This window comes from Calonectris borealis, chromosome 2 (assembly GCF_964195595.1).
Source record: "Calonectris borealis chromosome 2, bCalBor7.hap1.2, whole genome shotgun sequence".
NCBI classification, from domain to species: Eukaryota; Metazoa; Chordata; class Aves; order Procellariiformes; family Procellariidae; genus Calonectris; species Calonectris borealis.
The window spans coordinates 23,739,900-23,883,191 of NC_134313.1; the positions used below are offsets into that span (position 1 = coordinate 23,739,900).

Here is a 143,292-nt window from a genome sequence, read left to right on the forward strand (position 1 = left end):
TGTTGGCATCGGTTGCAGAGATCAGGGCAAACTTCCAGAGCAGATCAGGCCTTGGATTTCTATCAAAACCCATCTGTTCCTGGCTGAGAGTTATTCCCACCACCTTTATAGCTGGGTGGGATAATGAGCTATTGAACCCACAAATTAGCACAACATGGAGCTCTTTTAATAGCCTTCCTCTCCAGAAAGCCAAGGCTGCTATCGCATCTTGTGTACACCAGCCGGCCCAGCGAGCCACTTCTGGCTGACAGTGTCAACTGTTTTTAAAGTGTTACTGCACTGCTGACATTTGAAAAGCAATTTAATGTTCCTCCCGTGACAGTCACTTCAAATACTCTGGGCGCAACTCGTACGAAACAGCGGATGACAGCCACGATGCTTGTCTTTTCTGAGACGCCCAGGCTGGACTTGGGTACAGCTTGTGCCGGGCCGGACCGTGAGGTGAACATCGCAGCAGATACACCTCCTCCATCAACCTAAACCCACTTGGCAATCAGGCGTGTGCAGGAGGGTTAGCCTCACACCTCGGGCCCTGCCACGGGAGCGTTGTAATCAAAGAGCGCAAGGGCTGAAAAGAACCCACGCGGAGCTGCCGCGGCGGCGCTCCCGCCGCAGCGAGCCGCAGCACCACGGGTTAACGCTCTGCTGCCTGCCTCCACAAATCTGCATAATGCCTCGCGTTTGGCAGCTCATTTGCATAATTTTAAATGACTCTTTTGTCTTGAAAATAAAATCTAGAACATAGCTTCAAAAGTAAGTGGTAGTTATTAACGTTTCATATACTAAGAAGGCTCCATTAAGTCTATTTGTCTGCACTCATCAACGGAGGTTGTAAAAATAATTTTAAGGGAGCGATGTTGTTTCTTTATTGCAGAGCCTTGGGTGTTCTTTCCCGGTGCCATTTTGACTACCCTAAAGAAGGTCTAACATGCTCACCCACCCCACACAGCGGGGCTGAAGCTGGCCTGCACGCTCAGACCATCCGGAGGGCCCAGCCGCTCCAGCCTTTGCGAGGGGGGCCCGGCCTGCCCCTCTCATTAAACTGGAGAAACGACGCCAGCAGCTGGAGACTGAATCCCTGTCATCAGCACGTCCTTATCGGGGATGGGCTCACCTCCAGGCTGTAGATGTGTACCCAGAGGTGTCACACCAGTATGAGCTCGGTGTCCCACTGCCACAAGGGATGCGCTCACCAGAGGATGGACACCCACGTTTCGTCAGCTGAATCACACTCCCAGCTCCATTGACTGCCGTAACTAAGTCTCCACTGACCACAGTGGGAGATTAGACACTTAAATTCAGGGATATTGTCTGGATCTGATTCCCACTCTGAGTTCAGCTGACAGCCTGTGAGTCGGTCTTTGCGGGCCGAGCCCCGCACCTCTCAGCTCTTCTCTCCCTCATCTTGGGGGACAGACACAAAGCACAGTGTCTGCTACTTGCAGTGATGTGTTTCAGCGTACGAGAAGGGGCTGTCAGCCTGGACTGGCACTTCAGCATGTTTTAAATCACAGTTTATCAGAGCAGCAGAATAAATCCTAGGAAATAGGAAGCCAAACAGACAAGGTACGCATTTAACAGTAAACTCAACTGTCGTTATGACTGAAGCCTATCTGAACTCCAGCCCCAGAGCCTTCCGTACTCTAAACTTCTGTACATTCCTCAGGCAAAGACCTGTAATTTCTGCACTAAAAATTTACAGCATTTCTAAATGAGACATCCCAAAACAATGCACTTGTGCTCTTCACTTTGCAGTCCCAAAAGCTAGGCGACACCAGAAAACACTTCCCACTCGACGCCAGACCCCCGGCAGCGTGCCCGGCAGGCGCTCTCCCAGAGGAGCAGCCAAGGGGCAGCAGGGCTCGCCGCCTCCTCCCCTGCCAGCTGGAAGGCACCACGTCAGGGAAAGCTTGAGGCAAATCTAGCTGGGTCTAGGAAGCTTGTACAAGCAGTACGGGGAAAAGGACAAGTGTAAGTACGTAATCCTGAGTGAACAGATCTGTCAAATGCTAACAAATTTCTACCTGGCATGTTTAGTTGAGTTTTTCTTTTGCCCAGTGCTCATAACCCAATTCAGGTGAAACTTTGAAGTTTCCTGCAAGTGATAATATACTGACTGCCCTCCTTCAGAATCTAGTGGCATTACAGTTTTCAATAAAATGTTTCAAAGATTATTTAGGGCCATCTTTTTCTATCTTCACCTTTTGCAATAGCTAAACCTTTTACTTGACACTTCTGTTAAAAATTAGACAAAGGCAGATATGCAGTATTAAACATTTCAGCCCAAATAATTAAAGACTGATAAATTTACAAACACCCCAGTTCACCTCGGTTTATAGCAGTAGGCAACATTCATCACAAGTGAAACTACCTGTACGTTCAGTTAGTAGCAAGTAATTTTGTATTTGCAAATCTGCCTGCAGTTTCATGTTAACTACCTACCTATCTGTATAAATACACGCACCAACACATATGCACAGACAAGTGTTGTAATTGCTGTTACTCACAATAAAATGTTCATCTATCAGTTATGTCCCTTTCCTCTTACACTGCAATGGAAAAAAACTTTCCAGACTCTATATTCGTATTTTCTTTCCTCCATTAGTTTCGCTGAAGCTAAATGTTAACTACCGAAGCAGTTCCCAACACAGGTCTCCATGTACTGCATCTTCTATTGGCCACTGCTCCCACTGCACTTTTTTTTCTCCCTTTCAGCACTGAAGCTCCATCACCATAAAAATCCTAAAACTTTATTTCATGGGACTCCCATCTGTTAGAGCTGCCTCTCTTCACATGAAGTCAACATCTATTTTTTTTGACATTTAATCACTTCTGCGACTGGTTGTGATGACCCGCTGCAATTATGTTCTCAGCTTGGGAATATGCTACAGGGACATGGAGGAACAGTTAAAAAAACAGCCGTCCTGTTCTATGTAAATGTCCTTAGTGATTTAAGGGGGGAAAAACAAAGAAGAAAAAAGCTCACAAGGCTTTTAGCAGGATGTTTAGCAGATTTTTAGCAGAAAGATTTAGCAGACCTTTCCTGAAAGCAAAGCCCATCATTTAAAGGGAATGGGGTGGTCCAAGAGATGAGAATGTTTTCACTCCTGGAGAGCTGTGTTTGAAATCGTGCCCGCACGACCGTGATGGGAGCCTCTGGCTGCTGAAATGTGGAAGAGCTATTTCAGAAGGGATGGCAAATTTGCAGCCTCTGTGTACACTCATTCTGCACAGGCCAAATTTCTCCTGAACAGCCACTGTTTATCGCTTCTCAAATGACACAGCCTCTGGTTTGCTTAAAATGCCAGCTGTAAATGGAGGCTGCTTCGGAGCTGTTTCACGCGCAGCTCAGTTTTCTCTCTGTGTGCCTGTGTCACCGTTCAAATCAGCAGTTTGGCTTGAAACTTGTCTCCCTCTCACCACCCTCCGGTTCACATTGTGGAGCAGCCTGAGAGCACACAACCTGGCCTCCTTTGGGATGAAACCAAATGGAAACCTGCATTCCCGAAGGGCAGCACAGTCTCTGGGGAAGCTGCGGATGTTCAGTCCATGAGGCACACCTGGAGCTGGCCAACACAAACCCCTCAAAATGCAGCACTGCGGGTGCTTGGACGCTCAGCACCCGCTGCTTTACACTACAGTTGACTCCTCTTGAATTTTTTGAATTTTAATAATTTTTCAAGTGGAATTAAAACCAAATGAAAGAACTACCTACTATTTCTTTCTATAGCCGTCCATGACAGGTGGCTATTTGGTGGCAGAGGAACAGCGGCTAAAAAGTAGGCTACTACACAGAAAGGTAAATCCTGGCCCCATTGGACTCCATGGAATAATTCACTTGCTTTTGCCCTGGAAGGTCTCCACTCCTTTCCCTGCCAGAAACAAATTTACTCTGCAATGACTTCAGAAGTTAGTACATAAATCAAGGCCATACAGAACTATTGCTGTGAATGCAGTTCACCCTCACAATTTATAAAGGCAATTTTTTTTCAAAACTGCCACTTTTGAAGGTAAATATGGTTAAGGCAAGAGTAACTAACCCAATGAAATGGAACTAACAGGAAAATAAGAGTCCTTTTTTGTCCCAGTTAATCACCCAGACTCCCTTGGTAGCCTGCAGACAGATGAGCAGGAGAAGGCAATTCCACAGGGAACCCAGACCACCTGCTAGGGCCACATGCAAGCCTTTTACGTTGCTAAAGTTCAAACCAATTCTCTCTTTCCTTACCAGGAGCTTACAGGAAGCCGCTGTGATGTAAATGAGCACAACTCTGCTTCTCAGCTGCCTGCACAGGAGCACCTGCCCAGGTGACACAGCTGACACAAAGCCTCAGAGATACACCCGCCACGTACACTGTGCACGCCAGCTCTGCCCACACCGCCTTCCGGGGATGGTTGCGCAATGTGGCTGTCTACAACCTCTGTTCCCGGGATGTTCAGCTCCTGCAGAGTGCCCAGGATGCCTGGTGAGCTCCTCTTGTCACGCTCAGCTGCATTTGTCAGCGGACAGGTCTGGTCTACACATACAAAAGCCATCACGTAAACTTTGTGGTTGGGCCTGGACAAGAAGAGATATCTAGTCATGGATGCCTAGTCAGAAGGAAGAGGTGTTCAGAAGTGTCTCTGTGGGACCTGGAAGAGGATGCAAGGAAGGGGCTACAACATGGGTGAGGAGCAATGTCAAGTGAGGTATCTGCCAAAACAAAATCTCAGTCTCCCATATACTGGTGGATCTACAACCTCCACTGAGTACTTGGCAGAGAGCTCACCTTGATCCCAGACATACCATGCCAACTCCCCTAAACAGAAGAAAGTATACTGACTGTATACTAAAGAAAGGAGAAACAGATGCAGAATCCTAATTTCTAGCCCAGGAGTCCTTCACTGGAGAGCCAGGGAGAGGAAATGCCGAGCAGCTCAGACAAGAAAGGGGAAGGGAGATCAGGTACCTGCAGCATTGCCTGATTTTAAACATATATTTCAGTCCGTGTGCAGTAGCAGTGTTATATCAGCAGGCTGTGTGTCAAAGTGTCCAGCTCACCATAGTAACTTCTGAACATCTGAGTCTCTTTTGGCCAAATTTTGACATGAGGTTCTGGTCTCAGGGGTCTCGGTTAGCTTAATTGACCCAAGCATCACAGGGGGGGCAGGAGAACTGATTAGTACTGCAGCTAAGGGAAAGACCGCAGCAGAGCTCAACCTTTTTTAGTCGCTGGAGAATCCACAGGGCAGAGAGAAACGGTGTGTGCACTGTTAGACACCGGAGAACCCACTGTAAGAAAAAATCCATGTGAAACAAGTTTTCATCAGCTCTGAACCTTACTAAGCTACCTGCTCTTTTGTGGCCTTAAACAAATTAAAGACCAGCATCACTTTTTGCACAAGACAAATGGTTTTTCTATTACAGTGACCTCTTGACCGCCAGGTACAAGGTAGAAAATAAGAGATTATAAACACTTAATACCTAGCATCAAGATGAAGTTTCAGCTGTCATAAATAAGCAATGTTTAAAAAAACATCAGGCTATGACAACCTGGGACATAAGCACAACAAAACGTAGCCCAGGACAGCAGAAAACAAACGGCTGGCAGTGCAGTCCTCCTCAGCTGAATTGTCTGATTTCTAGTGTTAACTTGCAAACTATGCAGGTACTTGTGTTGCAAACCACGTGGATGTGGTTTAAAAGCCTAATGTTCCCAGCCCCAAACAAACTACTCTTACGCTATACCAAGACAGAGGGAGAGCAAGAGGCAGCGAGGGCCGTGCTTTGCTTCAGTTTGTGGCACAAGGTGCTGGAAACAAAATTAATTTCTTTGCAATGTACTGTGTTGCTCACCATAGGAACTTCTGCTCAGCCTTGGGAACAATCTAGAAGCTGCAGTTTTCTGCACAGCATTCTTGTTGACATTTCCAGGAATGCTGGCCTCATTTCTTCCACAGCAAAATACAATCTTATGCTGCCAGCCTGATGTCATCTCTGTTGACATCTGGAGTTAACAGCCTGGAAAACGTGAACCGGGGCTCTCCTTAGCTGCCTGAAGCCTTTCTTCTGCTCAGGGCCTCCTCCCTAACTTCAGCACACCCCCATCAGCTGCAGGCACCACTGCCTGTGGTACACCTGCCAGCATCTGCTTGCACTGTTTACAAAGCAAAGTCCCTTGCAGTCCTCCTACCCTAATCCTCCCACCTCTAGCAGGTTCCCTCCCTTCAGGACTAAGAGACTTCTGTGCAAACCACCAGGCCTGCAGCTGCTGAGTGAGTTCAGCGAGCGGTCAGGAATAAGCCTGTCCCAGTGCACATTATTCAGATGCTGTTTCCAATAGGAAAGTTCCTGATCTACTGGAACTGGACATTTGTGGAGCAGCAGGCTGGATGAGATGACCTACAGAGGTCCCTGCCAACCCATCCGCTTCTACCAGTCTGAAAACTTCAGGAAATGCTGACTCTCATCAAAATTCAATTTCAGACATGACAGCAATGATCCCACAGGAGTTATTTTATACGGTATTTCCAAGCTGGCAAAAATCTCGCACAGACAAGTATACCAGCAAGGAACTTGTTCTGCTGGTCGGGTGTTGGTGTATTTATAGCTGCACCTTCATAAGGAAGCCGCTGCTTTATCAGTAGGCCTGAAAATAGCACCATCTATACACCAAGGAGTTGTGCAACACAGGGAACTAAACTTCTTAGGCCAAGACAGAAGTCCTGTCTTAAAGATACATTTTGTAAAGAAAGAAAATCTAGTTCAGTTCTTGATTTTTTTAATGACTTGGTAAATATGGATTTCTAAATACCATTTCAGTATTGGATGTTGTCATCCAACAGACTTAGGCAATCCAGAGGACTTTGGAAAAGTCTTTATTCTGAAGTTCTTAAAAAACCAGAAGTTGTAAGAATGAGCGGTTCTGCTATCAGAGAGCAATTCTATTTGGAGTCATTTCAGATAATTAAAGGACCATCAAACTTTGTTACCTGCGTGGTCATCATCTAAGAAATGCATCAGTGGACAAGACAGGCATTCAATGCATCACCACTTACTGGGACTCCAAAAGTCAACCAGTAAGATGCAGCCTTGCATCCTTGTTAGAGAAGTATGGGTGCTGCTGACAGTGCACTGGAACTTCCACCATGTTACAAACTCCTGTCAGAATAACATCATCATCAGCTGAACACTTGGTTTTGCGTCCTCTCATCTACACTTAGGATTAGTTGCCGTTTTAGACAGCAGTATAAACTCTTAGTGTGAACAAAAGCTGACATTTGCACTACTGAAGTTTATTCTGGCTCCAAGTGCAAGTTCCAGTGGAATCAATTTTAATTTTTTTTTTTTATTTTTGCTTATGCTGAGTGTTTGCATTGGCACAGCCATAGGCAATGGCTAAAACTGGGGTTCAGTCACAATGTAAATAAAGCTACAGAAAAGGATTACTTGGAAATGCCAGCAGCAGACTGCTGAGCCCTAACATGTGTGCCCCCTTTGGGCTTTTCCAGCTCTTTTTCTGTCTTTTATCTAATAGGTTTCCATAACCCATTAACTTTTAAAGCTTCCATGTGAAGGGTGGAAGGAAGAGAGTAATGGAAATCTCTTCCTTATGCCTAGCCCCTAAGAGAACTCCACTGAACAGGTCATGTTATTTGGAAATGTAAATGGAGAACTAGATCTTGATCCTGAGAGCAAACAAGTATCTGGAGCTTCCCAAACCCTATCAAAAATTCTTGAAAGCATTCCCAAGGATGCAGCAAGACCTACTGCAGGAGTTCATGTGGCCCACCTTCCTACAGTTCCATGGAACAGAGGAATGACTGTCAAAGACAAATATTAAATTTTTGTCTGGGAAAAAATAATCAAATTGAGATGCAAGGTTTTTCAGGTGATTATCAAAACATGCAAGTGATTCTGATAAAATGATGAGGTCAAGACAGCTTAGAAGAATCTCCCACTGCAATATACAATATAAATGTTTTCAGGAAAAGCATAAAGACTGACTTTAAAAAAAAAAAAAAAGAAAAAGTAGAGCGAAACTAACAAACTTTGGTACAATCAAATGCAGAACTGAATAATCCAAAACCTCTTAGCTCCGTCCTAACAGGAAAAAAAAAAAGGTAAATCATGGACCTACTAATTTTTAAAAGCACAGCTACTGCACTGTCTCACTACCAAACAGAACAAGTCCTATTCCATGCCTTTGTATTTCCAGAAACCTGTTAGCATTTTCCTTACAGGATAAGCTAAATTACTTATTTGTATTCTTGAATCCATTTGAATATCACTGTTGCTTGAGAACAGAACATATGGGGAAACAGTATCTGAGAATAAGAAACCTGGAACACATCAACTGAATATTTCTTGTCTTTACCACATTTCCTCAAGTTAATAGTAGTTGTATTGAAAAAAAAACTTCACAAACTCCCCAAATCTTTGGGCTGCAAGCAGCTACATCAGCTGATTCTTGATTAGCTCCTTTTGGCTGTACTGGAGAAAGAACCAGGGAAGAAAGGGGAATGGAAGATGGTAAGTTACAAAATTCCTTAGATTTGATAGTGGAGGAACAAACTGAGATTTCTAGGGTTTATGATTACACAGCCTCAGAAATTAATTGTAACTCACTGAACTATAATTTTTTTGTACCATTATCATGTGATTGCCAACATTCCTTACATGCTAAAAAATTCCAAGCCAGTTTTCTAAATTTCTGATTTCCTGATAATAAGTGAGAGCAGGCTGCAAAAGCAGCAAATTCCGGGGGGGTGTGGGGGGGTGGGGGGACGGCGGAATCAAAGCTTGGTACAATCCCAGCCAAGGTGTTAGTTTCTATAGAAACAAATGGCTGTTTTATTGACTTTGTTACTCAACTTTCAGCAAATTGAGATGCTAATTTGTTAAAAACAGATCCATTCGCAAGGTATGCTCTCTTGGAACAGTACGCTTAAGCCCTGTCCAGAGGGAGGGTGCGCAGCCAGCGTGGCATCGAGTGCTTCATCGGCCTGGGACCCAACTTTTTATGCTGATATACCACTGATCTCCCTGAAAAAAGGTGGATAATTCTGGCTGTTGGACGGAAGGCTGACCGTGCTACTTGTAACTAGGAATTACAAAGCAAGCAGCCGGCTTTGGAGAGCGGGTGATGAAGGGCAGCGGCTCTGAAGCACATCTTCGGCCACACATGCACCGGGACGGGGGGCAAGCCCTACTTCAACCCGCCACTCGGGACGCCCCGGAGGCAGGCACGGCCTCGCACACCCTCTCCCCCACTTCCACCCCCGACACCATTCCGGCAGGCCGCACCCCGTACCGGTCCCGGCCGAGGGGCCGGTCGCAACCCCCCCCCGCGCCGGCCACAGGGGACCCGGCGGGGGTCACCGAGCCGAGGCACAGGCCACTCACGGGGAACGGCTCGACCTGCGCCGCCCCAGCAAGCCCCGGGAAGGCATTCAACGCGCTACAAGGCCGCAGCGGAGAAGGCCGGCGGAACGGACCGGGGCACTGCGGCCTGTGCCCGGAAAGCGCTCCTGGCGGCGCGGCCGGGTAAGCCGCCACAGAGCCAGCCCAGCCACCCCCCTGCCAAGGGGAAGCGGCGGCGCCGCCCGCCCCACTCTGCTCCCGCCGAGGCCCGGCCGCGGGGGGAGGGGCCCCGTCCGGCGCCTCAGGGCTCTCCGCGCGCGCACCACCCCACCCCCGGCCGCCAGGGAGCCGTTCTTGGGGGCACGTGGTCTTTTACGTCCCTCGCGCATGACGTCACCGCGCTCCGCGAGGCTTCCCCGACCAATCGGCGGCGCCCTTAGTGAAGGGGCGTCGCGCGGCGGCGCGCGCGCCAGTCAGCGCGAGGCTTACACCGCGGCCGCGCGCCGCCGCCCCGCCCTCCCCGGCGCGGCGCACGGAGGGAGGGAGAAGGGCCCGCTGGAAGTTAAGATGGCGGCGCGTGTGTGAGTGCGGTGCGGGCTGAGCCTCCTCCCGGCGCCGTTGCGGCGGGCTCCGTCTTCCTCGCGCTCGGCGCCGCGGCGGGTGAGCCGAGGACTCCGCCGGCGGCCACGAGCGGCCCCGGGGGAGGGACGGAGGCCGAGCGCCCCCTCCCCCGCCGCCCCCCCGCCCCCATTGTGTGCCCGGCCCCCGCCCGCCCGCCTCCCTCCGCCGGGGGGGGGCAGCGGCAGCGGCGGCGGCGCGGAACATGACCTCGATCCACTTCGTGGTGCACCCGCTGCCGGGCACCGAGGACCAGCTCAATGACCGGTGAGGGGCAGGCCGTGCGGCGGGGGGCGGAGGGGAGGGGCCGGCCTGGCGGGGCTCGGCCCCCTGTGGGTGAGGGGAGGGGCCGGTGGCGGCCGGCCGGAGCGCGGCGCGGCGGGGCACCCCGGGGAAGCGGGCAGCGCCGGCCGCGGGGGACGTCCCGACACCCCCCCCGCGCCGCGCCGCGCCGCCGTCTCGCAGCCGCAGCGCCGAGCCGCAGGGCCCCGGCGCTTTCCTCGGGCAGGGGCCGGCGGCGAGCAGCGGTGCGGGCCGCGCCGCACGCACCCGGCCGCTCCGGGCGGCCGCCGCCGTAAACTTTGCCCCCCGAGGGGGCGGGGGTGGGGGGCCGTGACCTTCGCCGCGGCCCCGGCGGGGACTCCGGCCTGCCGGGGGAGTCCCGGCGTCTGCCCGAGGACGTGGGTTCCCGAGGATCCCTGGCCGAGTTCGAGGAGGAGCGAGAATGTGTCCATATTAATCAGAGATGGAGCGAGGCAGACAATGCAGATGGGGATCGCGGTGTGTGTGAGAGAATGACGGGAGCGAGGATAGGGAAGACGTACGCCGGGGATGTTCCACGCGCACGTACCGCCAGTGTGCTCTGCGCTCCCCTTCATACATACATTTTTTTAAATAAGAAAGGAGGCCTGATCTCCAGATTTCTGATTGTGTGCGGCTTGGCTGGGGTGGGAATGACAGCTAGCACAAAAGCGCAGTCTGCTTGGAAACCTCGTAGCTAACTTTATGTTGGATTGGGGGAGAGAAATTGCAGGCTGGGGAGAAACTAGAATGCTTGGGGGAAGATAAAGCCGTAAACTGAATTTTCTTCGCTGCTTGATGTGTGTTTGACAGCATTCTGTCTGGCTGTCAAATATTTCTTCTGTAGCAATTGCTAATGGTATGTGTTATAGCTCGTAAATTTTACTTGTGCTCTTTTATATAGAAATTCTTAAGAAACGTGTGACTATTCATCTTTAATTTCTTATAAATTTATGTGTGAATAAATCGAGATCTTTAATCATCACTGGATAGAAACCTACATATTTTTTACCCTATAGATAAATGTTATTTAATTTTTATAAATAGTATTTAAATATTTATAAATCTTAAAAAGTATAGACTCTTGGTTATATTCTGGTTTTGATATTACCAGGTTTCAGAGTAGGTCAGGGTCCAGCTCACTTCATTATTGTTTCTAGTTAGGTCACTTTTCCTAGACCAGTCTTTGCTGAGGTGCCTCTATTAAAACACAGCTGAGGTTTGAGGGCTTATGGTGAGGAAAATAGGTCATTGTAAAGAAAAAAATTCTGCCGAACTTTATCATCCATGCCCTTAAACAGGGAAAAGAAACTTCTAATGATAAAATAGGTGTGAAGTGTATTTTTTTCCTTTAACCTGATAATACATTTTACAGGATCCTGCTTCCTAAGAGGCCTACCCATTCCTAAGGGATTGATTGGCTTTCTCCACAGTAATACATTCAAATTTGGCATACATCATCTTCCTTTAGAGTGACAAAGTGAGAGGTGGTGCTGTAGTAGGAGTTCTTCCGCTGCTTCATTGTGCTGTTTTGATTTAGGGTGAGATCTAGGACTTTGTACTTGAAAGGACCCCAGTGGTTTTTCTTTTTCTTTTTTTTTTTTTAAATGTTCGTAGGCCCTTAGAAAACATTTAGCATGTAATTATCACACTTTGCTTAGAGTGAGAGAGCTCATCTGTTTTTTCTTGTATGTCACCTGTTTTGTTGAGTTATTGATGTTAAATATGATGCCCCTTCAGTCTTCATAATGCTTCCTAAATTTTTTTAATTTCTTTTTTTTTTTCCCCTTCTTACCACAGCAGCAGCTCTTACAACTTCTATTTGATACAAGAAGCTTCATAACGTGTGGTAATTAATACATGGAGAAAGCTGCAGAAGTGCTATTAAGTAGTGACTTACTCTGAAAAATCAAGTGGCTCCTTGATCTGAGCTGCAAGTCATAAATTTCCACTTCATAAATATAATTTTACTAGAAGTGCGGTAGCTGTGTATCAGAACTTGTAATGCAGTGAAATCAGAATGATTCATAAATAGGGTTGAAGCACACACATATGTGCTGGAAACGCCAGTTCAATTTTATCAGTAGCATTGCTGCTTATTACTGTTCTGTCAATATAGATCAGCATCTAGATAGCTTAATAAATTCTCATACACATGCTCATAGGAGTTAGGATCTTGGAACATGTCATCTCTCTATGATGTTTCTTTCCCCTCTCACACTTTATAGGCTTTTTGGAGTCTGTGCTGCAGACAGTGGTCAGTAGCCCAAGTTAGTTTTTTTTCTGTCTGCATTCTGAATGATAATTGCTTCTCAAAATCTGATTTAGGACCATAATTCTGCATTGTATGCTTTCATTTGTAGTGTACATAGAACATGATCAATTGTATTGCTTTCAGTAATGGATCCGTGTTCTGCATCTAAGGAATAATCACATTTTAAAACACAAGGGATTTATCAGTGCAATCCCTGTGTGTTCAGGATACATGACAATTTTGAATTTTTATAACAAAGTATTTGATACATTATGCTTAATAATCAGCATAGATGTGTGAAGGGGGTGAAGTGTTTGGAAAGTGTTTGGAAAGTATCCTTCTCCTGAAGATTTCTCTGCTCTTAAGCAGCCTCCAAAATGTGAGGAAGTAGTTTTTTCAGTTTGGTTTGGTGCAGTTTGTGTCACTGTATTTTACAGTTTTTATTAGATTTTCTGTGTAATTTGTTATTCCTCTTATTCGTGCAGCAACTTGGAGAGTTGTAAAACACTTTGAAGAAAAAAGGAAAAAGTAACTGTAGAACCAGAAATAATAGGGAAGACTCCTGAGCATGCCTACTCATCATCTGAAAGTACTTCTTAACTAGTGTTTTTGAAACTACTAGTTAATATTGTACCTTGATGGTAGTTATTAGACCTCTCTCAAATAAGTTGAAGTGGTGTTGTATTGTTCGTGGTATTCACTCAGATGTCTGGAAGCTAGTTGCACTGAAGAAAGCTCAGAGAGGGACAAGGTTATATTTAGTTTTGCGGTTGTATTAGGATTCTTTTTTTTAAATGGATAGTAGGCTAAACTTTTGTTTAGGATGAACTGAGGTAATTAAGCTTTTTCCGGTAAGTTTATTTAGGAAGATAGGTAACTTGGAATTTGTCCCCCAAGCAATTTGTTCTCTGCAAACTGAATATGAAAAGTTTAATGGGAGACAAATTGAGTATGGCCTGCAGTTTGAGAAACAGCTCCGTAAAGTATTTGGGATGTAAATAATTAATTTTAATCTTTGGCTTTAATCTTTGGAAAAGAGATGCCCAGCTTCTGTTGCAGTGGGTGTTAGATGTATTTTGTTGATGACCCACCTGTTTCATGTATGTTTCGGGGTTGGAGACTTTGTGCTTTGTGAGCGAAGTTTGACACACAATTTCATAGAAAATCTTGGTAAATTCTTCTTAGTATATTTCTTAATTTTATGTTGGGTTAGGAAGTGGGTGTAACCATGACAAATAATCATTTCTTGGCTATTATGAAACCTCACGGGAGCAGTTTAACTTGGTACTCTGCAGAATGGGAAGGGGAGTCTTTCACCTTACATCAATGGCTTTCCGTACATGAACTAACCTTCAGGGACAGGATTCGTCTCAAGGCTTTGCCTTTGTTTTTACCCTATACTAAGAAAATTCTTGTCAGCTAAGTCATTCAAGTCCTAGCATGGGGTAAGATGTCATTTTTTAAGTGGTCATTGACGCAATGTTAATGTGCTTTTTTCTCTCCTCTTGAAGATGAGACGTAATGAATTTGGTTAAATAGAGGGTATTCTGAATTTAAGATGAGTGTTAAGAAGTGGTATGTAGTAAGTTTTCTTACAGTAAGCTCTTCGAAACAAGTAATGTGACCGAAGAAAGTTCGTTTGAAGCTTCAATGAGTATTTATGTACAGACAGCTTTGGGGGAAGAAAGGATTATCTTGCTCTTACGTGAGTTTATTTTTCCTTAATAATATATTCAATTCCTTTCTCTGTTATTCAAATATTACTTACTTTAGGCCGTGCCTGAACTGAAAAATTAACTAGTGTACTTTACATTGCCCGCATTGTTTACACTCTCTGGTAATCAATTTCTGTGGAAAAAGCGCCTAGCAAGAACGTACCCTTTTAGTTTGTGCCTGTGTATCTCATAGCTTACGTACATGAAAACATCATTTCAAGGTAATAGGCAAGTGATCAGTGGATATGTGGGCTGCTACTTTGGCAGATTTTCTTACCCGCCCCTTTGCATTTACTGATGAGCAAATCTGTTAAAAATCCCAAGCAGATGTTGCTGGAAGGAGCTGGCGTAGGGTGTGGTATGATTCTGTGCAGGGAGCCAGGAGGGATGTGGAGCTGGTGTCCTGGCCCCACATGTCTGCGGGAGCCATGCACGGAGAGGGAGAGAGCGTTCCTGATAATACAAGTGTTTCTTTAGTCCTGAACTCCCTCTTCTACGTCCCCAGGTGTGCTGGGAGAGTACTTGTCCTCTTGTGGAGAGGAAGGCAGCCAGAGCATGAACTTCCCTGCTGTTACTCACATGTAATCTGCATTGCTGCTCGAAGCTGGGGGAAAGAAGGGATTGACTGACTTGTTCTTAAATAGAAAACCTGCAGGTTGTGTGCAGATAGTACAGTACTTCTTTTAGCTCAAGTGACTTATTTTGGTGCGCTTTAAACCGTTTCCTAATCTACTTTAGCAAAAGTGAAGTTAGCCTGCCTCAAACAGGAATGGATGATTTAATTACAGGGAAACCATTGCTGATGTAGTACTTTAATTCCCTGAGTTACAGTTGCTTGATGAAACTTGATGGGACAGGAAAAGTGTTAACTTTGTTTTTAGGATTAATTTCTTGAAAGCATAAGAAAATTTAAATTGACTTATTTTAGAAGAGAGTGAGGGAATGGCATGACCATCATGGCATTATTTTTATCATCAGACTCTTAGTTGGAAACACTTTTTTTAAAATAAAATGTTTTAGCTGCGTCAAAAGGTTTGCACCACCACTGTGGTTATACAGACTATTATAGGATTCATACATGGAGAAGCAATGCATTAAGATTTGATCTTATTTCAGTATTGTTATTTAAGGATGATAATTTGGGCAGGTAAGCATCAGAACTTACATGTAAGCATCATTTCGTACTGGTTGAATGTGAAAGATGACTTATACACAGGCTAATAGTCTAGGCCTTTTTGGACTTTGCTCTGCCAGGGTCCTCTTCTGGTTACAATTGTTTGCTACGCCCCAGACGCTGCTTTTTAGAGAGTATGTATGTAATTGTGAATGTTCTTGCTGAAACTTTCCTGAGGTGTTGTAAGTCAAAGTAATTGCTCTCTTCTGAAGGGGGGAGGTTTGTTTTCCCCGCTTCTTACCTTGCACTAGCTTTAAGTGTCCGATCCCACAGCAAACTGACTTAATTTGCTAAAACGATATAAAGCTAACCCTAGTAAAGTGAAGTAAATACAGTTTTGTGGATTAGGAAGTTGAACTGGTTTATCTCCTGGTTGGGTGAGCATCAGAGTAGATGGATAAAAAAGGGGGGTTTTCAAAAGTGGTGCAGGAAGGAGAGTTGGGAGTGAAGAACGGGGAAGAGGAAGCAGGGTTGAGTTCCTTCCATTTTGAAAGCAGCAAGTTTATTTTGGCTACTGTAATGTGAAACTGTGCTGTGAATGCGATCCGGGCTGAGAGTAGTTGTGACCTGTCACAAGGAATTTAGTAAAATAGTGATCAGGGCACAAATGTTGCCTCTTTTTTCCTTCTCAAATTATCTATGAGATTTGAGCATATTTGTTGTTAGACAAATGATAAAGTAAGGTTAATGGAGTAAGATATTAATAGCCATATTTTAAGCTTGGCAATGCAAGTCAGAACTGTCAGAAAACAACTTTTTTTAATTCTAAGAACAGTAAGGTATCAGTCAATGACATTTATGTGCTAATTCTTAGTAAAAGTTAAAATCTATAGTCTATAATCAACAGCATACTTCTAAGGTAATGTTGGTATAGTGTGCATTTATTAAATGTTCTAGTTGCCATGTAGGATACTTTTGTAAAAAGATGTTAGTCAAAAATTTGTAATTAAACCATAAAATAGATGTAAAGGGTATGACACTTTTTTTCTTAAACTATCTAAAGTTTAAGTATGTAACTGTTCAGTACACAATTAATTTACGTGAAAAATTACTTAACACTTGAGGAAAAACAACCAACGATGTACCTCAGCATGGCAAGCTCTGCAGTGTGTTGTAGCTGCCTTTTTACAGTTATGGCATGGTTAATAGTTCGTGACTTAAATGAAATAGATGATAGTATGTATTTGAAAATTACATAAAGAAGGAAAAGGGGTTTCAAGGTAGCTTTTATTGTAGTGATTATGCTAACAGCAATCTAGGTAGTTAAATTTGCAAGATGCTCCCTGTCAAAGCTGCTGGTTTGTCTTTCCCTGCATCAACTCAATAGCCACTTATGCAGAAGAAAACCATATACAAAAACTACTTGTGCTTTTCAGTTGCACAAACTTTTTTTTTTAAGCTTGAATTCATTGAAGTCCACTAAGGATTTGGCTTTTAGTAACAACTTCACATAGAAGACTGCAGTAGTTGGCAGTTGTATATGCCCCAGACATATACATGGGGACAAGGTCTAGTTGTAGTGGCTAGAGGATTTTAAATTGGGAGGAAGGATTAGGAGAAAAAATATTGAAATAAGTGTGCAAATCTAATTTTCAAGGTGCACATGTATTTTGTCCAAAACTGTAAGCCTGTTAGGTTAAATGAGGGTGGTCACAGTCCACTACAGCAATAATTATCCAGGTTTCAGATCTTAATTATTTTCTATTTCTGGCATAGAACTATTTTGACAATAAACTCTCCGCTCTACTTTTTAAAGTCTTTCCGTGCTTAAAAAAGCAGTTAATGAAGCTGCTTCCTTTTCTCTCACCCTTCTTCTCCAAGGAAAATTAACTATTTTGTTTCAATTTAAAGAGCTTTTTGTTACATTTGAGAGAGAACCTCACTGATACAAAGGTATGAAGTTTGCCTATTCTAAACACTTCAAACATACTGTAAAACGGAGTAGAAAGGCATAAGGCTGGGCACACTGGTCATCTACATTTATGTAAAACTGCCAGTTTGGTTCCAATTGAGGAGTGATATAACTATGGAATTTGCTATCTTTGAAAATTTTGTCTTCCTTTGACAAGTCTCACTGCTACTGCCAGCACTTGTCAGGGGCATTTCTCATGCTAAATATGCTTCACCCTGTCTTTCAGCAAATCTTAGCTACTGTGCTTTAAAGTGCAATGTGTTTTAGAGTACCAATCCACATTGGTACAGAAAAGTTTTGAATATTTGTTTGCCACCCTTTTGTAACACCCCAGCATGATTATTTTGTTGCAGTTTTAAAAATGATCTTATGGTTTCTTATGGTTTGTCTCGTTGTCTAGTTTTTGTAATCCCAAGTCTGTTGGTGTTATGCTGTAAGATGTCTCTTAGCAATTTCTCAGATTGCTTGCATCCACAATGGAGATGAAATGTGTATGTTCTGTAATTTTGTTTTGGGCAGCTTTTCTTGATTAAATTGGTTACTACCTTTTATCAGAAAAGATGCCCCAAAATAGCTTTGGTCCCTTATGTTTCTGATTTAATTTTACATTATGGTGTTTTATTAAAGAGTGCAGAATAAAAAACTTTGAAAGCATTCACATGGTTAGTACTATTTTGGACATTAACTGTATTGGAACTTCTCACTATCATTGTTGTTTTATTGCCAGCCTTGAGGTCTGCCAGTTTAATTTGTGACAACGATAGTGTAGCTCAACAGATGAAAGCACGAAGGCTGCTGGAGACGTCAGTAATCTTATGAAATTTATCTTCGGCAAAAAAAACCCCCTACATTCAAGGGGGTATGGTTTTTGTTTGTTTGGGTTTTTTGCTTTTTACTCAGAGTAATCAGTATTGCGGACAGTTGGGAATATCTTGAGTAATCTAGGGTGATTATACCCATTCAGCTGTAGTTTGCCTGTTCATTAGAAAATAGCCCAGAAAAAAACTCTGTGCTTTGCACACAGGACTTGGTGGTATTAGTTTCTGCAGCATGTTTGCCATCATCTCTAGTTAAGCTGGATGCTAATTTTTGTCTTTTTTTTTACGCTGTGTAGAAGTAGTTGACTAGTTTAAGCCAAGTCTGTGTATAAATATAATTTAAAAATTTTGCTTAATCTTTCATTATGCTTCATTCTCTATTCTCCATTAGGTTTCCTCAAACTCTCACCTTTTTCACTTTTGGGACAGATTATCTCTTTATATACATAGGTAATTCCGATAAAGTGAGATGGATCTTGATTGGGATCTTTGGATTCTACTAAAAATTATAATTTCACTGTATAGTTTCCAGTGTGGAGTCTGGCATTGACTTAATATGGACAAATGTTTGTGTTTTTACCAAAAACTTAACTGGAGAATAAATACTTACCCATGTGAATGCAGTTGAATGAGAGCTGTAGGCCTTACTGTGTTGTCATTTGAAGTCATTGGGGTTTGTCACTTCCTTCAATAAGTGTGGTATCATTTTAATTTCTTATTCATCTTGCAAAATTAATTTTCTTAAGTGTGTCTTTCAGCGTTTATTCTTTCATTTGTGGTATGAAGTTTTGCTGTTCCTTATCCAGCCTGAAAATGATCAGAGCTGCATTTTTTTTCTCTTTCTAGTAAATATCATGAAGTGTTCTTCTAAAGAGGATTTATGGCTTTTAATCCATCTTATATTGTTTTTTCTTTTAATATAACTGAGTTATTGTTCTCTGACCTTTAATGAAGATCTCTTTCTTAGGTTGTTGAAACTCTTTTCTTCAGCTTTGACCACACTTAGTACATTAGTAACAGCAGTTTTCCTTCTCTTTTTTCTTTTTTCTTTTTCCTTTTCTTTTTTTTTTTTTAAGGCATTATTTACACAATTTGCTGACTGTGGCAAAATGTATCTGTCTCTAGAGCAAAGATTTAAAGGTACTTAATAAAACATTGCAATGACACAAATCATAGCATCTTGTCGTTGTGGGGCAGATTGGGTAGGCAGAATGTAATCTGGCTAGGATTGCCCTGCTCTTGATGGGAGGGCGTGGGGGGATAACAGGCCGTTTGCTGGAATGGCCAAAGCTTTGTTTCTTTCTCTTGCGGTGCAGAATCTGTATCTGGCAAGATTGTTACCTGAAATAGTATGGCCGTAGGCAAAATGTGAAGCAGGAGGTACGCAACGTGCCGCTTCATGAGTTCTTGTAGAGGAACCAAAATACTAGTTATGCTGAGGGGAAGCACCTGGAGTTTTGTGGCTGAGTTACAGACAGATGTAAAAGAGAGAATCTGTTTTTCGGCAGTGCGAAAAAGTATTGTGATGAGCTGTGCACCTCAAAAGCCAGGGTTTCTTTTGAGTTATTTTGCCTGCAGTGTGCATCTGACAAAGCGATTTGGCTGCTCGTTTTTCTGGCACGGTGCTTGCTCTCTACTCCCTATGCCAGGTCTCATTCCGTTCCTATCTAAATCAAAGATGCAGTGTCTGAGAGAAAGGTTATGAAGATGTATGTTTAGCAGAAGACAGTGCAGTGTGAGGCGGGGAGTTCATGGTATTTAAAAGGCAGTTTTTAACAAGTTTGAAAAAGTGACAGGCAGATAATACTGTGATATCAGAGTTTTTGTTGAAGACTTCAAGCCTTGGAATTGGCAAGTAAAGGACTGGACATGCTAAATGATCTTTCCCTATTGCTAAAACTAATTCAGCATGTGAATAAGCATGCTGGACTTTATTGAAAAGCAGTTGGAATTCAGTGTCTTGTTTGTGCTTTGTTTTTAATAAAATCACTTGTACAAAATATACTGTTGCTCTTCTCCAGCCAAGACACGAAGTATTTAATAACATGACAGTTCTTACTTTTAAAAATATTTTTGTAGCATTTGAATGCTATAATCAAAGGCCGTTTTCCAGCTTTGGACGTAGTGGTCATGGCTTCCAAAAGCTTAGAGCAAGAACGAAATGGAAAATGGTGGAGAGATTATGATTTGGGTTCCCACAGTAGACTCAGCTGGGACCAGAACCTGGCTTTCCTGACTTTAAGCTGGTGTGCTGGTAAATACACAACCTCCCTAGTGGCTCATAATTTAGCTCTTGAAGGAGCTTTAACAATCTATCGCTATGAGACACGAAAAGGTTTTAAGATTTTACAATGACTGGATTTTTATTTTGGTAGCAATTTTTTTTAGTGGAATCACTGTAGCAAACACTCTGACAGTAAAAAATAGGATTTTTTTCCCCTTTGTCTAAATGTGGTCTTTTAAGTTTCACTAGTTCTAGTCAAACAAGTGTGCAACTTCCTAGCTACATTTTGGTAGGTAGCATTCATATATTGCTCAAAATAGTAATACTGGCTCATGTTATTTCATGTGAGTATTTTTCAAGTATCCTTAAAGACAACCATGGGGTTCTAAATTCCCATTCTCCACATTTTACTATCACGGAAGGATATACTTACTGAAATGATGGGTGGCTAAATAGCTTACAGCTTTCATTGTTTTAAGATTCAGAACTCGCACCCAAGTGAGTTGATTGATCCAATTGTTTAGCTTTTAGTGGTCTTCTGGCTGAAGAAATAGCCTTCTGCTAAATGTTAAACAGAAATTCATTTCAGCTACAAGGACTTTGTGCAGTTGAACAGAATCTGGGAACACAGAATGATGATTTGATGCATTCTACACCAGAGAACAGATTTCTGTCTTGTATTGCCTAAATCTGCGACCCATATTTTTGGAAGTCTACTGTCATAGAATAACATCAGATTGAAGCTGACTCATTCTCCTGTAGTGTATTTTTCTTTTTTCCACAGAAACACCACTAGGCATTTAGGCAAACTGTAGCCGTAGATCTACTTTACTACCAAATCCTCTGGATATTGTGCTGAATAACATAGTAGGTGTGCTGTAACTGCTATGTGCTAGTCCTATCAGGATCATACCATTTGTGATTTCTTTCTGTTTGTATTCAGACTTTTCATTACAACTTTTTTTCCAAAAAAGGGCCATGCTGTGTCATAGCTATTTTAGGATCGGGTTTTTGCGTATTTAAAAAGGGTGGTTGACTTTATATTCCTCTTGAATTACGTTATGGCTATGCTTTGCACTGTGGGTTTGGTTTTTTTGTTTGTTTGTTTTGGTTTTTTAATTATTGTTCAGAAGGTCATGTTTTCAGTGTCTCTTAAATGATGAATCTGAAGAAAGTAGATTTTGAACTAGAGGAACCAGTCAGCCAGCCTAGAAATTCATCATTAATCAGAAGCATCTAGTTCTGGCAAACCTAATGCTGCATTTCACAAGTCCTACAGGTAGCTGTCCCCTGGTCTTGCTGGAGGGCTTCTGTTCCTGCTAGAGAAACAGAGTACTTCCATTTGGATATTTTAGTACCCATAAATATTTTTACTCAATGTCTAAATAATACTTCTCAGACATTTCCGTGACTCCTTGGTGTAGCTTTTTTCCTAAGCCACTGCCCTTACAGGGATTGTGTAGCAAAACATAAGCTTCTAGCTTTTCAATGGCAAGAAACCGTCCTTTTGTTGCCATGCCTCCAAGTCAAATGTGTGGAGATCACATCCTGAAAGCAAAAAGCCCTCAGAATCACAGAATGGTTGAGGTTGGAAAGGACCTCTGGAGGTCATCTGGTCCAACTGCCCTGTTCAAGCAAGGCCATCTAGAGCTGGTTGCCCAGGACCATATTCAGAAGAGTTTTGAATAACTTCCAAGGATGGAGACTCCACAACCTCCCTGGGCAACCTGTGCCAGTGCTCGGCCACCCTCACAGTAAAAAAGTGTTTCCTGATGTTCAGACAGAACCTCCTGTGTTTCAGTTTGTGCCCATTTGCTTCTGGTCCTGTCATTGGGCACCACTGGAAGGAGCCTGGCTCTGTCCTCTTTACACCCTCCTTTTAGCTGTTTATATATGTTGATAAGATCCCCACAGAGCCTTCTCTTCCCCAGGCTGAACAGTCCCAGCTCTCTCAGCCTTTCCTCATTTGAGAGATGCTCCAGTCCCATAATCATCTTTCTGGCCCTTCGCTGAACTCTCTCCAGTATGTCCACATCTCTCTTGTACTGGGGAGCCCAGAACTGGACACAGAACTCCAGGTGTGGCCTCACCAGTGCTAAGTAAAGGGAAGGATCACCTCCCTCAGCCTGCTGGCAATACTTTGCCTAATGCAGCCCAGGATTCGCCGCCTTTGCCACAAGGCATGCTGGCTCATGTTCAACCTGGTGTCCACCAGGACTCCCAGGTCCTTTTCTGCAGAGCTGCTTTCCAGCTGGGTAGTTCCCAGCGTGTACTGGTGCATGGGGTTGTTCCTCCCCAGGTGCAGGACTTGGCACTTCCCCTTGTGGAACTTCATGAGGTAGCTGTGCTCTGGATGGCAGCATGATCGTCTGGCATATCAGCCACTCCTCCCAGTTTGGTGTCATCTGCAAGCTTGCTGAGGGTATGCTCTGCCCCCTTATCTAGATCATTAATGAAGATGTTGAACAGGACTGGACCTGAGGTACACCGCTTGTCACTGGCCTCCAACTAGACTTCATGCCGCTGATCACCACCCTTTGGGCCCAGCCGTTCAGACAGTTTTCAGTTGACCTCACTGTCTGTTCATGCATCCATACTTCATGAGCTTCTTTGTGAGGATCTTTCGGGAGACGGTGTCAAAAGCCTTTACGAAAGTCTGAGTAGACAATATCCACTGCTTTCCTCTCTTTCTCCTATACAGTGATAGGAAATCTGCCTTGCTTTCTTAAAACCAGAACTGAAATATATGCTTACACTCTCTGGTAGGGTGAAGAAGATGAGTAAGTCATTTTACCTGCCTATGCAGTATGTGTTTAATTCTGAATATAGGTATTGGTGGGTATCTATCTTTAACCTTCTGATGTCGTTGCCACTATCCTGTCTTTGCTAATTTTTCTTGTCCTGCTTTAACCTTGTTGTGGGCTAGCTTATACCTAACTTTAGATATAGGTCATTATCTATATCAGTGTTGTTATATCATGAAATAATAATGGTCTGCTGTAAGGGAATTTACTTTCTGCAATCATTGTATTACCTGAAGACTTTTCAATGATATTGCAGAAAACTGTTTTCAAGAGATGAATGTTTGCCATATTAGCTTTCTACTATAGCTTACTGATTCAGCACAGCGTGTTACCATTGTTCCAGAGAGGACTATTAAACAGTCAGAGCTACCTTTATTAAACAAGCTGACAGTCTTACAAAACTGAAAATAAAGTTTGGGAGCCATATTCTGAAAACCTGTGCTGGTTGATACCATGAAACATAAGAGCAGCTGTTACAGTCAGGCAAGAGGTCCATCTTGTTTTCCTCCTGTTTGTGGCCGTGACCAGTGCTAGATAACAGGAGAAGGGTATTAGAATGGGGCAAACATATAGTGATGCTTTTCTAGCTTCTAACAGTTTGTAGCTCAGGGATTTCCTGAGCAGTAGGTATTGGCTTAGAACGGAATAGTCCTGGTTTATATTTTTTGGATGGGGAGAGGACACAGTGTAAGCCATGGTACACCTGATTACTGACTGAGTAGAGCAGCGACTTTGTTTGTCATCTTGTTTGTTTCAGTGATCTGTGTATTACAGTCTAAACATGTTGTCCCACCCCACTGCTGAGTAGTATTGGTTACCTTGGAGGCTGTCATTTTGTACTTGTGCTTGGAATTTTTTTTTTAATGTGCATTACTGTATATTTTCTACAGGTAATCTTATTGCCTGCTTTTGTGTGGTACTTAAGCTTTTTTTTTTTTTTTAATGGGTGCCCCTCCACCCCTTACTACCCAGAATGACTTAATAGTCATTAAGCATACTTTAATCATCTTTTCCCCTTCTCCCCCCCCCCACCCCATTGATGGAGAAGAGGTTTTTCACCTTTGTTTCTTAATTTATTCGATTAGGAGAAAGGTGACTGGTACAGCAACTGTGGAAGGCTGCCTCTTTGGAAACTGCTTTCTAAGGTTTGAAATGGTGTTCAGGGGCAGGATCCTTTTGTATGCCGTACTATGGCATGGAAGATAGCTGGATGTGACTTGACATCAATGACAGCGTCCCGTGTCCAAGATATCCTGGGATCAGGAAACAAAGTTAACATACTGCTTAAGCTTCTCATTGGTGTCCATTTTCTGCATTTCTGAGGCTCTTTTCATGACACAGACAGACAGACACAGGAGTTCATTTCCATGTGATTTAAGACAGGCAAGTGTGAGAGGGCTTTGATCTGGAGGCTGTGCAGCTCTGCTGGGCTAAAACCTGTTAGTGTGCCACAGAGCTGCCTCCCTGGGTCTGGCTTGCTGTGCTCTGAGCACTTCAGGGTCTCAACTGAGGGATGGAGATGAAGGTTGTATTTACTTTTTAAGTGTTGATACATATGTTACTCAATACTGTTTTCCAGTGCTTGAGTTGTTTTTTTTTTCCCTCTTGGATATCTGCTTATTGTTAGCCTTCCCTTGGAAAGGCATTGTATCTGTTCTTGTATACTTCTTTCTGCTCTATTGCGAAAGTCTCATAAGTTTGTTGGCTTGCAGACTTCATTGACATATTAAGTTGTCTTAGAGAGGCCTGATCCCTTAGAAAAATCTGCCAGGGCTAAATTACTTTTATTTTTAATTTCCCTACTCAAAGTTGTTCATCATACCAAGCTGGTTTGTTGTTGTGTTTTTTTTTTTTTTAAATCTACCTTTCCTTTTCTTCCTCTGCAACTCTTACCATCACCATGTGGTGCTGAAGTGAGGAAAGCTCTTTAAAGTGTACAAATAACTTTTTAAGGCTATAAAGGAACAACTTTAGGAAAAATCCAAGAGAATCTTCTGAATATTGTGTCTGGGACTTTGTAGTGTTACTTGCTGAGTACAGAAAGACTTCCTTCTTTCTGGAGACATGCAACATGAGAATATTTTATTTTACATCTCTGCAGTTAAATCCTTTGGATTGCTTCACTTAAGTGATTTTTACTGTGTGTTCTTTAAATGAACATTTAAAAATTTAGTCTAAAGTTGCAGAGAAAAATGAAAAATAACTTTCTTTATGTCATTACAGAAATTAATCTCTGAGATGGCAGAATTTGTTTTAGTACTTATAAATAAACGTGCTAGATGTATTGTTATTTGAACAAAGCTGCAAAATGTCAGATTAGATATTAGCACCTGTAAATACTGTTTCTGTTCAACAGCAAGTAAGTTTTTGAGGGGAAAATTATGTAAATCTTGCTACATGAGATTCCTATTTACAGTGCACTGTGCTTTTCATGTTGCTTGCCTGCTTGAAGAAGGTCTTGCAGATGTTCACTGAGTGTAGATGATGTAGGTGGGTTTTTTTTTCTTTATTTTTGTAACTGTTAGTTTCCTAACACACGGGGAGAAGGGTGAGCATACATTCATTGAACTATGCTAAAACCTTGTAACAGTAAGGAAGTTCTGCTTATGCCTTATGGTTTGTTTGTTGGTCTGTGAACTGTTGCTGGCATGATGGAAATACTTGAGAAGGGTGAATATTCCTGCAGGATGACTGGCAAGGTAGGACTGCTGCTGACTGACTGCTGCAGGGAACTGGGCGTGGTGGACATCTATTACAGAAGTCTATAGCGTCTTTAAAAAAACCATAATTCTCAGGACAATCTGCCTGCTTTAAAACAGAAGATTTCCATTCTTGCAAATTTGGTAAAAGCACAAATTGTAAACCAGAATCTTGCTTGCTTGGATTTAAGCACTTGTTTAAATAGGATAAAGTTACTTTAAAATGTACTGAAGTTCAGTATTTCTGTAAAATACTTAGTATTTTGAAATGGAGTTTCTCTGTAGCTCCCTTGCATTTTTGAGCCTAGCTTGATTTTATAAAGCAAGATGTGATGGAAGGATGGGTCCTCAGATAAACTTTTCTGGAAATAGAAATGTACTTTGAGAGAAGTATCTTGTGAATCATAAAAGCGTCACTTGTGAAGTCTGAGCTCCTGTAGTCCTGGAGACTCTTTGGTTGCTTAGTGTGAGCGTAGTTCCCTTCTATTCTGATCAGTTTGGAGAGGCTAGAAATTGTAGCTGCAAAACTTAAAATCAAAGCAATCCCTGCTTAGCTTGGATGAACTGACTTTGTTTTCCTTTGTTTCTGGATTATTTTTTATAGGGATATTTAAAGAATGAGTGTCTTAACACAGAAGCCATCATCACTAAACTTTTTGTTTAAAAGTGTGGCGAGCTAATGCATTTCCCCAAAAATCATTTTGTGAGCAAAATACATGTTGCTTCTAACTTTGTCCTTTGAAATAATTTAATTGCCTTTAATGAGAATTTTTCAAAGCTTAGCCTGTCCAGGCATTCATATCAAAGATTTGTTTTACTACAGAAAGATCTCATTGGAAGTGTTGGCCTTCCTTAATCCGAGAATGAAGTAAATCATCTCTGCCTGTACGTCTTCCTCCGGTGCACCATCAATTGAAATTATTGAATCGTATTGATAACAGTAACCTGATCTTAAATATGCATTTCGTATTTTTCCTTCGGAGGGTCGGTAGTACAATACCGTGCAACTATGCAAGCAGAAAGGCTTAGATGGCTGCGGGAAGTGTTTCTGTGAAATTATTTAGAATTTTTATTTGCACAAACATACTCTCCATACAGAATACACAAACACATCTTTCCACTTTACTCTTGTTTTTCTGTTGTTTTAGTTTTGTGACTGGCGTTCACACGAATGCTGGTGGCAGCACAAGGAAGGGGGAGGAGCAGGGTTGAAACCAGCAGCCCAGCAGGGACGCAGCACTGGGGAACTACTCCTTTTCCTTGGGTGGTGGTCTGCATCAAATTCAAGCCCTCATGGATCTCTAAGCTTATTAGGCAGTAATTGGTAATTTTGCTATTACAGCAGTTGCATACGAGATGGTCGGGGGGTGAGATAGTTTTTACTTTTTTTTTTTCTTTTCTTTCTGTAAGAGGGTTTAGTACTTTCAGCATCGTCGCTTATATCCTTCTCTGCTCCCTCCCCTTAAATGTTGACAGCAGCCTCTTTTCAATAACGTTAGATCTCTTTTGACCTATGCTTGTTGTAGATGGGCCTGCTCTCTTGAGATTGGTCTTACTAATAGATTCACTGAGTATGCAAGTCAGCTTTCTGTGCATATTTCTTCCCTATCACGTCATTATTTTTTTACAAGTAAAAAAGAATTATGATGATTTTTTACAAATTGAAAATGTCTATTTCTTTGGTAGTGCTCAGGTTTTGTGACACAAAGCTCAGATGAGGAAACTTTAAATGTTTCTCATAGACCAGTCTAGTAACCATCTCCAATAAAGCACTACTTTATTTGCCGTCAGCTTTTCATACAGGCAGTGCAGTGAACTTAAAGGTAGGTTTTCCTATTCTATAATTATTACTCATGCTTGCCAAGAGGAGAAATGTTAATGGAAAACTGCTCAAGATTCCTGTGGGAAACTGTTAGGCGATATACTTAAGACATGAAACTTCAGGGACATTTAACTTGTCATATATTATGCAGTAGATCCCTGCTTGCTTTATAAAACCGCATGGTAAGCTGTGGAGTGTGTGCCACTCATCTTTGGGGTTCATTCCACGTTGTCCCACAGTAGTTCACTCTTGTGGGGTACCTTTTGCGCAGATTGCATGTGAAGTTTGTGTTCTCTCATTCCCTTTTGTGGGTTGTCTTCACAGAATCTTACCTTGTCTATATATGTACTCTTGGCCTGTGTGAAGCAGTTGTGGCTGGAAATCGGGAGTGTGAAATCGCGTACTTACAAACAGCAGCTTGACTTGGATAGCAAAAGGCAATTCTAAGCACGTTCACTTCCTTCCTGTTGTCCTTTCACTGTGGTCCTTTCTTCTTATGCTTGAAAGTTATTTCTATCAGTATAAATTATCTTGTTTCTCAAACAGACATATATCTTTTTTCCTTTTTTCCCTCAGGACAAGCGCTTTAGAGTTAAACACGTTGATAATGTTAAGACTTGGCTGTTTGGACGTCTGATCTGTATTCTTTCTCATGCTCAGGGTTAGCAAGTAACTGAAGTCTGTTGTCCATAGCAGTCTGTGTGTAGAAACTGAAGTGAAGCAAGTAAAAAGAAAAGGTTTAAAGGCATGGATTCAAACAGAGGGAAACAGTGCTAGTGCGCATATCTTTTTGTTAGGTTTAGAAAGGTGTTGCTGATTAAGAAGGAGATTTGTGGAATGCTAGAATGAACATGGTACCAAAGTTGGGATTTTTTTTCTTAATTAGGAAGACCTTGCATTATTTTTACAGGATTCATCTTGGTTTTATATCTTAATATAATGCAAATATTCTAACTAAAGTTGGAAGCTATTTAGGGGCTTTTTCAGATTGCGTGTCATCTTTGGGAAGAAAGGAGCCCAAGTTTTACCTGAAATGCCTACCTGATATTACGGGAGTATCTTTGCTGCCTGGAGATCTTTTCTAAGTGGATTACAAATTACCTTAGAAATTACTGTGTTGGTTTCCACTTTTGGACACCATACACCTTAAGCAGGAGTGGTCTGTGGGTTGGCCCTTTTTTGGGTTCTGAGCTTCCAGGTGCCATGACAGTGAGACGGAAGTACTTTTGGAAACATTCCCTTCTAGTAAAGGTGGTGTTTTACATAACCCTATATATAGTGAATTTTCTCTGGATTGTTTCTTCTACTAGTCAAAGTTTTTTGTTCATCCCTTTTGACGCTGGCTTTTGTGCATCTGTTTTCCTGTCTTTTCTGTTTTGGGGAACTTGACAGTCATATTTTCGCCTCTGATGCACCACATACTTGGATTTCCTAGAAAATTATAATTCTGCTGTCTGCTCTGGGATGCTGTATTCAAGCTTATACGAGGAAACACAAGTATATCTAGAGCTAATGATCATTGCTTCATCTGCTTATTTTGTGCGTAAAGTTGTAGATGGTGGTAACAAGGCAGGAGTAGTGCTTTTTGATAGTGACTTGCAAAACACAGAGAAATGCAAGAAAACATGGGTTTTGTGGCAAGATAGCAGGTGAAAGGGTAAAACTCTAAAGCAAAAAACCTCCAAAACAAAAACCTGATTTGAAGCCGAACACCATCCAGTTCTTATAAATACTTCTTGGTGTTGGGAGTCTACATATCAAGCTTCATTAAATGTGGTGGTAAGTTGTTCCCATAATGTAAATATGCTGCTTAAGTGGATCTTGCATACTGTGGGGGATGTCTTTCAAACAACAGTTTCATTTCTTTTTGTTTCAGATTAAGGGAAGTTTCAGAGAAGCTGAACAAATATAATTTAAACAGGTAAGGCATATCACATGCTGCTGGAAATCATTTAGGAAAGTACAATTTTTCTAACAGCAACAAGAAGCAAATGATTGTACTGTAGATATAGCCTTAGAAAGCCTCAATACTACTAATACTAAAGTTCAGAAATGCTTCAGATAATACAGTTGTTATATTAGGAAGAAAATGTTAGGTTTTCAGTTATGATAAATTATGAAATGACTCCTTAATTTGAAATATAACCCCTGTTGTTTATTGCTGATCAAATTAAATGAAAACTCTACCACCTTTTAAGGTTTTGTTCTGCATTTTCTGTGCTTAATGACCAAAAGTACATCATAGTTGCTTCAACTAATGCACGTTTAGTCATTCTTGAATGTTTTTATATCGGTAACCGTCACTGCGCATTGTTCTTTCCATGTACCACTTCTTTTTTATTTTTTTCAAACTTTAAAAGTTTAAAAATGTTATACATGCTCACTTTTTGTTTTCAGCCACCCCCCTTTGAATGTATTGGAACAAGCCACTATTAAACAGTGTGTGGTGGGACCAAATCATGCTGCATTTCTTCTTGAGGTAAATTACTTAAATCTGCTCAGATAACAAACTTGAAACCATACAGTGAAAATTAATTCTTCTAACATCAAATTGATCAACATTCTTCAGTAACTGAAGACTTGGTTTTGTTTGTATTTTTTTCTGTAACTTGTCTCACATTTCAATTTTGGACACTTGGTTTTCTTGTTTTAAATATAGGATGGTAGAGTCTGCAGGATTGGTTTTTCAGTTCAGCCAGACAGATTGGAATTGGGTAAACCTGATAATAATGATGGGTAAGAAAAGCTTTTCTTCATACTAAATCATGCTTTTACACTGTATAAGCAGCTTGGCTGCTTTTTTGGTTTTGTTTTTGTTTGGTTGGTTTTAAACTAGATTGCCTTTGGAATGAGTACTTTGAGTAGATATCTAATGGTTATGGTGATGCAGCCAACAGCCTAGCTTGACAAACTGGTGTAGGAATAAATAGTAGATCTGATTCTAAAAGAAGTGAGACAGGATCTCTTTAACTTCAAGAAACAAACCCCTCCAAAAATAATCCGTATGAAAGAAACTGTGTTAAATTGTTAAGCCTCATGTAGAATCCACTCTGAAAGTGGTCCCATCTGGAGAGTCTCACTTTCTAGACCTGTTGTCTTCAGTCCAGGTAAGTCCCCCTTAATAGGACTAATGGTTCATATTTGAATGTAAACCGCTTCTTAATATCGAAGTAGCATACTCAGGGTCAGGTTTATGGATAGAACACCTGGTGATTACAATTTGTACATTTACGCTAACTGAAAACTTAGCACAGTGGCTAACTCAAATCACTAATTAGCTTAATATGTATTTGCAACTGTGCTATTATGGATTGCCGATGTACCTAAGATCTGTTAGGCATGCTTTCCACTTTCTTTTTCCAGTGTACCTCTTAATATACAGTTAGATTAGTTTGGAATATTCCCCAAGGGTGTTGCTTAAGCTGGTATGTTACCAGACTAAGTCCCTGAGAATTTAGACCTGGGATTCCAGGTTTTGTTCTTAACCCATTTGGGATTGTTTTGTGACTGATTTACCATCTTTTACTTTCAGTTCAAAGTTGAGCAGTGGCTCAGGGGCAGGAAGGACATCCAGGCCAGGCAGGACTAGTGACTCCCCATGGTTTCTGTCTGGTTCTGAAACTCTGGGCAGACTGGCAGGCAACACCCTTGGGTAAGTTTTGATAGGATTGAGGCTGCAATCTGTTTGTTCCATATTTCAGTATATGTGTATACACATATATAAATTGTATGCAGTATGTATAAGGGAACGTATAATTACAGCAGTTGTGTAGGTAGGGTATAATAAAAAAAACTTTACTGACTTGGTTAAAATAACAGATACGCAAGTGACCCTTCAGTACCTAGGATACGGAGCATTCTTCATACATTTGTGAAGAATAACTTAGTTTTGGCTGTGTTGTCTTTTTTTGAACGTGTTTTAGTTCCTTGATTTTGAAAAAGCAGTTTTTTAGAGGGACACTATCAATTCAGACCCTTGTAGGCTAGCAGCATAAAGTAAAATGAATGCATTTATGCAGGAAGAATCTTTATTATCTATGTTTGCAGACATTTGTGTGCTCAGTTTTATTGTGCCTTCCTCTCCTCTGCCCCAAGTAATGAGCGGTGTTTTGGTAGTTGGGGTCTTATACATAGTAATAGGAAGGGAACATTTGGAAAAGGTTGTCGCTCAGAACCTTTAAAATTGTACTATATACTGAATGTACTATACAGATTCAATTTTTTTATCATTACCTTTAAAATTGATGGTGTCCCTTTATATAGCAATATAAATTAATCTTCATTACATAGTCACAGTGAACTCTTCGTTATATGCTTTTGTAAGACATGTTGAACAGTGCTGCTTCCTAAGGTTACTAACCGTAGTAAGGAGAATTGCGTTTACAAACTGTGGTTTCTGCATGTGAATGATCTGTTAAGAGGGAGGAACTACAGCTCTTCCACAAAAGTGAATTTGTTGTTTATGTTATCAAATAAGCTAATTTCATCTGGGGCTTAGTTGCATGAAAGATAACCCACCCCCTTACCCCCCCAAAACTTTTTGTGAAACCTTTGTGCATCTGAACCTAAAATCCATATGTTAAACTTTAAAGGCAAATGGGTATTGTCACGTTACTGTGGAAAATGTAAGATTTTTTTTTCCTTGTTATTTTTACCTGAGCGTAACTGGTTAAAATTGTTTGAATCTATGTGCTTAGGAGACCAACCCTGAAGACTTCCTAATTTCTTCCCTTACATGTTTCAGAACTAGGTAGTTGAAAGTCACTGAACTTGTAGAGTAGCAGTAGACACTATAACTGCTCTGTTAAATGAAGGGAATACTTAACTTAATAAACTGAGTCTAAAAACATTCAAACTGTGGAGCCCTTAGATTAGATCACTGGATTTGGAAAATTGCTAGCATGCTAGTGGGCAGTGGAGAGATGTGGAAAACTAGTAGGTGAGCAGAAATGAGCAGAAAGATTTCCATTCTATATTAATATTTATTCTAGGTTTAGACAGCTTTAATAGGAAGAACTGTGTCCTTATGATCTTTTTTTTTTCTCTATAACAGGATGAAGTTAGGACACACTTGGAATATTTGAATTATTATATAAAAATAAATGGCTTTAACTGTTAGATGTCTTAAGTCTGTCATTGATAGTTTGTAACTTAAATTAGAAAGTGCATCTGTAATAAGTATTAAAATCTAATACGTAACCTTTTCTCTAAACTCACATGTTCCCTGCTCAATTGAGAATTGATGTGTAGGAAGAATTTGATTTCCCCTCAGCCCCCTTCCTTTCCCCTCAGCCCCCTTCCCACCTTTAGAAACAGATTAATGGACTCGTTTTATTTAAAATGTCACATTCTTCTTTGGTTTGGGTTTGGTTTTGGGTTTTTTCCATTTTCAGTAGTATCTTTTTTTTTTGGGTTTGTTTTTTTTTTTTAAGAGTTCTTTTTCTAACTCATGAGACAAGACTTTTCCTAAAGCCATTCTTGAATTGCTTTTTGTTTTGTCATTGTCTGTGTGGTCGCTGGCTAGAATCCTGAAAATGTAGATGTCTCTGTGACTGGGCCTCGTCTTAGGCAGATACTTGAGTTATTTTGTGATTGCACAGTCTTGTCAGGAGGGGGGAGGGGGAAAAACAGCAACAAAAAGAGAGAAAGATACTAGTAATCAACTCAAGCCATAAAATGTAAGACAAGTATTCTTACTTAATTAGTTTTATAGCTACATGTGGTATGCTTTTAATGTGAATTTATTAGGTACTATTTCAGAGAACATACCTTTTTTTTCTAGTCTCATTTTAAATGTTTTTCTTTTTCTTGAAAGGAGATTGAGGATTAGGGTGGTTGAGAGCAGGAAAGTTCTGCTGATACTGATTATTAAATAGCAGTAATACCATATCCAATATCCTTTAAGGTAGATTTGTACAACAAAGTTTGGTTAACCTTGAAGAACAAACTAGAGTCTTTTAGCCGTTCATGAAAACAGAGTATCTAGTCTTACATCCAGAACAGATTCAGTTGACGCAGTTCTGTGGTGTTAAGATTAGTGGATTAGTGTAATGATGGTGAGTTGTCTTTCTACAGATCACTGCCTTTTTACTCCCTTGTTTTGATACTGACTCATAGAAAAATGAAAAAATTTTTCAGTCAGTTTAGGTATGTTTTTGCAGTGTATGCAGTTGGTATTGATTTCTCCAATAGGAATAGGTCCAGAGTAGAGTTATCTTTTGAAAACCATCCATGAGGATCAGAGAATTGTCTAGTGTAAGATTTGTTTTGCAGTAGATTACTTGTTTTTTCCAGTGTAATCTTAAGCAATTTTTTAATGTAAATGAAGTCTCAGAAATTTTAGAAGACCGATCTGAGTATGGTGACCTTCTGTCAAACAGAGTGTACTGACCATGAAGCTGGTGCATATGTGCTTTTATAGTAGGAAGTTAACACCTGAGCATTAAACGTTATGCTGCTGGTACTGTTGCTTTTAGAAACTCTGGGAATTGGTGCGTGCATGTATTTATGTATGTATACATCCACACAACTATATGAGAAGGAAAGAGTGCAACTTCCAGTTGGAGTCTTCTTTTATATTTGTTCTGTGTAATTCAGAAGTTTATGAATTGCCTGGTGTTCTTGTTCTTACTAGTTTTGAGAGATACTTTCATAGTGTTTGTCTATGAAGTCAATCTGCAGTATTTTTCAGAGACTGTCTACAAGTTATTAATAATAAAACTAAAGACTGACTTCTTGAAGTAGTCCCCAAAGTATGCTGCTATATTAAAAAAAAAAATTGTAATCTAAATCTTCTAGAAGTCGCTGGAGTTCAGGGGTTGGTGGAAGTGGAGGAGGATCTTCTGGTAGATCATCTGCTGGAGCTCGAGATTCTCGAAGGCAGACCAGAGTTATACGCACAGGACGTGATAGAGGATCTGGACTGCTGGGGAGTCAACCACAACCAGTGATTCCAGCATCAGTCATTCCAGAGGAACTCATTTCACAGGTACGTGAGCTAGAAACTGCTTGTTGCCAAAAACCTGGACAGCTTCTCATAGCATGTGAACAGGAATGTGTTGTAATAGTAGTGCATTTTCTCCAAGGAGTAACGGCATATAATTGAAAAGATTGACTTTCTCTAGCTGAATTGCTTTTATTCTTAAATATGAAGTGTGAGTGATACACTTTTTTGGATTCTAGAATTTTCATTTCCCAAATTTGCACTAAGGCAAGGTATGTGTTTGATCTAGATGAGGAATATCATGCAGATGGAAGATATACTGAGAAAATCAAATATTTGAGAATTGTATCAAGCACGTAGCTAATAAAGTTAAGTTTCTTGAAGGAGTATAAGGAATGGGGGCTGGTTTACTTTTTTTTTCTTGTTTGATAAAAGGAGTGATCCATTTTAGATTTAAATGAAAGACATTAAACATACCTAATCTCTTCAAAGTACTAATAATTTTTCTTCATGGACACCTCTACTTAATTTTTTATAAATGTAACTGATGAATGTTGGGTATAAATTGCTCTGCTTTTGCCTCTTAATGCACTAAAGCCTGAATAAGCTGATGGACTTTGCATTGTGTGATTAAGTGGAGTTTGTTAAAACAACGTTTTTCTCTATGTTTGAAGAAAATAATACATTCAAAATATGGGAATAGTTAATGCATTTTAATTCTTAGTTCAAAACAAGTTGCTGGTCTACATTTGGAATACAGGTGTTAGTTGCTAGGCCAAAGATCATCTGCTTGCATGCTTTGAATGGCCTATGGCATGACTGGCACAAGATAGGAGCTAGCAGGCAAGGTATCTACAGACCCACCGGTGACAGACTGGCTTCTAGTTCCTTTCTCTTTTTCCATTCAAAACCCAGTAAAAGCTGGGACCTTCTGCCTTCGCAGAGGCAAGTACCAGAAGTGTTGGTTACTCGGAAGTTAGCCCTGCATTCAGGAGGTGGTTTGGTGAGATCACTCCCAGCGGTCTCTTTCAGTTGTGGAGTGGTGGGGTTTTTTTGAGGGTGTTTGCTGACATCCTTGATACCTTACATGAAATAGAAGAACAGACTAATATTCTTTGGTCCAGACAGTTCCATTCTATAATCTAATATGTGGTTTGTTGGTTAAGTTGTAACTTTGCTTCCCTTGCTGTGATCTTTTGCCTTTTTTTTTTTTTAAATAGCATACTTTGTCTACCTTTAAAACAGAAGGTGTCTAAAACATTTTGGGGATAACTCTAAAGGAGACCAATGGGAAAGATCTTCACAGCTGGACTATATAACATAGATTCTACTGTGTCTCAAAAATCTGTAAACTTCTGGCATAAAATGTTATGATTAAAAGTTTACCTTTGTGTGTTGTTAAAAAGTCCCTTTCTGTTTTTGCTTGTCAACAGACCATTTTATTTGGTGCCTCATTTTTAATGTGTTATGAAAACATTCAGTACTGGTTTCTTACCTTCTTCACACAGTTTGTGATCTTCCAGAACTCTGTCATCTTCTCTGGCATTCAGTAGAGGGTAGTCTGTCTGGAGAAGCAAAATGCTCTGAATCGTAGGATTAGTGGAATAGACCAGAATGCTTCTGGTTTTTGTAAATTCATTGCAGCTGTTTAAAATTTGGAAAGTTTTTTTCTGCATTTGCACTTTTGCTAATAAAAATCTAAATGTTGCAGAAACTGCTGAATATAAGCGTTTAGAAACAGAATGTTGAGAAAAACAGAGGAAATAAGGTGGTTACATATTGAAGGGCAGTGGAGAAAGAAACCAATGTCAAAAAGACAGGGATTGAGGTGTAGTTTTGGAACAACAGTTAATTGCAAAACTCAGTCAACATTGCAAACTGTCAATCAAATGATTGACATAGTAAGTTTAAACACTTTTATAGAAACATACAGAACATTCTCAAAAACGAATTTTGCTTATCCTTTAACTATGGCATTAAGCATTTCAAGAAGTAGATTCTAAGATTCCATTAGGAAATTCAGCACCAAAATTGGAATTCAGTGGCCTAGCTTAAACTGAGAGAAGGTTGACTAGCTAGTACAAAATACTGTGAAAAATCTATGTGAGTCTTTGTCTGTATGTACTGTGATTGTCTTTTGATTTTTATTAGACTTCTTTTAGAATTAAGCATTCTTTTCTTATGAATGGTGTTTGGTGAGCTGAGAATGACCAGTAAGCAATTATACTCTGCTCTTACAGGCACAAGTTGTTTTACAAGGAAAGTCCAGAAGTATTATTATTCGGGAACTCCAGCGAACAAATCTTGATGTAAACCTTGCTGTAAATAATTTGTTGAGTCGTGATGATGAAGATGGAGATGATGGGGATGACACAGCAAGTGAATCATACCTTCCTGGAGGTTTGTATCCTGCAACTTTTTATAAGAAAATGCCAATGTGTTCTTATTTTTCTGTATTTAAACACTGACAGTGTGCTCCGTGCTGTGCAAGGTGTGCAGCGAAGACAGTTCTTGCTTATAGGAGCAAAGCCTAAAGATGCACAAAACAAAAGATGCACTAAGATGACTTGAGGAATTAGGTTAGGCATTGAAGAATAACCGTTGACCCTGGTTTTGGGTGTCGTGAAAGTTTGTTTGGTTTTTTTTTTTTTTAAGGATCCCAGGGTTTGTAACATTAGCATTACTTACATCGATATTTTGCTGCTCAACGAGATGCTAAGACTGCTGTGTGGCTTGCTCATAAAAGCTAATTCTAAAACCTTCTAGTAACTTGCATGTTTTTTACTACTAACATATATTCTTAAGATACAGCAGTTTTTGGAGCAAAAATTGTGCAGCTTTTTTTTAATCAAAATGCCTCAAGTGAGGGCAAAACAGCTTATAGTTGTTACAGTTAGATTGAGAATTTATTCTTCATCTCAAGTTCCCCTCATAAATGCTGTAGTATTCTGGCTATACTGGTAAAATGCTGTAATTGAAGTCCAGCTATTTTTGAAATACTGTCTGTCCCATACGATTGCTTTTTATAAAAGACTTTGAGTCTTCTTTTGCATTGGCTAAATAATTTAGGTAATTTTTCTTGCTGAGTAAACATATTTGAAAACATAGCAGCCAAATCTAATGTTTATGTTAGGTGCACTGCATGAAGAGAACACATCTAAACTCTGACTACATATTAGCTTTTCTTTCTGTGTGTCAAAATGACATTTTGATATTTTTCTAATAAATGTTTTTTTTTTCTGCTCATCTGGTTCACCAGGAAGGTTCATGGGCTTCTTCCATCTTTATCTTGTCAATCATGTGATTAGACAAAGGTTTCTTTTTGTTCTGCGGCAAAGGCTTTGTATTTCATTTTGCCTCTTCTAGTTTTGGTTGCATCTGTCAGGCTTCTTCTTTATTTTGCTGTAGAATCAAGAATCCTCTGGTGAAAGGGGTGAAAAATATCTAATTTGAGTCTTGTTTTTTGTGATCAGCATAAAAACATTAGACCAATGCATTGGAGGAAGTACTCTTTCCAAGTATTCAAAGCAGGAGTTCTTACTCTAAGCATAGCTGAATGCATTCCTCCAGAACCGTCCTTCAGAAGATAAATCAGTGTTAGTAGTCATTTACAGGACAAGTTCCTTTTAACCGTACTAACCATCTTTCTACAGTATTAACTATTCTCTTAGTACCTCTTGAGATCATAAGGATTAGCTAATAGGGACCGTCTGACAACCCATGACTGGTAACTTTTATTTGAAGGTGCTTGTGCTACAGTCTGTGAGTCTTTTGTGTTTGAGATAGGTTAAAGTAGTATGCAGAGTTTCACTGTCCTCACTAGCTGTCCAGAAAACAATTTTATCCTTAGCTTAATTTTTAAAGCTTCTCCCCTGTTTTTACTTATCTTTCCTGTAAGGGATTGCAACCTCCTAATATTAGGGGTTTTTTTCCTTTTTTTCTTTTACCCTGCAGAGGAACTGGGCTAACTCTTCCCCAGTTCTTGTGGGAAAAGACATGGAAATGACAACTGAAATTAAACTTGATATGTCTTAACTCCAGTCTTCAAAGACGTAATTCGCAATTTGTAGAACATGCTATGCCTTCTCTGTCTGTCCTAAGTTATTTCAGTTTTATGGGCAAAAATAAGTTTGTTGCACAGAAATGAATTAATTTGGTATCTGAATGTGATCAAAACAGTAGGAAAAGTCTAGCTGAAGACTAGTCAGTGCTGTCATGACTACTGTACTACATTAAGTAGTACAAATTACCAGTCCTCGCTTGTGTCACATAAGCATGCAGGCTAGTTTTCAGGAAAACCTGATGGCCAGAGAAACTTGTCTATAGCTCTCTGGAAAAATACCAACAATCTGTCCTTCAGAACTACGTAGAACCTATTTTTTAAGTCTTTTGCTCTAAAACTTTGCACTTTCCTTGCTTTCACTTGTCATCTCGCTTCTGGATGCTCTTTTGAAGCTGTAACGTCAGAGTTCATAAAAGAAAACTGTAGATAACTGATAAATGCTATATGCATTCAATTCTTAGTCAGGTTTTTATAAATTATTCTGAAAGATAAAGAACTACTTTTTTTTTTTCTTTTTTTTTAAATTATGTCAAATTATGCTTTTAGGCTTTTTGATTTTGTTCCTTCCAAGCACAAAAAAAGCAAATGACAAGACTGCTTTTGCCTCAGGACTTTTGAGGCTCTCGCATTTTGATGAAAAGCATATGCTAACTTTTACTTTCTCCCTTCTGCATGTCTGGTACTTTGTGACCCTTAAATTTAGGGGTTACTGCTCGAAGTGTCCCATGACAGAGAAGCTTTTTTTAAAACACTAACAGTAATTTACAGTTGATTTTAAAAATAAAAATAAAAAAAAAGTAATAGAAGAAGCTAAGATACTTTCCAACCACTGTGAAATTAATAAATTCTTGTTTAATACATCTAATTTCATTAATATATCAGTTATTATAATTCCAGTTAGTATTCTAAAGGTTGTGCATCTGAATTTTTTTAAGGTAACAAAAACATGTCTTAGTTCTTCCTGAATTCTTCAAAATGCCTTAAGTGAAGAGCAGAACTTTACTTTTCTGTACAGATTGCCTTCAATAAGTGTCTCTTAGATATTTATTTTTGGACCCTCATGTACTTTGATTTTGACTTCTCTAATCTAGTCCTGTTTCCTTTGTTTTATGATAGTTAGCAGAGAGGAATGTGGGTTCATTTGATACATAACAAGTACCTAAGGAAAATAATCAAGGTAAAAACTACATAGAACAAGATCATTTAGCATAGAAAAGACTTGAAAATCTCTAGATTAATTTTCCAGCTCATATCAAGCTGTATCAGAGCCGCCTTCTGGGCTTTTTCTTCTGTTAATCTTCTGTAGAAGTTACAATATTTTGTTGTTTGTATAGTTCAGATGTGTGCATGTTTGCTCAGTAACTTCTGCATGATATAGTGGGTTCTTGCTAGTGGGACTTGTGAAACATAGGTTTGGCAACATTCAGACTACTTTGGATTTGGAATTGAGATGAGTTTGTTTAAAAATCCGGGTTTTTTTTAAAGGAGAGAAGAGAGACGGGCTGGTATTGCAGCAGTACTTACTGTATTGGCGTGCAGTGAGGGGAGATGGGAACCAGAGCATAGCGTAGGATCAGTTCAGTGGCTTGCCTTTGGGGAAAACAATTAGGTGTATGTTTTTTCTGTGGTTTTGTTGGTGTGGTTTGGTTTTGTTTTGTTTTATTAAGATGAACTTCAAGTTGGGTAATGTTTTGAATAAATATATCTTATCAAGAAATGAGTTCTGGAGTTCTGTTTGAGTCTGGTTTCCTAGGAAACCAAAATACATGTTTCTCTCCCTTCACTGTCACAGTTTTGCTAATTGAATCCAAACTTGAAAGAGGAGGAGATACTGAAGACATTGAATTCTTGAGTATTTCATAAAAATATGCAGCTGAGGGAGGAGAACTTACGATTGCCCCCTTAAGAGAAAAGGTTTAGTGCAAGCTCAGCTTGAGATTGGAATTGATCTAGGCAATGCATTCAGTTAATGAATCCAGTGATAATGCTACGCATGGAGCTATTGAAAATAAAAATTTTCTCAGTACTTGAATTGCTGCTTGTGTGCCTACTGAAACTTGTTTTTTTTATTGGTGGGGGTTTTTTTGGTTTGTGTTTTTTTAATCTTCTTTCCTCTGCGCTGGATATCCTTTTCCTTCCAATTTTTCAATGGTATTTACTAGTGAATCATAGGTACTTTCTTACCTAAATAGGTTGATCAGAATTATCACATCTAAATGTGAAGGGTGCGGTCTGATTCTGGTCTAACACAGCACAAGAGTTGAATGATACCATCCCATGGGATTTTTCTGAAGAGCAGGAAAATAAAGTCATAGAGAATGCTTTTCCCCTGGATTCTTAAACTGGATGTAGCCTCGCAGTATCTGTGTTTTCACAGCACTAAAAAAATTCTAGTGATGTTTGAAGGGGAGTGGATTTGGCTCTTGTCCCTACTGGTTTTAGCACCTTTGTTTGCTGGTATAGAAAATGGAAGAAGGGGGATCTCTTGCAGAAATATTGGAAGAAAATTAAAATCTGATTTGAAGCTGAAATAAGAGGATAAGAAAAGGCTTCATTTCCTCACTCGTCTTAATACATTTAGCCAAAAACCACAAAGTTTTGGTTCTTAAGTCTGATGGCTTGAATTTTTACTTTCCTTTTGGGAAACACAGCTAAACTCAAGATGCCTAACATGGTGGAAAGTGTGTGTGTGTGTCACAAGTTAGCGTGTATTTTCGGTCAAGAGGATTTCTGGCTTAGCTTACCTTAAAAAAACATATTGTCCAATTTGAACGAGGCTGGAAAGTTCTTTTCTGTACTGGCCAATCCTGTTCCTAAAAAGAGATAAAAGTTTTTTTGCAATTTTTGGCTGGATAGTGACCAAAAAAAAAAAAAGAACGAGTTGCTAGATTGTAGAGGTTGGAGCTTACCTAGGAAGAGATGGTTGTGGTGGGTGTGGGAGGAGGGGAGAGGAGCAGAGTGTGAATATTGGGAGGTACGACAGAGCCTTGGCTGTGTTTCCAGCTCTTAAAGTCTGGAGCTTGCAAGTTGTCACTGTTAAGGTGAGGTGTACTGCTGCTTTATCATTGCGGAAAGCCAGTGGAAGATAGATAAAGTAGCAGGCAGGATAAGGCCACTCTGAGTGATCAGAGGTGTTTTAGTAAGGCACAGCCTGTTTGCCAAATCTGATTTTTTTTTACTAGGATTTCCAAGCAGTCTGTCAAAGATGACTTCCTAAAACGTGCTGCATGAACCATTAAGTCCCAAATGAATCACAGATTACACTTGAGTGGATTACTTATTTAATGCAGAAGGCATTCGTGCAGGTCTTGCTTGCTTTGAAATCCACCGTGCTCACTAGTTACAGCGCTGTTTTTCTGGGGATAGCTGGTTGTAGTTGGTATGTGTTACATTTCCTGGAGATGAGAGCTTAAAAATTTAAGGATGAATATTCTGATGTGCAGGGATGTGAGAGTCTCTAACACTTTCAATATCAGTAAGTGGAACAGTTAAGTGAATTAATACTGGGTGTAAGTGTGGACTTCTGGCTCCTTTTCAGTTTTTGGATACCCTCTCCTTTGCATCCCCTCCCTCCGCCCTTCATCCAAACACTGAGAAAAGGACCCATAATAATCAGTTCTTACTGTTAAGAATGTTTTTATTTAACTTCAAACCTTGATTTCTAGCCACTGTTTTGTTTTATGCTTACGATGAGGTAGGGGCTGAGAACTGGATGTGTTGAAATGACAGGTGCTCCTTCTGTGCTTCCTGAAGGGACTCTGTGTTAGCTTCACGAGTGGTTTAAGCAGATGAGGTTGTCCTGCTGCCAGAAGGAGCTATCCTGCCATTCCCTTGCATGGTGGTGAGGTTTGTGTGCCTGCATGGGTTAGCTGAAACCTAATTTTTGGAGCCTGATTTTTCAGTCAAATTTGCTTGAAATTTTGGGAAGAGGCAGAATTGTCTCCTTTGGCAGCAGTGGGGTCTGGTCAGCTTTGCTGCATGTGATGAGGCACCACCTTTTGGGCTCTGTTTGACAACCGGTTAAGTCAGTCTGAAGACTGCTTCCCACCTTACTTCTATACCCTATGAAGTATTGTTTCGAGCCAGGTGAATGCGCTGGTTGTAGATTTAGAAATCCCACCTCGCCCCAAGGAGGCACCTGCCACAGGGATGAAGGAGGGAAGTAGGACTGTCCTTTCTGTAGCAGCAAGATGGTAGTCAGGTTTACTTGTCTTGACAGTCCATATTGCTGGACTTCAATAAGTTACATGAATTTTCGGTAGCCTCTTTTGTGTGTGGATAATAGCTATAGTTTTGTAAATGGAAGGAAATCATTTTATACTTTAACGATGATCAGTATTTCAGAGAAACGCAAGTTTTCTAACATAGAAGCTAGGGCAGTCACAGTATTTAAGTTAATCTTTTTTGTTTTGGTTGGTTTTTTGTTTTTGTTTTTTTTTTTTAACTGCATGGTATTAAAAAATGGTGCTTTTTCCAGATAACTGTTGTTGTTCTTAATGTAGCTACCATTTAAAGCTTTGTACTGAGAGCTGCAAGCTACTAGCCTGTGAATTAAACAAGTACGTCATTCTCTGAAAGAAACGTTCCTTGGAGGAACGTACAGTCTTTGACATCAAAGACGTGGCTTTCTGAAGGCCAGCTTTCACCATCAATTCTGTCCTCCCTTAATTCTAGGTCATCTTTGGAGTTCTGCATTACGTGCATGAGTGTGTGTGCACATGTGTGTATATGTATCTATCATATCCTAGTGCTTTGCTCTTTCAAGTGACAGGCTAAAGTTTGAATTTCTGGGTTACAGAAAAATGTGTTTTGGGCAAGTCTTGTTTGGGAAATGTGGTTAGGTAAGTGACAGAGCAGTTCTTGTAGGGAAACTGGTTTTGTTCACTAGTCCGCTAAGCTTGATTGTAAATGTGGTTGCATAGGAGGCACATGAGTTTGCACTGGTGAATCTGAAGAGCAGAAATTTAATTAATAGATAGGATTTTTTTGTTTTGATATTTGTTTAGTTGATGGTCTCTCTAGCTGATGTTTTAAGTAGCTGATTATTCACTTAAGACCCTTGTCTCCTCTTATAGAGGATCTTATGTCTCTTCTGGATGCTGACATACATTCTGCTCACCCAAGTGTCATTATTGATGCTGATGCTATGTTTTCAGAAGATATTAGTTACTTTGGTTATCCATCCTTTCGGCGCTCATCACTTTCCAGGCTAGGCTCATCCAGAGGTAATTTTGCACCTTTTTTCTTTGTAATAAGTAGTTTGCTGTGGAAAAAGTTAGTGATAGTACACACTGGTGGTTTAGATTCTGATTTAATGTGAAAGCAGACTGTGATATGTTGTCAAATATAGAGTAGACAAATAGACTGTTACTCATTATCAAAATTATTAATGAATTCCTAATATTAGCAGGTAAGTTCTGCAAGAACCTTAATAGTGATGTATTTTAAATCTAATTGTTGATCATTGGTGTTGCAAGGTGTTATAAAATTTTTGCATGTTAAGTTTATTTTAAACCGTAGTGTAAGTACCTACTAATACATAGATTGCATTACAAATATTTAATTTGGCTCAAAAATGAGTAACAATTGATGACATGCAGCATTCTTAATATCTTTTTTTTCCCCCTCCCTCTTTCTTTTGGGTTGCTCTTTGTTCATTGTTCTTCGTATTTCCTTAATTGTTCCATTACAGAAGTTACCTTTATGGAATGAGGAACTTTAGATACTAAGGAGGGAGAAGAAATCTAAATTTTTCTTTTTGGAAGCATTTTTATAGTTGGATAAGGAGAACTATTGGCAGCTGATAAAACAACCTTGTTGAGCAGTGTTAAGGCGTTTTACTTTTTTTTTTTTTTTAAAAAAAAAACCATATTACACTTAAACGATTTATAACAGACCATGCAGCAGCTTCCTATCTTTTTGAAGCTGTTGTGCAAATGCCTAGAGTATTTCCAAACTGTTAATCCAACCTCTGCTGTGATTGTTTGTTTAGTACAGTTTTGTTGCCTTTCATGAACATGTTTTAGTATATTAATTGTTGAACACATAAGTTCCTGTTACAAAATTATTAGTCAGGGGTCAGTGTGATGTTTGCTAGAAAATAAGTACAGTACTTGATGAAATGTATCTGTAAGACAAGCTGTCGTGTTTGGCTTATGTAAAAACTTTCCCATTTGTCTAATATAGCAAAAGACCCAAGACTCGGCATAATTTGTTGAAACTATGATATAATAATGTGGTCATCTCATACATGTAATTCCAGTTGATTTTTGTGAGCATAAGTGAAGTACTTAATAGGTTAAATGCATTATGTGCATGTACGAATATTCAGCATCTGACATAACTCCTTCTAAATTCCTCCTTTTTTTTCCTTTCCTAAGGTTATTCTATATAAGACGTTACCACGAATTTTATAATCCTTATTTTCCATGCATAGTTGACTCTTGGAAAGTTAGTTTGATTACCTGATTTAAAAAATTTATCTGCATGAGCGAACTGCAGAGTACTGGCTTTAGACAGTTTGTAGGCCAATTGGAGGGGAAGCATTTTGGTAAGGAACATTTTCCTACAAGGATCCTTTTTAAAACTTGTCTGACTCTTGAAAAGTTTTCATTTGATCTACTCAAAACAGATACACTTTAATTTATTAAATCCAGTCCTATGGAATATTGCTTTAAACAAAAGGGGTTGGATTATCAAACATGTATACGAGAGGTTTTTTTAATGTTTGCTTTCTTTAACCTTTTCAAATTACGTTTTTTTTGGGAAAGTTGTTATGAAACTCTCTAATAAATACTCTTTTTTGGTTTGCATAAAGATACCTAACAGACAATATTGAGTTAGATTTTTTTTGTTGTTGTTGTTACTACATTGATAACACAATACTACAAAACTCTGCATATGGTACTATAAAACTTTAAATTGCAATGTTAAATGTATTTGGCCTCATGATGTGAGTGAAAATGCTTTAGCATTCTTTTATAGAGCACAAAACTGTAAGACTTCTTTATTTCTAGCTTATTTTTATGTTTAGTAATTCTAAAGTACATATGCTTGAAAGGGTTAATATATTGAATGTTGCATGTCAGGACTTTATTTTTAATCTGTGTGAGTAGATTTAACTGCTGTTAGTTGCATCCTGAAGGGTCTTTACTAGAGAGTGGCTTACTTTTATCCCACTGGTGTGACCCAATTGCATACCAGTTCTCCTTCTTCCCTTAGAGAGAGACTCTGAGCTGTTGCGTGAACGTGAGTCCGTTTTACGTTTGCGTGAACGAAGGTGGCTTGATGGAGCCTCATTTGATAATGAAAGAGGCTCTACAAGTAAGGAAGGGGAACCAAACCTGGACAAGAAGAATACACCTGTTCAAAGTCCTGTTTCTTTAGGAGAAGACTTGCAGTGGTGGCCAGATAAGGTATTGAAATTGTTTTACTATTTTATTTGCATGCCGTGCAATAGACCTGTTTATTTTTTCCAAATAAATACTCTGTGTTTCCTTGTTGAGTATCACATCTCAGTTTATGTGAGATAACGTAATAAAGCATATTCTTTATTATGCATAAGTAAATAACTAGTTACACCCTTATAGCTGCGCTTCTGTTATTACTGTTTCAATTTTCTTCTCCATGTGTTTTGAAGGCACTGCTGTAGATCATAAGGTTTGGGTTTTTTCTTTTTTGTTCTTTTTTTACTTAAGTGCTCAAAGCATTTAATAGGCAATAGGAAACTCATGGAACAATTTAAACTATCCTTCATCAAGGAAAACTTTTTTTGATTAGCATTATTATTCCCAGAGATACTTTCAGTTTGTGTGGATCAGGCTTTTAAGCAATAACTGAAAGTTGACATTTATTTGCAGTTGTGTTTCGAGTTGACCAATAACTTAAATGAGTATTGGTTGCTCCTTCAGAGACCCTTTGGCTTTGATTAGCTGGTTTTCTTTGTAACCCTAATTCCATTTTCAAGGCAAGTAGTAATTCCCACATGAGATATAAGAATAATAGGAACACCAGCTATATGTTGCTAACTGGGTATCTGTAGTCATTTTCTTTATGAATTACCTAGATGCTTGGGGAAATGACTTTAAAAAACAAACCAAACCAAACCCAAACCAACCAACCAAACCAAAAAACTTCCCAGGAATGCAAGTGATAACCTATGTTTATTAGACCAAATTTTATGGACTTGGGGTGTCTTTCTAGTGTTCCTATTTCTGTCTGTCCACAGTATCTGTGAGGTTGCTATTTTGATATGTCACGCTTTCTTTTTCTATGTGTCTGTTTTTTCCTTTCAGGCTAAATATAGATAGAGAGCTTGAAGAGGGAGGTGAATTTAGAGGCTTATTTCTGCTTACAGCAGCTCACATTTAGCTGCTATCATCTTCATTCAGGCATTCAAACTGAGAAATTAAGATACCTGAATAGAATGTTTGTCTAATAGTTGTTCTCCCAACCAGATCTTTTATGTCTAACGTGTGATTTTATTTTTTTCAACCAGTAACGTTGAACTTCTTTTCAGTGAAAATTGACAGCTTTTGTCCCCCTTGCTTTGTCATAATGGTAGAATGTGAGAGTCATCTAGCTTGGGTAGAGAGAGATTTCAGGGGTTTTAGCATCAAAGAATAAATGTAGTTTAGATTTGGAATACTAACGTATCTTTTTTATTTCCACTCTTGTGTTTTGGTAACATTATTGTGGCCATTATTACTCTTGTGGTTTTTGTTTTGTTCTGTTTTTTTACTACTTTAGGAATGTTTTTCCTGTTAAGCCCATTCTTCTCTCTGGCCCTGAAACTTAGTTACGAAATTAGGTTGGTTTTTTTTTTTTTTCCACTGGATGGGGTGTTTTGTTATTTGCAAACTCAGCAGATCCTGCCCTAGGACAATTACTGCAGTCTTTTATTGCGCATCTTTTATGGAATTAACTTGCTGTGATATCTAATTGCATGCTTGTTCAATTCAAATATACTGAACTTCTTCCAAGATACCTGTTTGCATATGCACTCATATAAACCCTAGCTTCCAGTTAAATGAAGGTGTCTTACTGGAAAGGCCTTTTATCTTTATCCAAAAGTAGTTAAACTTTTCATCCTGTCCTTCAGCTGAACATTCATAAGAAATTGTTCTGCATCTTTCTTGCTATAGCCCCACTTTGAAGTTTTGGTGGTGGTATTTTCCAACAGAAGTTCTTCAAGGTGAATCCTGAGGGAGATGATTTAGCTGAGAGGCCAGTTCAGATGTTTCTTCCATTCTGAAAATTGGAAAGGAGATCTTGAAGTGTTAATGGAAAAGACAGTGAGCTAGGGGAGAGGTTAAAGGACATGAGGAATCACTACAAAATAACCAATCTTGTTTACAAATATTTTTCCTTCATTTTTCATTATTTTGACATTTAGCATTTCAGATGGAACTGTAGTAGTCCATGATGAGGATGGTTAACTTGCGTTTATGGGAGGTAAAGTACCAACCTGAAAGGAATGGACGAAACTTTTGGAAAACTGATAATGTTCCCAAAGGCATCAATTTCACCCACAATCTGAGACTAATGGTGTTGAGACATGTTGCATAGGTACTGAGTTTTCTCCACCAAATAAGTGAAATCAACTGCTCAAGAATTGAAGTCAATCAGTGAATTCTTCTGATAGTTCAAATCTTGTTGGACTATAGTACTATTAATCTACACTGCCACGAATTAACATTGTGCCATGCATATCAGAACCGCTCTGTAGTATGGCAAGTATGGCCATTTTTTTCCTGCTAGGCTGTAGTTAGGTGCAAGCTGAGCCTTTAGTTTGTTCAAGTAGCTATATTCTGTTTAGCTATTGAGATTTGAAGATTTTGTCAGCGATCTGTATCATCTTCAAGTTATGTAATTTCTCTCGTCTGAAGTCAGAATTTATAGTTGAACACACAAGACTGGTTACAGAACCAGAGCTGTCATGTCATATCTTTGTGCCTTTAGTCTTTTGAATGGCCTCATGGAAGTATATGTAGCATTGGTCCTGTAGCACTTAGATCACAACTGCTAATATTTTGATGGAAGGGAGAGAAGAATTTTCAATGGCAAGTCTCTTTAGTGTTGAGCTTGTGGTATAAAACTGTTTATTAAAAGTTGTAAAACATATTAGCAAGATTAAAAGTCATAATGATACTGTCTTGGAGCAAAAATTAATCGCTTTCCATACTTTGAGGCATTAGGCCAGATAACTTCTGAAGATTCATTTATGCTGATGAAGTAAAGATGCATCTGATTAGACTACAGTAAGTTCTGATGGCAGTTCTTTCTCAGAATATGCAATATTTATATGATGGCAAGTATTAATCATGACACAGATTGGCATTCGTGCTACTTCTGTGCTATGTTGGTACATGCCCTCCAGAGTAAAATAATTCTCTTATGATTTAACTAATTCTAGATCCTGTTATCAGGGTATAAAAAAGAATTGCTTGTGATTGCGTCTGTCTTCTCCTGCTGCCTTCTTTCTCTTCTTTCCCAAAATATTGGTAAACATTTTGAGCTGTCGGTAAGAGATGTGCTGAATCCCATGTTATTCGAGGACACATTCACACCTTTTGAAATGTGCACCTTTGGGCATGAAAATAGTAAAAAAAAATAGTGTGAATCCAGATTTATGAAACTAAAAATGTTTCCACTTGTAAACTTCTGTAGCTGAAAGAGAAGTCTCTTAAAGGACAGATAAATGTACTGGATGGTGGGCTTTTTTTAATAGTCTGACAAGAGTTCAGTTTCCCATCAGATGGTTGAATTGCTTAAATGTGGTATATTGAAATCTAAGAGAGGCAGCTAAAGATATTGATCTGGGAGGTCATTACTACAGAGAAGACTAGTTATCATGTACCTGTCTTTCAGATTTGTAGCTGTAGAAGACAGCATTTGGTTTTATACTAATTGAAGGGTTTTTTTTGTTTTTAAAAGCTGTATTCTCCAGTAAGTGGAAGGGAACTTTTAGTTGTTACCAGTAAAGAAGTTTAGAAAGAACATGGTTGTTCTATAGCTGCACTTGCTGAGGAGCAGCAAATGAACAGGCCTTACAAATGTTTCTCAGTAAACAGAAGTAAATGTTTTGTGAAATCACTGAAATTCACAGGTAGTTTGAGATTTGTTTCAATGCAAGGGGGAACAGGAACTTGGAAAAAGTGAGGCTGTAACTGTTGCGTAGTTGCTGCAACATTGAAATACAACCAAATCTAAGAGCGGGGAAAATAGGCCTGTGAGATGCAGGTGAGGTACAGATTGAAGCAATTGAGCAAAGCGGTACTGTCTAGGTAGCAGAAAGATGCCATAAGTAGAAAGATGCCATACGAGTTTTGGTAAAATGTTAAAAGGAGAAAAGGGCGGGGTGGGGAATAACCCGTAATTAGAAGCTTTTCCAGCATATCAGGTCATAATGATGCATTAATGTGACATGTAACACCCAGATTTTCTTTTTTTTATAAACTTGATCTTGTTTGCAGTTATTTACCTTCAGAAGTGAAAGATAAGGATTGTTTAATTGATGAGGCAGTGACTTTGATAATTGATTTCTTGGGTAGTACTCTTCATGAGTATGCTTAGGAATGGAATAATGGAACTATGTTGCTTTTCTGTTAATTTCAAAAAAACAGAATTTTAGCGGGAAACTTTTTTTGAAAAATGTCAGAAGTCAAGAGATCTTCCCATCTTTAATTCTATGAGCAGTGTTGTGTTCTTAAAATGTTGTGGAAGCTCTTAATAAACTGTCCAAGTTAATTGCCATGTATACGTTATTGCTAAACTTCAGGAAAATAATATCTATTGCTTTCTTCCCTCACTGTCTCAGAAGCAATAATGCTTTTTGTGTGTGTGTTTGTCTGAGGGCATGCTGAGCGTGAGACAAGCTGGATATGTCTTTATTTTCAAGTTCAACATTCATGGGAACTCTGAAAAAAAACTGAACAGTTACAAATTAATTTTTTTGCATTTATGTATTTTTATATATATATTTATAATATTGCTGTCTTAGACCTCGTATTTATGTATTTGTAGGATGGAACAAAGTTTATTTCTATCGGAGCTCTGTACTCTGAGCTCGTGGCTGTTAGCAGTAAAGGAGAACTCTATCAATGGAAGTGGAGTGAATCAGAGCCGTACAGAAATGCACAGGTACTGTACATCTTTAAATGCTTACCTTCAGAATGATTTATATGCTTTGAATATCTAAAGTATTTTTTTGTTTCCAAAGAATCCTTCGCTACATCATCCACGAGCCATGTTCTTGGGATTAACCAATGAAAAGATAGTGCTCCTTTCTGCAAATAGTATTAGAGCAACTGTTGCCACTGAAAATAACAAGGTATGAGTTGTGTGCTGGTTGCTGAATTTGACAAAATTGGTTTTTTCAGTTTCTTGCAGTATATTTAGAGAAGTTGATTCTTCAGCTTCATCAGTAGTAGGAAGTACTTAATTCGTTCGTTCATTCTACTTCTTTTCCTCTATATGGATGTAAGAACAAAACAGAAACCCAACTGGTGTTTTGTAAAAATGCAAAAAGGTTAAAAAAAAAAAAATCTGGCAGATTTACAGCTGAAACAGTGAAAAGATACCTGTTTTACCTGATTATCCAAAATACTTGACTTTTTGCTGTTGCAGTAGAGACTGACACTGGTTTAAGAAGCTTGTTAATGTTCTATATGTATTTACTAAGAAAACTAAGAGTATTGACACTTTCAGTGCTGCAAAGTAAGTTATCTAAATATGCTTTTCTGCCCAGTTAAGAGTTAACTTGAAACTGATTTGGTAAAGTATATGCACTTGTTGAAGTATTTTTATGGCACAGCTCTGTATTTTTTTTTTTTTTACCTTTTTTGGTTTTGCTGGGGACTGGAAATAGACAAAAAAAAATCCTGAAAAGCTCTTTTCTGGGGAAAGAAAAGGCGGTAGGGGATAAAATTCCAGAGGGAATCATTGTTTGTTTTTTGTTTTGTTGTGTGTTTTTTTTTTTTTTCCTTTCAAAACCAGTAAATATTACATTAAAGGTGCAACAAAGGTGGAACTTTTCTTTTTTCTTTTTTTCACCTACCTCCTCTGTTCCTTTTTTCCCTTCTCCCTTAGGTTGCTACATGGGTAGATGAAACTTTAAGCTCCGTAGCTTCTAAATTAGAACACACTGCACAGACATACTCGGAGCTTCAGGGAGAACGGATTGTTTCTTTACATTGTTGTGCTCTTTATACGTGTGCTCAACTAGAGAACAACTTGTATTGGTGGTAAGTAAATACTGGGTTTATGTACAACAGTGTAGCTCCACTGGATGTCTTCTTGTCCTTGGCTCTGAGAAGCATTGCAAAACTACTGATCCACAGTTGTTCTGAGTTCTGTAACTCTGCACTTGAGCTTAGGTTCCCTTTTTAAAGTATATTTATTCTCCTCTTTAATGCCTAAAGCTTTTGGATCCAATTATAACATCTTTAAAAGAATAAGGTTATTCTTTTAGGAGATGTGTATAAATGCTTTAGCATTCAGATATATCAGTACTAAACAGTATCAGAGAATAAACGTCTTTATGCCTTTCAGGCCTTTTTCAGATTATAGATATGGAACAAACTTACCCACATATGAGGTCCACATTCTTCTGTCAGGCTCTGTTAGAAAATTTGGTCTGTTAATTTATGGTCCAAATCTTAAAGAAGGGAGAAATAACATCAGATGCTCCCTCTGGAGCTTGTTGTTAAAATATAACACTTTTATACATTGTAAAATATGAAAGGTTAGTTAAAATATTTTAACTAACAATTTGATAATGAGGAAGCCTGTGTTTAAAAAAAAAAAACCAAAGCAACCAACCAAACAAAAAAATCCCCAAACCCTCAAAAACAACACTCCCAAAAGAGCTCTGATATGAATTTCTAATTTGAGTGAATTCATTGAATATTACTAATGCATTGTCAGTATGCATTATTTTTGTCAGTGTGTCAGGAGTTGTTGCATTACATATCATGTCCAAAGCTTAAGTAGCTTTTAGGCATGGGTGAATTAAATACTTGATGATGAGTTGGAAATCAGAGCATTGAAAATTGATTCTATGAAGCAGCTTTCTCATTAAATTCTAATAACTCCCTGGAAAATATTTAAGTAGAACTGTAGCTAGGCTTATAAACTTAAACACAGACGTATTTTATTCTAAATTCTAGTCCCAAATCTCAAAATTAGAGCTCTCTGGTTCTTGGCCCTTTTGTTATGTCACAGCTGTCATACCTCATTTAGAGTAATTACTCTTAGTATAGAAACTAATAAGCCATAACATTGGAGATACCTGGCTATTAGAACCTGCCATCTTTACCGCTTTTAGAATAATCGGTGCAATATATAAAAAGACTTACTAGCATTTATATGTAATCTTTGAAAGCAATTTATTTATTAACCAACATGTCCTTTCTGGGAGGGTTTAAATGTCAGCAGTGGTAATTTTATGTTAATCAGATTGATGTAGACAGAAGCTTCTCTTATTATTGGTATCCTTAGTTACAATGGTCTGTAGTACACTAGACAGGATTTCAGTTTCCAGTGTTGCACAGGACTGATGTTTTTCATGTTTTACTTAACATGAAGGAGGTTTTCCAATAAAAGCATCTAACTCTAACTCTAACTGACTAAAACATGAAGTATCAAAATAATAAGCATGCTTAACTGTGTACGTAGGCGTTATTTTCAGCTAAACTGACTGGATCCAATTACAGAAGGAGTGTCCTTTTTTCCCTTCTTGTAGCTTAAGTCTGTCATAAGAGTCCTAGACTCCTTCAGCCACATCCCCAGAGAGAAAGTGAGGCTTTTAGAATTTCAAAACAAAAAAGCTTATCCTGTTCCCCAATGACTGCAAATTCTGGAAATTATCACTAGTTGTGGGAAAGATATTCTCAAGTTCAGAGGGGACAACCTGCAACTTGAAAGCTGTGACTGGAGCGTACCATCTGCGACAAAGGTCTTGCAGCATTTTGGACTAGAAGGAAAGCCATTTGGCAGTGACATATCTTATGTGCTCTCTCTCTTCTTCCTCCTCCTAATAAATTTGAGTTGAGATGAATTTGGAAAGTGGGGGTGAATATAGAAAAAGATGTCATTTCTACAGTGCTTTGAGATTTTGGAGAAGGTGGCCCAGAGATTTGTATGTTTTATCATGACTACATTAAGCAGAAGGAATAACCTGTTCAAAGTTATAAACAAAGCATTTCTTTCATAGCCTTTTTTTAAATAATATGCGTTTTTCCACAGGGGTGTCGTTCCTTTCAGCCAAAGGAAGAAAATGCTAGAAAAGGCCAGAGCAAAAAATAAAAAGCCAAAGTCTAGTGCTGGTATCTCTTCTATGCCAAACATAACTGTTGGAACCCAGGCAAGTGCAACTGTCACAAGTGGCATTTTTACAGTGCTATATGATGAGCTTACAGCCTGCTCTTAAAAAACAAAACAAAACAAATTAGGTTCTAGTCTTGTCATGCACAAAAGTTGTATCTATGGTATGGAATTAAAATAGAATGTTTTAATTATATGACTGTAAATTGATGTGTCCTGTTAGTGTTGTTATTGTTTTACGAGTATGATTATAGCTGCAAACATGGAGGAACAAGCTATACTCATACAAAGTACTTCTGTTTTAACTTACTTACTGGTTCTGTATTTTGAGAGAAAGTAAGTATAGAAATACGATTCTTAATAGAGCACATAGCTTTGTAAATGATTTGGCATTTAAGTGCCTGCAGTATTAGAGTCCAGGTTAGATTTATTTGTGCAGTGGGATAGGCCTTTGATTTGAAGCCTTTACCGAAAAGGTTAATAGCTGATAGAGAGGTGTAGGATTCTTTCTGTGTTTAGTATTAGAACTAGTATGAGACAAAGCAGCTCCTTCCCAGGGAGCACGTTTCTTTTGGTTCCCAATCTATTCTAATCAACTCTGGGATGAGCCTTTGTTATTGGATGAATTGTTCCTTTTGTGGCTGAGCATCTAAATACTATATATTAAACAGTTGCACTGCTAACGCTGTTGCTTTCAGCTGTGAATTGCACAACAGCCTCTTTTTTTCTAGCAAAGCGCGTAGTACATCATGCTGACTTTGTTCTTCATCTAGTTCCATAAGTTTTCTTATTTTTTGACTACTACATATGTCACCAAGAAAATGCATGCATATATGATTTCCCTCAGTATGATCCATTGTTCTCATAGAAATAAATATTTCTGTCTGTAGGTGTGTTTAAGAAATAACCCCCTCTATCATGCTGGCGCAGTTGCTTTTTCAATCAGTGCTGGAATTCCTAAAGTGGGTGTGTTAATGGAATCTGTTTGGAACATGAATGACAGCTGTCGATTTCAGCTTCGGTCACCCGAGAGCTTGAAAAACATGGAGAAAGCTAGCAAAACTACTGAGGCAAAGTAAGTGTTGAACACACACGCATACACACAGAACATTTATTTGATACCCTCTTGAATTGGTGATTGATTAAAAATTGAAAAGAAGGTCAGGTTTTTATCAGTTTGAACTTTTTTCCTTCTTTATAAGATTCTAACTTTCTTGTAAACTCTTCTAAATGTGCAGAAATACTCACTGCAGGAAAGGCATCTCAGTTGTGTGAAACCATTACGGAAATGTGAAATGCAGAAGGAATATTAAATGAAGACTTTCTTGCAGTGTTTCATAAAGTTTCCAAAATTTTATATTTGAATAACTGAAAATGGTTTTGTTATTGAACTGTTTTCAAGCCCTTCTTCATGGTATTGAGAGACCTATTTCAGCCCCTTCATAGTTTGAAAAAAAAATCATTGGATTGACAATTGCCATTTAAATGTTTCTTAAAACAGATTTAAACCATTTCAAGAAAAGCTTGAAAAAGTTTAGCGGTTCTAGAGTTTCAGGTTACTGTATAAAGCTAATAAGTCTTCCTGTCTTCAAATGAAGTGCATCTAAGGATGTTTATTTTCTGTAATATTGTATCTATGCTCAGTTAATGTTATAAAGCTACGCCCTGATTAAGGGATCAGATGTATAGCCTTGTCAGTTAGGATGGTTGTTTGCAAGTATGGAGTTATTTCATTAAAATATTACTAAAGGAATGTGGCTGGGACACACTGACACTTTGTCCATTGTCATGGAAAGATTTCACCTTTTTCTTTCTTCATTGTAAGTAACACCTTTTTTTCTAGACCTGAAAGTAAACAGGAACCAGTGAAAACTGAGATGGGTCCTCCGCCATCCCCAGCTTCCACTTGTAGTGATGCATCTTCGATAGCGAGCAGTGCATCAATGCCATATAGTAAGTAATGTGTAGCTCATAGTAACATAAAATATTTGTGTAGATAAGAAGTTTTCAGAAAAGGCAGTTCTACAAAAATTCTGTACTAATTTCAGAATCCTTTTCGGTCGTTCAGTCTGAACTGCAATATATGTAAAGGCTTTTGTAATAGACTTTAGATAATCAATGAATTGTCAGTGTTAAATTTAAATGTATTGGTATAAGCAGTGACTACCTGATGTAAGGTGTATCTAAGCAAGCATAACACTTAGTTCTCAGAATCAAAAGTATCTTTCAGGAGGTGATCGAGAGGAGGTCTGAAGATAAAGCTGTTTATGTTTAATTGCAATGTAATACTGTGTTCTTTACAGCCCAGAAGTGGAACTTGTTTTGGAAAATTCCTTTTAAGATTAAGCTGTTCTTGCACAGCTTGCCTTGCAGGTGAACTTCAGTGCGTAAAGCAATAGTTCATCATCTATTACATAAAATGTCTAAAATTAGACATTCTTTACTAACATACAAAACCAGTGAGAGAAGTTTTATAGTACAAGTTGTACTTAAAAACCTAAAGGGCTTCATTAGAATTCATGTAACTGACCTCTTAAGCATTTTTTGCTCCGTTTAAACCCATATATTTTTAAGGATTAATTACAACGCCATCACTTGAAGAAATCTTCTCTCTGCTCCTGTTTCTTCTAATTATTCACATACTCAGTTTTAAAAAGCGTTCACCTAGAGAATCAAATGGCCTCATTCAGTGACTGAGAATCTCTTGTGCTCAGATCTGCAGTACTAATTAATTTAACTAGTAGAGTCCTTTGCTACTGATTTCTTCTCTTTGCAGTTCTTTCAACTGTAATTTTTCACTGACGATAACTTTGCTTGGGATTTTGAACTAGTGTTTGAAGTTAACTTCACAGTTAGCTTAGAAGTTCTCTTCTTACTTTAAATATGTTGATAATATTAATTATAATATATACTCAATTCAAGAGATTAAAAGTTCTTGTCAGTGTTAATTTAGCCATGTTATGTATTTAAATTTGATCCCAAGTGTACTACAGTTACTGTTCAGATAATGTCTTTGCAGCAAATCTAACTGTATCGCAATTGCTATTAGCCCAAATAGCTATTTTCTGGCTCATTTGCTACTCCTCTAGAAGTTTACCAAAAAATCCATATGTAGTGGACAAGCAGACTTTTTGTAAGGGTGATATAAAGCACTGTAGCAGCGCTGAATGCAGGGTCTTACAGCATCAGCCTTTTTACTTACAGCATGAATATCTGAGCCCTGCCAAAACAATTTCTTGTATTCTAATTATTTCGCTTAAATGTCCTTAAAAATTGCTTTGTTTATCAGATAGGCTTTATTAGTGCTAATTTCAAAGAAAAACAGGAAAGTGGCCCGGTACACCGTTAGGTAGCTCTGACTTCTAAAGGCAGATTCTTGTTAAACTCTTGTTAGTTTCTAGATTTGACAGTTGATAATCTTTTTTGGGTGAAAGGTTTGGTGTTTACTGAACATTGCATTTTGATGCTTTGATTAAATATTTCAAGTCTGTTTTTTGGTAATAACTTTTTTGACTCAGAGCGACGACGATCTACTCCTGCCCCAAAAGAGGAGGAGAAAGTGAATGAAGAGCAGTGGTCTCTGAGGGAAGTTGTGTTTGTGGAAGACGTTAAGAATGTTCCTGTTGGCAAGGTTTGTCTAAAATGCGCTGTCCCACCATCTTTGGGGAGGGAGAAAAAAAAGTTTTTCCTTTTAGATAAGCTAATTGTTATAAGAATCATAGTTTTGGGGATGCTTGAGGATGTTTCTGACTAGTACGACTTTTGCTGCATTTTTATTTGTCCATAATACAATGATAGTAATAGACTGAATGTGTTGTGAATAAAACTGTGTAGTGAATGACCACTATATTAAGAAAAGCAGATGTGGTTTTATCCAAAAGATTTTTTTTTTTGATGACTTGAGCAATAGCTCCCACGTGTCCAGTCAGATTGTGAAGAGTAACACGTGTTGTGACTGACTTTTACATACACATCAGCTGAACGTTTGGGTGAATCTCATGTTCTGGTAACCAAAGAACAGAAATGTTTTGATTAGAAATGACATGCTTCATTAATGTGACTATAAAGTTATTTGATTTAGTACTCCAGAAAAACTGTTTATTTGGTCCTTGTAGTTTTTTCATTTTCTCTTTAGCTCTGTTCTGATTAAGGGTGCTATAGAGGAAAATACTCCGCTTCTCCTCTGGCATTGTTGTGCGATGTTAGGAGGGATTAGGTCATCTAGACAGTTCTCTGCTATGCTTTTCAAAAATAAGAGCAACAGGAAAGCCAATAAAGGTTGGATTGCTTTCTACTTGATTCATAGAAGATCAAAAAAAAAAGTTACCAGAAAAAGAAATAAGTGTCCAACAGAAGGCAGTTGGATTTAGTCAGTTATTTTACCTGCATCCCTAATGGATTTACTTGTGCAGGAGTGGAATATTTGCTTTGAGAAGTATCTTTGAAAGGAGGAGACCCACAATGAATTTTCATTATCAAGTTTAGGTCATGTCTGCAAAAGGGAGTATGGAGCAACTTAATTCATTGAAACACTTCAGTTTCTGTAAATGAGGTTTTGAGATCTAGTTGAAGTCACTGAAACCATTGTTTGCCTCTCATATCAGCTTTGGGAAAGCCCCTGTTGTCCTTATCTGTCCTTCCTGCTTTAAATCCTGAGATTTTCAGGACAGAGACCGTTTCGCTATTTCTGTATACAGTTGTAAAGGTGTCTGTGCGCTGTGTCAAGAACTACTATAATAAATATAGAAGGGCTTGAATTTTTATATGTTGATATTTTCACTGAAGTGGTAAAACCAATAAGCGGTCTGTCTTCTGAATAGAGTTATTGGTGCTGAGTCTATTCTACATCAGTCGTTTATGGCAAAGATGCTTTTTTTTCTTCATAAAGCATGCTGTCCTTTTCCAGTGATGTACATGGTCATTCACTTTTTTCCTTTTACAGTTTTGTAACACTTTATCTTTAGAGTTCAGATAAGAAATAAAAAATGTATTTTCCCTGGTCTGCTGATGCTGTGTCTTGAGATGGAATATGGTGATTCTGGAGAGGGAAGGATTCTACAGATTACCAGTGGGTCTGTCGTGGTTTAACCTGGCAGGCAGCCAAATACCACGCAGCCGCTCACTCACTCCTCCCCATCCCCAGCGGGACGGGGAGAGAATCGGAAGGGTAGGAGTGAGAAAAACTCGTGGGTTGAGATAAAGACAGTTTAATAGAACAGAAAAGGGAGAATAATAATGATAATGATAGAATATACAAAATGAGTGATGCACAATGCAATTGCTCACCACCTGCGCTTGACCGATAATCAAGTAGCGATCGGTACTTCCTGGATCACGCCTACCGTTCATATACTGAGCATGACGTCACATGGTATGGAATACCCCATTAGCCAGCTGGGCTGGCTGTCCTGATTATGTTCCCTCCCATCTTGTGTACCTAGCTCAGTCAGTAGGCACGGGAGCTGTCCTTGGACTAGGAGGGCACTTAGCAACAACTGAAAACATCAGTGTGTTATCAACATTCTCCTCATACTAAATCCAAAACACAGCACTAGGAAGAAATTTAACCCTATCCCAGCTGAAGCCGGGACAGGGTCCAAACAGGTTTGCTTCTGAAAGGCTGAAGTGCTGGTAGTCAACTTTTTTATTTTTAGAGGCTACTCAGCCTATCGTTAATGTGATTTTACATGAACAACGGTAAGAGGGAACAGGGGAGGAGAAGTGGGTCTCACGACCTGCCTCCACTTCCTTTTGAGGAAGGGACTTCAGCTGAATGTTTTCTGCCAATCAGTGTGCTTTGGCATTGTGGTTTAAAGGAGTGTGGCAATGGGTTGATAGTAAGGGTAAAGGAGATAACAAGTATGTTCATCTTTCAGTTTATCAATTCATTTTTTTCTTCCATTAAGAAGAAAGATCGGATTTCATTATCCTATAGTTGAAAATGCTATAAAAAGGTATTTTGCTTTTGGAAAAAAATCTTTAAACTTCCATTTTGTTGCTTGCTTTTTTCATTCATTTGATTCAGTTCTTTTAATTTAGTCCTAATAAGGCAAACATTGTATACATAGTTCTGTAAAATGCTTGTTTCTAATTGATGAAACTTTTGCATTAGCAATATGAACAGTGTAAGTACGTTAGTTCTATAAGCTAAAATGTCTAAATCCTTTAAGCTCTTGCATTTTATTTTTGTTAATGTGTTTTTCAATGAATTCAGACTTATATAATTTCAATTAAAGAGGAATGTTGATGTTGCTTATTTACCTTGTTTAGTGCCAGCCCATTATACCACATCTCTTTGGAGCTTTGGAGCTTTCTATGTACAATTGCTATCAAGTGTTTCACTTGAGCTCCTGGTTGCTTGCTACATCAATGGATAGTGTTTTCTTTCTGTGTAACAGCCAATAGCCGTAGTAGTAACTCTTTAACTAAAGAACTTTGAAGAGGTTGAATTCACCCTTTGAAGAGGTGAATTTCTTCTCAACCAAATCTTAATAAACATATTTTCCACTTTTTAAAGATACTTGATTTTCTTCTTGAACCACAAAATGGTAAAGAAAAGACTATTTGGCATGTGGACTCTGAAAGAGTCACCATAGAGTTCCAGCACTTTAAAAACTGTCAGCATTTCTTTGAACACATGAAAAGTGATGTAAGTGAAAAGTGATGTAGGTGATAGCACTAAGAACAGACAGAAAGCATGTAGAAGAAAACTTTTAGTTGTGGAGACAGGATATGTTAAATATTTGAGGACTGTGCCTTTTCTTAAGGTGTGTTTCTTCCCCCCAACCCCCCATTATAAATTTGAAACTTCATAAACAAGATTTCGTATGCCCTGCTAGACATTGACTATTTAGAATCTTCTGTTTTCAGAAGCAGCCCAAATTTACAAAGCTTTTGTAGCAACATTTAGTCATTAAAAAAAAACAACAAAAAAATATTCTACATGTCAGTCTAGAAGCTGTTGTTGAACCACCGGTATGTGATTTCAGGCTTACAAGTTAGTCTGATTACCTTAAAACCATCTAAATGTACCTTGATTAAATTTTTTGACCAAATCAAATTTTTGTCTAGAGTGTTGTCTTGCAAGTCTCAACAGAAATTTGTCTTTGTATAGTCTAGATCAGAGTTAATGTTCGTGAATCTTCCATCTTTTGACTAGGTCTGAATTTTGAAATTTTTGGGTAGTAGTCTTACAGCCATCGGCGATGCTCTACTATTAGAACTAGGAACTCTGCTACTAGAGTGAAGTTTCGGCATATGGGGAGCACGTGCTCTGACTCTATCCACAATAATCTTTGTTACAAAAAATCTGCTAATACTTTCATGTTTGTCAATATATCCTTTTCTCTAGCACGCTTGATAGGCTGCACCTAGCTAGAGAAATTGGGAGAAAACATGAAAATGCCTGGATTTTTATTACCTACAATATCTTGAAAATTTGAGAGATGTTTTTTATTGTCAGGGACATTTTAGATAAAGTTGATTACATCTAGATCTTTAATATTGCTTTGTAAGCACTTTCTGTGTAGAAAGTATTGAGAAATTGGGGCCTAATCAAGATTCACAGTTGCTTGTATCTAACTTTGATCAAGACTGAGAATATACCGAGATCTTATTTCTACACAAAATTAAAACATTGTCTGTCCTTCCCCCTGCCCCCTTCCCTCTTAGTTTTGTTTTCCTTTTGAGAAAATTACGCTCTCAACTGGAAACTCAGAGGGCCTTGCTGTTTGGTGATAGCATAAGATGTTTCTATATCAAGGAAACCTATTTTGACAGTTCTGATTAGATATGCATGGCAGCAACTCTTTAGAGTGGCTTACAGTCTCAGAAATGACTGTGTCAGTGTGGGGTTGAATAACTTCCATTTCCTTGGGGGGCAGAGAGGGACACAGATGCATGAAGTATGTCTGGATAGACTTGTCGTATCCTTCAGTTCTAAGGGACTGAGTGGAGAACTTTATCATCGAGTGTAAGGAACAGGTAATACACCCATAAACCAACACTTCTTTTTTCCACTATGCACAGTCATCTTGAGGAATGAGCACTAAGACTCTGCAACAGAGGCTTTAAAAATTTTTAGATTGGGCCAAAAAAAAAAAAAGAGTGATTTTCCTGTTTCTCGTAGTATAAGAGCTAATGGGCACTTAAAGAAGTAAGAGGCTCAGTGTAGGTGGTTTTTTTTGAATTGTTAGCTAATGTTTGGAATTCATTGCCACAAGAATAGCGTTTATTTCCAAAAGTGATTGGACAAATTAATAAGAGAAGGCTATTAAACGTGAAGTTGTCCTGCTGTTTCTAGTAGGTGGAAGCTGGAAAGAGAGCAGGGAAATATCAGTAGGAGCCTCTCTAGTCGGTTGGTGTTGGTTCCTGTTGGCCATAGGATGTTGGAACTTTGATCTGATTCAGGATGCCTATGAAGTCATTAAGAAATCCAAGTTTTTAAGATTTCAGTAATTTTAGCAAAACAACAAGGCTGATGACCAAGAGCTGTAGAATTTTATCACTTATTATAAACATTTTTCTTTTCTTGATAAAGGTCTGGTTTATTTTGAAGCAAATCAACCTAAACAGTTTCTATTCAAAGCTTTTGGTAAAACTGTAATGTGTTCTGCTTGTAGGTGCTAAAAGTGGATGGTGCTTACGTTGCTGTGAAATTTCCAGGCACCTCCAGTAATGCAAACTGTCAGAGCAGTTCTAATTCAGATCCTGATCCTTCTTCTCTTCTCCAAGACTGTAGACTGCTCAGAATAGATGAACTGCAGGTATGCCTTTGTGAAACATGGAGAAAACAATCAGTATTTTGAAATTTCAGCACTGTGTGCTTAATTGCATCTTAAAATTTTATGTATGTTTTCAGGTTGTAAAAACTGGTGGAACTCCAAAAGTTCCTGACTGTTTTCAAAGGACACCTAAAAAGCTGTGTATTCCTGAAAAAACAGAGATCCTAGCAGTAAATGTAGATTCAAAAGGTAAGTAGGACTTAGTTAAGATACTCTGTTGGATCCTTTATTACCTATCTCTCTTCCTAGTGGAAAACAACTACTGTCAAACTAACATAAACAGTTGTTTCCATTGAGATTACTAATTCCTAAAAAGTGCTTTAGTTAGGAGTTCTTTTACTGGATGCATCAGTAAAAGACATTAACTTTTTTCTTCGTGTATCTTTGAAGGAGTGCATGCTGTTCTGAAAACTGGGAACTGGGTTCGATACTGCATATTTGACCTTGCCACAGGAAAGGCTGAACAGGAAAATAATTTCCCTACTAGCAGCATTGCATTCCTGGGTCAGAATGAGAGAAGTGTTGCTATTTTTACAGCTGGACAGGTTTGTGATTTTGTATCTCAATCATTCAACCTCACTGCGCTTCACTTCCATCATCTTTGAATGGGATGGTACAGCCTTTTGTAAGGCATTTCCAAAGACTGGCAAAGAAATAGTTCTTCAAATGGGTTAAGAAAGACTTGCTGCTACCATTAATATTTTGAAGGTGCGAGGGGAAGAGCAATATAACTGACTTAAGCACTTTTAATAACCTTACTCAAATTCTACCTTGAATAAAAAGTAGAAAAGGGGGAAACAAACTTGACAGAGTAGTTCCTGTTAGTGTAAACTGGTTATCTAGCTATATTTTGGAATTGGGTCAGATGAAAATCCACTCTTGAGAATAAATGGAAATGTTAACAAAAAAAATCTGTATTTGATACTAAAAGTGATATATTGAGGTTTTGTGCAACTCTTTCTACTATCCAATGTTAAGTATCTTATTTTATCTGATTATGCAGCTTGATTACATTGTGCAGGCATCCAGGAGGAGGGCTGAGAAAAAATACCAAAACCATTTTAGTAACTTCCACAAACACAATATACTTTGCTTAGGATAGTTGAAGGAAACATTTTTGGCAAAAGAACTGGATTTGAATGTTTCATTTCAATATATTCAACTTTCTTTGCAGCATTTAACTAATCTAAAAGTATAGGTACTATGTGTTTCATTGGTAATGTTTCGTAATGAATGTGTATATATATAAAGAAGATACTTTTAATAGTATTTACTACGTTAAGCACATTTCAGGCTTTTGAGGAAAGGAATCTGAAATCTTATGCTGCGCCACTTGTAATGACAGGAGACAATGGCGTAAATGAGAATTTTAGGTAAACTGTTGTCGTTGGCAGTCAAGCAGAACTGGATAATATTTTGGGAAGGATAATATTTGTAAATTGTGGAGACTTAATGATAAAACTTTTTTCCCAAATGTAGGAATCTCCTATTATTCTTAGAGATGGAAATGGTACAATCTATCCAATGGCAAAAGATTGTATGGGTGGGATACGAGACCCTGACTGGCTTGATCTTCCACCTATTAGTAGTCTTGGAATGGGTGTTCATTCCTTAACAAATCTTCCTGCTAACTCGACCATCAAAAAGAAAGCTGCTATTATCATTATGGCTGTTGAGGTAAAATATTTTCTTTACTATAGAATTATGTGCTTTTTTTTCCTCTTGCTTTTATAAAGTTATGCTTAAAGCAGCTTCGTGTTTAGATACTGATTTGTATTTTCCCTATTTCAAATAAACTAATTCAAGAGAAGATTCTCTTAGAAACATGAAAGCACGAACAAATTTACGTAGTAAAGTGAAAGATCCATTTTGGGGGTGCATGGCTTCTGTAACAGGCTTTTAACTAGTAATATTTTTTTAGGTATTACTTTTAAAACTGTTACCTTTTTATGTTTACTACCAGTATACAATTTTATTTGTTTTATGGGTGCATACTTTTTCTGAGGGATCCAACAACTTGTTTTCTTGTGAATGCAATACTCTCTTTTTTTTTTTTTTTAAATCTTGTTTTTGCACCATACATTAGGAAATTATGAGAGTCAAGCGAAGATTTTTTCACTTGAATCGCCTCTAAAGTTCTGTACTCATCTGTGGTGCTGTATGAACAGTTCTGCTGTGAATTTATATGTCATACTTGTATAAACCTGTCAGTGATTTGGTGCAGTTTAGTTAGATCTGCTGTGTACTATGCTGCCACCAGGAGGTATTGTGTACCTGTTACACTGAGATTGATTTCACAGTGGAGTATTCCATCACTGTGGAAAAGCTTGTTACGTAGGGGTGAGCCTTCCAGGCCTTCAATAGCTTGTATTCATTCACTTCTCAGTGTGTATATCGCTTGTTTAAAACATATGTAAGAGCTAGTTAATATAGACCGCTTAGTTTTTTCAGTTGTACCACTTTTCCCATATTACATATATCCATGAAATAGAACTAACATATCTTAAGAACCCAGCTATGAATTCAAAGGCATATTTTTGTGAGCCTGATAGCTTCTGCTGCTTAAGCCTCTCCTTTCCTTTAACTTGTCTCTGCCTGAATGCATGCTGTTTTCTGTTTTTAACAGTTTTCTGTTTTTAACAGCTATAATTGAGGTGATGCGCATTCTCAACAGTTCCTGCGCTGGCTTCCAGCCAATGTCCTAGATTTAGACCTTTCTATTAATTTCAAAACCGGAAAACTAGAATTACTTAGGAAACTTGTATGTCTGTCTTTTGTATTTTAAATTGTTAAAATGTTTTATTCTTTTGAGTACAGAAACAAACTTTAATGCAGCACATTCTCCGATGTGACTACGAGGCTTGCAGACAATACCTGATGAATCTTGAACAAGCAGTTGTCTTGGATCAGAATCCACAAATGCTGCAGACGTTCCTTGGCCATAGATGTGATGGAAATCGCAATATTCTGCATGCTTGTGTGTCTGTATGCTTTCCAACCAGCAACAAAGAAACAAAAGAGGAAGAGGGTGAGCTCAACAATATAATGAAAATACTTTGAAAATAAACTTTTAATGCATTTTCAAGAACATTTGAAATAAAGGCTGCATTCTTCATATAAGGGTATCTTAAAATTTAGCACCTAAAATGTGTCCTAGCCTTTCAAAGGTGCTGAGACAACATTTTTATTACTCTCATAAGGATTTATAAGAATTCAATAGTTAAGAATACTGAGCTGGTTTTATTGATTGTAAAAGACAAACTTTTCACATCCACATGTTAATTTTAGATGAAAGCAAGTGTTTTTCCACCTTCATATCACTAGTATCCCCATTATATCACTAGTAAACTTTTAAGAGAAATGGTATTTAATATTTTTCGAGTGTTATAGTATATGTTAATGCCTCCAATAAGAAATGCTACTTGCAGTTGACATGTATTAAGAAATGTGAAAGAATGACCTTCTGTTAATGCCAGTTACTGACACCATTTAAAAATGTCTATTAAAGACTGTTATGTAGAAAGTATGTTAACAGAACAAGGTTGCTAAGTCAAGCACTCAAAAATTAGGAAATGCCAGAATTAAGTTTACCCATGTGCTATACATGGGTATGCATTGTGAAATGGTCTTTAATTACACCGTCATACTATTTTTTCCACAGGACTACCTCATTCAGTGCACAAGATGGACGGTGCTCACCGAATGGGTAGCTATTCAATATTTCTTTTTATCCTCATCATTCAGTGTGTGGCCCCATTCCTTACTTATTGCACACCATACAAACCCTGCACTGAATAATGAATGAACTTCCTTGTGGGATTTTTGTATGGTGCTGTCATTGAATTTTAGTCATTTATAGACCTTAATTGTTCCTCATATCCCTATTTATAAAATGGGGGTAATGCTGCAGCTTTCTCATCTCTTGAAGGTATTATAGCTTGAAGTTTTTCTGTATTCAAAGCTATTAACTAATTGTGAGGGTTCTGTTTGAGAAGCCTAGGGCCTGATCTCATTTTTTTTGAGTAGGTGTTATTTCAAAACACTTTATTCTAGAGCTGGATTAATAGTAGTTTTAGTTGTTCTGTGAATGTTAATTATTTCTGTGGGTGAGGCACTTTTTAGGTGTCCCGAATTGAGTAAAATGTATCACGATCATCTGTAAAAACGTGTTTCACAAAGTTCTGTGTGCTGTTAGATGTGACAGAAATAGGTTCCAGTTCTCCAAAGTGATGTTCAGTGGCATTAAACACAAGACAATGCTTCCCCCTCTCCTTGCCAAGCTGTTGCTGCCTTACTACACGCCTTCCAAATGTTGCAGCAAACAAGGCATGAACAGCTTGCTCATTGCACAACCCTTCATCTTTAGTGTGTCGTCCATCCTGTGCACTGATTGAGGCAGGGGTCTTGTTGGGGGGGGTGGGGGAACAAAAAAACCCAAAACAAACAAACAAAACCCAACTATGTAACTGAAGATTGTTATACTATAAGCACACAAGAAAGCTGAAATAAGGATGCATGGGCAAACTTAATCCGACTTCTCCTAACTTGAGTGCTTGTCTTTGCAACCTTGATATTTTTTCAGTAACTTCATTTGGATGTAATTTAACTTTCTAAAAAATGAAAAATGTGAACTTGATAGACTTTTAACACCCCTCTGCCTCTCTCTTTCCCCTCACAAAAATTGTTTTAAAAGGGGATTCATATCTTTAGATTCAAATCACATTCACCTTCCACTGTAACTGTTAACGATGGATATTAGGACAAGCTTATTTTCTGTGCATCATCTGGAGGTCAGTGGTGACTAATGTTACTGTCTGTAAGTTATACAGCCATCTGTTAAACTGTAAAAGAAGTTTGATTTAGGAGTAAAGGCTTCAATTCCAGACTCCAGATATGATGTTCCTTAACAATTACAGAACATACTGCCCCTTCCCAGCCTGTACCTGTTGAGATCCTTCACTCTTCTTCATATAGATTCCTCCTTAAGTAATGGAAAGGGAATATTGAGGGCAGGGCTAAGCTTTTTTTGTTCTCAGATCCTATGTCTAGTTTCGCCATAGCTCCTGCAGCATTGGATAAATGAATTACAGGAAAAGTGGCCCCAGACATGCAAAGCTGGAGGAAGGCTGCTCTGTTTCTCTGTGATTTGATATCTCCTCAGTCTTGCCAATAGAAAGGATCTTGGAAAAGACAGGTCCAAAAGAAATGTCCAAAGCATGTGAAATCATTAAAGAGTTATGATACTAAATTTCAGATAACTTTACTGGTACAGATAACTGATACAGATAACACCTACAAACTGAGTTTTTTCTAGAGGATTGGAACAGATTTCATTAGACAACAGAACAGCAAATTACCCTTAGAGCCAGGACATTTACAATTGATGGGTCTCCAAAAATGAATACTAACTTCATAAGTGGAACAACAAAAATTCAGTTGCAGTTTACTGTGGGACTAAGGGTAGGTGAAATCTCTCTGTTGCAGAGAACGGTTGTATTGCTTTGTATTGCTTGAGGGATCACTCTCAAGAGCTGTGACCCCCTGTGTGAGGGGTTCAGAAGTACTATGTGATGGGTCATGAGTTAAGAGAACTAGTGGATCTTAGGAGTACAGCACAAATACAATGGCAATTTACTTACAACTACAGGTCAACTAGTCTAGAACTAGGGGCACAAGATAGTGTGCATTCTAAGTGCTTGATAGTTGTCTGCTGTGGGTAATAGGTGATTTTTGTCTAAGAAACCTGCACATGCTTAAGAACAAGCAAAACCTAAGATCTTTGCTACTTCAGGTAATGATGAGTAGAAAGATCTAAAGAATAAACATACTATAAAAGCTGACAAACACCATCAAATTACCTTATTCTATGAACTCAAAGTTAAAGGTATTAATAGTACATTCTTGTTTAAAAAAGGGGAAAGAAAGACGGGAGAAAGAAAGAAGGGGGGAAAAAAGGGAAGGGGGAAAAAAAAAAAAGGAATTATCCAGGTCTTAGCACTTAGTCAGTGGAGAAAATATGCATGCAGAGGATGGTGACTATCAGTTTGAAAAGTCTTTAAATGGAAAGTGAGCACTAGCCAATAACAACTTTGAGACATGTCCTGAAAGAACAATCAGAGTCACTTTAAGGACATTTTTTTCTTTTTTCAGAAATACACCTTTTCCTTCTAGTTGGTACCAAAAATTGTCTTTCACTCTGTTGAAAGGAAAATTGCCCCTCTCCTGGCCTCTATCATGCTGAAAGTGGCTTCTCTTTCAGTTCTTTCTGGGTCCATGGCTGTAGTGATTCATAATTTGGTATGTAGTGGCTATGCGATCTTTAATTGTCAGTAGCTCCTTAAAGAAGCAATGACTGTTACTCTGTGCCAACCTTGTACAGCTGACTTTACTGCTTTATCTGTGTATTTTATCTTGCAGATAAATAAATCTACATTGATTCAGGTGCCTGCTTCAAGTTGTACTGTAACTGTACAACTAGGCAATTTTTATATTCTGTATAGCACTTGGCACAATTTGGTCCTTGTTATGACTAGGACCTTTAGGTGTTATGGTGCTTAGGGTTTTAGATGTTAGAAGAAACGCTCATTCTTTCTGATGTAAACTGATTGTGCCACCTTATTATATTCATAACATAGTTATTTTTCCTAAGCATGCTCCTAAGTAGAGTGTATATCTTACAAACCCACAACTTTGCATTGTTGTTCATAGCTGCTCATTGTGAAGTGTGGGGTTTTTGTCGGGTTTTTTTTTTTTTTTTGTGGTGTTCTGGGTTTTTTTGGTTGTCATTACTTTTGAAGCCTTGACTCAGCAAGTGTCTGGAATCAGCTATGTGATAGGTCTTTGTCTCTTGATGATACTGAACACTGAAAGCTTGTTCTGGAATTCGGATGCCTTCAATTTCCTTCCTTGATGGCCTTTTAGAAACCAAACCCAGTCAGAGTCATGGTTAAGCTTGTCCAAAACAAAAATTTGTATATGAACCTACTCTGTCCCTCTAAATCTTTTTTTTTTTTTTAAAAAAAAAAAAAAGAAAAATGCAGGGACCATTTTATGATTAGTGACATTTCATACTTTATACTTCTTCCTTATAATTTTCGCAAGTGAAATTTTGGCACTAACACTTTTCTTAATTTTTCAGAAGCAGAGCGCTCTGAAAGGAATACATTTGCTGAAAGGCTCTCGGCTGTGGAAGCTATTGCAAATGCAATCTCGGTTGTGTCAAGTAATGGTCCAGGAAATCGGGCAGGATCATCAAGCAGCAGAAGGTAAACTGACTAACGCTTTTTTCTTGTTTTCAGTATGCTAATTTCCATATTAATTACTGATCTCTTATTCTTTCCTTCAGTCTAGTTTAAGAATGGGCTCTATTGCTAGTTTAAAGTCAGATTTCACTTCTTCAAGCACCAAACTAGAGCTCTAGTGGTTTTTTTTAAGCCTTTTCTGGTGTGAGAACTAATGGTGGGATATTTCTAAACTAATTCTGTTTTCTGGGGTTGGGGCATTGTCTCCTCAGTTGTAAAGTAGAAATGCTCCTCCCTGTGGAGAAAGAAAATTTGAGGATAAGTTCTAGTGTTCTTTACCAAGGAGAATTAAGTATCACGGAAGTATTATAATAGCTCCCAGGCTTGTTCTTTTAAGAGAATTTCTGAGGGAGGTGGTCACTTATGCAGATAAATAATACTGCGATCAACATAACACCAGCGGGGAAGAACTTAAGTTGATTCTTTTTATCCTAAACAATCGTTGTTATAGTGGGAATCCTTTGTATCGAGGTGGCTCTAAAGGATAGGTTTCTGATCCTGACAGAATCCTGATTTCTGATGACATTTATGTTCTTCCTCTTTCCATGATGGTAACTGAGTGGTGCTCACGTCAAGGCAATTTGATGGTATCTGTACTGAGTTCTAGTCAGTTCAGAGGACTCTGGATGAGGGCATAGTACAATTTTTTTACTTAGCTCTGTAGACAAAGCAATTGGCATGAAATGATGTCTTTATCCTTCCCAAGCTACAGTCCTCATCACCGTGATCTTTCTGATATGGGAGATAAGGGTAAGGGTTGAAGCTTTCCTCCCACATTCTGTAAGAGACATTACTCTTAAAAGGAAGTGCATTTAAAAAAAAAAAAAAAAAAAAAAGAACAAAAAAACCCCCAAACAAAACAAACACCTTTATGTTTTGTACCTCTTTGTATCACACTGGGTTCTTTGGCTTCTACTTTATTCCTACCACCTTTCCGTCTAGCAAGATGATACAAAATTTCTTGAAATTGTTTACTGACTGTCCTCAGTAAAGTAGTATTTTCATTTTAAATAACTTTAAACAAATAACTCCTTTCAAAAAATTTGTTTTTCAAGCCCCACTTTTTTTCTTTCATTAACCTCTTCTTGCAATTAGATTTTAAAAAACAGCAGCAACAAGAGCAAATCCTTGCACAAGCTTAACACCCCTGGCAATGAGTTTGGGGTAAAAGTAATGTCGAATAGCGGTAATAATGCCCATCAGCTGCTGCTCCCTGCAAGAGGCAGTGCTGTGGTGACTTGGGATGTGTTCTGGGCTCAAATCTGTCTTGATACATTGCTGGCTGACTCTTCTTCCAAGGCCATTATATTCTGTTGCAACAAAATGGAATACAGGAATGAAAATACTTCTTTGTTCATTCTTCTTTATGCTGAAGAAAAATGGAGATAAGAAGAGTTTGGTTTCCTTTTTCAGTGTGAAATTCTGCTTTAAAATGTTATAATTACAAATGAAAACGAGATAGTATTTTTATCCTGGTGTTGCATTCAGTTTGAGATTAAGGGAAATGATGAGAAGATCCTTGAGAGCTGCTGGATTGGGCAGACATGAAGCTGGTGCTTCATCAAGCGATCACCAGGACCCGGTTTCTCCACCCATAGCTCCTCCCAGCTGGGTTCCAGATCCTCCTGCAATGGATCCGGGTAAGTCTGTTCATGTATCACATTAGACTGTAGAATGAGAGATTTAATAAAAGAACCGATGGCTTTTAAGGTGAATCACTTAAATTTCAGTGTGAGACTAAAATACCTAATGTCATTGAGGTAGGAAGAGGTCACTGAGGTAGCTTTAAGAGTTTACTGAAGACTTAACAGCTGTTTTTAAATCCCGTATGTGTCTTTAATGCTGGTGTCAAACTTCTGTGAAGTGTGTTTTGTAATGTTGAGTTACATCATTAATCTAGGAATGTGGCTGTTTGTAGGAAAGAGTACCAATTAAATACAGAAAACCTGCAGTGTGTTAGACACTGCAGAAAGAGCATGTTGTTAGGGATGTTTTTATGTATTGATATACATCCTGCTGTTCTGTTTACTGAAAGATGGTGACATTGATTTTATCCTGGCCCCCGCTGTGGGATCTCTTACCACAGCAGCGACTGGCACCGGCCAAGGACCTAGCACCTCCACGATACCAGGTGAGGACATACTGCTTATCTTATTATGCTTTAGAAGGAAAATGATCTCAAAAGCTGTCTTCGCCTGCACAGACTTTCTGCATACGAAAATGCCTCTTATCAGATGAAGATTGGATTGAAGCAGAATTTCGCAAGTGTGCAGAAAGTAAATGAAGCACCATGCTGTGTTTTACGTAAAAATTATTCTCACCTGGGGAGTGACAAATGCGTAAAAATACGGTAATCAATGTGAAATTGGGATTACTGTCTGTATTTTAGAATGTAAGTTGCAACCGAAATTTACAGTACTTCGGTGAAATGTTGCTGAAACTGGCAAACCACTGCATAGTCAAGCTACTGATTAATCACCCCAGTGAAACATTGAATTATTTGCTTTTAATAGGTAGTCCTTTTTTGAGGGAAAGCTGCTTCTCTGCAATTTTTTTTTTCTCATTACAGGTCCTTCTACCGAACCATCTGTAGTGGAATCAAAGGATCGGAAGGCAAATGCTCATTTTATACTGAAATTACTATGTGATAGTGTTGTTTTACAACCTTATCTTCGAGAATTGTTGTCAGCTAAGTAAGGATTTTCATATGAATTCTCACTATCCTTTGTAATGTTATATCACCTGAAATTTATTACATAGAAGCCTTTTTAAAAAGGCTATTTAAAGGCGCATTAGTTAAAATGGAGAATGTTAGAATATTGGCTGTGTTTGTGTCCTGCCATCCCTTAAAATTAGGTCTATTTCACAGAAGTAAAACAAATAAAAGAGTGCTTATTCACTCCGTGGATTTTCTTTTGCACAAGATTAGCAGTGCTAAGTTTTCATATATTTCTTTCCTACCTCTCCTGTTATAACAAAAAATTTCAGTGTTTTTTAACTTGTCTGTTGCTTTTTTCCCTAGGGATGCGAGAGGCATGACACCATTTATGTCCGCAGTTAGCGGCCGGGCATATCCTGCTGCAATTACAATTCTAGAAACTGCACAGAAAATTGCTAAAGGTACACCAGTTTCAGTAATTATTAACATGTGGTTTCTAAGGTTTGGCGTATGTGCAGATTCATTATTAACAGTGCTTTTTTGTGTGTGAAATCGCATGTGCTTGAGCAATTGGTGATGGTGCTAAACACCTCTTTCCAAAACACTGTATATTGCTGCATGTTTTGGAAATCTTGCTATTATGGAGTATCTTCCTCTTTTGTGGTGCGTATATTACAATAGATTTCTATGAATATTACTGTTTGTGTGTTCTTTATAGTCTTTTCAGCATTTCATTGCTTTACAAACATCAGTGGATTAAGGTACTATTTTTCTGTAGCACAAAGGTATCACCTGGAACTTCTTTCTTTGAATTGGAAAAAAACGATATGATAAAGCAGTATGCCAAGTTAGATCCTGTCCTGAAAAGGCTTGTATACAAACACGTTTTGTGACTCTCTTTCGATGTTGGTATTTAATTGTTTAAGAGAAGTACGTGAAGTTGAACTTAAGGAGAAACTTAAGCAGATTAGAACTCTGGTGTGACAAGGTCTAAAGGACTGTGTGTATTCCTTATAAGAATATTGCCCATAAATTATTTTTTAATCCTTCAAAGTGGTGATCCACTGAAGTTATTAGAATATCAGTGAATTTAAAACTGGGGAAGAGTTGGTGGTTGTATTTTTCAGTGAGGAATTTGCAGCAGGTCCTATAAGAAATACCTGTAATGTGACAAGCAGAAAGCTTTCTCAAAAAAACTGAGACAGAGACTTTATTCAAACTTCTAATTCTGTATGGGATTTTTGTAATGGCAAACGTCTGTCAAATATGGGTTCTGTTGGTGGTTTTTTGTTATTTTCTTGGGGTTGTTTTTACCACTGGTATTCTATTGTTCTTTTAGCTGAAGCAACTTCCAGTGAAAAAGAAGATGATGTGTTTATGGGAATGGTTTGTCCATCTGGTACAAATCCAGATGACTCTCCTTTGTATGTTTTGTGTTGTAATGATACATGCAGTTTTACGTGGACCGGTGCAGAACATATTAACCAAGTAAGGCTTTTTTTTTTTTTTTCTTTTTGAGTAAATAGGAGTGTGTTTCAACCATGTATTGTGGTAGTCTACTAATCTGATTTTTAAATTATTAAAGTTGCATTGTTTTAATTACTCTAACTTTTAAGTCTGGTATAGTTATTGCCTCCCCTAATTGCTTTGTACTTTCAAAGTGTTGGTCAGAATATGGCTGTTTATGAGTGTGGCTTTTCCTCTCTGGGTAGCTTTGGCAAAAATTTTGATGGAAACAGCTCTTTGAAAACTCTGAGTATTCTAACTAACAACAAAGTTTCACTTTCTAGAATTGACTTACTTCTAAGTGAAGGCATCAGTTTGAACAAGTGCAATTTTATTGTAACCTGAAATGCTGTGAGATTGCAAGCGCTGTAGGGAGAAAACTATGTATAATATTTTTGGTAAATTTTTTTTAGGATATATTTGAATGCCGAACATGTGGCCTATTGGAATCTCTTTGTTGTTGCACAGAATGTGCAAGGGTCTGTCACAAAGGACATGACTGCAAGTAAGTATTGTGTTCTGTTTCATATAATTAAATCAGAATTTTGTTGTTTTCATTTGTCTACTGACAGTTAATAGTTTTTTTCCTTGGTTGAAGTGTTCAGATATTAGAGAACAGACGATTAATAAAATATTTAAAATATCTTCTTTTCCTTCTGCTCTGTAAATTTTATTTTATGGGTCAGAATTGAAAGAATAACCTGAAGCAGTCTTGTACTTTAAACTTTGTAGAATTTAGAGTAAATGAGTAATTTTAACACCCTCAAAGTGCTTACTATTCTAAGAATAATATATCTAAATAATAGCATGTTTTCATTTTGGGTGCCTCCAGGAGTTTTCTGAAGCCAGTGAATCCTGATGACAGATTATTCTTGTAAACTTCCAGAAAGAAGTGTAGCATATTAATATCTATAAGATCAACTGTAATAAAGGGAAAAGTGAGCAAGCAGTCAAATGAACAGTGAAGATGTCTCTGATCAACCTGGCCAAAGCTTTGAAGCTGCAGATGTTTTGTGCCACTTTACAGAGTGTAAATGTTACAGTATTAATATCCTAGCTATAATAAGCTAACAGATACAATTATAAAGATATTCTCAGTGTTGTAACAACTACTGAGATTTTACTGCATGTCATGAGGATTTCCAACTTAACTTTCTTGGCTGGAGGCTATTTTGGGGAAGAATAAATGGTCTTGGATGAGGTTTACTAAGGCACTATGAAAAGCTCTGTAGTGAAACTGCCCTCTTAAAATGAGTGTAGGACACAAGACTAGCAAGTGTCAAGTGTTGCCACATATAAACTCTGCATTTCTCTCTCAAGCTAGTAGCATCTTGCTACTATAATAATCAAAAAAACTCTAGCAGGAATCTTAATGTGTACACTAACACCCTCAGCCTGTGTAGAAAATATTTGGTATATTACTAAACAGTGTTGCAGCTTACCTTTTCTGTTTCTTGTAGACTCAAACGAACATCTCCAACAGCTTACTGTGATTGCTGGGAAAAGTGCAAGTGTAAAACACTAATTGCTGGGCAAAAGTCTGCTCGCCTTGATCTCCTTTACCGCCTGCTTACCACCACAAATCTTGTTACCATGCCAAATAGCAGGCAAGTTCATATATGCAATGACTAGAGCAGAATAATTTTTATTATTTTTAAATATGTGGTATATCATATCTCCACTAATCAATTTTTCATTACAGGGGAGAACATCTGCTGCTGTTTTTAGTACAGACAGTTGCCAGGCAAACTGTAGAACACTGCCAGTACAGACCACCTAGAATTAGGGAAGATCGTAATCGTAAAACTGCAAATCCTGAAGGTAAGAGCTGTTTCAGTGAAATAAATGGCAAATTCCATATTTCAGTACCTCTGTCTTATATTGCTTTTTTGTCTCTTTAGATTCTGATATGCCTGATCATGATTTAGAACCTCCTCGTTTTGCCCAGCTTGCTTTGGAACGTGTTTTGCAGGATTGGAATGCACTGAAGTCCATGATCATGTTTGGCTCCCAGGAAAATAAAGACCCGTGTGTATTTACATATAGTTGTCAATGTAAAGTTTGATCTGATATTTGAGACCTGCTGACTTATATAAAATTTATTTCCTTTCTTTTTGTTTTTTCCAAGTCTTAGTGCAAGCAGTAGGATAGGTCATCTTCTGCCTGAAGAACAAGTTTACCTTAATCAGCAGAGTGGAACTATTCGCTTGGACTGTTTTACGCACTGCCTTATTGTCAAGTGTACAGCAGACATTTTGGTAAGCACTCTTAGCCATGTTTTACATAGATTTTCTGAATAATGTGATCTTATAGAGTATCTCAGGTGATACGCTTGGAGACTAATTTGAAAATAACTTCAAGTTAGTTATGTTTTTGTGAATTTATACTGTTATGACTGTGGTCTCCCTTTGAATCTTAATCTGTCTTGTTTCATGCTTCTAAATTACACACCATTATTGGGTTGTAATGACCTGTTCCTACAGCTCTTAGATACTTTGCTGGGTACTCTGGTAAAGGAATTACAAAACAAGTATACGCCAGGACGCAGAGAAGAAGCTATTGCTGTTACAATGAGATTCCTGCGTTCTGTGGCAAGAGTATTTGTCATACTTAGTGTGGAAATGGCTTCCTCCAAAAAGAAAAAGTAAGTGGTGGGGAGTGTGTGTGTTCGTTGTGGTGGGTTTGGGTTTTTTTATTTAAATGTTTATTCTCTTATTAAACGAGTTGATACAAATCAACAGTAGGCAGAGACATCTGAATTAATTTGCGGTCTGTAGGCAGCATTGTGTAGAAAGGTGCAAACCTCAGGATTGCACAATAACTGCTGGTATGTCATGTACCTTTTTAATACAATACTTGTTAAACTTACATGTTCATACTGAACCTTTTTGTTTAAAATGTTAGGATTTTTGGAAGTAGAGTTTTTTAACATGTTAAAATTACAATCTATGGTTGTTTGTCAGGAATAGATTTAGATATCCAGCCTTAGTCTCAAATTATTGAATGGTAAATGTTTTTAACTGACTTGAATAGCTGTGCATATTGTTACTATACACACACGAATGTATGTATCAGTTAAAGATAATTGTCTTGACTTTTTGAAAAAAAATTTGATATCGCCATAAAGTTTTTTGGAAAAAAAGACATATTTGACCTTTGTTTTTCCATATTTTTTTTCCCTAGCAATTTTATTCCACAGCCAATTGGAAAATGTAAACGTGTATTCCAGGCATTATTGCCCTATGCTGTTGAAGAGTTGTGCAATGTAGCAGAATCTCTAATTATTCCAGTCAGGATGGGAATTGCACGTCCTACAGCACCCTTTACTCTTGCTAGCACTAGTATAGATGCCATGCAGGGAAGTGAAGAACTGTTTTCTGTGGAGCCTCTGCCACCCAGACCATCATCTGACCAGTCTAGCAGGTAAAATTCGTAAAAGCTCACTATTCATTCTTTTCAAAGACTTGTTAAAGGTGTTTTTGTTTTGGGTTTTTGTTGGCTTTTCATTAACAGAAGTATGATGAGGCTTCTTACTCGGGCCAAGCATTTTGGAAGTACTTTCCCACTGACAGATTTCTACAGTAATTTAGGTTCATAGTGACATCCAGAGGTCCAAATCTACTTTTGGGTTTGTTTTGTTTGTTTTTTTAAAGTTCTAGTCAATCTCAGTCATCCTACATCATAAGGAATCCTCAGCAAAGACGAATCAGCCAGTCACAACCAGTTCGTGGCAGGGATGAAGAACAAGATGATATCGTTTCAGCAGATGTGGAAGAGGTCAGTTTTCTTTTTTTGTATCTTTTTTTTTTCCCCTTCTCCTCCGATTTGCAGAAGGTGCTGAGTAGTACTTCATGAAGTCCTACCATGCCATAAGCATTTTGTTTTAACAGAGCTTTGTAATCGTTGTTTTGTATTCAGCAACATTTAGTCATTTCAGAGTATACTAAGTGCCTTGCATTTGACAGAATTACAGTATGATTTAGAATACTAATAAATACATCTGTCATTTCCTTTACATATAAACTTATGCCATATTATAAGTCCCTGTTAAAAAAGTTTTTAAGTCTTTCAGCACATGGTTGCTATTACGTAGGTACTATTGGAGAACTAGAGGGTCTTTTAACGGGATGGTAGCTCTTCAATAGTTAGAAACTAATTCTAGGTTTTATAGTCAGTTTTACCTTTTCAGCATTAAAATCTAATGTCCAAGGCTGTGTTTTATTTGTGGGCCTGATTTTTTTTCCACAACACTGTGGACTGTACAACCACATACAACTACTGTGACTGTAAGTTCATTTTCTGTTCACGTCAATTCACTTGTGAGGTCATCTTTCTTAGATGTGGTTTTTTGTTCCTTATTTTTTAAATCAAATTTTGCATTGAGTTTTTGAAAATACATAGATTATCTCTGATATGGAAGATATTCTAGCATAAAATTACAATGCTGTTTCCAGGTTGAGGTGGTTGAGGGGGTAGCTGGTGAAGAAGACCATCATGATGAACAGGAAGAACATGGAGAGGAAAATGCTGAAGCAGAAGGACAGCATGATGAGCATGATGAAGATGGTACGTATAATGTACATCATGCACATTACTGCTTGGATGAGAAAACTGTGCATCAAAAACAAAAGGCATCTTTCGAGTCACCAATGATAATGATTTGGGAGACATGCATGAGTAAAGAGAATCCAAGGGTTTCAGACTACGCATCTTACAAAAGGAGATGAGTAAAATTATAGATGACTTGTAGAAGGCAAGTACACAAAAATTTTTATTTTTCTCTTTCTGCACGAGGAGAAAAATGTTAAGGTAACAAAGGATAAAAAAACCTCAACCCTCAAATGTTACTATATGCTTGGTTAACAATATCTATTTTGCCTTTTATATTTGCTACGGTAAAACGTTATTGACATAAACTAGTTGAAGGACTAAAAAAATAGCCTAACGCTTGTATGGCTAATGACAGAATAGTGGTTATGGTAGATGTGTTCTCAAAAGGGATCTGAATCATGGTGAGCTAGTTTACAAAACAATCACAAAATATTAAATTACGGTTCAGTATTTTATAGACAAAATTAATCCATTTTGTATGAAAATTCTTGCCATTAATTTGACTTGTCTTTTATTAGTTAGTTTGGGATTAGATGGCCCAAAGCTATGATTAAAAAAAAATTACCATCTTCTCTTTCTGACTGTGCCTTGTGTTTCCAGTCAACCCATTTATTCACTTTCTGACTATTCAGAATATTTAATTCTCAAAACTTAAACTTGAATAGAACCTGTGGTTTTTAATTAGATTCTTTTTTTAAGTTTTCAGATATTCCTTAGATACTCATTTGAAACAGCATATGGATAATTGTCCTATATATGTGCATGAAGAGTTGTGGAGTCTTTTGGCTTGAGGACTAATTCTGAATCCTTAAAGTCTTCATTTTCAGCGTGTATGTTGAATGTATATGTGCAGTACAGAGTGAGAGGGCCGGGGGTTGCTAATTGCTGGAAAATAAGAAAATATGCTCCAAGTATTGCTGCGTGTTTGCACTGCTTTTATGACCTCTCCCTGCATATCCATTAACTTCTGCTATAGTAAGAGGCTCTGGGTTTTGTTTAATGTGTCTTATGTGAGTTACTACAGTCATTCTATTTTTTTCTCTTTCTAAATATGAGGGTTTTTGTACATTGTTTCTATAGGCAGTGATATGGAGCTGGATTTGCTAGCTGCTGCTGAAACGGAAAGTGACAGTGAGAGTAACCACAGTAATCAGGATAATGCTAGTGGGCGCAGAAGCGTTGTCACTGCAGCTACTGCTGGGTCAGAAGCAGGTACGCCACATCATCTTGTGTTTAATCTAGCTGTTTAAATTTAGATATTAGGATTAAGTTGTACAGGAAAAAGAAACGTGTTAGTGATTGAATATGTTTTTAACAAGGGCAGAACTGGCTTCACCTAAGAAATACTGTTCTTTGCCTTTGGATCTGGACTGCATCCAGCACTCCAGAGGTATACTGGAGAAATTACTTACTTCACAACTAGATTGGACACAGTGAGAATTACCTGGTTATGATATTTTAACAAATACCTTTCCCTTGTAATCTTATTTTCCCTTTCTTTATTTTTTTCTCTTCATGCTGCTTCTTCCCTCCCACCTTTGCCTTCCCCACATTTCCAGTTTTTCCTTTGCCTTTTCTTTGCCTGTAATTGTAAGGTACTATGCAAGACTTTTTCGACAAGGAGATGCGCTAAGATGTGGCCTATCTTTTTTTTGCTCTTATGGAGCTTCTGCATGTGTTAGCCAGACATTACCTTGCAGTCTTGTGAAGTGAAATGAAATGTTTTCACTCGTTTTTAGTGTAGAAGTTAGATATGATTTAAAACAAAACACAAAACCTGACCAGTCATTTTAAGGCTTTTTCAAAGCAACTGCTCTACTGTCCAGTTTGGAAGTATAATTTTTAGAATTTATTGTCTGGGGGCAGAATGAATGAATAATTTTTAAATCAAATTATTTCTTAATTTATCTTTTGAAATGTAAGTAATCTTACTGCTTTTTCATGAAACCTATGGAAAATTAGCAGTATGTTATAATTTATTAAATATTTTCAGTAGTGGTACTTGAACCTTTTTAGTACATGTAGTTTCTTCTCATAGAAAAAGTTTACAACGCTGACATGATACATGTCTACGTGCACATATGTGCAGTTGTCAGTTACTGTTTATTGCTTATTTTCCTCAACAGGAGCTAGCAGCGTTCCAGCATTTTTTTCTGAAGATGACTCGCAATCAAATGATTCCAGTGACTCTGATAGCAGCAGCAGTCAGAGTGATGACATAGAGCAGGAGACCTTCATGCTTGATGAGCCTCTTGAGCGAACCACAAACAGCTCACATGCCAATGGTGCTGCCCAAGCTCCCCGTTCCATGCAATGGGCTGTACGTAATACCCAAAACCAGAGGACTACTAGCACTGCTCCTTCTAGTACGTCAGCCCCAGCAGGCAAGTCTGAGTAAAATGCATGGATGTTAGTTAACTCTGGCTTTGCTCCTTCCTCTGTTTTTGTTTGTTCTCTTAAGGATGAAATCTTATCTGTTTGTCTTAGAAGGACAGTGTTGACCTATCTTGACTGTTCCAGTTGTGGTTTTGAATTTAAGAAAAGGAAGGATCTGTTGTAGTTCTTAAGAAGATATGAGTATGCTTACGGTAGCTAGTAATTTTTGCCAGTTGGAGTAGTGATGTCAGTAATATTTACAAGTTTATTTCTAGAAATGTTTATGATATCAGTCAATACAGAAAATACGTAGCAAATAAGTTTAATTAATTAATTAATGTCATACCTTCTTTTATATTTAGCAAGTTCAGCGGGCTTGATTTACATTGATCCATCAAACCTGCGTCGGAGCGGTACCATCAGTACGAGTGCTGCAGCAGCAGCTGCAGCACTTGAAGCCAGCAATGCAAGCAGCTATTTAACATCTGCAAGCAGTTTAGCAAGAGCATACAGTATTGTGATACGGCAGATATCTGATCTGATGGGTCTGATTCCCAAGTACAATCATTTAGTATACTCCCAGATCCCAGCTGCAGTGAAGCTGACTTATCAAGATGCAGTTAACTTGCAGGTAAGAACATCCAAATCTCTGTAGAGAAACATAATTTCAATACAGTTAGTTTTTTAGGTAAAATCATAGAATTGTTGAGGTTGAAAGTGACCTCTGAAGATTGCCTAGCCCAGATTCCCTGCAGGGTCAACAGGACAAGGCTGCTCAGGACTGTGTCCAGTCAGGTTTTTAATATCTCCAAGGATGGAGACTCCACAGCTGCTCTGGGCAACCTGTTAAGTGTTTGAAAACTCTCATAGTAAAAACGTTTTTTCTTGAGTTTAAATGGACTTTTCCAAGTATTTCAATTTGTGCCTATTACCTCTTGTCCATTCACTGGATATCAATGAGAAGAGTCTGGCTCTGTATACTTTATACCTTTTTATCAGGTATTTATACACACTGATAAGATCTTCCTGAGTTTGTTTCTTGAGTCTAAACTGTCCCAGCTCTCTCAGCCTCTCCTCATATGAGAGGTAGTGTAGGCTGAAGTAGCTGTAGCTTCTGATTCCATTAAATTGCTCATATTTCATATACATATATTCTTTCAAAAAAGGAATTTCAGTTGATTTCCCTCCTTCCCTCCCCCCCTGCCCAACTAAGTCTGACTGGTATCTAATTAATAGCTAAGTCAGGATTGGCTGCTTTGGAGATACTAGTGATCTCTACCAGACATCTTTTGCCCTATTCTTTTTGACATGAACTGTTGAGTCTATAAAAGAAGAAAGTTAGTAAGGGCCAAATAATTAAATGAGATAAAAGATTGGTACAGGTAAATACACTGTTCGCTGTCCCTTCTTTCAGGGACATGATCATCCTTTCCGTGTTATGTGCATAGTTTCTGGTACAGTGCTCTGGAGTTTTGAAAGTATATGTAAAACGCATCTTTAGAGAAAATACATGAAAGGGAAGACTGGTGTCTGGCATGCATAGAAAGAAGTTTCAGAGACTAGCAACACAGGAGGAACTTCGGTGTGTTAAGAAAGTATATATCAACTTGCATGTGGGCATAGTGTATGGAGTGAAATCATCTGTACTGAATTTAGTACAAAAATCAGCTGTCAGAATAATACCGCTGCTTTGGGGAACCCAAGAAATCAAGTGATACTGTTTTCTGTTAGTAGTACCATGTGCTGGGATGTGAAAACCGGATGACAATATATTTACTTGTAATTGAGCCACAAAGTATTTGTATGGCTCTATTTTCACAGTACGATGGGAGAAAGGTATTCTGGGATCAAACACTGGGGGAAATATGCAGGGAAATAAATAAGAGAACATAGTTCTATTATGGAGGAGGCTAAAATCGGTTTCAGTTCAGGAGATTCTTAGTGGGAAAATACTGTCTCTGCTGACTAGAGATGTTTTGCAAAGGTTACCTTTTTGCCAGATGAGTGCACAGGAGATCTGTTCATCTAAGGCAGCAAGAGATTTGTATTAGCATGTGAAAGCTCGACAGCAGAGGTTTCCTTTGGATACAGAAATGGGGGTTGAGACAGCATTTTGTTAGTTTAGTGGATATAAGAACATTTGAAGTGTGAGGGATGTTTTTGAAGACCAGAATGTAGAGGAATGAAGAAAGCAGACTGATAAAACAAAACAACAGGTCAATGGACTTAGCAAATGGCAAGAAAAGCAGCCTTCAGAGCCAGTATTGGGAACAGGTAACAAAAGGAGAGGTTTGTTCTCTGTGCAGGTCTTAACTTTGTCGTCCTCACCGAGTAAGTTGCAAGGTGTGAAGAATGGTGAAAGATCTGGCTGGGGAATGCCATAGCAGGATGAGGGCTGTTAAAGCTACTAGAAAGTTAGGAATTGGACCAAAATCCCCAAGATATGCACACCTGAGAGATGTTGGGTGATCATAAGGTGAAGAGTAGAAGAGATGCCCAAAAGGGAGAGAGAGATGGTGAGAATGCTTTACAGACACCAAGATATTAAGTGATGAGAGCTGCATACCACGACAGTAAATCAGCAGTCTCAGTAAAGCTTTTGGAAACTGTTCATTGGTCATTCTTGAATGTAGTTTCACAGCCTCTTTGTTTGTAGGGAATCAGGTGTAACTGTAAAAGCCATGGTGGAGGCTTATGTTGAAAATGCATTCTCATCATCTAGTTCTATTGTTTGCAAAACTCATTAAATCTCATTTTCTATAGAATTACGTAGAAGAAAAGCTTATTCCTACTTGGAATTGGATGGTTAGTATCATGGACTCTACTGAAGCTCAGCTGCGTTATGGTTCTGCGTTAGCATCTGCTGGTGATCCTGGGCATCCCAATCACCCTCTCCATGCTTCTCAGAACTCAGCCAGAAGGGAAAGGATGACAGCCCGTGAGGAAGCTAGCTTAAGAACACTCGAGGGAAGAAGGTATGAAAATAGTTTGATTACTGCACGCGATACAAGTTACCAGTTTTACAGTCAGATCTTGTTCACTAACATTTTAGGAATCTAATTTTGTAATGCAGCAGCATAGTTACTGTTTTGATTTGAGTTGGCTTCCTGTGTTGTTGCTACTATTTGGTTTATTCTGACATACTAGATTCACCTTGAGTATTAACTGTTTATAATATACTGCACCAGAGCTGCTTATAGTAAAGCATAAACCTATGATTGTTACTCTTCTTATTACACTGTTTTTGTGGGGGTTTTTTTGAGTTTTTACATCCATATTTCAAATACAAAGACTAATACGTAAAGGATGAATTCTACTGTGATGCCTAATCTCTCTGTATTCAATCTTTTTCTCTCACTAGACGTGCCACTTTACTCAGTGCCCGTCAGGGAATGATGTCAGCACGTGGTGATTTCCTGAACTACGCACTGTCTTTGATGCGTTCTCACAATGATGAGCACTCAGATGTTCTTCCTGTTCTAGATGTCTGTTCACTAAAGCACGTAGCATACGTTTTTCAAGCCCTTATTTATTGGATTAAAGCAATGAATCAACAGACAACATTGGATACTCCTCAGCTGGAACGGAAAAGGTATCGAGGCTGACTCATAGAAACAAAAACTTTTGCAAAAGTGGCATATGCCCTTTTGTTTCAGTCATTGGCGTTGTTAGTCAGCAACTCATATAAATATATATATATGTATATATCTGTGTGTGTGTATAGTAACATGCATATTATAAAAAGAATATGTATGATGGCACATGATGTACATATGTTTGATTGATAAGCCTGTTGCAGTATCCTGTTAAAGTTTTTTTTATGCTGATTGCTGTAAAAGGTTTTCTTACCACTGAAACTTGAGTTTGATTTTTAACTCTATGGCAGTGCCTCTAAAAGATGTACTCAAGACAATTTCTCAGCTGAAAAATGCAATCTGCTCCTCACGTTTACCATGATAACAACTTACTTGGAGTTCTGTCAAACATGTTAAGAATGACATGGGAGAAAATGTCAAAGTCTGGTACGATGGGCTTAGTAGTTCTGTTTTCCATTTGGTTGTGGATATTTGAGGCTTACCTGAGGATTTAAAGCAGGGTAGGGAAATCAATAGCTGAAAATGTCCTTAAGTTGAAAATCCCTGCTACTTCTACTACAGCATTTTACAAGGTGCATTTACTTTTTAAAATGTTGTAAGATTTTTTTTTTTTTTAGAAATGTTCTTTGATTTGAAATGGCAATTAATGATCATAGAAATGTCCATATGTTGGTAGTCTACACCATCTGTTCCCATTTCTTACTAAGTTTGGAGGTAATGTACCTGAACAGTCCCAGTCAACAGTTAAATAAATGCAAATCTTTGCCTCTTCCTGCCCCTAATTTTCAATTAGGTCGAACTTAACTTTTCCTTTTCTCTACAAATTTCGTAACTGTAAAATACGAGGTATCGATATTTTAGGTATCTATTGAACTGCCTCTTTAGTTCCAATGTTATGTTCAGTATATCTTGGTAATGTAAGGCTTGTTATGACCTCAAAATGTATACCAGAGGATGTTGTCAACAGTAGTTTCCTCACAAGTAAGGATGATTTAATACAGCAACTGATGGAGTTTTTGTGCTGACTGACTTGAGTAGTTAGAGCTGTGGCTTTAAGCCTTTTTCAGGCAATAACATACTTCTGGAATCTGCTTTGTCCCCAAAAATTCACATATTGAAATCTGTCAAATAACTGTTCATCAGAGAATTGCAAAATTCCCATGAAATGCTTATAAAACTATGAAGACCTAGACTTTTTCAATTGAAGGTGAATGGTTCAAATTCAGATGGTCAGTTGCTTCATGTTAGATGACATTCACTGTGTGAAACCAAATTTTATCGGTCTTTATCTAGTTTCAGAACATATTTCACAATGCACAAACTGCCAGAAATGAACACTAATCAAAGTTCTTGATCCTTTTTATAATACAGTGAAATCCATTTCTTCAATATGCAGCTTGCAGACTTGCCTTCTGAAATGTGATCAGTGACATTCTTTTTATAGGACTAAGCATATTGTACACCAATAAAATTTAGAATAGTATTCACTTGCATATTTCTTCCACCAATGCAGGTCTCCTAGGTTTTCTTATATTGACATGGTCTTTTAAAAAAGCATACCCATCACTGTCTGAAGCTGTAACTTTTTACGTCAAAATTGGTAGGTGGCCAAATGGCTATAAGGGTTACTCTGCAAATACTGCAGTGAGTGAGTATGTAATGAGAAGTACTCTACAGTACTTTGATTTTAGAGTGAGTTCGTTCTTGTTATGTATAGCTCTCAAGTATACTTACTGATACTCTTGTTTTTATTGATTGCTACAGATGTAAATGTTTTGCCTAATGTTTTTGTCAAGAGGATTGACTCTTCTTTCTTTTTTTCTTCTTTTTTTTTTTTTTTTTTAAGAACTCGGGAACTTTTGGAACTAGGTCTTGACAATGAAGATTCAGAACATGAAAATGATGATGACACCAATCAAAGTTAGTATACAGAAACACTTCTATAGTATGCCAATATGCGACACTTCCTTAGTGTTTTTTCCACTTTAGCTAGCTGAGACTTTGAATAAATTTTGCTACTTGTATATGTTACATTAAAGTTGTGTTTTAGTAAGATTTTCTTACCATTGTTACTTTACCAAATTTCTTCTGCCATTGCCTGTTCTCATTTTGGGGCCCTCTTTTTGTCTCTTTTCTCTGTCAACTGCAGAATTTGTGCCCTTACTTATCATTCTACCCAATGACAGAATTTAAAATTTGAATCAGAGTTAAACTGATTTTTTTGATCTGATGAAACTGCTGCTGAAAATGGTAGAATGTATACTCTATACTAAGTACATATAGTAGGAGTGCATGTTCAGTAAAATTAGTTAATGTAAAAAGAATAAAAGTGATGACTAAGCAACTTAATAAAAATACGGGATTTGTAGAAGCATCCTGTAGAAGTATTAAATTTGCAGAGACGCTCCTCCAGTCAGATAGCTAAGAGGGAAGTGTATTAATTTTTGGTATTTTAAATCCTTTGCTTTTATAACTGTGAAAATTGAATCGAAATCTTCTCTGATGTTTAGGTGCTACACTCAATGACAAAGATGATGACTCCCTCCCAGCAGAGACTGGCCAAAACCATCCATTTTTCAGACGATCAGACTCTATGACGTTCCTCGGCTGCATTCCGCCCAATCCTTTTGAGGTTCCTCTGGCAGAGGCCATCCCCCTGGCAGACCAGCCCCATCTATTACAGGTGACATCAGAGATGGCATTCTGGAAGAAAACTGGAGTTTGCTTTTTCATTTCTAACTGAAGTATATTATTTACCCAGAGTGCTTTTGTTAATTTTCAGCCAAATGCTCGCAAAGAAGATCTGTTTGGCCGACCAAGTCAGGGTCTGTATTCATCTTCTGCCAACAGCGGGAAATGCTTAATGGAAGTTACAGTGGATAGAAACTGTCTTGAGGTAGGTTTAAAGGTTTTATTATTTTAAACAATAGGGTAATTTAAGCTAGTACCTTAATTCCTTAAAAAGACACCTTAATGTTTTCAGAGAGAATTTTAAGTAGCTTTCAGGTAGATAATTTAAAAGCCCAATAAGTGTGAAAACTTGGGCTTTTTATGAAAAGTATGCTTAATTTTTTTTAAATGTAGGAACTTTTATGATTACTGATTTATAGCAGATTTCAGGCAATATTTTTAAAGGCTGCAGTACAGTCCCAAGTTAATTTTGACATGCCAATTTATATAATTATTTGTGATAAAAAGAATTATATCTCCCTATAGCCCAGTAGATTTGACTTGCCTGCAGACTAAGCATTAAATGGCAAGCATATGAAATGCAAACATAAATTGGGAAAATGTTTTTTTGTATTTGTTGAAATACAAAGTTTGTTGAAATACTGTGTTTTAACAGGTCAATTACAGTGCTCATTTTTGTGGTTTAAAAATTTTGTATTTTTTTTTTATATGTGTGTGTATATATATAGATTTATATATCTCATGAAAAAGCCTTCTAGACTGCTTTGAAAGTGCAATTAAATTTTACTTCTCCTTGTTTAGGTTCTTCCAACTAAAATGTCTTATGCAGCCAACTTAAAAAATGTTATGAGCATGCAAAATCGGCAAAAGAAGGAAGGGGAGGAACAAAATGTGCCTACAGAAGAATCTGAGAATTCAAAGCCAGGGCCTTCAGCTCATGATCTTGCAGCACAACTGAAAAGCAGCTTGTTGGCAGAGATAGGATTGACAGAAAGTGAAGGGCCACCTCTCACATCTTTCAGGTAGTTAGAGTTAAAAATTACTCTGTGAAATATTACTGAACTGATAAAAGGATATTTGGGACTCTGAAAAGTCTTTTTAAATTAAAATGGGTAGCTTACTTCAGTTTGAATTTGTAGTTTGTGTTTGATAGCTTTTAAAATGAACAGTTGAACAGTCTTTAAAGAGGTCTGTGCAAACTGTAGTAAAAGTCCTTTACTACCTGGCTTCCTGCTGCAGACCTAGTATGATTTCCTGGGTAGCTAAGTTTAAAAATTGGAATTGTGTCTGGTGATACTGACCACACTTTATGCAGTTAGGGATTGAACTGCCCTCACTTTGAATTACAGCTTTTTTGAAAAAATTAAGGTCTCGATTGAAGGGGAGACCAATAACAGTGAATTCCAGGTACCAGTGAAGTTACATGCTTTGCGAGTAATTTCTCTTTGGAAGCGAGAATTGTGTTTCAGCTTAAACTAAGCAACTTCATATGCTTTTGTCCACAAACTTATTGTATTGTGTTGTTGTTTATCAGAAATAAAGAACTTATTTGAAGGCAGAGGGTAAGAAAAAGCAGAAGTACACAAAATGTGATTGAAATTTAACGTGATTTTGCTTGTCTGTTATTTTTTCCCTCCTTCTGTCAGGCCACAGTGTAGCTTCATGGGCATGGTTATATCTCATGACATGTTGCTGGGACGTTGGCGCCTTTCTTTAGAGTTGTTCGGTAGAGTATTCATGGAAGATGTTGGAGCAGAGCCTGGATCGGTATGTATTTCTCAGTGTGAGGACAATTCCTCTTACAACTAAATTGTGAACCTCCCTCATTATTCTGATTTTGGGTTTTGTTTTTTTGTTGTTTCTTTTTTGTTTTGTTTTGTGTTTTTTTTTTTAAGATCTTGACTGAATTAGGTGGCTTTGAAGTAAAGGAATCAAAATTCCGCAGGGAGATGGAAAAACTTAGAAACCAACAATCCAGAGATTTAACATTGGAGGTAAAAAATGTTAGTTTATCTTCTAAATTTGTTTTCATCAAAAGTTGAATTATCATGCATTGCAGTAACTTGGTAGGAGAAGTTGTATCTCAAAGTCTGCAAGCAGGTGTCTTAAACCTTACTTTGTGAGCTGTGTTGCAATTATTCTGTAGTTTTTCACAGTCTAATTGGTATTTTCTGAGTCTATGCAGAAGTGTCCAGAAACTTCTTGTGAAGCTGAAATTCTCTCAGTATCATGATTGGTGAAGAAAACAAAACTTTTTTGTGTTTTTACTAGGTTGATCGAGACAGAGACCTTCTAATTCAGCAGACCATGAGGCAGCTCAACAATCATTTTGGTCGCAGGTGTGCTACCACTCCGATGGCTGTACACAGAGTAAAAGTTACTTTTAAGGATGAGCCAGGAGAAGGCAGCGGTGTAGCACGAAGCTTTTACACTGCTATTGCACAGGCTTTTCTGTCAAATGAGAAACTGCCAAATCTAGATTGTATTCAGAATGCCAACAAGGGTACCCATACAAGTAAGTGATGCACAGCAGTTAATCTACAGATAACATTCAGAAAAGCCTTGGATGCTTTCTTACATTGAAATACTTGGCTTTTGTTAGCTCAGCACGGGAACTGTGAAAATTGTGAAAATTCTTTCTCTGAAGCAAGGAAATGGCTTTCTTTCTGCTTTCAGAAACAGGAAGCTCTTGTTTTTCTCCAAACAAGAGTCTGCTTTAGATGCTTTCAGCTTTTTTGAACATCTTTCTCTCCAGTAGGTAATAATTGTCAAGATTTTAGCTAGTAAGAGCTTATACATTTTAATATGACTGCTCCATCTGGCTTGTCAAAAATACATTTTAATGTTTTTGAAAGTATATGTAAACTCTTGAAGTAGTTTGGCATTTGTAAGTTGGTACAAACACTTCAGGTTCCTTCCTTAAGTTTGGCTGAGCCCCAATCACTACTTTAAGTGAAGTGGTTCTGTCTCATTGATGTCTTTCAAGCTGTCTTCCAAAACTGTGTCGTCGTTGCACTGAAACCTAGGTAGGAGAGAGAAATACAAAGATGTTTAAGCTTATGATGTTTTTCCCCTTCAGGTCTGATGCAGAGATTGCGAAATAGGGGAGAGAGAGATCGGGAAAGGGAGCGAGAGAGAGAAATGCGAAGAAGTAGTGGCTTACGAGCTGGTTCTCGGAGGGATAGGGATAGGTAAGTGATATATTTTTAATTTGTTGGAGATACTTTGTCAAATAGAATAATTGCCTTGGTCATCTTCAGGAAAGATACTTTCACTTCCTCAAATTAAAGGTGTCTGTCTTTTTCACTTTCAGGAGCAATTTACAGGTAATTTCTTGAAATTCAGTATGTACTTTAATTCTTTAAAGAATAATTATGCTTACTTTAGCATTGATAGATTATGTCTCAACCATATGCCATCAATCTCTCCTGCTAAAACAACAATAAAAATTTGTGTACTAGAACAAAATTGTGAGGTGGTTTAGAAACATCATTGCCATTGGTGGCATGTCTGACTGCTGTATCCAAAATACTAGTAGCATTAACATACCTGGTTCATTTTGATTCTCTGTTTCTGAATCACTCTCTCCAAGCATCTCTGAGCAACACAACTATTCCAGCATAAAGGCTAGTGCTATTTTGAATCTGTGTGCAAATTATATTGTTCGAGAGGATTTTTGCATATTTCCTCTGAAATGAGTACAAACTCCTCTAATTTTCTTAAGGGACTTTAGAAGACAACTTTCTATTGACACACGGCCTTTTAGACCGGCATCAGAAGGAAATCCTAGCGATGACCCTGACCCTCTTCCAGCACACAGACAAGCCCTTGGAGAAAGGCTCTACCCTCGAGTGCAAGCAATGCAACCAGTAAGACTTATCTATCTAATACACTTAATGATAGATTGTTCTTGTCATCTTTTAGTTTTAAAATTAATTTCCATGTCTGTTACTGTTTAACATAACTGAAAATATTTGAACATGTAGGGCTGTTTTTATATTCTTTGTCATTTTCTTAAGATTTTGTTTCTGTAATTTGTCATTTAGCTTAGGAGGTATCTTGTAATGCATTCTATATTTGAAGTACTAAAACTTTCATAAAACTGTATTTGAAAATGAGAGAACTGGAGGAGAATAGTAAGACATATCATTCCTTATCCCCAGGCATTTGCAAGTAAAATCACAGGAATGTTGTTGGAATTGTCCCCTGCTCAGCTGCTTCTGTTACTAGCTAGTGAAGATTCCCTTAGAGCAAGAGTTGATGAAGCAATGGAACTCATTATTGCACATGGCAGGTAAAGTATCAAGGATTTAGATAAGAAATGAAAACTGATTTTGTAGCCAAAGCACTGGTATTGTGCTACATCTAACTCTGATACATTCAACTTATTCCTTGCTTTGTTCTAGATATTTTTCTTCGGACAAGCGACTTGTTGACTTTGGTTTAATCTGATCTGTCTGGTTTCAGAATATGACAGTTCCTTATTGTGAAATTAAATCTGCCTTTTTTTTTTTCCCCTTGTTAAGGGAGAATGGTGCTGACAGTATATTGGATCTTGGATTGCTAGACTCTTCAGATAAAGTGCAGGTAACGAACTGTTGCACAAATTAAATTTACTTAAGATCCAGTTGTATCAGTTAATTTTAAAAACTTAAGCAACCGGAGCCTTCCTTTATCATGCAAGACAAAGTTATGTTTAATCATCTTGTGCGGTTGTCTTTTTTTTTCCTTTCTTTTTTCTTTTGAAAAGATTAAGCAGTAATTATTCAAAAGTATAAAATGTTACCGTTAGGAAATATCATAGAAATTCTTAACCAACGGAACTTGAATCTTTGGGTCTAGGAGCAAATAGCTTGTTGATGTGTGTCAGTAACTAGAAGTAAGTTTGTTAATTGCTATTCTGACTTTCAAAACAGGAAAATAGAAAGCGACATGGTTCCAGCCGCAGCGTAGTAGATATGGAATTAGATGATACAGATGATGGGGATGATAATGCACCACTTTTCTACCAACCTGGAAAACGAGGTTTTTATACACCAAGACCTGGTAAAAACACAGAAGCAAGGCTGAATTGTTTCAGAAACATTGGCAGGTATGCTACTATTAACTTTCTAGTCTGAAAAAATGTAAAAGATGAATATACAAAATACCAGGGAGAGTACCAATGATCCAAGCTGCAAAAACTTTCTTTATTACTCTCATACTCTGTATTTCTCACCTGGAGCTAAATAGTGGGGAATTTGCACATGTCAACTTGAGGTTTCTTTTCCTGTTAAATTTTTATTTTATCTTTTTTTTTTACAATCTGGAAGTTTTATACTGCAGGAAGTATTTTTTTTTTTTAAATTATATATGTCCATGATTTTCTTTTGGGGATTGATAAGGTGGAAAGCTAGCTGCAGCTTGATTCTTAGAATATTTTGACTTTTTTAATGTAAGTTTGCTGAAAGATCTCCAATGTAATTTCTGTCATACCAAAACAAAACCCAAACATTTATTTTCAGAATCCTAGGATTGTGCTTGTTGCAGAATGAACTATGTCCCATTACGTTAAATAGACACGTAATCAAAGTTCTTCTCGGCAGAAAGGTAAGTTGAACGTAGAAATTTGAATTTTCTTTAATTGCATAGAATCTCATCTTTAAAAACTTCTTTCCCCCCTAATGTGCATGTATTGACTAGCAGAGTTGATATTGAAACTGTAGGGAAGCCCTTAAATTTAATTTGAGGAGTTTTAATTTTTTCATTTCCTAGATTTTGAACTGAGTAGATGTACTAGAAGTCAGGTATTTGACTAATATGGAATGATTTGTAATAGGTTAGCCTTTGACTCTCTTCAGAAATAGCTTACTGTCTCCCCTTTTTCTCTTCCTGAGACTGAACACTTGAAGAGATAGTGTTGGGCAGTACTAAGCAATAGCATCTTAGCTTACTGAAAAGCATTTTCCTTGATATTTGAGAGAACTCATTGAATTGAATTGTAATTAAAATTTTGTCTCAGGTGTAGGTATAATTTAATTCAGAGCAATAATTACCTAAACTTTTGGCAAAAATGCTTCCCCACTCCAATAAACACTAATTACGTACTGCACATTTCATGCATTAGTCAATAGCATTGTAAGTTCTGTCTAATGCAACAAACTTAAATCCAAGGTTTGTTACTGGTGGTCTTTTCCTTAAAAACAGTGTTGATCACATAATCAGTTATCCAACATGCATATGATCTTTAATGAAAAAGGGTTAATGGCAGAAAGATACGCCTCCAAATATCCCCTGATATCTTCCAAGAGAGAGTCCCTTTTAATTCTTTTCTTCAGGTTTTTCTTCTTGAATATGTATTCCTTCCAGTTAAACGTTGGATACATCAAAGAATATTTTAGTTAGGTTTAGTTTAGTTTAGTTAGTAAATGACTTTTTTCTCCAGGCTGATAAAGAACAAAGAAGCAAGGAACTATAGAAAACAGCAAGAAGTAGACATTAGTATTTGAATTGTTGGAAACTGTGGAATGCAGCTACTGGGCCATCAGTCATTTAAATGTGTATATATAGCAGCAGTATGTATGTGTTTCAGTGGAGAGGAACTAGGACTGATGCAAATTGATTCCAACTTCAGTCAGTCTCCATCAAATCTCTGTTGATCTAGGTGATATGTAGAAGAATTTGTTTAAAAAAGCCCTATAAACTTTCTTTATAACCTCTGTGCCCTTAATAGCAAGAAAGGCTTTACAGGTCTATCTTTACGTTCTGCTAATGCACTTCAGTTGAGTATTCTAAGGAACCTTCAAAAGCAGGCTGAAAATAGGAGTTTGACTGCCTTTATTTTCAAGGGTTTGTATGCTTTGTTACATGGGTTATGCACTGCTGTAAGCTAGTGCATAGATTAGGCACAGATCATGTAATTTTGAATATATTCTTAAACAACTGGTATGTTTCAAACATCTATCTTTTTTAATAGGTGAACTGGCATGACTTTGCTTTTTTCGATCCGGTTATGTATGAAAGCCTTCGGCAACTTATCCTCGCTTCCCAGAGTACAGATGCTGATGCAGTGTTTGCAGCAATGGACTTAGCCTTTGCGATAGACCTGTGTAAGGAGGAGGGTGGAGGGCAGGTAAGCACAGCTAAACCTGTGTCTCTGTAGTTTCAGAATTCGACAGCTTATGCATGTTGTAGTGTACGCATAATCCATGCTCGTCTCAGATGGCAGGATAATGTTTCACCCTTCCTAGATTCAAATACAGTGTTCTCCTTAGACATTGAGGCGATGGGGTTTTTTTCCCTTAAAGGTGATGTAGAGCCTACCATAAAGCCTGGGTAGCATAGTCAGTCCTAGGGAATCTTTAAAGCTAACCTGTAGTAGTAGATTTTGCTTGTTTTTAGAGGAATATTAAGCAATAAATCACTGTGCAGCATACTGTGGCTGTTGTAATAACCTCATTTCCTTTTTTCCTTCTTTTTTTTCTTTTTTTTTTTTCTTCTTTTTATATGGTCCTTGTAACTTTGCCATAGGTTGAACTTATTTCCAATGGTGTAAATATACCAGTCACTCCTCAGAATGTATATGAGTATGTCCGGAAATATGCAGAACACCGAATGTTGGTAGTAGCGGAACAGCCTCTACATGTAAGTCTTGGTGGAGTGTTTTTAAAAAAAAGAAGAAAAAAACTTGTAAGATTTCAGTCAGTTAATCCTTTTCCTCATTATCGTATTACTAATCAGGTTTCTTTTGAAGTCTTGACAGCTTGATTAAAAATATTTATTTTTCTAATTTTTTTTGTAATTGTATAGCTGTTTATGCAGTACTGTGAATACTGAGTACTTTGAGCAATTTCTCTTTTTTAGTAGAATGAAAGATAATTTCTTTTAAACTTGATCTCATTGGTTAAGCATATATGTTCATTTCTTGAGCTCAAATGGCACGTATCCTCTTGGAATTTTTGCTTTGTAGTCAGCAGCTACTTTGTTCTAATAATCTGTCACCTTTGATTTGTTTAGCCTTATAAACAAGGATTAAAAAGAAATTTCAAAATATTTACATAAATCACCATGAACTTCTGACTCGTGTCCTTGTTTTAAAAGGAAAAATCAGTTTATGAAACATGCAACTTTGTTCTTGGTTTACTCAACTTGGCAAGAAACCTAACAATTGACTATAAAACTATATTAAAAATAATTTGGGTTTTGAAGCCCTTTTTAAATAAAAGTTACGGAGTAATATATTTTTGTAATCAGTTAATGAAGGTTCAGTACTTAGAACCGCTTACCCTCTGTCATATGATACTACATCTAAACTTGGTCATTTCTGCTGACTGTGGTTTCCTGCTGCACTTCTGAGGTACGCTAGCAGACTGCTAGATTACCTCTGTGCAGTTTAGGTCCAAAATTCTTACAGAAAGAACATGTTCCTGGAATTAAGCTACTTGATCTCCATGTCTGCCTATATTAATAGTTTGGCTCTTGTTTATTTTAAGAGTTTAAAACCATATCATTTTTATTCATTTTGGGATTTACTAAAACAAATTTATTCATATTCTTCCATTTTGAAAATGGAATTTCCAATCCTTTCAGCATATTACTTATTTATATAAAATATGTGTGTGTATAACATTTTTAAAGCAGAGTTGGCATATGAGTGTCTGAGGAAGCAAAGTAAAAGTAACATGCAAAATGCATTTTTCATAATTCTCATCAGATTCAGCATAGCTCAGCAAAATACCTGAACTTTTCAGCATTAGAGAGTGCGTTTGCTTCTGCTACTGGTGAAATATTAGTTCAAACCATTACTGCTTTCTTTTGCAATAGTAGGTAGGATTTAACAGATTGGTGCAGTTCTTTCAGAAAATTTGCATCTCAGATGGTAACGCTTTGAAAGAGAACAGCTAGGAGAATAATGAATTTTGAGTTAATAGGGGATTTCACATGGAACTTTACAGTAATGCATTTGAAGTCAATCTGAAAGCGATATGGCTGTAATGTGAATCTTGTGGTTTTCACTTAAGGCAATGAGGAAGGGTCTCCTGGATGTACTTCCAAAGAATTCATTAGAAGACTTGACAGCAGAAGATTTCAGACTTCTGGTAAACGGCTGTGGTGAAGTAAATGTGCAAATGCTAATCAGCTTTACCTCTTTCAACGATGAGTCAGGTATGAAATAACTTACTCATTCAGAAACAGAGTTGCAGGGATAACTTAACACTGTTTGTTCTGTGTGGAGTAGAGTTAACAGCATTAAACTTAAACTACCTCTTCAAATTTGACATCAGTTAATAAGTCACTGAAAGTCCTAATAAAATTATTACTGTGTTTTTTATATACCTTTTGTCCTGGTTTCAGCTGAGATAGGGTTAAATTTCTTCCTAGTGCTGTGTTTTGGATTTAGTACGAGGAGAATGTTGATAACACACTGATGTTTTCAGTTGTTGCTAAGTGCCCTCCTAGTCCAAGGACAGCTCCCATGCCTACTGACTGAGCTAGGTACACAAGATGGGAGGGAACATAATCAGGACAGCCAGCCCAGCTGGCCAATGGGGTATTCCATACCATGTGACATCATGCTCAGTATATGAATGGTAGGCGTGATCCAGGAAGTACCGATCGCTACTTGGTTATCGGTCAGCGCGGGTGGTGAGCAATTGCATTGTGCATCACTCATTTTGTATGTTCTATCATTCTCATTATTATTCTCCCTTTCCTGTTCTATTAAACTGTCTTTATCTCAACCCACGAGTTTTTCTCACTCTTACCCTTCCGATTCTCTCCCCGTCCCGCTGGGGATGGGGGGAGTGAGTGAGCGGCTGCATGGTATTTGGCTGCCTGCCAGGTTAAACCACGACACCTTTGAAAATATTTACCTTCAATTAGAGAGGGGAAAAAGCATGTCTTCCAACTTTGCTGTCACTTAATGTTAAATACAAGGATTGTGTTATTGGTAGCATATCCTTCCTTCTGAAAGTTCTGACCTAACTTTGGAACTATAAATGTGACGGATGCAGTCTAATATTTCTTGCATAATTTTTAAACTATATGTAGCTGTTAGGCTTTTTGGGAGGGCGGGGGTGGGAGTTGAACTGAGGTATGTCAGAGTTATCCTTTACATTCAAAAGTATGTGTATTACTTTTGAAATTACTAGTGTCTCCAGTATCGGGACTTTATGAATGAGATTGTAGCTGAGATCCAACTTGCAGTACATGTAAAACAAATCTCTTAATATTTATTGTCCAGTGTACCAACTGAATTATGTATCTTTTTTATTTCACACAGGAGAAAATGCTGAGAAGCTTTTGCAATTCAAGCGTTGGTTTTGGTCCATAGTTGAGAAGATGAGTATGACAGAAAGACAAGATCTAGTAAGTTGTCCGTTCCCAGTGGAAACGTGCAGAAGAACTGGAATAACTTTGGCATCATTGCTGTTTTTAACTGTGTCTACCTGCAGAGACTTTGTACGTGAAGAGTTAAGGTAGCAGAGCAGGGTAGTAGGGTTTGATTAGACTTTCAATTCTGGAAACATTAGGTGTGAATCCTAGACCTTCTCGCAACTGAAAGTAAGCATGGTGTGTCCTTATCTATATTCACAGGTCTCTTACGGAAGCACAGTTAGTGTCTCTGCACAGTCGTTCTTAAGCTGAGTAACTGTGGTTAGTCAACTGTGTTGCGGGCTAGTAGGGTTTTGACGTTGAGTTCTCTTCCTGGATCATCTACTCTCCTGACTTCTGTGTATCCTGAGGGCAGCACCTTGTCCTCTCTGTAAGATGTCAGTAATGATATTATTTCCTTCTCAAAGCCCTTTAGGAATAGCTGATGAGAAGCATGAAAGAACAAGATACTGTTATGGGGGGTTCATTTTGGAAAACTTGCCTGTAAATTGTATGCATTGTACGCCTCTTAAAACTATTTGCTTTTAACTCCCTACTACTTAAGGTACTATCTTTCCTTTACAGTTTGCTAAAAGGAAACAAGGACTAATCTGAAAAGTGGAAAATCTAGAACACATTTGTTAACGAATGTCTATGGTTACACTTTGGTAGTGACTCTGCTCTGCAAGTCAGTATTTCACAGTTGAGACAATAAACCAAATAGTCTCTGTTGCTGCCTTTTGTCTGTACAAGTACTATATTCTGTAGTCACTAACTGGTTTGTGAGAGATTTCTGATGCATTTTGTATTGATGGCAGTCACCATCTTCCTAGATGGATTTGGGGACATTTCACTTACTTGAGGATTTGTTGCTGCAGGATCATTTTGAGTGCTGCTTTTATCAGTTTTAACAGAAGTATATAATATAATGAGCGGTTGAGGAAAGGAAGTGAAGGAAGCTACTACAAAAGCATGTCGCATGACCACTGAGTTTTGGCATATTGAACAGAACGTAGTATGATCAAACTTGCTGTGACTGTGCAGTTCTTCTTTAACCTATCCCTACACAACATGTAGGCAATGTGAATTTTTAGCCTGTACAGCAAAATTTTAAATGCCTCCTTCTTTTTTCAGGTTTATTTTTGGACCTCAAGTCCATCACTGCCTGCCAGTGAGGAGGGATTCCAGCCTATGCCATCAATCACAATAAGACCACCTGATGATCAACATCTTCCTACAGCAAACACTTGCATTTCTCGCCTTTATGTCCCACTCTATTCCTCTAAGCAAATTTTGAAACAGAAATTGTTACTCGCCATTAAGACCAAGAATTTTGGTTTTGTGTAGAGTATAAAAAGTGTGTATTGCTGTGTAATATTACTAGCTAAGTTTTGTAGATTTTTCCATTTGTCTATAAAAGTTTATGAAAGTTAATGCTGTCATACCCCTGGTGGTACTTTAAAGATTTAAATGCAAACATTCCTGTACTAAATTTGTAACGTAAAGGCCTAAGGAGCACTGGCAATATCTGATTGCAACAGTTTGCTAGTCAATAACTCCTTTGCCTAACCCCAGCCAAAGATGACAGCAGAACAATATAATTTACACTGTGATTTATCTTTTTGCTGAGGGAAAATATGTAAAATGTTCTGAAAATTCACTGCTGCCTTTGTGGAAAGTGTTTCAGCAAAGGTTCTTGTATAGAGGGAGTAGGGAATTTCGAAATAAAAAATTAAGTATGTTCTGTGTTTTATTTTAACTTTTTTTACGGTGTTTAATTTGTGGTTGGCTGCAGTTGTGTATCATGTACATTGAACTTGTAAAAAGTTCCTGACAGCTCAGATCCTGGAGTTGGGATCGTTCACTTAAGAAACCACTTTCATTGCAATTTTTGTTCTGATTGCATTGAACTCTGGCGCATCAGATACCATCAGTAATATTTTGCATGTAATCTGTACCTTTAGTGTTTGTTGGTTTGTTTTTTTTTTTTTTTTTGTACATATGATGAGGCCAATGCACAGTATTTCATAGTTCACAATCAACATTTTTGTATCCCTGTTTCAGTGAACAGACAGTCAGGAGATTGTTCCACTACCCGTTCTAACCTGACACTTGTACTACGTTATCTAACTATGTAAACTCAGCCTGGGCACTTTCTGGTAACTGTAAAATGTTTATAAGATCATGATTATTGAAGATACATTTTGGAAAACTTTAATGTTCGTGAGCAGCTTAACTTCTTTTGTATCTAGCCTTTTTTTAAGTATCTTGTTACAGTTTTTTAATAAAGAAATTACAGACAAAATACCAAGTCATACTGAAGAAACAATAGTTTTTATTTATTTAGCCATTTATACTTTAGCTAACAGCATACACCAAACATAGTTGTTCATTAAAAATCTGAATTTTGTAACTAAAAAATTGACCTCCAGAAGACATTCAGCCCACATTTTACAGTTAGCAGAGAATCCTGAATGAAACAGGCCAGGCAACCCCCTTCTTTTCACAGAATTGGTTTGAAGGGAAAGTGGCTTGTTCTGAAAAATGTCAAGATAATTAGGTTAGAATAAAATTCTCAAACTTCATTGTAGTGGGTTCTGCTGTATGTTCACTTTTGGGGAGGGCAGTCTTTGGCCATATAACCTAGGACTTGTTTTCCCTAATGCTTGAGAGATTTTTGAGAGTTAGGAAGTGATTAATAAAGGAAGGAGCTACTTGTTCTGTGTCAAAACAAATTTCTGGAAGTCTAGCCGACTAAAGTATTGAAGGTTAAGAGCTTTTGTGGTGGTGATGTTCTCCCTCTTTCTTGCTTCTCCAACCCCATGAGTCCATGTTAGTGATTTTTATTTTCTTCCTTGTGTTGGGAAGAGCTAAACTAATGTTCCGTCAAAATTCGAGTGGAATTCACCTTTGCCAGAGCTCCACTGGGTGTTCCTTTCTGTCAGCTAGTTGAGGGTGACCAGAAGTTACCTACAGCTGTGATTTTCAAAAAAGCCTCTGTTTTCATCATTTATTTAGTTGCTAGAGGTATGGCGGACAGTTGAGATCAGAAATTCTGATCACCAGTTGCCAAATTGATGCTGAAAATACTGTTTTCTAAATAAGGCTGACTGTTTCAGGCTTGTGTAGTTAAACTGCAGATAAATCAAGTAAACAGATGTAGAATTATTTCTGCATGTACTAATACTTCCTAAATCAATCGTCCTAGAAAAGGATAGTTTCAATGTATGAGAACTGGAGTCTCTTCTGGATTTCCTGTTGTGACCTCCAGTGTATCTTAAGTTCAAAACTGTGTCAGATTTTACTATGCTAGTATCAATTAAAAATAAAAAGCAGTACAGCTACACAAGTCTAGATATAGGTGTATTAGCATAGAGAAAAATTATACTGGTATGGCTGTTCTCATATACTAAGGAGGATAGTTACAAAGGAACAAAGCAACATATACCTTATGCCTGGATTTCTAACTGGTGTAATTATTTCCATTACCAAAAATGCCTCTAACTGAAATGTGTAAAGTTAGTAGAAAGCAACAAAAGAAACTGTTTAGAATAGGCATCAAATCTACAGTCTGTAAAATAAAGCTCCCTCCCTCACAAAGCTTTGTGAGACTTGATGTATTAAAAAGTATCCAAGGCCCTTGGATGAAAGGCCATATATAAATGTAAAGTACTGTGTGTATATATATATATATGTATTGTGTGTATATGTATATAAGTGTATGTGTATGTATAACATATAAATATATGTTATATGTATATATATTTCTGTATATAGCTTAAACATTTTTTTAAGTCCTGTAATGTATAGCTAGACAAAAATTATGCAGATAACTCACAGTAGCTCACCATATATACACACACAAGGCATTCTGATAAGTGGAGAGGGAATCTAGAATGATTTATGCTGTCGTCATTGACTTGAAATGTGTATGTAGCTTTATAAATAGCTTTTTTCCTCTGTATGGTATATTTAAACTATATCAAGATTTTAATAAGAAAAATGTTTATTAAAATCATACACCTCATCTCCCTTTGACTTAAGCCCTTCTGTTAGTTCACTTTTAAGATGTTGTAGAGAAACTAGTTAAAAGAAAATTCTGTAATGTTTACATTTTTTGGTAGTCTAAATCCTTAGCTGTTCATAACTGCTGAAATAGGAGATAAAGGTAGCTGCTAATAAAATGTTATCACCAACTACTAGACTAGTTCCTATTCTGAATCTAGGGAAAACTGACACCGTAGTGCTAACTTCCACTAATTCTCAGCATTGGTTTCTGTTCCTTAGCTAACTGTATCCAACAGAGAAAGTAAATTGCTTGCTCCAGCTTTGTTAGTTTTCCAGAAGTGAAAAATTGTATGGACTTTTCATCAAGTGGCCTTTCGCACCTATTTGGTTTGGGAGTGACTTTCCTTTCCTGTAAGTTAGTCATTTGGTCATTAGATAACATGCAGTGAAAAAGCTGTAAACAGGCAAATTTGTGAATCAAAAGCAATATCCTTCTTGTATGGCAGCAGTCATTCAGGGAGGCAGAGGAAAGGAAATTTTCCTAATCTCTTAACCTACGTTTACCTTTGTATAATTTGCACAATTGTATACAGACCTGCTGTTTTTCAAATGTTTATTTGCACATGTGCATCCAAAGAGAAGTGCGTAGAGAGCAGGTCTGAACCTTTCCTCAGCAGCTGGTGTGCAGGGGGGAGCAGTAACTTCCCCAGTCACCACCAGCTGCCTCCCTTGCGGTTCTGCTTCTTGCAGGGAGCCCTAATTCAGCACACCTCTTCGCTATTCTTAACACCACGTGAAAGATTGTTCAGTAGATTAGTAGTAACCTCCTTGGAGGAAGCTTACGGCTGTTCTCCTTTAACTCCCTTTCTATAGTGTCCTTATAACCTGTGGATCATGTCTCTGTGTGTGAATCTGTAAATACCATTCTGAGCTTTTTCTGTGTCTGTACTCTTCGCTTCATTGACACTTGCATTTCTCTGGCTTCCTGTCTAGGGCAAACTACAATACCCAGCTTAGTAGATTTTATTCCCTTTCTCTTTTCAAGCTTCGTATGATTTGACCTTTTTTCTGAACTCTTCAGTTTGCCTTTTTAATAACAGGTCTGCCAAAATCGAATAGAAAATTCTGCAAGTTTGGATTAACTGGATTTCAGCGCGTGTGGCATTTGCTTATCCTGAGGTCTGAGTGTCCACACACAGCTTGACATGTGTGAGGTGAACTGGTCATTGGAAAGCTTCAGCGACTATCTTGAACTTGCAGTGCTGGAAGTTCTTGCATGGTCTGTGTGGGGCGGACACGAGCAGGCTTCACAACTGGAATCTGGCCTCCATCGCAGTGTAGTCATTTTCCGGCAGGAATTCCTAGCATCATCAGGAGCACCGATAGGTCCTTTCCTAGTTGGACAATTGCTTTCGTGGTTTTCATTTGCAGCTGTTTGAGTATCTTATCATTGAGCAGTTTTCTGAACTGAGAAGCACAGAGGGCTTTTAATTTTTTTATATCTTTTAAGGATCTTTTAAGAAGACTTTTTCCCCACTTTGTCCATGGCTTTCTTAATATAAAGGTATTTTTTGTCATTAAATATCACCACAAGTTACTATTATAGTACTATACTGTTTAGTATAGCAAGAAGCAGTCGATTGCTCCCAAGTGTTCCAGGACTTTTTTCCATAATGGTGAAACTTTTCAGTGTCCCTTGTCCAGTGACAACGGCAGCTAACGCGTATGTGTATGTTTGGATACTATAGTCATGCGAACCTATTGGAAAATAGGTTGCTGCCACAACCTGTGGTAAATTTTCTCTGCAAGGAGACTCTTTTAAGAAAATAGTTGTTTTGGACATACTGAAATTATTCACAAATTGATTTTCATACAGTGAACACTTTTAAGCTGAAAAAGTGGATTTCACTTTAATTTATAAATGAAAATTTTTCAATTTACCTGAATGGCGTTCTTCATATAAAAAATGGTATTTATAAAGCATTTTTAAAAGGCAGCTAAGTATTCCTCAAGTAAGTGATATCTTTTGGGGGAGGGAGGGAAGAGGCATTATAGTTCAAGCTGTGACGACTGCATTTTGGATGTCTTCGTAGATAAAATTTTGGGACATACTTTGTGTCAGTAACTAACTTCGCCTTGCCATGAAAGAGTACTTTGCCCAAAAACTTGTAATTCATGCTAGTATAGATTACATTTTTTCATTGCTTTTATTATTTTCAGAACTACTAAACACAGCATGAACTTGCAGATTGTTCTCATTCATGCCTTTCCAAAGGAAAACGTGGACAGGCTTTTTTTTTTTTTTTTTTTTTTTTTTTTTTTAAGTGGATCAAAATTGCTCTGTTGGACAGAGCAAGCTTTGGGAATGCAAAGCTGTAGTAGTAAGCCCGTAAGGTCTGGGCCTGTCCTACAGTGTACTAAAGGTGTGTGCTGCCGCTGCACCTCCATTAATTGCAATTAGCAGAGTGAGAGAGCTGTCGTGAAGCCCTAGGCCACATTGCGGGAGCGCCCGCTCTGGCATGCCGCCGTGCCGTGGGTCTTCTCCCCTCCCTGCTGTGGAGTGTCCTGCACCTCCGGGAAGTGCCGCCACGCTTCCAGGGTGTGACAGTGGAGTGGACGTGATCCTGCGGATCAGAGTCCCTCCCCATGCAGAAGCACCCCCACAACTCCTAGCGCCTATGTTCGTTGTGAGCGAGCGCAGGTGAGGGGCTGTGGGGCCCGGGGTGGGACAGCTGCCGCACCACTGGGCAGTTAGGAGCTAAGGAACGCACACAGCTTCCACCACCGGCCAGGGAGCTCGTTCTAAATAGGACATTGTAGGTACAGCCTGAGCAATCTGAAGTCTGCAAAATTTTGCATAATGCAGTATTTCATATGTATGTTTATTCTGCTTGTAAACTATTTTACAGTTCCACAAGTGCTCTTCCGTATTTCAGTATCATGTACATGACGTAATTAATTTATACAAAACAAAGCTAACAGAAGTTGGTGGATTTTTGTGGAGGTGCAAGAACAGCCAACTGCTGTTTTGTTAATCCTTGTGGTACATTTCCTTTGCAGTATTTTTCCTTTGTATATTAATCTTTAGGCACCACATAAGTAGATGTTTGCTGTGCATCCGTAAACCGGCAGGTGTGACTGTAAGAAGTTAGCCCCAAATACTTGAATTCCTTTCTACTGCTAATTATATTAATCTGTGGTAGTTCTTAAACCTTGTCCAATTCTCAGCAGGACAATCCTTTATTTGGGGAATTTTGAAACAGCAGCCAGGATAATCAGGTTAGGGGGCTAAGACAACTGATAAGCAGGTCAATGTTAATTAATATGATTAGTATGCTTGAGTTTTGCTGCTTGTTTTTTTTGGCCCATAAACTCATGCGTCTCCTTCTTAAACCATCAGCACACCCTGCATTACACACACTGATATAATTTGTCAGTGTTAATGGGTCAGTTGGATTTGCTCTACATCAGTTGGTGTTGCTCTAAGTACGTCAATGAGTGGAGCTGTTGTTGGATGTGAATATTAAGCAACTTGTATGCCTATCTCTGGGTAATAAAACTTAAAGGCTGACTCAGAAGGAGCAGTAGTCAGGTGACAGCAGATGTTGTTAATGTAAAACCACCTTTCCTCATTTACTGTTTGTATGTTTCTGGTGCGCTGTTTAGTTACTTGCTGCTTAGGCATGTGTTTCTGCTCCTCAGAAAACTCTACGTAAGAAAACCAAAGCTGTTCTCATGCTTAGGACCAGCACAGATCTCGCCACTGAACTTGCCTCACCCCTTGCCCCGGTGAGGCTTGAGCTCCTCTCACAAGGCGTAAAAAAGCTGCAGGAGGCAGATCCGGCCCGGGGGAGCCCAGCTGGCCCGGCTCCCACCTCCCACGCTTGGGAAATGGGGAGAGGGGAGGTCTCACTCACTCTGTGTCAGCCAGGTGCCTTTAAAAAAAAAAAATCTGAAAATGACAGAGAACTAACAAAACCAAAGGTTACCTTTCTGGAAAAGGATACCAGAATCCCTCGCAGCCCCTACCTGTGCACTATGTACCTTCCCTGGCTGTGGGGCTGTTGGGGATGTTTGACCGGCGCTTGAACTGGGGAGCACCGGGCAGCGGTCGCAGGGATGGTGCACAGTGTCTATGGACTCGTCTCCTCTGAGGAACATCAGGCCTCCAGGTCCTCCCCCTCCTGAAGGGACCATGCTGGGCTCCGGGCATTTCTCTTGGCCTCTAAAGAGTGGCTCAGTCCTGCTTGTGTGCTGCCCGACTGTCCTGGTGCTCATAAACTTTCAGTTCTCGCTCACTGGGGTGTTTTCTTTTAGATTTGTCTTTGATTTCAGGTCTTCATGACAAACCAGGCCATACCCATTGGGTGGGACTTTTCTTCTCTTTTTCCTATGGACTATTTGTTTTGGTAAATGACCCACACGCCTACAGGAAAAGGGCCCGAGGGCCTGGCCACCTTCGGGATGAGGAAGGAAGAGGAAAGCACTGGACTCTGACAGTTCCCAGCTCTGGATGAAAACTCTCTGCTTGCAAGAATTGACAGAAACAAATGTCAATAGTACTTTTAGTCACGGTGTTTGCACTCACAGGCCCCTGCAAGCACCTCCAAGCACTACAACTATGTATGTCTGTTACGCAGTTATTGGAGGGCGTTCCGAGGTCTGTTTTAGCTCAGGATGGATTGAAAAAGACTTTTTTTTCTTACATAGGTTGCTCTTTCTTGTACACTTTTAGAGTGCCCATCTGTACTTCAGGTTATGTCTCAGTGACAGCTACCACTACTCTCTTCAACTCTGTACGCATTCTTCAGTAAATATTTGCAACAAAGCAGTTAACTCGCTCCATTAGTTCATCTTCCATTATCATCTTTCAGAGGCTTGTCTAGGATTTTCTCCTAATTTTGGCTTGTTGTTTCTTTAGTCGTTGTTGTTGGGTTTGTTTTTTTCGTTACAAAATAAGACCATCAGTTGCAAACAAAGCTCTACCTCCCTCAGTTTTCTGTCTCCATCCGTCTCGGCAGCAGTGGAGCCCTGGAGACCAGGGCAAGCGGGCATAAACCTGCGTGCGCTGGTTGCCCCTGAGACCACAGACCGGATCTAAGCACCCGGTCCTGCCCCTGGCCTCGCTGGAGCCCAGGTACCGGCAGAGCGCTTCGCCGCCCTGAGCCCAAGGGTGCGGCGGCGGCTCCTGCTCAGCGGCCGCCTCCCTGCGCCCGGGGCCGGGGCCGGGGCCGGGGCCGGGGCCGGGGCCCGGGCCGGGCCGCACCGCCCTCAGCCGCGCCCACGCGCTGCCGCGCGGCCCGCAGCCGCCGCCGTTGTCGCCCCGCCCCGCCCCGCCCCGCGGAGGAGGAGCGGCCGCGGCCGTGGCAGTTCCCCCTTCAGCCGCCGCTGCCCTCTCGCGGCCCAGTCGCCGCCGGCCATGGGCGAGCGCCGGGGGCGAGCGGCACTGCAGGAGGCGGCCGGGCCGGAGCGGGTAAGGCCGGGGCCCGGGCGGTGGGGCCCGCGGCGGGTGTCCCGGGCGCGCAGCCGCTGCCGCCCGGCGGGGGCGACGCTCCCGCCGCCGGGGAGAGGTGCCGTGGGCGCGCGGGCGTCTCCGGGAGGTAGCGGGGGCGGCGGCAGCGCAGCCCTGCCCGCCGCTGTCGCATCTCCGGCCTTGCAGGCACCTGCCCCAGCCGCCGGCTCCAGCCGGGCGCCGCGGCCTCCTGTACCGCCGGGGTGCCGGCAGCTGCTGCTGCCTCCCCGCCGGGCCAGGCCTCCCCCGGGGAGCGCGGGGCTGGCATGGAAGGGTCCCGGCCACCCCGGCCGCGGTGGCTGCACCGCCGCCCGCCCTGGACGCGGCTCCGTAGCGGCGCTTTGGAAAGGGCACGGGGTGGCCCTCGCGTCCTTGTCCCGCTCGGGCTCGGGAGGGCCGTACCCTTCAGGCACCGTGACCGCGGCGAGCACTGAAAATGTACGTGTGGTGAATAAATACAGTCAGCCAGGACTGGGGCCCCGGTCTCGGCCAGGCCCGGGAGGCCCTGGGCCGCCTGGCGCAGGGCCTGGGCAGCGCAGGGCCCCGCCGCCCGGTGGGGGTCTGGGCTTGCAGAGCTGTGCCTGCCGGGGGCAGGGAAGGCAGAGCTTGTCCCCTCTGCCCCGAGCCGCCATGGAGGCAGGCGTCGGTGTTGTCAGGTCCTGGCTTCCCGGGAGAGTCTGCCCCCGGGAGATGTCTGAGCTCCGTTCTGGCTTCTCCCCAGTGCAACCCTGCGAAGCCAGGCAGAGGTGTGCGAGGGTAAGGGATCTTTATGGCAGAGAAACCCACGTGGTCTTCCCAAACCTTTGCATCTCAGCAGTACTCAAGTTTCCAAAAACTGGGGCGTGCTGTGTTAAATACAAGCCTAAAAAAACCCCGTAATGTTTCCCTCTGTGAACAGCAGCGTGCTGTACCCACAATGAAGAGGTGCTCGCTCTGGCCTGCCAGAGGCAAACAGTAGTCCCGTGCATCCCTCGGGTGTGCAGAACCAGCAGGCGTTCTGCCCCTCAGCCACTCTGCGGTGGAAGCTGTCTCTCCCAGAAGTGCTGGTGATCTTCCCAGTCTCACTGCTGGCATGGCCTGCGCTGCCCAGGGCTGGCCTGAAGCCTTTGGGAGCTCGCGGGACGCACGTGCGGCCTCTCAGCGAGGTGCGGAAGGGCTCATGGTCACATACCGTGACGTGGTACGTGCCACATCACAGTGCTGGCTCTGCCAGCGCCTTTAGCTTTTTCCCTGGCTACAACCGATACAGGGCATGTAACCGAGATACTTGCACACGTGGCCCAACAGCTATTGGTGTGGGGGGGGTGGTTGTACGTGTGTATATAGGTTAATTGTTTCCTAGTTTGCTGAATTTGGAATTAATGGGAGGAGCTTCAGTACCACTAGGCAGTCTTTGTCGTCCATTGTCATCACCAGAAGAGGTTATCTCTAGCAGTTGCAGAATAACTGGGATATGATGTACTGGAGAGCAAAGGGCTGGAGCACCTGTCATACGAAGAGAGGCCGCGAGTGCTGGGGCTGTTCAGCCTGGAGAGGAGAAGGCTCCGGGGGATCTCATCAGTGTGTGTAAATACCTGATGAATGGAATAGAGGAGACGGAGCCAGGCTCTTCTCAATGGTGCCCTGTGATGGGACCAGAGGCAATGGGCACACACTGAAACATAGGAGGTTCCATTTGCACATAAGAAAACACTAGTTTATTGTGAAGGTGGTCAAATGCTGGCACAGGTTGCTGTTGCAGAGGTTGTCTAGTCTCCATCCTTGGAGATACTGAAACCTCTGCTGGACGCGGTCCTGGGCAGTCTGCTCTGGCTGACCCTGCTAGAGCAGGGGTTGGGCTGTACCCACCAGCTTCAGCTCTTTTGTGCGTTTGGTTCATGTTGTCTGAACAGAAAGTAGCACATTCGCATTATAAACTGGATGCTTTTCATTATTATGGTGAGTGTTGACTGTTTTATGCATCATCATAGGATTAAGGAAAAGAGCCGGGGTGTAGACTGAAAGCACGAGGTCTATCAGCCTAGTGACTGTTACCTTCTCCAGATCCCCGTACCCGTGCCATTGCCCCCCGGGATGAGGAAGGCAGGGCTGGGAACGTGTTGTGCTCCTTCGGTGCCAGGTGGTGGCAGCGATAAGAATGTGCCATGCATCTGAAATTGAATTAGGGAAGGATCTTCCATGAATTTTCAGCTGAGTTGTACCAAGACATGTACTGTGTTAACAAACAGGCTAGGTAATGAGTATTACTCTGATAAAACTTTGGCTAAGAGGAATGGAAACCAAAATGGAGAGAGACAGGACTGTCTTGTAGCCAGGACCTGCCTGCCTGCCAACTTGGAAATGGAGCCTGCCTGTGAAACTCCTCTCCACCCCAAAAGGTGTTAGGGGAGGTGGGAGGTGGGTTGAGGGGGAGGTTCTAGTATGGTGTAGTCTTTGTGCACTCACCCTTCCTTTTTTAAAATAAAAAAACCCACCCACCTATTTTTTTAAAAACTTGTACCATTTTCCACTTCTGCGTGCTGGTCCTTCTCAGGGTCGTGCCATCACTCTGAGTCCTTGGCTCCTGGAAGCCATCCTTCTGCTTTCCTGCCATCAGGGCTCTCCAGAGCCTACACACTGCTTCACGGGCCTTTTCTTCTTCTCTTGCCTTTCTGTCTCGCTGTGCACTGACAGTATTTCTGGTGTGCTGACCCCTCTATCTGTGGCCTGCGGCATGGCAGCTGTTAAAGGCCATTGGAAAAATGACAAGTGCTCCTTGTCTCAGTGTTGGTCTCCAGTTTTCCTGCCATACTGGAACTTTGCTCTTCCTGTATTTTTCAAGTTACCTCCCTGCATTATGGGCCCTGCATGCTGGCTTTTGAATGGCTCAGGAACATCAAGGCTGAGGTTGGTAACTGCTAGTCCACCTTGTTAGGCTAAAATAAATACTTGGGGATAGTCCCCAGGCAGTATAGAAGGGTTTTGCTCAGGAAAACACTGGGCTAACAAGGAAGACTTTTGCGGTGTTTCCTTTTTCAAGGATGATGGCTGGTGCAGAAGCAGATGGAGATGCTAGCTCCATGAGAAAGTGTAGCAGGCCCTGAGAAGGTGTGTGCTAAGGCAGGGTGCCGTCCCTGCTGAGCCCAAATCTTCCCTTGTGGCACTTCCAGTGGGTTACTGCAACTGTCTCTGCCTCCTGGGAAATACAAAAGGTCTTGCACTCTTGTGGCCTTCAGCAGAGACTGCAAGATGATGCTGGGAAATTCGTCTCACGTAATTGACTAATATTTAAAAATATAATAAAGTGGCAAAATTGTAACCCAGAATGTGCTTCCTGATGTGTTTTCTTTGGGAATTTGCGGTATGTATGCCAGCTATGCAATGTGCATGTGTGTGTGGTTTTTGTTTGGTTTTTAAATGTGAGTAGAATTATTTGTTTGAGGGTATTTTCCAAATTGAAGTAAAGGATTACTTTTTATTATGTGAGTGGTTACAACCAGACTGGGTAGGGAAAGGGCTTGGGCACCTCCTAGGAGGGTAGAAGCAATGGTATTCAAAACCTTTTGCTCCCCTTTGCTGCTGTATTATATATAATAGCTCGTATACTGCCTGAGGTTAATTATTCTCTACAGCAGTGTCAGTGGGATCTCGGAACCGACCCAGAAAGGCATCCTGCTGGACAAACTTTTGATTAGCGTGAGTCACCAGCCCTTCTGGAGAGGTTGCAGCGTGCTATCCTGCTCTTCACAACGGTTGTCTTCAGTAGGTGCTTGGTGACGTGCCTGGCAGGGATGCTGTCTGGCGTCGATCCCAGGAGCTGGAGGCGAGGTGAAGGCCCTGCTCATGGAGTGCCTTCTCTGTGCTGCTCTTCACTGGCCTGTCTCCTAAACGTTGGCCGTCCCCACCCCCACCCCATCTGGGGTACCCCAGGTACCCCACCTGGTAGCTCTCTGAGGAAAAGCTGTGCACGGGCGTTCTCCGGGAGCCCGCACCAAGGGAGCAGGGTGGGGATGGGTGACTCCAGGGAGGGGTTTTCCTGCTGCCTGCTGTTGGAAAGAGAGGCACATAGCTTCATATCGACACTGGAGGGACGCCCTCCAGAGCAGCCTCCAGACCCGCTCTGGTGCGTGGGCTGCCTTCTGCTCACCGCAGGATTGCATACACATCCTCCATGCAGAGACTCGCCGTGGCACAGGGCTGCTCCGCTACCAAACGGGATTAGTTGCAGTGATCTTATGGCATTTTTAAGAGAGTCCATCTAGGCCCAAGTGGCTCGATGTAAAGCGAATGATTTGGAGGTAGCCTGGGCGGTGAGCCTCGCAGAGCTGCGCTGGCTGCGGGCCGGCGGCGGTGTGCGGTGACCTTGTACGTCTCTCCCCTGTGCAGTACCGCAGCGGCTGATGTCGTCTCCCGGGGCAGATTTCCTCCTCGCGCTGCAGAAGGGCTTTCTCTTTGGCACGCAGGCGTCGGGCGCTTCCTGGCGCCGGCGCACCTGCGAGGGGGCGGTTGGTGCGAGCGGTGCTGGGTCGAGCTGGGCAGAAGGCAGGGCTGCCACCCCAGCGGCGGGAGCACGGATGGAGGGCGAGGGGGCAGGTACCCCAGCGACGGGTAGTGCGTCCACCCGAGGGGGGCAGGTGAGTGTCTGTGTGACACCTTTGGGATATGGGGAAGAGGAGGGATAAGTAACGGCAACCTTAACCAGAACTGTGCTTTATCTTCAGAGCTCCTCTCTGAGTGCTGCTGAAAATGGCTTGGGCCCTGATGAGGAGCCTCTTCTCAGAAAAAATCCCCGCCGGTTCGTCATCTTCCCCATCCAGTACCCAGACATATGGAAAATGTATAAACAGGCTCAGGCCTCCTTTTGGACAGCAGAAGAGGTGAGCACTGGGGCCAGTGGGTTGGCACAAGGCATTCAGACCGGGGTTGTGGAGCTTCCTTCCTAGCTCTGCTGCTGGCTTCTGTGTTGTAAGGGTTGGAGTTAATTGCATCGAACATGAGGTGCCTGCACCAGAGCAGGACTCCCTTCATGGACAGTGGAAAGAAAGCTGCTTCCACAGGGCGATTCAGCAGAGCTGGTTTAACTGTTTGATTTAGGACGAGGTGGAATCATATCCTGGGGCACTCCTCTGGTTATAGAGGGAGCCTAAGTCAGATGGCTCTGGTTTATGGTCAGATAGCTCCTACCCTGCTGTGGTCTCTGTGCCTGCAACTAACTCCTTGCCCATGTAAGATGTTTTGGGCAATTTCATGTGAATGCTGTTCTTTAATGTTAGGCACTTATTTTCCAGAAAGATGGTGATAATCAGGGACACTTGCTAAATATGCTTCTAATTGACTCCTGATTGCCCTGGTTAGATGCTTGCCCTGTGTTATAATGCAAGCTGTAAGTTTTTTCACGAGGGTGCTGGTTAGCCCAACCTAAGGAGTACTCAGCTCGCTACACTTGCAGCTGTGGAGGCTTCTGAACTGATCTGGAGAGATTACCTGCCCAGCTGAGCTGGTTGTTCCAACTTGAAGCTTCTGCAGCCTTTGCTCTTTGTGAACAGTGATCTGCAATTGCAGAGGAGTGAGCTGAAGGCACTGGCAGGCTCTAAATAGGCCAGAAAGCATCCCGGGATGGTGAGGAGCAGCTGTCTGTAGAAGTGCTGTTCCATTGCCTGCCTGGGAGGCTTGCTGCCCTGTTGCAGTAGGGGTTGATTTAAGCCGTTAAAAAAAGGCATTTAAACTCCTGCCTGATCAGCATTGCCCTTTTACCATATTACTGGTTCTTTCTTACACTGTCCTACCATCTGTCGGTGCATTTCCACATGAACTGGAAAGTTAACTGTAAAACTGGTTTGTGCGTGTATGTGTTTATATACACATGTATATGTGTACATGTTTATATACACACAGACAGATGCACTTATATAAGTTTTTAAGCCTCTATATTTTTCACATCTGGCCCTATTTAACTGCTGCTGTGGTTCAGAAATCCCTCCCTACAAACAAACAAACAAAAAAGACCCATGCAAAGGAAGTTGTGGTTTTCTACCATGGCTAGAGTTCAGTCTGGTAGATGAGAGCAGTTGCACAGCGTTCGCCCCATTCTTTGCAGGATGGGGGCTGAACACCTGCCAAAGGCAAAAGTCCCCTCAGTCCATCTTTTGGCACACCTGGGTAGAGGTTTCTTGGAAATAAATCAGCATTTATTTCAAGTAGAGTTTAAGTGTCTCAGAGTAAGCTCTGCTTATTAGTACGTGTTCGTACTCATGACAAGAAGATACTAATGCTTTCCAAAATGTGATTTATTTATAATTCAATAGACAATGATTTTTATTCCAAATTACAAAAGTGTAAACTGCGAAGCAAACATGATGTTGCAGAGGGAGACAGCAGTACTGCACTGTGTCTGTTGTCTTTTACAGTCACATGTATTTAAATTCTTTACATGTAAAGATTTGAGAGCAAATGCCAAAACTCTGCTTCAGTCATTTGACTAGGCTGCTTCTGTTATAGAACGACAAACTCAAAAGGGCAATAATGTTTTTCTTTTTTCTTTTCATTAGGTTGATTTGTCAAAGGACCTTCCTCACTGGAACAAGCTGAAAGCAGATGAAAAATACTTTATCTCTCATGTTCTGGCATTTTTTGCAGCCAGTGATGGAATTGTAAATGAAAACCTGGTGAGAAAGCTTTACAGAAGGCTTGAATACTTACTCATTTTATTGGCTTATTGGCTTTTCATTTTGGTTTTCTCACATTAATGCACAAGTTTATTAAATGTGTACTTTTTTTTCTTCCCATCATCTCATTTTTGCCAAGGGGAATAAGCAGCTTGTTCTGCTGGGGCCAGTGTCTGAGTTAAATCAGGTCAACTGTGGTCAGCCAGACTCCGAATCATATCACTCTTGGACACAGTTTTTAAGCTCAGCCTTCTGTTGATCCGCATTTCTCAATGAATTAATAGAACCCCACACTTCTTCCCATACTTCTGTTAGATGAGAAGTAGGGAGGGATTCTGCTGTGCCATGCTCTGTATTCTTTATTTTGGTAAAATCCATTTTGCTCTCACTGAATGGCATCCTGGAATCTTTTAGGGCTGCAGGTCGGTGCTACTAAAAAGGTGGGGAAATCTTCCTGCTGAAATCGGTTCTGGGCTGCAGAATGTCTCACCACAGGTTATCAGTGGTATCTGACTGCAAATGCCCAGTTTAGATCTTGAATGTTTATAATGTGTAGAATATGTCATAGTGTGCATGCATATATTGCATGAACATGTCTTATGTCATACTGTTTATTTTTTTTAGTGATGAACAAAAAGTCTGAGGCTTTGTTCAATATGAAGTGTTTAGTATTGCAATATTTTGCTGTTCTCCTCCTGTGTACGTGTGCCCTCATGCTTCCCTGCAGCTCTCTGTCCAATATGCACAGCAGATGTATTAACTTCCAGCCAGCTTGCTTTGTTTTCTTCTGCACCACACCTATCCTATTGACATATCTGTGAATAAAGTAGGGCAGAACTGCTCCCATCCTTTCTCTGTGGTAGAGTTCTAGTGTCTCTCCCATTAAGCTTAGAGTACTGTCTCTATGCTTACCGTACAGCGCGTACTCATTGCCATGCTTTCTGGTTTTGGTAGGTGGCGCGTTTTAGTCAGGAGGTGCAGATCCCAGAAGCTCGTTGTTTCTATGGCTTTCAGATTCTCATTGAGAACGTTCACTCAGAGATGTACAGCTTGCTCATAGACACCTACATCAAAGATCCTGAGAAAAGGTAAACCTCTGGATGTTTACAGACCCATAGTGCAGTGGCACTGTTGTTGGGCAGCAGCAGCAGCTGTCTTCTGTTTCATACTGACTTACTGGGGGAGTTGGGGACGGTTCCTTAAAGGTTTCAAGGCCTGCATGCCTGACTCCCAAAATGGAGAGAAGTATTACTGACGAACAGACTTGCGTGGGAGTGTCAGAAGGTTAGTTAATATTTGTATAAGTCTTTGATTGCAGGAAGTGCGGACTATGTGAAATGTTGTTAAAGGTTAGACAAGCTCCTTGTGGTTATTGTGCTCCTGAGGTGCTTGCTCGCTCATCAGCAAAGGATCTGCCTCGGGAAATGGAGTGCTCTCCGTGATCCAACACCAGTGATCCAGCTGGTGTTTCTAACATACACTAATCAATGCATTGCATCTTTTCAGCTTTTTTGTTGTCGGTGCTTTTTCATACAACTTGAACTGCTTATTTTTAAAGTATTGGGTTCTTTGGAGAGCCCCATCACCTTTCTTGTCTAGAGAATTTCCTAGTCCAAATGGTAATACATTTGAAAAGAAGCACTTTCCCCTCAGAGACTCCGCCATGGTGATGGTCAGGCAGAGCTGGGTTTCCCACAGTGGCACCCTGTGTGGTGACGGTGGGAGGACTGCAAGGTTTCCTTTCAGGTGTTGAGCATGGGAACAGCGCCTGTATTCGTGGGAATTGTCCAGTTCCTTTTGTGGAGTTGGGCAGGATGAGGTTTAGCTCGGTGGGTAGGAAGTGGCTGCCATCTGGCTTAAAGTCTGAGAGGCACCGTGGTCTGGTGGGTGGGCGCTCCTGGGGTGGGACGTTTGAGTCCACTTCCCATCTCTGCAGCTTGCCTCCTCTGAGCCCTTGGGTTTGTCGCTTTCCGCACATCTGCCTCCCTGTGCCCTTGTTATCGGAGATCATCACCCCTTTGGGTGGGAAGTGTCTCTTACTTGGGTTAGTTCGGAGCCTAGCATAATGGATTCCTCTGTCTGGTGGAGCCAGTAGGGATAACCAGGGCAGATTTACATAAATCATTTCTTATTTTGATGTTTTCTCTTTGTTTTCTTCTATAGGGATTTCTTATTTAATGCTATTGAAACAATGCCTTGTGTCAAGAAGAAAGCAGACTGGGCTCTGAAGTGGATTGAAGACAAAGAATCCACTTTTGGTGTGTAGCTTCTTAAAAACTTGTTTCTGTTGCACATGTCACAAACTAATCCTCTGGGAGTGAGCTGCATCCCTGGAATGTGAAATGAAATTCTCCACACATGATGTAGTGGCTTGTGGGTCTCCGGTTTGACTAAAGAACTAGAAGTAACTTCTGCTGAGCATGTACGTTTTTATCTTCAGCTAAAGCAATATAGTAATGGCAGTGCCCACTAGAATCATGTTATGAAAAATGTATGTGGGTTTCTTTGTCTTTTTTTGTCTGTATACCAAAAAAGCCTAGTTTCTTCAGTTTTTGCGTGTAGACCTTGTTTTCTAGGAGTTGTGATGGTTTCTTCCAGTTGGCTCCTATTTTGTACTCCAGTGTTCAGAACTGGGCAGCTGAAGTCTTGCAAGTCCAGGCTTTTTCTGTGTTCATGTTCATACAGACAAATTTGTGTGTGATGTTAGTCTTTTTTAGTAACAGCATGACTGAGCCTGGGCAAAAAAGAATCATCTGTCTCTGGTGTTGCTGGTTTGCTGTTGGGACCAGGTTTCTAGTTTTTGTATCTCATTTCAGAGCTGGGGCACTGGCTCAGCTTCGATCAGCATGGTGCAGGGCATCCTTTCCAGTGTTCTGCATTCAGCTTACAATGTTGACTGAAGGATGTGTTGTAGCTGAAATGAATAATGGGCAGACTCTGGTGAATTTTCTAAAGCAAACATCCTCTATACTTAAAGAAAGTGTAGGAGATGGAGAGATTCAGCTAGATGAACAAAATAAATCTGAATATCATTCTCTTGCAGCATCTGTTGTTCACAGCTCTTGTTTGAGTGGAGTTCTTTTTGTAGCTGTAGGTTCTCCTGTCCTGGAGTGTCCTGCTGCCTCCCCAGTCTGACTTTGCTTGCTGTGTGTGGAGTCCCTTCTTCATCTCCTTCATTCGGCTCCCAGCAGCATGAAGTGTGCCAGGAATCAGAAGGTTCCCTAACTCAAAAAACAATGTTCCCCCCCCCACCCCCAAACTTCATGCATCCTATTCAAATTTTTGTAAAGTACATTTCTACTCTTCTGTTTTTTTCATTTTACTGAGAAAACTTCCCAAGTTTAAAACACTTGGGGGGCCCAGGTCTTACAGTTATGAATTATGAGATATGGTGTATGAAAGTGGCTGACTGGCTCGTTTCCTTCCAGCTTGGGGACCTGGCCTGCAACCGGGTGTCTGCAGCTTTTGGTTGATTTCTTGGTTCAATTGCTGTAGGTGTTCTGTGGACTCCCAGCCTCCCAGCGTGTGCTCATGTGGTGCTGCTGATGGGTGATTTTTGTTTCAGCTTAACTCATTTGTATGATAGCTAGTCAGGTGGAATATAGTAAAAGCCATATCGATATTCAGTCTTGTGCTTCATTAAACCTATATTGTATGAGCAGCCTTCCTCCACTCCTCTCTCGAAGTAACCTAGGAGATTTTTAGTGTTGCCATACAAATTCTTGCCTTAGTAACTTCTGTGCTACTTGTAAGTTCATGTTGCTCTTCATGCTTTTTTCCTAACTTGTATTTCTTCAGATGAGCCAGCAGATGGCATTTGCATCTCATAGAGGAAGTGGGACATCTGGCTATTTTGGGGTTATTTTATTTTTTAAACAAAACTCTATGCAGTTCTCACTGGGAAAAGGCACCAGCACTTAATGCAAAAGCTCTTCGTGTTAGAATATACCCAAGGATCTTGTGAAGTTGTTTAAAATAGAGTACATGAAACGTTCACCAAGCAGTCAGATGGTCTTGTAGTCTGAAGAAATACAGTCCTGTAGAGAACAGGGAGAACTGGGACCAATAATGCGGTGCTTTCCTTGGATGAAAGGTGGGATAACAGGTGGGATAACAAAAATAGTTATTTGTGTCTTGATGAATTATGTTCTGTGTTCTTCCATTCTTGTAAGAATATAGTTTTATGTAGATTCTCAACAAGCAGAGATTGAGGTGTAAGGTTTTTTCTTTAATTTATAGGAGATGGGCTCTTCCCTCAGTTTTGTCTATTGGTTACACAGCCATTTTCCTGCCTTTTAGGAGAAAGAGATAAAGGAGTACTAATGTCTTGGCCACTTTGGGCAATTATGTTCTTTACCTTCTGACCTGTGGCCATTTCAGTGGGTGCCCTGGTTCTGCTGTTCTGCTGGGGTCGCCTGTGGTTGAGTGCTGTTGCATGTGTAGGCCCTGCATGCCTCGGGATCTGCTGAAAGATGTGGTCAGATGTGGCACCTGGTCCTGCAGTGGGGATTCCTCCTCTCCAGCGTCGGTCTGTCTGATGCAGATGGTGCATCTTGTTGACGAGCCATACACTATTTTGTGTCTAACTGAAAATGTGTTATGTTAAACAGGTGAGAGAGTGGTTGCTTTTGCTGCAGTTGAAGGCATCTTCTTTTCGGGTTCCTTTGCTGCTATATTTTGGCTGAAGAAGAGGGGTCTGATGCCTGGACTGACTTTCTCCAATGAACTTATTAGCAGAGATGAGGTAATGTGTCGTGTCCTACGTACTGTCTGGGAAGGAAAGTGAGCTTCCAGGGGAAGGGCAGAATTATATTCATAAAGATCCCATAGTCTTGCCAGAGCGGCCCACCTCTGGTGGCAGGCAGGGAGGCTTGGAGGGAAGGTGAAGAGAGCAGAAAAGGAACAAAGCAGGTGAGTGGGTGCAGAAGTAGTGTTTGGGTAGGAACCAGTGAAAAATAGAATCCAGCAGCAAGTAGGGGATGCATTTCTGGGTGCGACAGAGCCTTTTTAATGTTGATGGTGCTGGAGGCCAAGGAGGTAGTAGAAGTCTGAGTAGGTTCTCTGCTAGCCAGTGTCAGCAGCAGGGTTTTGCAGGGAAAGGCCACTTGTCCTGGTAGGACAGAGGTCCTGGTTACCTGCCATTAACTGCAGGCCATGCTCCCCAGAGCTTCTCCCACAGGAAGCCTTCTGTGTCTGCTTTAACATCACCTCCTGGGCAGCACAGAGAAGAGACTTCCTTTCTCCAGAGCAGTGCCTGACCCTCTGCAGCCTGATGGAGAACCTGTAACTGCTGATGTGTAGGAAGATTGGGGTCCTGCAAAGGAGCAGGCTATTCCCAGAATATTTGTAAAAAGGGGAAAAAAGCAGACTTCTAGCTATAAGTTACTAATGAACTTAAAGCCTAGGTGCTGCTATGTCCCCCAGCAGAAATACCTGTTTTTAAAGGGAGTTAACATAAATATTAGCAATACCCCAATGCGTAGTATGATCAAAAAGGTGGACTTTTTGGATTGAAGGGGGACGTTTGTTTTCCTGTGCCATGAAGGGAGGTCAAGGCCTGGCTGCCGAAGGACTGGTGTGGAATTGCACGGTCCCCAACTGCAGTGGGGGCTGGCTTGGGCAAGGGCCTAGCTAGGACGTGACTCTGAGCCTTGCTCTGCCCTAACTGCTTCAGTCAGGTTCAAGTACCGCTCCCCATCTGCCCCTAGTTGTGGGTCCCAGAGCTTGCAGATGGCCTTCTGCACCCGTCGCCTGGCCAGCTGTGGCAGGTTCCTGCAGAAGCAGCAGATCTCGTTCCTCTCCATATTCTTGTGTTACTGCACAGCGATAGGATCTCCTGGGAGGGGGCAGCTACCGGTCTGCATCAGAGGGGAGTGCTTCTTAGCTTAAGATGCGATGCGTCTGAGGGGCTGCATGTCAGCACACCCATGTGGCAGGCCACGTGCTGACAAGTGCCCTTTCTTTTCACCGCTTCCTGCACTGCTGCCTGCCAGTTGGCAGCAGTTCCCTGCGGCTGGGGCCTGTCTACAGGGCACCACACAACTTAGGGCACTGTCAGCACTGAAAAAGCTGAAAGACCGGTTTTGTATGCAGTATAAACATGCTAGTGGTTTGAACTTACCAGAGTTGGTCTAAAAGAATAAAGAGCTTTATCATAATGGAATTAATCTCCATGGATTTGATAAACTGATTTGAAAGGAGGCATCTTACAAGAAGCCTTTAATTTAAAAGACACTTTTGAAGAAAGTGATATGATCAGTAAGCAAAACCAAACTGTTCTTCAGCCTTGACCTTCCTTGTGTCTTCTGTTTCTGTGAGTCATGAACTGATCCATTTGAGCGAAGAAGTGTTTGTTTGTTAGAAGGATCACTTGCAGGTGAATGAGATGTAAATTCCTCTATACAGCAGTGTAACTGTACTTCTCTGCAGAGTCGAGCACCAAGAGACTGAATTTTTCTTGAGCTCCACTGGCATAATTCCAACCGCAGAGCTGTTACAAAGGGTAAGGCTTGGTGCACACAGCACCTGCATCGAAAACCAGGAAATGCTGTTACAAAAGCAGTGGCAGTAAAAAGAATCTACAATGGAAAACTATACGAACTGTTTTCTGAGGCATATGAACAGATAAATTGGTAAAGCTCAATAAGTTTTTTGAGCTGCAGGCTCTGTTCCCAGGCTGTTCTTTGAGCTGGTGCATCTCTGATTCTTAAAGATGCAAAGCTGCTGGGAGCACCAGTCAGCGGAACGCACTGGTTCAGGTGAGAAGCCAGGCACATCTTGCATTCTGCTGGTGACATTGGCCTGGACGAGACCATGGGAAGCCCTGCAGCAAGGCTAAAGCTGCTAAAGCTGTCCCTAGAGGGGGAGTATTTCCCAAATTATGTTGTTTCAGGGCTGTTTCATGGCCTGAAGCATGAGGATTTCATAGCCTTTCTGAAAAAGTTTTCACTTGGTTTTGTTTTGACCCTTGTTAACAACAGCACTGGATTGTCTCATTGCCCATAGTCTGCCAAATCCTTCTGGCTGGTTTTCACTCTGGATGTGCCCTCATGGTGCTCATACGCTGTAATCACCATCCTGCTCTCGAGGGGAGAGGCGGTAGCACAGGGCTCCTTTAGTCTGGCAGTGGTGGGTATGGCTGAAGCCAGAGGCTGGAAGCTGCAGCCAGGCAAGCTCAAACAGAACCTGAGGCACCTCTTGGAGCAGCTGTCTGATACCTGCCTCACAGCACGAGGCATTGCTCATCTCCTGATGTTGTTGTATCCTGGCTGGAGGCTTTTCTGGAAATCTTGAGAATGAACACAATTTACAGGGCTCTGTGCAGGACAGCTGGGTGAAATGTCAAGGCGTTGGTGGATTGAGTTGAGGCATGGTAGCCTTAAGTATTACAAACCTGTGAATGTTCTGGTAGCAAATTCCTCACAGTAACTGCACGTTGTGTGGAGAGATGACTTGTTAATCTTGGATTTGGTGACTCTAACCTGAATCTTCCTTTCTGAAAATGCTCTGAGGAGACACAAGGGAAGAAATGCTACTAAAAGAATGTAAAACAAGTATTTCTGTACAGGTATTTCGAAGCGGAGAGCAGGTAAACAGTCTATGTTAAGTGGCAGATAGTTTTGCAGGTCTTGATGTAGGAGTCTTTCTGCAAAAGCATCTCTGACGGGAGGCAGGGGACCCAGCAGGGCTCTGCGTAGGATCCCTCACAGCAGAGCTGCTCTCAAAAATATTTACCTGAGAAACATGTACGCTGAGCGTTATTTTGGCATAGGTGGCTCGTGTTGGGTTTCAGATGTTACTCACTGGGTTGTAAACTAAAGGTGCCTGCCACACATGGTAACATTAAGACTGTCAAAGAAGCAGGAGGCTAGGAAGCTTCAACCTGAATGCGGCTGCCTCAAAGTAAGAACAAACTATGTGGAGAAGGGAAAAACTGACTTTTTTTTTCATTGTTCTCTGTTATTTCAGGGTCTACACTGTGATTTTGCTTGTCTAATGTTCCATTATTTAGTGAACAGACCGTCAGAAGAGCGGGTCCGTGAGATCATCGTTAATGCTGTTGAAATTGAGCAGGTAAGTCTGGCCGTGACAGCATCGTGGGCAGTGCAGGACCAGTGTTATGTGCAAAAATAAACAAGTTAACTTCTAACTTTTGGGATTCCATATTTGATACATTGTACCATCCTTTCCCTCTTCCTTAATGGTGACAATAAGAGTCAGAGACTTTCTGATTCAGTTGTCAAGCAACTGGGAGAAGCTGAAGCTGGCAGCTGGTTTCCTCCTTAATGACAGAAAGGAGGAAAGGCAGTCCTATTTAGTATAGAATAGAATAGTTCCAGCTGGAAGGGACCGGCAACAATCATCTAATCCAACTGCAACTGTCTCTTAGAGAAGAGTTTGTTTACTTCTGTCCTCTCAGGACCTTTGTCTGTCCCTACTGTATACACATGCCTGCTTGCCCTCAGGAGAAGACAGGGTCTGTTCTGGCCATGTGCACCGTGCTGGGTTCTGACTTTTTCTGAGGTTGCTGTCAGGTTCTTTCACATGAAGTGCTACCCATCTGCAACTACGAGTTTCTGCACTGTTGAGTGTTTGGCAGGATTGCAGTTTACTCTTTCTTTTCTGTTGTCATCTAACTACTTTGATGATGACTGTGGTGGGTTGACCCTGGCTGGACGCCAGGGGCCCACCAAAGCCGCCCCATCACTCCCCTCCTCAGCTGGACAGGGGAGAGAAAATATAATGAAAAGCTCCTGGGTCGAGATAAGGACAGGGAGAGATCATTCACCAATTACTGTCACGGGCAAAACAGACTTAACTTGGGGAAATCAATTTAATTTATTACCAATCAAATCAGAGTAGGGTAACGAGAAATAAAAACTAAATTTTAAAACACCTTCCCCCCACCCTTCCCTTCTTCCTGGGCTCAACTTCACTCCCAATTTCTCTCCCTCCTCCCCACCAGCAGCGCAGGGGGATGGGGAATGGGGGTTGTGGTCAGTTCAGCACACTTTTTCTCTGACTCTCCTTCCTCTTTGTGGGGAGGACTCCTCACACTCTTCCCCTGCTCCAGTATGGGGTCCCTCCCACGGGAGACAGACCTCCACGAACTTCTCCAACGTGAGTCCTTCCCATGGGCTACAGTTCTTCACGAACTGCTCCAATGTGGGTCCTTCCCACGGGGTGCAGTCCTTCAGGAACAGACTGCTCCAGCGTGGGTCCCCCACAGGGTCACAAGTCCTGCCAGCAAACCTGCTCCGGCGTAGGCTTCTCTCTCTATGGGGCCACAGGTCCTGCCAGGAGCCTGCTCCAGCACGGGCTTCCCACAGGATCACAGCCTCCTTTGGGTGCATCCACCTGCTCCGGCGTGGGGTCCTCCAGGGGCTGCAGGTGGATATCTGCTCCACCGCTAACCTCCATGGGCTGCAGGGGGACAGCCTGCCTCACCATGGTCTTCACCACAGGCTGCAGGGGAATCTCTGCTCCGGCACCTGGAGCACCTCCACCCCTCCTTCTTCACTGACCTTGGTGTCTGCAGGGCTGTTTCTCCCACATGTTCTCACCCCTCTCTTCTGACTGGTGTTGCACAGTTTTTTTTCTTAAATATGTTATCACTGAGGCGCTACTGCAGTTGCTGATGGCCAGCGGCGGGTCCGTCTTGGAGCCGGCTGGCACTGGCTCTATCGGACATACGGGAAGCTTCTAGCAGCTTCTCACAGAAGCCACCCCTGGCCCCCCCGCTACCGGAACCTTGCCACGCAAACCCAATACATTGTCGAATGCCCCAGCTTTGCCTTACAACACTGACAGTTATTGCATCGGTGCCTAAACATGTACATGGCTGGGTTCAGCGCTCCTATATCACTGTCCTCTCTGATTTGTCATTCTAAAGTGGCTGGAAGCCAAGGAAAACTGGCGATTTCTGGATCTATTCCTGCTCCCACTAGTATGGCCTGTAGGTTTTATTGAACTTGGAGCTCAAGCTTTCACTGAAGCTTGGGATCTTGGGGGGAAAAAAAAAGAAGAGGGGAGGGGCAGTAATAAAAATTCTTGTGCCTTTTCCAGAAAAACATGCTAAAAATAAAGGAAGATACAAACAACTACTGAAAACAGAAGACACTTGTTGAATTTAGTGATGCAAGTTATTTATTCAGACAACTGCCTGGGGAGCCTGGAATATCACAAATTGTGTTACTGTGAAACACAGGTGTCTTCTCTCCTTTTCCCTTCTTAAATTTCATTTCTCTAAATGTCATCTGTATTTTAACTTCTAGGAGTTTCTAACAGAGGCGTTACCTGTAGGTCTGATTGGAATGAATTGCACTTTGATGAAACAATACATTGAATTTGTTGCAGACCGGTTACTAATGGAGCTTGGGTTCTCAAAGGTAAGAGATGCAATTGCCCGAAATGCTGGCCTGCCAGGACAGGCCGGGAAAGCTGTCAGCACAAAGCACTCCCTTAATGTGCCTGGGAGCAGGTCATATTTAGCACTTGCACTTTCTGTGAGTGACAGCTGAAACCACAGCTTTAATATATATGCTTCACTATTTAAAAGAGCAAGAACAATTTAGGCCATTGTTTCCCTTCAGCTGCTGTGCAGGTTTGTAATGGGAAACTTACGCTGTGCTCAAGTGCTGCAGTCCTCGAAGGATAATACGCACCTTGCGCAGGTGAACTTCACCATGGACCAAACTCCTGGGGAGTGACAGTACTGAATTTGCTTAGATAGGTGTCCATAGATTCTGCAGCATATTACAGCAAGGGATGATCTAATTTGAACGGGTTTGACTGTTTTGTTTGTTGGGGTTTTTTTTTAAGTGTTCTTACCCTATCAGAATCACCAGTAATAGTGTTTCCCTTCCTCAGGTCTTTCATGCAGAAAATCCTTTTGATTTCATGGAGAATATTTCTCTGGAAGGAAAAACAAATTTCTTTGAGAAGCGGGTTTCGGAGTATCAACGTTTTGCTGTTATGGCAGAAACAATGGACAATGTCTTCACTCTGGATGCAGACTTTTGATAACTTGGCAAACGTACGGTGACTGTTTCCCTCTTCCCATCTCACTTTCTGCTGTGAAGTTGTCTCCATTTCCTCTCCTGGAATTGGAGTCTACTGGGATTTTTTTCCTGGTTTTTCATGTTGTTTGTCTGACGAGTAAATGTATTTCGCTCTGTGACTTTTAAAAAAAAAAAAAAGGGGGGTCTTTTTAAAAAAATTTATATAGCTTTTTAGAAGGATGACCTTTTTAAGATTCCCCTGACTCGTCTGCTATGATCGCTGTCTTTAAAAATGACCTGGATGCTACTACTTTTTTAAGACTTTGGCAGTGTTTTAAGAAAGCAAGCTGTGTATTTACCTCATGTTATGGTATTTTAATCTGAAAACCAGATGAGGTATCACTCTATGTATATATGTTGCTATAAATTATTTTCATGGTTTCTATTTTCATGTTTATAGATTTGGTCTAGAGTAAAAGCTCTTCCCTTTCATCCTGCTGCAGATAGAGTAATAAGTGAATGTGAGAAGACATTAATACGGTATGAACTATAAAATCTTACGAAACCCAGGGATACAGTTTGTTCTCCCCATTAACCTGGGTTCTGTCTGAAAACGTTTTTTACTCTGGTTGCAAACCTGATAGCTGTTGGTAGGAGTTTAAATCAAATACATACGATATTCGTCTTACAGCTGTTATTAAGCAGGTTAGCAGGCCTTGAATAGTCCTTGAAAAGGCAAGTCTGTTAATAGTGGAGAAAAAACACGTCCTGTAGTTCTTTGGCTTGTGCTGCCTGTTTTTCCCTGCTTCTCTGAACAAGTGCCTTATTAAGCAGTCTGTAGTTGCGCTAAGTTGCGATTGGCATCTGACACTGGAACAGCCAGCTCTGGGTGTTGTCTGCCTTCCCCCTGTCGTGCTGCCTGATTTGATATTATCCCCTTCTTGGTTTCACTTGTGAATTGATGGAGTGGGAGGCATATCATTCCAAGGGATTATCCCTTGAGGTGCTACAAACATACTACTGGGGCTGTAAGGAAGCACCAATAATGTGTGGAGGTACTTCAAGTTGTATGTTTAATGTGAACCATTGAAACCGTTGTCACAGAACAGCTTCTGGAGGAAGGCATTAAACCTTTCAAAAACAAATCTTGAAGTAGTGTGGATTAGCAGCATCTTACAAAGGACTGCTGTTTGGTTTTTGGTGTGTTCCAGCGTGTGCCTGAAAACTTTAATTTCTTGATGTCATATGCAGAGAATGGAGCAACTGAAGAATGGCTGACATGCTGCAGGGGGATACTTGGGGATGGAGGGGATACTATTCACTTGTAGGTGGATTATTTGCAAATAGATATGCTCATTTTTTTTCAAAGGTGAAGTGAGCGTACATGAGCTAGACAAAGGTTCTGCTTTATTAAACCCAAGCATTTTTTCATAATGTTCAGCAATTTGTATAAGGGCTTTTATAAGTCTTTCTTATTGTTGCAAACATCTTGTGCTGCTTTTGATGTGCCTGGCATGAGATGAGCTGAGAGCCCAGGGTTATCGGTGACAGGGTGGTATAAGTGTTATTTTGGTGCCAGCCCAGATCAGCCGTAGCCCTGGGTATCTGAGTTCCATGAAACAGGTCCACTGCCTTAGCGTAGTTCCTAGTGAGCAATTGTCCCTGGTGGAAACATAAGCAGGAAAACTGACTCTTTTTGTTTAGTCTCAATAAAAGATCATGAAGTATATAATGAGCATGGAAACAGGGCAGCTTTTTTTTTTCCCTCGAGAAGAGCCTGCATCATTTGACATAAGGTACTTGGGGAGGGCAGAGGGGGACCTGGAGAATACAGAGAAAAGGTGGAACTGGTGTCACTCAGTAACGTCCTGCAACTGCAGGAGAACTATGGACTCGGAGAGCAAATCCAGTGCATTTTGGAAATACTTTGTTAATGGGGGAGAAAGAGAAAATGTTGTAAATGGGTCTGTTGTTGGAGGAATGGAACCTATTTTTATGTCACTAAAAGTAATAAAAAGCGTTTGTTTTGAGTGTTGTGAATTTTGATGAGAGTGTACAGAATATTCAGACATGAAACTGCTATGTGCTCAGGTTCTGTAAATGTATATGAGATACCAAAGTCTGATTACAACAGCTCCCGCCCCATTTGTGTGTAAAATATATGTGGTTTCAATAAAACTTGAACGTGGAGAGGAGCATGCCTTTGTTTGCTAGTTGCGTGCTTGCTTGTGAAATCCGAAATGATAAAATCGGGCTGTGCCAGAGTAAGTTGGTGTTCACAGCTTTTGGGTTGTGGGAGAAAGTTATGAGTGCTCCATACGCTGCCTTGCGCTTTGTGAGCTCTCGACTTGCTGTTTCTTGTTCCTGGGAATGGGATTCGCAGTCTAGGGAGCAGGGAAATATTTTTTTTTCTGGAATTTTCTGGGTCAAGGAGAAATCTCTTGCAAGTCCCTTAGATTCAAAGAAGAAACACTGCAGAAATGTAATTTCAGTGGGTGGTATATCTGACATACCAAGGGCATTGTGCCCTCCGGTCGGGTGCCCTGACTGTGCCTGGGCGAACAAGCTGGGTCTGGCTCTGCGCATCTCGCACTGTGGCCATCACGCTCACAGAGCCTGATGGTGGGGAGTGGTGATGCATCCCTTCAACATATAGTCTGTGTGCTCCTGGTTGCGTGACTCCCGTCACAGCCAGCAGGACAGAGAAGGCACTTCTGGAGGGCTTCATCTCATGGTGAAGGACATGTCTGCAACGGTCAGGTGAGCAGAGACCTGTCTTTGGGGGCTGCAAGGGGACCTGAGGCTCACGGGTAGAATCCCACTTTTTAACATCCAAAACGGCCTCTGTAACTCCTGCTGTTCTCATTCAAGCAGACACGTGGGTCCTAGAAAACCCATGACAAGCGGATCACGTACTCCCAGCCCTGCTCTCTGGTCATGAAACCACTGCGGAGAGCAGCAGGTCAGTGACAATTCCCAGCTCTTGCTGGGAAAGAAAAGAAAGTGGGTGAAGACAGGGCCATTAACAAGCTCTTTCTTAGTGTTTCTTGCCAGCCCTGAGGCCACGTTGCTGTACTGGTAAGATTTTGCAGCTGTGTGCGTGGCAGCACACCTGGAGCTGCGGCCAGCCCCTGGCCAGCTGACACTGCGCTAATCCAATTCTGCCGTGTTTTTCGTCCTTGCCTTTGAATGTTGTCATGCAGCAAGTCTGGCCTCCCTGCCAGTCACTCCCCAGCCTGCCAGAGGAGCATCTCCCTTTTAGCCCTTCCGAGGGGATGAGCCGGGCTGGGTTTCCTCCTGGTGGAGCCCTTGAGTCAGCAAGTGTTAATGCTTCTGCCGCTGTATTCTCTGGAGCTCCTCCTGGGAGAGAACCAGTCACCGGAGGTGCTGTGTTAATATTACGTGTAGCTGAGTATAAGTTCTCCAGGAGGATGCTTGTGTGACTGGGGACCGCTCTCTGCACTGCGCTCCACAGAAACACGCACGTGCATGTATAAACTTTATATATGTGCATACTGATGTACATGTCTGGTACACATACACAAAAGCAGAATTGAGGGGAGAAGCCTTTGAATGTCAGGTTTTAGCAAACCCTTTCCCTGGAGCCGAAGGGTAAGATGGAGACTGTAATGTTGCTATTAAGAGACGCTATTCCTGGTTTGCCGGCAGCTGCCTGGCCCTGCTCCTTGCCGCCTGGGCACGGATGATGGCAGCGGCACAGCCAGAGGCTTCTCCCATCTCATTGTATGTCGTCTGGCTCTAGGAACCAAGGCTGCCCAAGCCGTGAGGCTAGAGCTGTGCTCCGCTCACCGAAATCTTAAGCTAAGGTTGTTTCAGCTTAAAATACAGGTAAATCTCAGGAATGGCTTGTTTGGCCGGTGTGGAGCACACATGCCTGCTTTGAAGAACAGTAACTTTGGTCTTTGGCTGGTTGAGTGTAGCCGCATGGACAAGCTCGGGAATTCCCTATTGCATTTTGACCCTTCTAATGAAACAAAAGAGGATTTGTGAGTGACAGACATGAGATTTCTATGACAGGCAGCAGTGCTGCCAATATCGCAGCTTCCTGCGGAGCTCTGCTGACCTGGGGCTCCTGCACTGCAGATCCTTCTTCCCAAATCTGCTTGAAGGGCTTGCCCGGGAAACATCCTTCCCCCGGGACTGCTATTGCTTTGCCTGCACCATCCATCATGCGTTGGCTCTAGTGTGGCTGCTGGTGGGTTTGCGGGGACAGATCTGTATCATCAATCCCTTTTCTTTGCTGTAGTACACAGTTTGGTTAACGTTACTCTGGGAATGGCCCCAGGTAACGGCTGCAGCGTCTCTCGTAAGCTCGTGGTACGAGGAGGAGAGCCACCACAGCGAGCTGCGTGGACCAGCCTGGCATCAAGGGTGAGGTGTTGACTCCTGCCATGGGGACAGGCCGTCTTTGGGCCTTGGTGGTGCCTGTTCCTTTAGTGAGTGCTTCTTGCTGCAGAGGCTGGAGGAGGTCATCACCAACAGATGATGAAAAGGGATCAACGGATTGATGGAAAGAAGGTATTTTGGATGCTTCCCTGACTTCACCAGCAGGGACCGACTTTGGCTCCTGTCCCTCTGGTGCCCAGTGAATGTCAGAAAAAATCTGTGCTGGGCACAGTGACAGCTGGATGGCTTGCTATGTGATCTGCTCAAAGCCTGCCCCTGCAAGCCCTGCCTAAACGTCATGCCACAACTCCTACGTGGTGGCTACACAGAGAAACGAAGCTGCTGGGACGCTGTCAGAGGCTCTGCACGGTTGCTTCTCTGCCCGCTCTGCGTGATGGCTGGCGTGGTGATGCCGCGACCTTTCAGCTGCGGCTCAGGCTGAAGTCCTGCCTGGCTTGGACTCGGCTCTGGCTAAGCCCTGCGGGGAGCCCTGTGCGCAGCCCCAGCGCCAGATGAAAGGTCTGCGGTGAAGCACGGGGCTGACAAACCGGGAGCAGATGCTGACAAGAACCATGTTTGCTCGCCCCAGCCTGGGCTCGGAGCAGGCTGTGCGCTCATGTGGCTGGTGTGGTTTTGGGGGGGCTTTTTTCCAAGCCCCCCAAACAAGGTCCTGTCTCAGGTCATCCATAAGTTTTTCCTTTTAGTGAGGAAGCTCCCAAAATCGCACTGCAGGCTCTGGATGAACGGGAGAGTAGTTGGTGGGATTTTTTTTCTTGTCAGTTGGCAGATCCAGGAGACGTGTTAAGAACAAGTCTCAATGTGCAAACAGTTTTTACTCATCTGATGAAAGCCTCTGCACCGCACGCTAACTTGAGCTTGAGAGCTGCAGGAAAAGTTTGGCTGCCCATCGCTGGTTCTTAGCCCACGGATGTGGTTCAGAAGAGATTATACTCAGGTGGTTTTACGAGGAAATGCAAGAATCACAGCCAGTGACCTTACGATGCAAAGAGGTTGTTCAGGCTCTCCACCCGTGCCGTGTCTGCAGGTCTGTTGCCAAACGCCTGTCCAGGGTCCACTGCGTGCTGATGGTGGTCACCTTCACTGGCCTCTGCCGTGGGGGTCTCTGGGGTGGGATGGGCTGTTTTGCTGCTTGCACAGGCAGTTTTGAACGATTAATTGAAGGCAGACTGAGGTGGCATCTCTGCCACCTCCTAGGAGACTGGGACCACCAGGGGAAGGGCTGGGGGCTCCTGAAGGCAGCAACATGCCTTGGGGAGGAAAAGTGTGACAGGCAAAAGATGTGCTGGTGAGAGTGGGAGTGACAGCCGGTTCACTCCTCATTGCTTAGATGCCAGCAGTTGTGTGATAAAAATGATCATCATACACAGACTCCTGCGGTCACTTGTGTCCTGCACTCGCTTTCCTGGTGGCTTCATCACCCCGACTCTGGGGAACTGAACCCGATGGTGAACAGCACAAATATTGACTAATAAATATTCACTAATAGTACCGAATAATAATACTAGTGCTACCATCTGCTCAACTGGAAGTCATGGCAGAAGCAGCTTTGGGGGCCTGGGAAATCACTAGTGCTGGGAAAATTTACTGCCAATGTTAAATCCGAGGAGCCCGGAGCAGACCTGGGGGTGGCCTGAGCCCTGAGAGTTTCGGCCCCACCGTGGCTGTTCCCACTCTGAACTTGGCAGTGGCAATAGCGAAGGACTGAGATCCCTCTGCTCTGAGCCACAGCCCCTCTCGGTGGAGAGACCCTCGCGCCCTGGAGCAGGGCCAGTGCACGCAGGGCGCAGAAGGCTTTTAGATCCCGTTGATGAGATCATTTTGGAAAAAATACGATTCTTTACCAAACTGAGTGTTTCATTGCTAGGTCTCTAGCATTTAAAAGCATTTCTGTGGGACTTCACTGGTTTATTTGCTACTGGGTTAACTTTTTCTAAGCATAGACTTGCTTTGAAGTGTCCTGTTCCTCACGGCATGGAGCGGGGCTTGGGGTCTCCCTTGGGAGAGTGGCAGCTGTGGGGCAGGTCCTCCGGACCAGAGCTGGGTCCAGGGACATCTCAGCCACCTTTCGATGCATGGAAACTCCCCCAACACCTGCCTCTCTCTTGGGCATCTCAGCTCTGCAGTAGGAGGAAATCTGGGTTGCCGGGGCTGTATGAATGGGCTTTGAATGAGGCTCCAGGAAAGCAGGGGGGTTTCTTCTCAGCTGGTGAGTTCCTTCTCTCTAGATAGCTATGGAGAAGAGTTTCCATTAACAAATTTAAGCCAGGTTAGTGAGTAAAGGCTGTTCAGATCCCAGGGCAGCACAGTATGATAAAACCCACGGTGCAAGGGAGCACCAGTTTAGAGCTATAATAGTGAGTGTTTCTGCCACATGAGAAGAGGCTTGCCTATTAGTTATTGGTTTCTTTTTTCTTTCAATTTAAAGGGAAATAGAGTTAAATTACAGCCTATTAGGCTGACTGGAGAACTGAATGTGTTTATTGAATGACTTCATTCATAGCGTGTGTAATTGCCTGCTTCAGAGATGGGTGTTGCGATAAGCCCTGGCAGAGCTGCCTCGCTCCTCACGGTACCCTCCGTCTCCTGTTTACCCATCCCTCCCACGGCTACTGGGGCCACCTGTGGAGGGGGGCTGCAGCTACTCCATCCTACAGCCACAACTGTATGTATGTGCCATGTTTTTGCATGAACACCTTGGAAAAAGCGTTTCTTCGTTCGTTTCTCCAAGATTCCCACTGTGAAAAGTCCCTTCCATGCAGTTGGATCAATCTGCTCAGCTCCTCTTGTTAGCTGAGCAGGGGGTAGGGCCCAAAAATGTTTTCTCAGCTTCTCCCACGCCGAGCAGGGTTTGAGGGTGAAGCGAGGAGGTCTCTTGCCTTTGGAGCCACCTTCAAAAGGATGGCAACCGGCCGATGCAACAAGCCCTGCAGCCGGGAGGAGGTGCGAGCTGCTGAGCCTTCCTCCTTGTCCCCCCGGTCCTCCTGAGCTATAAGGCAGTGGCCACATCCATGGGATGCACATCCTGCATCCAGCGCAGGTGGGATGTTTTACGGCTCCCGAGAGGCTGCTGAGGCCAGACAAAACTCATGGGAAACACTGTGTGCAGCTGCTGAGATAAACACAGACATTTTCACACTAGGACATGGCCTATTGCAATGTCTGTTTGCAACAGAAAATCACTGGATAGGAATTCCTCTGTATAATTGAAAAATAATTGTATTTTTAACCCTGTCTTGATTTTTTCCATTTTTTTTTCCCACTGTCTGATTTTATTCACCTTGGCCCATTAGATTTACATGCTTTAAAAACATGAGGTTCTTGACAAGTGTGTTAAAGCTCTTCTGTCACTTATAATATTCATCTAATGTACTCTTGGTGCTGCTGTACTTTGTGGTATGATACCTGCATAAGCAAATCTCTTTCTCTCCCACATCCATTAGATGTAAGTGGCAGCATTAGCACACACTGACTGTATTTTAAGCTTAAATGGGCTTACCCAAAGCCTGTAAAACAGAGAGCAATTGCTGCCACTTTTGTTTCCTTTGTGCAATGGCTGCTAATTTATTTCCCTGTTACTGCTGAGTGTAGGTCTGAATTAACAAGGTCTGGTTATTCTCACACCAACCACACAAAAAGGCCAATTTTTGCCCAGGAGTAGGAGAGGGAATTTTTTTTCCAGACATTTACTCTTGCTTGTGGGGCTGAAAAACTGAAGTTTATCACAATTGAATGCATCAGTGATGTTCAACACGAATGCTGCTTCTGCAGAAGGATAGCTGTGGCTGGGGTGAGGAGCACTTTCCATAGACCTCAAAGATGGGAAGGCAGATCCTCACCCGGGATACTGGTGAGTATCACGCAGAGCCCCTGGAAGCATTTGACCCAGTCAGTGCCTGATGGATGTGAGACTGGAAAGGTGCCTTTGGTGTGATAATACCTACACACAGGTGAGGTAGAGAATGTTAGGATGAAGGTGGGGTTTGTACCGTGCTGGGTGGGTGTTTACCTTTCTTGAGGGCCAGCAGTGTTTCAGACTACACCAGAACAAACGCCCATTTAAAAAAAACACCCAGAAACCCATGAAGTTGCGGCCCATGGGCAGAGCGTGCCGGCCCCTGGCAGTGCTGTGCCGTGCCGTGCCGGTGGGGATCCAGCCCTGCAAGCAGAGCCCGGCGGTGCCCCTTCCTCGACAGCCTGGTGCCTGCCAGTGGGGTGAGAGCTGGCAGAGATTGCCAGGGGGGCTTTACAGTGCTGGCTTAAACAGCATTGATTTATTTCCCAGTGGCCACCCTGAAGACCTTATCTGAAGCTAATTAATTGTCAGCAGCAGCTGTCATAACGTTATCACAACTGCCTGGTTCTTGCAATGAAAGGCAAGAACATAAGACCATGAGAGAGTGAGAGATTTTGATTCAGGGGCAGCCAGTGCCTCCAGGGACACGTCCACCTCTGCGGGGCGGGCCAGCTGCCGGCTCCTCTGGCCCGAGTGCAACCACGGCAGGCTTGGGCTGGAGGCAGCTGGGGGCGTTTGTAGAAGGAGCTCAGCCTCCCTGCGCTCGCAGCTACCCTTCCCTACAGCCCCCCTTGGGGTAGCCTGCACCGTAGCCCAGTGCTCCTTCAGTTAAAAGGCTTGCAGTAGATCTCACGCGCGTTATTCTCAGCCCCTGGGGCCATTTCATGGCAGGGAGCATTTACAGGCTCATAAACTGTATTTGAGAGTTCTTGTAGATTAGCCAACAAACTTTCCAGGAGTGAAACATGATTCCACCTAAGAAGGGTTTTTGCATCCAGAGGTTTTCCTCCGTGGCCGAACACGCGGTGGTCTGGGACTGTGCGTTCAATTAACAGGGCACCGCTAACTGAGCGTGGTTGCCTCCACGGGCCTGTAAGCAGAGGCAAGCAGCGCAGGCTGGAAAGTGCCTGCGGGGTTACCCAGTGGGCTCCATTACTTGAGCTTACCCTGGCGTGTTTCTAGAGGGGTGTAAGGAAGGTGTTGCCTCTGGGAAGCACAGGCGCGTCTGTGAGACAGCTACAGCAAGCACTGAGGTTTGCAGCAGCTCTGAACTGTGCCTTAGTCTGCTGGGACCGGTGTGGTGTCATTTACTGTCTTTCTATTTACATGTGCTGTTAGAGGAAAAATGAGCGGATCATGAGGAAGGCAAATTTACTTTACAAAATTAAAAATAAACCCCAGCCCCCTGCTCAGCTGTTCTCTGGCATCTACTCCTACGTAGTAGGAGCATCTCCGGTGACTCTCCATTAGTGATTGACGGGTTATTTTTTCCCAGGGATGCTGGCCTGCACGATGCGGCACCCTCCCATGTGGAGGTGGCCACCAGCTGCTCTGGGGTGCCGGCGGCTCCTCCTGCTCAGGGGCTGGCACAGCCAGCGATGAGTTGTGCCCATGGGAGGGAAATGCGGTAGAGAAACCTGGCGTCTCCTTCCCTCCCTTCACCCCCTCGAGCAGGGCTCCCTGCTCCTGCCCTGGATGGAAACCAGCCCCTCGTCCTGATGGGCCCTGGGGTGGGTGCTGTCCATCCCCTTCTTGCTTTGGGGCCACAGAATTATTCTCTTGAAGAAAAGCACTCGCTTTCTGCCCAGAGACAGCCCGCTGAGGAAGCAGACGGGTGCCGGTGCCATTGCACTGGGGGATTTTACGCTCTGCTTTTTGCTTTGCAGGGGTGCAGGGCTATAAGGTAGTATGGACCATCTCTGATGGGCAGAGTGTACAGTAATGCACTCCAACTGCATTTGTATTTCTACCTACTTACTAACATGAATCTTGCATTAGGAGCCTAATTAGTGTGAGTTATGGGCTGGGGTGCTTGAGGCAGAAGCTGCAGTGGAAGCCAACTCTGCAAGCACTTGAAGAGGTAAATTAGAATAATCTTGATGTGACCTACTTTAATTTACGCCTTCCTCACATCCCTACAACTCTCTTCCAAACCTGCAGAGTGTCAGCCACATGAGTTTAGGCTCTTGCTGTAAATTACATCTGTTCATGAATAAAATTCATGGAACTTGTAATGTGAAGAAATCAGGAGAAGGTTGCACTTCATTAACTTACATTCCCTTGGGATACACCATGTCCTTCTCCTGGACTTCGGGGTAACAACCAGACAGCAGCCCCAGATGATGTGCGGTGTACAGGACTCTAGCCCCAAGCTAAGGAGTCCTCCAAAAACATGATGGAGTTCGGGAGACTGGTGGATGCACAGCAAGTTTGACCCTGGGTTTGCTGAAAGACCTGTGTTGTTCAACAGTGAAGCCAGAAGAAAGAAGAAGCTGTTGCATTTTTGGGTCTTTCAGAGTCCTTGGGGTCCCCTGGGTGAACTTTTGCCATTCCTGAAAGTGGCATAAGAGAGCAGTTCAGGCATTCACTTCTTGTGCTAAAAGCTCCAGAAGTGAATCATGAAAGGTTTCCCAAGCACACTGTTGAGTAGGAGCTCTAGGTATTGAGTATAACAGGTAACTACAGTCATGGTTGCTCTATAGCCACTGCATTGCCATCGTTTAGCATGTTCTTTCTCCTTCTATTCTTCTGCGGGCATGATGCTCGTGCCCATATGACTACAGTCTTCTCTCCTGCACCCCCACAAACCGTGGTGGTGGGGTTTGTCTGTCTCTACCGGGAGCAGGCTCTGGTCTGTGCTGGTCCCCGGGCTGTACCAGAGCACCAGCTGGGAAGGGGCTGGTGTGGTAAGCAGGGGCCATATCCATGCCAGGGAGTATGCTGATGGTTAAACACTGCAGGTGGCTGCAGGACAGTGCTTGAAGTTGTTTCATCCTCTATATACATAGGGATAAACATCCCTTATGTCTGATATTGGCTCAGCACCAAATCTTGTCTTTAAACCTATGAGAGTGGCTTCGTGAGGAACAACTTGGGTTTAACCACAAGATATTGGACTTGACTTGAGACGTCCTGGGTGCAGTTTTGGTCCTAAGTCATACTGGAAATCAGAGCAGGTGATGGATATCTGCCATTAAAATATATCAGTTCATGATGAAGAACCTCCAGAAACAGAAATGGTTCATGATGACGATTCCAAGGCTGTCACAGTTGAGCTTTCAGCAACCACTTGGTAAATCCCCAGCTGCAGGTCACTTCAGAGGAGCACCAGAACTTGAATGCACTCATGTCTCTCAAGAAGTTGTACATGGAGGAAGTCTCTTTCTACTATATGTATCTCATGGCTTTGCTTGGGAGGTAGATAATTGCTCAGGAGATGGGTTTGTCCTCTCTGCCATGCAAAGCAAAGGATGCTTTTAAAGAAAGAAAGAAAAAAAAAAAAAAAGCAGCATGAAATCTCTTTTTGCAGTACAACCCTAACCTGGGTCATTCAAGGCTATGCCTCTCTCTCCAGTTACCTGCTGCACACCTCGATTCATTAGCTCTGTCATATCTGTTAGACCCACTGCTTGGTAAAGAATTGCCTCTGCACGGTGAAAAGTGCTCAGGGAACTTATTTTTAAGTTGCATGGACTTCAGCACCAGGAAGCCCATTATGTATCTGATCTTTTCACGTGCCTAGTGTGTATCACACTGTGGTGTTAGGAACAGCTCTTCTTGATCTTCTTGGTCTTCTTCCCTACATTTTAGCACAGTGGCTTCAGTGGCTCCTGTGTTCTGGTTTGCTCCTCTGGGGCTGGGAGGGAAGCTGGCACATCCTTTGCATGCGATGGGTTAGCTATCCCTATTTCAAACAGTCACGATCATCTAAGGAAAAAAACTCCAAGTTCTCCCACCCCCTTGGAAGGTGGAGATGTTAGTATGCTATAGAAAGAGAAAAAAATGCATGTAAGTGAGATCAGCTAGGATCTGACTACCTCTCACCACACCAGCGTAAGCTGGGGGAGAAGGCCATGGATGCTGGGGGTGTCACTGGAAGGGCTTTATTTCTTCCAGGCAGAGCTTCCATTCAACTATCAAAATTCAATCCAAGGCTTTTTAAAAAGATCACATGCATTACTACAGGGTCATTTTACAAACTATAATGTTATAGTTATGTATTTGAATTCTCTGAGGGTTGTTATTACAGTCTCGGCATGCCGCCTTTTCCTCCAAAATATCCTTTTTCCAAACAATGTCTTTCCTATCGCTGCATGTCCCTTTTAATTCCCAGTCCCACTCCCTCTTCCTTATATTGCTACCTGGTAAAGCAAGCACTAGGAGGACACCATGGGCATGCACAGCGGTTCTGACGTTGTTGGGATGTTTGCAGGAGTGTATTTACTTTGGTAAATTGAAAAGGGTCTCAGGTAAGTGGAAGTTGTTGACCAACAGGGGAGTCTCTAACAGTGAGGAATTGGCTACCTCAGCGGGTCGTTTCCTCCTGCCTTTAGGCTGGGGACAAGAGAGTTTAGTTCTGCTTTTAGGGTCATCCTCATTACCATTTACATGGGCCAAGCCATATGAAAATATGTTATGGTAAAAGAAAATAAAGTACATCAAAGAGTTATGTTCTTTTCATGGCAGGTTTTAAGGTAGCAAAGCCTCTGTAACTTAAAGCAAATCTCAATTTAGTTGTTAATCAATAACATCCATTTTTAAAAATTCAATACCTGTATTTTATTAAGTTTCAAAGAACTGTGTGTACTGGATAACAAGATGGAATTGCATTAACATCTATAATTTAATTTCTTATCAGTCTTCAAATAAATTTTCTACTCATGTGAAACAAATTTCAAAGTTGTTATGGTTCATATTCCAAGAGTTCCTTCTTTTTGAGGTTAATGTAAAAACATATTGCACAAAGCATGGGACAAGCAAAGTATGAAGTAATTTCCTTCAGCATCTTTACTTATTTGTAAAAGAACGTATGTCAAAAGGAAAATCTTTTCGTTAACCTGAGCAAAAAAGTTTATTTATATTATTCATTTCACCTAAGTTTTTTTCTGAAATATCTCACGAACAGACTAAAAAAATATATTTTTAAGTAAAACTGTGTTAGTTGAAAAGTAAGCTCTTGGGTAAAATATGGCAAAGATATCCAGGTTCTTTAGAAGTGTCCAGAAATAAAATTCAACAGTTTAGTGTTGGTCTGAATGTGAGTTCCCTGCAGGAAATTTAGAGAGGTTCAGTAAGGAGGGTTTTAGACACAATTTAATGGGATTAAATCTGAGTTTCCCTGTTTTTGTCAAGTTTCCACTGGGTCTGTAACAACTCTACTGGATAAGAACATGTCATTGCTAATGCTCTCTTGCCCAAAACTAATAATTCTGTGGTTGTATTAAATTAAAACTATTTTCTGTCAATTACTATCTGGCCAAAAAAAAAAAAAAAGGGTTTTGTTTTCAGCAATCTTCTGAGGTGCAAATAGATGAAAGGAAAGATAAACAGTCTTGGACTAGAATAATATACTGTGAAAGAGGAGAGGAAATTACACCTTGTATTTTGAAGGGAATAATATGGTGGGAAAGAAATACATAAAAGGAAATAATTTTGAACACAGTTGTAGGGTTATCACTGCAATTTCCTAATAAAATATTCAATAGCTTAGTCTCAAGGCAATGTCCAAACCCATAAAGTCTATAATTGGAATTTGTGGGCTGATTGAGATCTATTTTGGTCTGTAAGTGTGAAGAGCTCTTGTTGTATAGAGAAGATAAGATTAAGAACTCCTAACAAGAGGACTCATTAAGATAATTCTAACTGGCTCTAAATACCTAGAGGACTCATTAAGATAATTCTAGCTGGCTCTAAATAACCAAGGTTGTACCTGTTACTTTGCTAATAAATGTCACCACGTTAGATTTCTATAAAGATTTCTATAAACTTCAATGAAGTTGTGAGTCACAGAACATTAAATTTTCATTAAAAGCAGGTTTGTACCTCCTAAAAGAAATTATACAGTGAGTCAAATTTTGGTTTTGGCTACATCGCCAGCTTGGGCGCGTGTAGCACAGGCCAGTCATTGACGCTGCAGGGTGGCGGTGTGAAGCTGGAGCTGTTTAGCTGGGAGCCAAGGTACACTGCTACCACATGGAGTCTGGTAACAACCCTTTCCAGCGGCCGTGGGGAAGCTCTTCAAATGCATCAGCACAAAGTCAATTATTTGCACACGAGGTCTTTGTGGCATAAAGAACATGTTTTTCAAAGTCTTTAAGGTTTGCTTTGCATGATGTCCGACAAAACCCACTTTTGTCTTGAAAGCCATATTTGATTTTCTAGAAACATGCTGCGATTAACTACTCAGGATAAATAAACACGGAAATTCCCACCTTTCTCGTCCCTGTGATTAACATTTTTCACTGTGTTGCTGTGTAAGTCCTGTTGTCTTTGTGAAGCTCACCCACTCCAGCTTAGACTTTCAGGCCACATCTACACTAGTAAATTAAACGTGCCCATGTCTGTTATCTGCTCTGAGATCAAGTGGCACGGGGCAGCCCGGACCTGCACTGTTAGCATCTCACCCCCGGTGTGAGGCTGCACCCACAGCGCCTGCCGGAACAGCAGGCAAGTGGAGGGGCTTGTCTGGGAGACCATCTCTTGGTTTGGGCCAAGACCCTGCCAGGGACTCCTAATTTAACATCCCAGACAATGAGCACAAGCCATCCCTCACGAAAGTGCCTTGATGCTCTTTTGTTTTCCAAATAAAGCTGTAGCTGTCAGTCTGAAAGAGAGCAGTCTGGAGCAAGGCAAATGTCACAGAATAGCCAAACCCATTTGACGGTTTTGCATCAATGGTGTTTTCAGTTGCTGCTTAATGAAAGTCGGTTTTGAATGTTATTTAAGACGTTCCTCCCCGCATTTTATGTATTTGCATGTGTGTTTGTGCCTTTTTTGTTTAATTTGCAGTCTATCAGATGTTTTCTGGTGTCTTCCATATGACCGGGATAAGAAAAAGTATTTCTGGCATTTTCTCTTTAACCTTGTCAAATCTTCATCACTACACATCTTTCCCAGACGTTTTGATTGGTTTAGCACCTTACTCAGACTTAATAAAAAATTGTGTTTTATTAATAAAGACACGAGAAACAAGACCTCAGCTGGACATGGTGCAGGGCAGGCTGCTCTGGGTGGCCCTGGTTGAGCAGGGGGCTTGGACCAAATGACCTCCAGAGATCCCTTCCCACCTCAACCATTCTGTGAGTTTGTGAGGGCAGGTGGGGGGCGGATGCCAAAATGCATTACTGCTCCCCCAGATTCGCCATGGCTGATAAAGGTCATGCATCAACATGTTTTGGGGAGAGGATCTTGGGAACTGTTGAAAGTAACCCTGTTCCCACCAGCCTCATCCCATACTGACCCCAGGCTCTGTTGTGGGTCAGATTCTGTCTTCCTGGTAGGGATGCATGGCATCGCTGCCTACTGATTGCCAAAAACAGAAAAGGGTTTGGCCTCATTTGACAGCCTTTTGGTGATTATGCTATAGGATATGTGAATAAAGACTATTTCTCCATGTTTTGATTTACTCTGGACTGCAATCTGTTTCCTGTGTGTAACAATATTCTTCTACATATGGACTTCCCATAAATATCTTGCTGCAAGTCTTTTCTGCAGTACAAATACAGCATAAATCAGTACAGAATCGTCAAGTCCCACTGATATGCTGGCAAATTTGTGATCAGCAGAGGCTTGATTTTAGTGCAGTTCAGATACAGTATGGAGAAGTATAGCAGCTTAAGGTGAACAGTAATGAGTAGGATCGTCATTATTTTAATTGGGCAAAAGGGGCAGAAGGAAATAACGATTGCGAGGCATGGAAGAATAGGACTGCTAGGGGCCTCGGGAGATCACCCCAGTCATTCCTGTTGGCCAAGGCAGGATTAATCATACTTCTGTCAATCCTGACACGATAGTCAAGCCTGTTCCTGGCAGGATAATCCAGCCTCCAGTGCTGGATCCCACCGTCACCCCAGGCAGTGAAGTCCAATGCCTCACCGTTAGCCAGTCTAGTGCAAGCCTTCCTTCATACCATTTTAAAATCCTTACTTTCTCCTCACCAGGAATGCAAAAAAAACACATTAAGAAGTTAACTTATTGCCACTGTGTTTTTTAGGCTTGAATATTCTGAATAAGCTGACCAGCCTTGGAGCTCTTGCCTTTTCCCACGGGTTGTGGTGGAAAACCCTGCTGTCTCAGCAGTCCTTCCCAGCCATCCGGCCATGCCCGTCAGTATTTGGTACCTCACAAGCCATGAATCTTAGGGACAAATGCCAAAGATGGCATTTCTTAAGACAGCTGGCTCCTCCCGTCAGCACCGGCAGTGCTCTGCACCACGAGCTCTGGCCATGGCAGTTGAGAGCTAAGCTCTGTCGGCCATTACCAGAAGAAGCCTTGGCACAGGAGAAAAGGATGGGACATTTCTCCCCAAAACAATGAAAAAGACAAAAACTCAACAGGGAGAGAGGACAAAAAGCATCTGAAATTCGAACTGCCCAGAATGAGTTTCTCTATAATTACAAGTGTCCTATCACAGGGGCTGGTCCTGGGAGAGCACCTGGCACCTTGGGCTGGTTTTCTCCAAAATCTGTGATTTGCTGGGGAAGGGAGGCAGCTTCCAGTGCCCTCTGTTGAGATCCTGTTTGGGGACTGAGGGCATTTAGGCTGTTTCAGATAGAAATTAGCACCCTGCTGCTATCAGCTATTCGCCGTTAACTCATTCCTCCTAAAGCTGGCTCAGCCATTGGTTCCTTACAAACAGAACCAGATTTTTTTTTTTGAAACATCATTTCAGGTATTTTTCTGGAAGGATTTCTGAAGCAATCCTCCCAGTGGCCTTCCTTAGTTCCTATCTCTGCAGGAGATCACCTCTTTTAGCCTATGAACACACTCCTATTTTCTGAGAACAAGGTGTACATGGTTCCAGCTCAGTGCACTAAAACAGGCTGTTTAACTCATGTTTTTGCATTCTTCCTTAGTACAGGCTGCAGACATTTAATTTACTAAACTTGGAAAGTGGTTGTTGTGGACAATGCAATGCACTCCCAGCGTGCGGGGCTGCCACAGCCAGGTACGAGCTGTCGGGGACCAGCCTCTGGTCAGGTTTGGCAGCAAGAATCACCACTTGAAAGCAGGTTTTGGGATCATCCTGTCACATTATTGTTTATTTTCAGACAACTAGATTTTTAACAGTATTCATGATACCTTGCTCCTTGATTTTTAAAACCTTAATGATTCTTAGATCCTAAGGAAATCAGTGTGTTAGAGATATTCAAATGAGTCATGAAACAGCTCAGAAAAGTTTATGTCATTTCTGTAAGGGCAAATCATTTCCTTGTCCTTGCCCTAAGTTTTCAGGCAAGATAAACTTCTGTGCCTGGCGTGGTCCTGAAGTACAGTCTAGAAGGTCAACATTTCAGGAAGCAAAGCGTGACTGGTAAACAAAGACACTCGGGTAACCTTAACTGCTGTCCCCTGCCACTTTTACCAAAATGTCTCTGATCACAAGAGTTGGACTGGATTCCCGCTGACATGCAGATATCCTCGCTGAATACAGCCGGAGCGGCAAGGCATCCCCAGATGATTTCCCCTTTCTTCCTCTTTTGCTTCTTCCAGTTTCTCTTGCAAAAGAGTGCCGGCTGTGACAATTGCCACCACGCTGCGGTAGCGGCTCATGATGCTGCTCTGGGAGGCCATGCCGCATGTGGTTTGCCAGCAGCTTCTGGAGATGTCTGTCAGGGAAACCACCATGTGAACATGTGTGGTGGTGCTCTGTGGGGTGTGCCCCTTACAGCCGCTTTGTTTTGTCATTTCTAGGGACACTATTGGAAATGACGTTCATTGTAACATGTTCATCCTACTGGATTTAATTAGAAACATTCAGCTTTAATTAAGTGTTTGTTTTGCAGTCCCAGTAGTTCTA

General features: G+C 40.8%; 2 protein-coding genes across 20 annotated transcripts; both read left to right on the plus strand.

Annotated features, from left to right (window-relative positions):
- Nucleotides 1-10,037: 10,037 nt before the first annotated feature.
- Nucleotides 10,038-99,648, plus strand: UBR5 (ubiquitin protein ligase E3 component n-recognin 5). Of its 18 annotated transcripts, none has more exons than XM_075141337.1 (60): nucleotides 10,038-10,228; nucleotides 29,560-29,604; nucleotides 30,081-30,162; nucleotides 30,343-30,419; nucleotides 31,216-31,335; nucleotides 34,482-34,671; nucleotides 36,867-37,026; nucleotides 43,765-43,914; nucleotides 45,893-46,104; nucleotides 50,714-50,830; nucleotides 50,910-51,020; nucleotides 51,779-51,933; nucleotides 53,936-54,053; nucleotides 54,904-55,088; nucleotides 55,857-55,966; nucleotides 57,532-57,644; nucleotides 62,635-62,778; nucleotides 62,874-62,985; nucleotides 63,187-63,341; nucleotides 64,276-64,473; nucleotides 65,614-65,824; nucleotides 66,458-66,502; nucleotides 69,935-70,061; nucleotides 71,586-71,737; nucleotides 72,133-72,228; nucleotides 72,667-72,790; nucleotides 73,120-73,217; nucleotides 74,096-74,244; nucleotides 74,676-74,767; nucleotides 75,723-75,869; nucleotides 75,965-76,083; nucleotides 76,164-76,290; nucleotides 76,391-76,520; nucleotides 76,746-76,906; nucleotides 77,446-77,685; nucleotides 77,916-78,039; nucleotides 78,717-78,828; nucleotides 79,954-80,085; nucleotides 81,000-81,261; nucleotides 81,616-81,880; nucleotides 84,013-84,224; nucleotides 84,611-84,841; nucleotides 86,692-86,765; nucleotides 87,356-87,528; nucleotides 87,607-87,741; nucleotides 88,338-88,558; nucleotides 89,183-89,303; nucleotides 89,432-89,539; nucleotides 89,808-90,051; nucleotides 90,616-90,727; nucleotides 91,261-91,405; nucleotides 91,700-91,830; nucleotides 92,063-92,123; nucleotides 92,453-92,628; nucleotides 93,041-93,125; nucleotides 94,492-94,647; nucleotides 95,046-95,159; nucleotides 96,536-96,680; nucleotides 97,798-97,976; nucleotides 99,024-99,648. In XM_075141337.1, the coding sequence occupies exons 1-60, from the start codon at nucleotides 10,167-10,169 to the stop codon at nucleotides 99,234-99,236; spliced, it is 8,565 nt and encodes a 2,854-aa protein (XP_074997438.1). In that variant the 5' UTR covers nucleotides 10,038-10,166; the 3' UTR covers nucleotides 99,237-99,648. The 18 variants fall into 18 exon arrangements, with proteins under 18 accessions (XP_074997438.1, XP_074997420.1, XP_074997423.1 ...); XM_075141319.1 differs by having other exon boundaries at nucleotides 10,069-10,228; nucleotides 89,432-89,530; XM_075141322.1 differs by having other exon boundaries at nucleotides 10,069-10,228; nucleotides 87,628-87,741.
- Nucleotides 99,649-107,238: 7,590 nt separating this feature from the next.
- On the plus strand, nucleotides 107,239-127,243 carry RRM2B (ribonucleotide reductase regulatory TP53 inducible subunit M2B). 2 transcript variants are annotated; one of them, XM_075141339.1, is made up of 9 exons: nucleotides 107,239-107,370; nucleotides 112,110-112,265; nucleotides 113,937-114,053; nucleotides 115,008-115,141; nucleotides 116,217-116,311; nucleotides 118,664-118,797; nucleotides 122,022-122,126; nucleotides 124,328-124,441; nucleotides 124,923-127,243. In XM_075141339.1, the coding sequence occupies exons 1-9, from the start codon at nucleotides 107,317-107,319 to the stop codon at nucleotides 125,073-125,075; spliced, it is 1,062 nt and encodes a 353-aa protein (XP_074997440.1). In that variant the 5' UTR covers nucleotides 107,239-107,316; the 3' UTR covers nucleotides 125,076-127,243. The 2 variants fall into 2 exon arrangements, with proteins under 2 accessions (XP_074997440.1, XP_074997439.1); XM_075141338.1 differs by lacking the exon at nucleotides 107,239-107,370 and adding an exon at nucleotides 111,682-112,022.
- Nucleotides 127,244-143,292: the final 16,049 nt, after the last annotated feature.

What these genes read in the sequence shown, in the direction of transcription:
- UBR5 (XM_075141337.1), top strand. Translation starts at nt 10,167, where the DNA reads ATGACCTCGATCCACTTCGTGGTGCACCCGCTGCCGGGCACCGAGGAC. An exon ending in TCAGAATAGATGAACTGCAG is followed by an intron (nt 62,779 to 62,873) that starts GTATGCCTTTGT and finishes GTATGTTTTCAG; the next exon opens with GTTGTAAAAACTGGTGGAAC. An exon ending in AGAAACAAAAGAGGAAGAGG is followed by an intron (nt 65,825 to 66,457) that starts GTGAGCTCAACA and finishes TTTTTTCCACAG; the next exon opens with GACTACCTCATTCAGTGCAC.
- RRM2B (XM_075141338.1), top strand. Translation starts at nt 111,789, where the DNA reads ATGTCGTCTCCCGGGGCAGATTTCCTCCTCGCGCTGCAGAAGGGCTTT. An exon ending in GAATTGTAAATGAAAACCTG is followed by an intron (nt 114,054 to 115,007) that starts GTGAGAAAGCTT and finishes TGGTTTTGGTAG; the next exon opens with GTGGCGCGTTTTAGTCAGGA. An exon ending in AGACAAAGAATCCACTTTTG is followed by an intron (nt 116,312 to 118,663) that starts GTGTGTAGCTTC and finishes TATGTTAAACAG; the next exon opens with GTGAGAGAGTGGTTGCTTTT.